The 134438-nt window shown below is 43.0% G+C and overlaps 1 protein-coding gene across 1 annotated transcript; it reads right to left on the bottom strand.

Moving 5' to 3' along the window:
• Positions 1 to 16429: 16429 nt before the first annotated feature.
• Positions 16430 to 108056, bottom strand: TGFBR2 (transforming growth factor beta receptor 2). Its single transcript, XM_039222942.1, has 7 exons — positions 107610 to 108056; positions 69456 to 69624; positions 64340 to 64530; positions 35001 to 35800; positions 33196 to 33337; positions 21968 to 22095; positions 16430 to 19128 (listed from the first exon to the last, which is right to left on the bottom strand). The coding sequence occupies exons 1-7, from the start codon at positions 107701 to 107703 to the stop codon at positions 18949 to 18951; spliced, it is 1704 nt and encodes a 567-aa protein (XP_039078873.1). The 5' UTR covers positions 107704 to 108056; the 3' UTR covers positions 16430 to 18948.
• Positions 108057 to 134438: the final 26382 nt, after the last annotated feature.

Here is a 134438-nt window from a genome sequence, read left to right as displayed (position 1 = left end):
AAAAAAAAAAAAAAGAAGTAAGTTACTTAATCCAAGCCACTCTCAAATGGAAGAGAATTAAACTCTGATTTCTGGAGAAAGGAGTGTCAAAGAATTTGTAGACACATGTTATAACCACCCACCATAATTACTAAATATTTGTGGGTGGGGGGACAGATATGTTAAGGCTATGTCTACACCTTAAATACCTTTCTAAAGTTTTTATCATTCATTAGTGCATATTGCCTTACAGGAATTATTATTTTGGTGTTCTAATAGTGATTTTCTGTTTCCCTCATGCTTTCTGTATTGATTAAGTGGAATTATTTTGTCATAAAGTGATGTCTCTTTTCCTCCTTATTTATTTATTTAGTCATTTACTTGTGTAGGCATGGACTCACAGATGCTCGTTTTCTGTTAGTCAGGATCTGGCACCACTGTAACTTATTTTGGTGGTCAGGTTGTTCCAGCTTAGACCCTTGGGAGTTTTTACAGGTTCTAGGTTCATCTTTTATTGCTGAGCTCTAGAGACAGCCATTTCTCCATGAAGTCCCGGTCCTTTCTATGGAGAATGGTAGAGGCCAATATGGAGACACTAAGGGTGCCGGTTATAATTGGGCTGTCATTGCATCTAGGCCATCCCAGAAGACAGAGCTAGGAAATATATGCACATACCTACCCTAGCCCAAGTACACACGTGCGCATGCACACATGCACGTGCGCACATGCACACACACACAACTTATATATATTACCTATACATGCATGCCTCATGCATATGCATATACATGTATCTGTGTGTGTGTGTATAAATATAAGTTAACATTGGTATTACCAATTCTAATCCAACCATATAGGGTTCTTTTTAGATTCCCTGCCATGCTTATTTATATCTTGTTCCTCTAACAGTAAGATCATCTGGTTATCTATATTTATATTTATATTTGTAATATATTTACTGATTTGTTCAATTGTATCCTACATATAAATTAATCTCAAAATTGCTAATCTGCATTATTGTACCCCTGAGAGAAACAAACGTACCAACTAGAGTTTGGTATTTGTGAACACTTTCTTTTTTCTTTAGCTTTACAGTATCCAGCCAAAAAATTATTTTTCAGTCATTTAAGTTAGCTCTTTTTCTTCTCCATCCCCTTCAGTGAAGTTATGTTGCCTATTTGCAATACTATTTGATTTATTTCTCATAGTCTACATTCTCTTCTTGTTGCTGGCAAAGAAAATCTCTCTTTGCCCAAACTTTAGATAGGTACTTCTGAGCCCTCTTCTCAAATAGGCTTTGACTTTGGACTTCTACATTCATTCTTACTGAGTCTAGTGTCATTAAGAGTACCCCTAACTAGGTTTACAGAGAATTCCCCAACTTGATATCTGACCACGTTCTTCGTCCTCCGCCTTTGATGTCTAAGTCTTGAACTGCTGTTAGCAAGAATTTTGTTAGGTCAGGAGGCAAGAATCATGCTACCCTTGATGTCTGCTCTTAGTAATTTTCTATCCACTGACCCCCTGACTCTACTCATTGGCTTTAAATCCATAGCTATTTTCCAATTCAAAGTTGAACCTAATATGTCCCCTTTTAAGATATTCCTATTGCCATAGTCTTGAATAAAGTCGTCTTTACCATTTTCACAAGGATCAGAATAATTTTTTTTAATGTTACCCTGACATCCTACTTAAGCTTAACATTTGCATATTGTAAATGTTTCGCTTTGTAGTATACTTTTCTGTGGGTTTTGAAAAAATACGTACAGTCAGGTATCTGAGACTATAATAGATTTCATCACCCTAAAAATTTCCTTGTGTAGTCTCCTTCTTATCAGTTCCTCTATCTTCAAACTGCAGCAACCAATAATCCCATATTATTCCCTCTTGCATAATGTTGTATAACTAGAATTATATGAATGTTGCATTTAGAGTCAATTTTACCTGGGAAAATGCACTTAGGATTCACTCAGGTTGTTATGTTAACCAATAGTTCGTGCATTTTTACTGTTGAGTAGTAGTCCTTGGTATGCATACACCATGGTTTGTTAATCCATTTATCTGTTGAAAGATACCTGGGTTATTTCCAGTTTGGGGAAATTGTAAATAAAGCTTAGATAAACATTTGTGTACATGTTTTTGTGTGAACATAAATTTTCAATTCACTTGAGTAAGTGCTGGGGGATTGCTGGGTAATATGGTAAATATCTGTTTAGCTTTACAAGAAACTCCTAAATCTTTTTCCAAAGTGACTGTACCATTTTTATTCTACTAGCAATGTGTGCAGCTTTCTGTTCCCAACAGTCTCACCTGTACATAGTGATATCAGTTTTTTATTTGTAATAGGAAGGGGAAAATATTTCCCCTGCCCTCTTACGTTCAGTACTGGAAACTGTGAATTAAATTAAAAAAGGAGAAAGGTTTATTTTGCATGCATCTGGAGGCTTCATAGAAGAGAAGTAAAAACCCAAAGAAGCAGTTTGACCCAGAGGCTTATATACCATTTTAGCAAAGGTTAGATAAAGTTTAGAGAAGAGATTGACAAAGGAAAAGAGAGTTTGGACTTCCTGGGGAGGAAAGGGTAAGTGGCTAGAAGGTGAGTACAAAATGTACAGTGAAGAAGGGTTGTTCAATGATTTTTGTTACACAAACTCAAATCATTTCAGGTGATATACTTCTTTGACAAAAGGGGACATTATGTCCTTCTCTGGCAGGAAGTAGAAGGTCAGAGAATTCCTCCTGTGTTTGCTATTTCTTAATTGCCTTCAGCTCAAAATTACCCTTATGCCAAAGTGGCATATTTTGGGGTGGCATATTTTGATCCTTTCGATTAGCTATTCCAATGCTTGTATAGTGATGTCTCTTTGAGGATTTAATTTGCATTTCCCTAATGACTGAGAATGTTGAGCTTATTTATATGTTTATATGTCATCTGTCTATTCTACTTGGTGAATTTCTGATTCAGGTTTTTGCCCACTTTTTAGAGTGTTCCTTTTGTTTGTTTTCTTATTGTTGAGTGTTAAGTATTCTTTATATGTTCTGAATATAAATCATGTCTCATAAATATGATTTAAAAATATTTTCTCCAAACCCTCAGTTTATCTTTTTATTCTCTTACCAATATCTTTCATTAAACAATAGCTTAAATTCTGACCAACTGCAGTTTTGTCAATTTTTATCTTATGGGTCATGCCTTTGGTGTCCTTTCTAAAGAAACTCAATGTCAAACTTCAAGTCACACAGATTTATTTTCTCCTAGAACTTTTATAATTTTACTTATATATTTATGATCCATTTTTAGTTAATTTTTATATAACCCATGAGATATATATTGAAGTTCATTTATGTTGCAGAACGACATCCAGTTTTTCTAATACCATTTGTTGAAAGGACTATCTTTTCTCTATTGAATTGCCTTTGTACATTTGTTAGGGCAAATACAAATATAAATAATAAATTCTCCCTCATACCAAAAGGGGAAGAGGGCCTGTTGCTCTCCCTTCTCTTTAGCCTTTCCTTTAGAAAATATGAAATTGTAAATGTTCTCTCTGTTTTATTTGAGATGCACTTTAGTCCTTTTAAAAGCAAAATGAGCCTCTCGCCAGTTTTATGTTCCAGAGATTTCTTTCTTGAGAAGGATGGGCTATCGCTTTGAAATGCAAAGATCAAGAAGGATGACCTTGTCTCCCTGCCTCTGTGGGAGTTTTTAGCTTCAGTGCTTGACTTGTAAATTTCTGTTTGTCATAGAGATATGAGAAGTTTTATTTTTCCTTTTTGATAAAGACCATTAACATGTATGTAATGGATTGTATCTACTTTGCTATACAAAAGGATATGATTTCTTTCTGTCTTTATAATCTCTTTAGATGTATCTTATACTCTGATTTAATGCTTATTCAATAATAAAACTGTTTTTTTTCTCTTCTACTTTTGTAGAGAGGTTTTTATGGGCTGGCAAGAGATTTTATTTATATTATTAGATTTCCCCATCAATTATCAAGAATCAATTGGCTATATTTATGTAGTCTATTTCTGGTCTGTTTATTCTGATGACTATAGCTTTATAGTATCTCTTCAAAATAGATAGTCTACCCTTCAACCTAGTTTGTTTTCACAATTGTTTGAGTTATCCTAGTTCCTTTGCATTTCTATATAAATTTTAGAATCTTCTTGCTGATATTTACTGAAAAGGGGGAAGGGGGGTGCTAGGATTTTGATTGGATTGTGTTGAATCTACAGATCAACCTGGGGAGTACTGATATCTTAATGACATTCAGTCTTCCCTTTCATGATCCCAGTATAGTGCTCCAATAATTTTTGTCCTGCGGGGAGCAAATTTTGGCATTTCAAGATATACCTTTTTGGCATATTGATTATTTTAAGCTGGTTATTTTTAAGCAACTGTAGACACAAGCAAAGCTCTAGAAACCAAATGGAAGTTACATTCTTTGTAAGAGACATTTACATGTATAAGGGAAATCTTCATTTGTAAGGGTGTCTCCCTCTGTACCAAGAAGAGGGGGATGACTCTAGAAACCTCTATCTATAGAAAAGGCAAGGACTTAATTTGTGTTTAACACAGTTAAGTGTGTGTTTACTGTGCTTTTCTTGGTGACCTCTCATTATGGACTTCTCACCCCCAACGTTGTCAACTTTTTCTTTAGCTGGAGATGGCATTTAAGGTGATTGTCTCAGTCATTTTGAGGAGTTATTCAGTTTTCCTGGGTCTTTCCTGTGAATACAGGAGATATAAATGTTATTAAACTTTTGTTTGATTTTCACCTGTTAGTCTCTTGTGTCCATTGATTCTTAGACTAGCTAGAAGAATGTTGAAGGACAGAGTAAAATGTTTTCCTCCTCAACAGTCTTTTATATTCTTTTTATCAACGTATTATGGTTTTTAGCATACAGATCCTGCACATATTTTGTTAACACTTAAACTGGTAGACCTTTTCTCACTCTGGGGGAGGGGGTCATAATTACTCTAATTTCTCCTTATCCTGTTTCTTCACTAGTTATGCTCAGTCTGTATATTTTCTGATGAATTTTATAAGTTAAATTATTTCACTTCTTTTTATTAGTTTTGATATCATTTCTTTTCTAATAGATCAATACTGTCTACTCAGCACTTTGTAATTGCAAAAAAAAAAATTGGAAAAAACCCAGGGTATTTGAGCAAGGTAAATGAAAAGATTATGGTATATTTATGTGTATTAAATGATAAACTGAAACATATTAAAATTTTTTTAAAAATTAATGTTTATTTATGTTTTGAAAGACAGAGAGAGACCTAGCATGAGTGTGGGAGGGGCAGCGAGAGAGGGAGACACAGAAGTCGAAACAGGCTCCAGGCTCTTAGCTGTCAGCACAGAACACAACTCAGGGCTCGAACTCATGAACCATGAGATCATGACCTGAGCCGAAGTCAGATGCTTAACTGACTGAGCCACCCAGGCACCCCACATATTAAAATTTTGAAGTTTATTTGAACAAATATCATTTTGAACTGGGCAGCACCAAAAAAAAAAAAAAGTGGTTACTCTACCAATAGGGGCTTTATTTTTATAGAGACGACACAGAGCAGAGCAAGGAAGTTATTTGATTGGTGCCTAGGCCAGCAAGGCATTTGAGCCACCTCAATCTAATGACATCATTGTTTGATTCCTTTAACACGTGGTAAACAATACACAGTAGTTAAAATGAATAACATTGGTATGTATCAACATAGATGGATTTGAAACACATAATTGTAAGTAAAGGAAAAAAGGAAGTAGAACAATACATATACAGTTCCACTTCTAGAAATTCAGAAAAAGTCATACACAGAAGATAACACTCAATCGTAGGTACATTCATAGATGGGGAAAGCCCACATTTAAGCCATAATAGAGGTGGGGTCTGGGAAGATCAGTAGGAACAGGGATTAGGAACTAACGACAGACAGTTACCGAGATTTTGGGGGTGTTTATTGTGCTTTGTTTCTTTTTAAATGAAAGGCTAAGTTCTGAATCAAATTCAGAACAAGAGCATTTATGAAGTCTGGATATACGGTATAGGCCTGGGTATATGCTGAATTTTTCATCTTTTCCTAATAAAAAAAAATGAATGAGAACAAAAACAGCATGAAAAAAACATCACCAACAACAAATAACCAGTCACAATGTTAAAGAAAATTCTGGGAATTGAGAAATATAAACATTAATTAGAAGTAACATTATCTTGCAGCCTTGCACTGAAACTTGGATAATGGGGCAAAATAGTACAGAAGTAATTTCTATTACAAGGACAAATATACTGTGACCTGAAGGAAATAATATAAATCAATCATAAATGATTTTCTTGCCCTCATCTCTACATTAAATGATGTTGGGGTATCTGTTGAGCAATTAGAAAAAACATAAATAATTTTTCCAGGCACCTGGGTGTCCATTGGTTAAGCATCTGACTTTTGATTTCTGCTCAGGCCATGATCTCATAATTTGTGAGTTTGAGCCCCACGTCAGGCTCTTTGCTGACAGCGTGGAGCCCTCTTGGGATTCTGTCTCCCTCTCTTTCTGACCCTCCCCCCACTGTGCGCTTGTGCTCTCTCTCTCTAAAATAAATAATCATTAAAACAATTTTTAAAGGGAAAATATAAATAATCTCCCCTCAAGCCCACACCATACACCTAAATACATTCTAGAAAAAATAAACAATTATTAAAAGACCATGTCACAAAAAATCTTTAAGAAAATAGCCTTGGTTCTTTATTGGATTTTTGGAAAGACAGTTACTTTCTAAATACGAAGGCAGGAGAATTCATAAGGAAATAGAGTGAATGATTTAACGCTATACAAATTTTAAAATTTGTATATATTAAATACACATTAACAGAATGAAGAGGGAAATAAAATCTGGGAAAACATGGCAAATACTATAATTTATAAAATCATTTAGGTATAATAGATAAATATGGAAGGAGATAACAGATAATTTTCAATGATAAAACTATAATCTCTAAACAGATATATGAAAAAATTCAACCTTATCTGAATAAAAGAAATGCAAATATCAATGATGATGTATAATCATAGATTATTAAATTAACCAATAAATGGTAATATGTAAAGCTGGTGAATGTGCTGGCGAAAAACGTTCCTGTGTACTGTTGGTGGGAATAAAAATAGATACAATTACTCTGGGAAGTATTTTGGACAGAGATCACAAGATCCATGAAAATATTCATAACGTATTGTAATCTATGTTAAAGAAATGAAATATCAACAAATGCTAACTTACATGAAGATATTCATTGCAGCAATATTCATAATGCTGAAAAATGGCAATGCAAGAATGAAAAATTCATGAGCATAGATACATGTGAAAGACACACAAAAAAATTTAAAACAGGATGCAAGTTGTCTATTTTCCATGATTCTTTTAAACTTCACATTAGGTCATGCATAGCCGTTTACGTAACTTGTCTATATGATTCTCCTCTGACTGCAATTTACTCAATCACTTCTGTAATATTGACTATTCCATTTTTGAATGTCCAATGTTTGAACTGAAACTGAGTATTAGCCTTTTAAGAGATCACATTTAGTATCAATTACTGAAGATTTATCACTTGTGAATGATTTAATGTCTTTGCACAGGGCTAGAGTATGAATGATTTAATTTTCTAACACAGTATCTTTATTGTTAACACAATACTTGTCTCATAAAACAAAACCACAAGGCAGTGCCTGCATTAACAGCTTTTTCCTGTCCTGTTTGTGCCAACAGCAAAGATCTTCCTTCCAGTAATCATGACTCAGCATAATCCACAGGGAAGCTATAGTGAGGAGACATTCTAACCAAACCAGTTCTGTTCCAGAAGTATCTATCTAAGGTCTAGCTAATATCCCAAGCAGGAAAAGCTAAAGAAAATATATTGCTTCCTGGGTTTGGAAGATTTTCAACGATTTCCATTTAGTCCCAAACAAGTTCAAGTGTGGAGGCTAAGAAGCTGGGAGGATTTCAGCTGAATTACCATCACCATTATCTTTCCAGGTACCCCGTGCCTCACACTCCAACTTAAAGGGCTCCTGAGTGCCATGGGAATTGTAGTCTCCACTTGACTTTCAATACTTTAGTATGTACATTTGAGATACATATATTATATAAAATAACTTTAATATACATTCCTAGGATGGATGACTGCTCCAATCTCAGTAAACATTCCAAGGATGATTAATTCATGTATAATTAAATGTCACACTTCACAGACCGACTGCAAACATTTCCTCTACCTTTATTTAACAAGAGCAGAGGTTTTGTTAGTGATCATAATGGATGTATAAATGAGTGTTCATTGGCGAAATGGTGGTGTTTAAGGTATGTGAATAGACTAAAATTATTGTGAAGCTTCTCCCTGTCTCCATATGAACAGAACCCAGCTGGCTCAGAAGCCTAGCTCCTTCAGACTGGTATTTGAAGAATGCTTCTAAAACAGTGTTGAGGTGATGATTTTGAAGATCCTAGTTGTTGGGTATCAACTATAAAGGTGCTACCCACCCCCCACCTCTGGAATGTTGCCAAGGATGCCAATAGCACTTAAGAAGAGGGTCTGGGACTTTTGCTGAGGCCATGGAGCAGGTTGTGACTGCTTTTGTGCCATCTGAGACTTGCTTTTATTAAAACCTGCTGGTAAGACTGTGACTCAGTCGGTTAAGCGTCCGACTTTGGCTCAGGTCATTATCTCACGGTTCGTGGGTTCGAGCCCCGGGTCGGGCTCTGTGCTTACAGCTAGCTCAGAGCATGGAGCCTGCTTCGGACTCTGTGTCTCTGTCTTTCTCTGCCCTTCCTCTGCTCACTCTCTCTCTCTCTCTCTCTCTCAGAAATTTTTAAAAAGAAAAAAAAAAGACTTGGGGAAACCTGTAGCCTCAATCAGCTGTTAACCATCAGAAGCTACCAATGGCCAACAGAGTCTGATAATTATGGCTGGCAAAATTACTTAGGTTAATTCACAACAAATGAGGCCTAGGAGAAGGCTCCTGGGGGCACAGGGGCCACTCCTTGTTGACACTCAGTGGCCAATAGGATGGTTCCGAGCTTCTCACCAGATTCTTAATGTGAAAGACTATCAATATAACTCCTTGGCACAGAAGACATTCAGTACTCACCGAGTATATCCTGGAGGTTCTAGAGTTTCTGCCTTTGTACCCATGCTTTTCCATAGGCTGACAAGTGTCACACTAATGGGGGCTGGGCATTCTTTAAATCATTCGGTCACTTGACTTTAGTCTGTGTGGTTCTTCCAGGTCTATAGCACCCTGGTCCCAGGCCCATGGATGTCTTCCGTCATCACTGTTCTTTTGTCTCCCCTAGACTGGGGAAGTTTGACTTTGCTTGGTGGTATAATCACAAGAAGTTTTGTTCTGCTAAGACCGGTCTTCCTCTTTGCTTTGAGTCACCATAAGCTTTTGAAATTTGAAATTGCCTTTTCTTCTCTTCAGATTTAATAATCATACCCTGAAATCACGCCTCACTAGATCACGCCCCATGATCTAGCATGAATAGGGTGGGTGTAAGAAACTCACTGGAATGTGTATGTATGTGTGTATATATGTATAAAGTTTGGGAGATATCTCCCAATATATGTAAATATAGATAGATCTCCCCAGACTTATCTATCATATACTATTATATGATATAATTATATATATATATATATATATAATCTCCCAAACCCAAAACTTATCCAAAACCTCTAGAGTCAGATTGATTAAGAAATCTAGACTTTTGGGCAATTTTTAGAAAGATAATAAGATGAATGTTATGTGACACCCTAAAGCATAGTATAGGTGACACCCCCCAAAATCAAACATCAATATTTCTGCCACAGAACATAAATGTTTACCCTAAATGGGATAAATAAGGACTATAAGTCAGATTTAGAAACCAAATGAGTTAGGAAATTTATACTTTTCAGAGATTTTGGATTTGAAATAGCAAACAAGGAATTATGGACCTGCATTATCTCATCCCTACAGTAAACACCACATCCATCATTTTGCTTTCTTTTCAGTAGTTCTTCTATGCTATCAGCCGTGAAAGAGGCTGTGCTCCCTCAGACCCAGGAGATTTAGGAAATGGTTGAGCACAGACTCAAGAAAACTATCAGATGGAAGTGTGAGTCCCTTTATTACACTGGAAGATATACAATGCATATAAATAAGGCTGATACATTCTTCTGTGTCAGGATGTGAACATTCACTCTTATTATAGAAAAATAATCAATTGGTTTGTCACTTTGCGTTCCTTTCTTTCTTCTTTGCTTTCTCCCAAGCACTAGAAAGATGGAATGCAAATATTTCCTTCTCCGAGGAAGGGTTGAAGACTAAGCGAATTAGTTATTCGGTTGCTAATGATTCAGGCTCCAAGTTGATAGGCCATCCAAATCTAGAAACAAATGGGCAGGGGCAGAACTGGACAAAGGAAGGATGGAGGATAGAGAAGCCCTAGTACCTGAAGGAATGAAGGTCGTGTTAGTCACTGGAGCTGAGGGCAGGAACCTGAGGATATGGTGGGTTTGAAGGGAACGGCCCAGGCGTACCAGGAAGTAAATCTGGACCCGTGGCACTCAAGTTCTCCCAAGAAAAATACCAAGTCCCCAGCAAGGCAAGGGACCAGAGGAAAGGCAGACCTGAACAAACCCAGCAAATGGGAAAATGGGCATCGTAGAAGAAAATCAGGCTTCATTGATAACTGGGAACCAGAACTATCTAACCCTTTGCTCTTTGTTCTCATTGCAGGAAACCCAAACAATGGTAAAACTTCAGGAGTTAGTGGGGAAAGCAGCCCCCCAAAGAAGGACTGAATTTCTTGCCAGTCCAGCAGAATAGGGCTTCAGAATCGAAGTTAGGTAGATTTATAGAAAAATAAGATACGTGGCATGTCTGGCACCCCCGAGTTTGTAATCTTGAGGTTTATAACCACTACAGTTGAATCAGGATATTAACTTTAACTGCTACATAGCATGTTTAGTTATAATGGGAACTGATGCGTCTTAAAAATAAGATTCCAGAATGTCCTTCTGGCTTGTTTAATTCTGGGGAAAAGATTCCCAAATGAACTGGTGAGTTTATTACACTCACACACATAGACACATAACCACCACACAGATTAAAATAACTCTAAAAATATGGAAGAGGCTAGGAAGTCTATTAAAATAGAACCTTTTCTCTCTTTTTTTCCCCACATTTTATGTAATATGGTTATTTTGTAATATAAAAGAAAGGAAATCTTTTGAATATGTAAGTTAAGTTTGATGCGATGACATCATCCCGGTTTACCTAAGTGGGCTCTATCTCAAATGACGAATATGCTTACAAGACACACACAGAGAAGCAAATAAAAACATAACATGAAGACTGAGGCTGACTCAGTGTTGTGGCCACCAGCCAAGAACTGTCAAGAAATGCCTGGAGCCAATGGGATCTGGACACGCCAAGCAATAGTCCTAACTATTCCCTAGAGACTTCGGAGGGAACGAGGTCTTGCCGACACCTTGATTTTGGACTTCTAGACACCTGAACTATGAGAGAAGAAATTTCTCTTTGTTCCAATCATGCTATTTGGTACCAGCAGCCCGAGGGAACTAACACAGGCTCCCTGAGAGCGAGTTCTAAGGGAACTGACGGAGCAAGGCCATCTCGTCAGGGGTAGCCATGGTGGCCGGGGCATTGTGTCCGCATGGGCCACTATGGGACAGCACTCATGCTCTCACTAAACACTTTTCTGCAAAATCGGCATTTTTGGCCTCAGGCTATTTCACTCCCAAGAGGCATTACCAGTTAGGACCTCCTCAGCGCATTTGTGAGTCTGTCTCCTCAGTCGGATTGTGAACTTCTAAAGGCCAAGAGCCTTCTTTTCTTCCTTCAGTGAAAATTATTGAACAACTGTTACGTGCTCCGCTCTGTGCTAGAGGCTGGCATAAACGCTGAGTAACAACACATAGTTCTTGCTCTCAAGCTGCGGTCAGACCTTGGGTGGTAGGCCACCCTGCATTCTATTAATGTGCACTGAATGAAGGAAATAAAGATGGACAAGACAGCCTGGAGGAGTGGATGCTTTGTACTCGAGAGGGACAGGGTGTAAACCATAAACTTGCCTAAGATACTTGTTTCCATTTCCTTAGCTGCAAAATGGAGGAAATAATTCCTACCTTCCAGATTTGCTGGGATAGTGAGCGGATACATATATAATGTTATTAACAAAAGAGAATCTAATGTTCCAGCAAGGTCTCAATGTGTCTATCCACGTCCAAAAAAGGTAATAAATTCCATTGTGCAACATTACTACCCAGTACTTTTCCCATGTATTTTTACTTATTATGTCATTTGATTTTCTCCAGATTTCTAATGTGGGTGGGACAGGGAAGAGTCTCAGGTGAGTCGCAAGAGCGAAAGACCAAAGTCACGGACAAAGCCAGACTAGACCCCGGGATTTCCTGTCTCCCACAGCCCTGTATTTACCATCACAGCCATGCCAGGCTGAGTGAGTGAAAGTCTTGTCAATGATATGGGGTGGTCTGCTCACAGTTATGGATAAATAGGGCTCATCTTCCTCAAGAGCCTATTTTGCCCCCCAGGTTTGGGGTACAACATATCTGTGAAATACTACCACAGAGCTTCATTTTAGAATAGAATGCAAAAAAAAAAAAAAAATCCTTATCATCCTAAGATGATGTGTATTGGTCTCTGTTCTTTTAAAATAGGAGCTCTACTCTTAACAGCGACCTTTCCTGCTCTCCCAGGGAGTTCCTGTCACTGATTCAATTTTACCAAGAAAGAAAGAAGCCAAAGGAATACAATGGTTAAGAGGCATGCACAAAGTTGTATAGGTCCTTGGTGGCAGAGTTGGGGGTCAAGGGAGTGCAGCTCTTGAGTTCCCAATTTTAATGATTTTCTTATGAATACTTAGACAAAACATGAAGATTAAGGGCATTTTATCTTTTATGATGACCCGATGGCATCAGGGCTATAGTTATTCTGTCATTTACTGTTGTGGGCATGGGTGGAGCGAGGACTCTGAGGACATTTTCAGAAGCTCTGTGCTGCAAGGCTGCAGACAGAAGTGATTTTTGAGGACCACTTGCATGTGTGTGTGTGCTCACGCGTGTGCATAAATAGAGTGAAAGAGAGCAATCATTTCAGTGTGGGCAATTTTAGCTTAATTAGACCAGGAAGACTATTAACAAGTTATTTTTAAATGCAGCAAAGATCAGGAGGTGCACTAGAATGAAATCACGCTGTGTGGGGCTGATTGGCAGGCCGTGTATTATGGGAAAGTTCACAATCTTGTCTTTATCAGCACAGTTTGCAAAATAGGCCTGAAAGCCATGGCCCCAAACCCATCCTCTGGAGCTGTAATTATTCAAGTTAAAAAAAAAAAAAAGGAATCAGAAATGTGATAAGCAACAATTAGAAGGCCTATTTCGGGAAGAAAATGAACAGAATGAGAGATGCCAATGACGGTGAGTTTTGTGAAAGAGGAGGGACTCACTGATTTAAATGAAAAGTTTCTTGTCACCCAGGGAAGGGGTTCCCCTCAGGACTGGGCCATCAGTGTGTATCGATTGCAAGAGAGCTAACAACAAAAGCTGCCACCCCAAATCAGAAATTCAGGGGCTCAAAGAGCACCCACATTCAAAAGCCAAAGGGGGGCTAGTGCAAGAGACCAGGGCTCTGCTGCGGGTGCTTGGAGACTTACTGGCAACCAGGAAAGCTCTTGACCTTGTAGTAGTGAGAATTCAAACCACCTCTGCAAAACGGAGCCCGCAAAGGGAGTCAGAAGACCTTGGCTCCTGTTTTGGCTGAAGCTCTTGGGCTGGAGCTGAGTCCATGTGCCTTTGAGGAGTGACTTTCTCTCTCTGGGATCCCTGATGGCCTGCCCCTTGCCCTCTAAACTGAACCTTCCTCTTCTGTAGTTTAGGTTGATGCGTCAGACCGCAGAGCATGTCACAGGACCCCCCCACCCCCACTTTTGCTCTCTTACACCAGCTTTGTCTTGTGTTCAAGATGGGAGTATGGGCGTTGGAGTCTCACTGCTTCAGTTCAAATCCTGGCCTAAAGATTGCTAACCATGGGATTCTCAGGAATACCTTGTTCTCTGCCTCAGTTTCCTCATCGCTAACATGGAGGTAAGGCTGCCTTGCAGGTTTGCAGTGAAGATTAAAGCAGATAAAGGAGGTAAGGGAGAACGGCTTTTGATGTTTCAGAATATTCAGTACATGTTAGTGATTAATGTGGATTGATATTTGTGAAACTTGAGGCTTAAGGAGTTAAGTTTTTCTACCACGTGTTAAAATAAGAACAGTATAAGGGCACCTGGGTGGCTCGGTTGGTTAAGCATTCCGACTCATGATTTTGGCTCAGGTCATGATCTCATGGTTTGTCATCTGACTTCGCGCTGATAGTGCAGAGCCTGCTTGGGTTTCTTTCTCTCCCACCCTCCAACCCCACCCTCACTCCTTCCCAGCTCACTCTCTCTCTCAAAATAAATATAAAAAACTTCTTTTTAAATGAAATAAGAGACCCACTAAAACTGTGTTTTTAAGGATTGTTACAATCTGGAATAATCTGAAGTTCCCATGTACACATTAGGCAATGCTGTCCACGCATATTCATTCATCTTCCAGTTGTTCTCATTAAGGCTTTAGGTAACATTTATCACATGAGTGGAGTCAGCGGGCGACAGAGATGAAGCAGCACTTTCCTTATCTCCACTGAGCAATCAACTCTGTGGAGGAGTGGGGGCAGTGGGGAGGAGAACAGGGCCATGATGTGTAGATGGAGTAGAACATTTCATCACAGTGTGGCCCTCTCATCCCACCATATGGGCCAGTTCCCTCAGGAGACAGTGCAAAGTGGAGAAGAGAACCGAGCGTTATTCCAAATTATTCCAAATTCTAAGACAACTTGGCCCCTCACCCAGATTCTGCTTCCATGAAACCCTAGGCTTCTTTCTCGAGTTCTCTCAAGATGGTTTCTCATCTGTAAAGGGTACGTAGTATCCACCACGGGGAGCTAGTGGGTGTTCAATGTGATGAGATGGCAGGTGCTCAGCAAATGAGAGCTCTCCTCAGATTACCACCATACAGGCCGTGCAGCATGTGCCCAGATCCCTTCAGTGGTGGGAACGCTCTCTAGCATCTACCTCAAAGTCTCCCTCAATGGGAAAGCAGCTGTTGGCATACTAAACCAATTTAATATTGGCCAGTATGCACCGTGGGCTTTCTAAATTCAAGACACAACTCCAAAAGCTTTTGCATGTATTTCCATCACAGCAGTAGATCGTATAGGATGAGGCCTGTAAAGTCCTATTTTACATGTAATTAAGCTGAGGCATGAAGCATATAATTATGCAGGTCACAGAGCTGATAAATGGAGGGGCAGGTGACCACTAAGATTATTGAGCTACCTGGTAACAGAGGACTCATGCCCCCAGTTCAGTGATTCTGAGGGGGATTTTGTCCCCTAGGGAACATTTGGCAATGTTTAGCAACATTTTGGTTGTCACAGCTCTGGGGTGGGGGCCAAGGATGCTGTCTACAATGCATAGGACAGGCCCACTCCCCAAAGAACTATCCAATCAAAACATCAGTAGTGCTGACGTTTTGAAACCCCAATGTAGCGGCGGGGTGGTGACAATCTGGGTTGCCCCTGAAGTCAGTCAGTTGAGCAACTGACTTTGGCTCAGGTCATGATCTCATGGTTTGTGGGTTTGAGCCCCACATCAGGCTGTGTGCTGCCAGCTCAGAGCCTGGAGCCTGCTTCAGATTCTGTCTCCTTCTCTCGCTGCCCCTCGCCTGCTCATGGTCTCTCTCTCTGAGATAAAATATTTTAAAAAATAGAGAAACCCCAATATTTAGAACCGTAACTATGTAGAACTCAGTTAATAACTTAGAAGAAACCATAGAATTGCTGAGATTCCAAAACCAGAAGCCCAAAGTTGGGGCAGCAAATCGCATACATCATTACCAGGAATCCTTCTGGCAATGGCCTGGAACCAAGTGCCTAAGGCACATCATCTGGTGATGAGGATAAACTGGTTAAAAGCCCCAGTTAGGATGCTGTGGGATGAGTAGAAAGGAAGAGGGAGGAAGCATGACACATGACAATAGTCACAAAGATAGTCAAGGGCCTGCTATGTGAGGGACGAGCCCTGGAAGACGCAGTCGTGTGAATGGAAGTAGCTTCTGGGACAGGCAAGATGACAACCAGGAGACGAGAGGCTTCCTGTCCAGACCACTGGAGGCATTTCATGAATCTCATATTATGGAGCTTTTGTGATTTTTTTTTTTTTAAAGGACTTGAGATTGTCATTTGAAGACAAAAAATTGGAAAATTTGTGACTTTTTCTACAATAACCAAGTGTGACTACATGGCTCAATTATGATAAATAGGATCAGGAGGCAGGAAGCTGACCTGAGTATTTTTGCTTTATTCCATCTAATAAACATTTTATTTATATAAAAGACAACAATGCATAGAATGAAAATAAGTGCTGAGACACTTGATATAAAGAGTATATAGGATTCACATTCCTATTTTAATACATGAGTACTGCTGAAGTGTTCCATAAAAGAATAAAACTTTCCCTTTATGTATAGTAGTTTAAAAAAATCAGTATTTTTAGGAACTACAGAATGTTATTCCTTGGTCTTTTTCTTGACAAAAAAAAAAAGCCACAGTATCATCTGACACTACATTCCAGTTTATGCTGATGACCACCCAGAAGTGATAAAGCTCTTTTGAATCTTGGAAAATCCCATTAATGGACCAGTATTCTAGAAATTCACCACTAGAGGTCAATGAGCAACAGCTATTGAGACAGCATCAATAAGCCCTAAGGTGCAAGGAATTTATGGGCATTTCCAAGGTACTGCAGGCAGACAGTCTTGAACTTTCTCAGCGCTGCCACCCCCTTACCACTGCCCCATTGAGCAGGGTGCCTACAAGGTACATCTAATCCCAAATCTCAGCCTACCTGCTAAAACCTCAATGAGAGACCTTCCAAAATCCAAATGGAACGGATATGCTCACTGCCGGTCCTAATATTCCTATTTGGCTGAAAACAGGTAGCTTCAACAACATTAAAAAAAAAGAGATTATTTGCAGCATTAACATTTGTTTGTGGATTAACAAATTCCTATGGAGTATTAAAGCTCATTCTTTGTTCTTGCCCATTCGCACACAGACTTCCTAAATGCCAAAAGGGACTCGTTCCCACATTCAAGTCCTTGCTAGCAAATCCTGCAAAGGGCCAGAAGGCCGTATGGCGGAGACTGGTAACCTTGGCATAAGATTCTAGGTAAGAGCTCCCCTCCGTAATAGATTTGGCTTAACTGAGACCACTTGAGGGGGTCCCCTTCAGTCCAAAACACACAGACACACACAGACACACACACACACACACACACAGACACACACACACACACACACACACAAACTTAAAATCTTAACACCAGACCAGGAAGAGGGAGGGAATCAAATTTGTATGATAGAGAATGGCTGATGTAATGCACATTTCTTACAAGGGGCCTGGGTTAGGGGCAAGTTTAATTCCTAGACCGGGATGAGGCAGGCAGTGGAAAATACAAACGTTTACACTGAGAAGGAAAGCAGCTTTATAAGTGCGTCCACACCTTTGTTTTCTGAATAATGTGGACCAGGGAGAAATGGAAGCCATCTGCTATCTATCCTCACTTGGGAGAATACAGATTGTTCTTTTTTGCAAATTCTCCAAATATTTAAAAAGGGGCTCAATTTTGTCCATCGCAGTGCTGGCCAAGCAAAACACGTGTTCTGTGTCTGTGGAAACGGTTCGGACCACGGCTGTGCTGTGCTGCTAGAGTCCTGACTGGGCCAGAATGGACTGAAGCGTTCAGGGGCCCAGAGAGAAGGAATCTGCTGATGTCTGCACAGAAAGCTAGAGACTCCAACCGAGCCTGATGAAAATCTGCACACAGTGAACCCTGGCAAGGAGATTCATTCCCTTTAAGGAAAGGGAATATGGGTGGAAGTAGAGAAGAGTAACATAGATAGATATAGCAAGGAGAATAAAAACAACGAAAGCATTATCTCTCATTAGTAGAATATGTGGCCATTTCGTAAGTGGGGAAATCTGTTCTGATTTTTATGCGTGTGAAGCCTGGGCAGCTCAAAACCTTGAAGCTCTTAGAGACAAGAGCTGGTTGAGGAAGGAGGCTCACAAACAGACTGTGGGCTTGAATCTCAAGTGAAAAGTCCAGGAGACACAGTGGCACACAGGAACCCCAGGATTTCATCCCCAAAAAGCGAGACTCTAATTAGCTGCACGGCCGGCAAAGGACCCACGCACGCAGAATTGTTATTTTGCAAAAGCGAGTGCAGCGTGGCTGGAGCAGGCGTGAGACTCGGAGCCCCTCTCCTCACGCAGAGGCCCCCCCCCACCTCGTGTGGCCAGAGAACCAGAGCACGTGTGATTGTCAAGTGCTAATGCTGTCACGGATCCCTTCCTTCTGTGCCTGGTTCGGGAGCTCTCCAAACAAACCGATTTCCTGGGATATTTGATCTTTTTTCCTTGTCTCTTTCCAGAGTATGGCTGTATATATATATAGATATAGACATATATAGATATATATAAAACATAGCTATTCCATATTTATATACAGGCATTAATAAAGTGCAAATGTTATTGGCTATTGTAAAAATCAATCTCATTTCCTGAGGAAGTGCTAACACAGCTTATCCTATGACAATGTCAAAGGCATAGAATGCTTCATGTCACCCACTCCCTGCTGCTGCTGTTTCTGCTTATGCCCACAACTCACAGGGAGGGGAGTGACCCCCTGGGCTTCCAGGAAGCATTGGTTCAGGATCAGGGGCAACTTCCTGCTGCCCCTGTTCTTTGGTGACAGGGGCAGCCTCTTTAGATGAGCCCAGCCTGCTCTGGGAAGAGCTATTTGGTAGTGTTCAACGAGCCATCTTCGGGAATCTTCTCCTCAGAGCAGCTCCTCCCTGAGAGCCGGTCCAGGTGCTCCAGTTCGCTGAAGCGCTCCGCCACACACTGGGCCGTGAGTCGGGCCTCCGGATCATGGTCCCAGCACTCGGTCAGAGTCTCACATACCATCTGGATGCCCTACAGTGGGAGAGAAGTCACAGGCATGCTGAGCTGCTGGTCTGTGGGGATCCTTGCAGGGCGGGGTAGTCTACTGACCTCGCCCCTGCGGTGCAGGCTGGGTACCAAAGAGCCCGTGCATTCACGCATCCTGACTCGGGGCCGGCCACTTGATCACGACAGGTCATGAAGGGAGAGCCAGCACATCTGATCACGACAAGGACTCTCCAGAAAGCCTCTGGGGTATAGTAGCATCCCCAGTGTCAGAGAACTCCCAAGAAGTGGCCCCTCATCCTGTCACACCTTCCTAATTTTTTAGAGCAGTTTTTGGCTTTGTTTAGGGTGGTTTTAGGGTCAGAGCAAAACAAGATGTCCCCTGGACATCTTGTATTATGTGGTACATTTAGTCCAGTCAATGGACCAGCACGGACAGGTCACTACCAACGGAAGTCCATGGTTTATACTGGGGTATACACTGGGGTTCTGACAAATGTACACTGACAGGTATGCATCACTGTGGTGTATATCTAGCCTTCACTGGATAAGGGACCACAGAATAGGTCCCTGCTCTAAAATCCTCTGCCCCCCCACCCCACTTCTACCTCTTTCCTTGAGCCCTTAGGGTCTCTGTGGTTTTGCCTTCTGAGAGTATCTTATAGTTGGAATCATATACGCATTTCTATTTAAACAGGTTTGAATACCCAGACAGAGTCAAGTCCAGGCTTTGGACTGGTTTCATCCTGTAAATTCACGCGTTCTGTGGACAGTTTCTGGCAGCTGCCAAGGATGGCCCCTTGTGCCCCGTCCTCCCTCCCACCCCCACCCGGCAACATCAGGCTATACCTTAGGGAGCAGCTGTCTTTGGGAGTCAGCCGTGCTAGACTCTAGGCTGTCTGAAGGTTTCATCCAACCCCATAAAGACCTCATTCAAAAGGTCCATTCAGAAAGTGCTGCCCAATATGGTGGCAAGGGTCTTCTCTCGTGGCTGTAATTTTTCTTCAGCAATGCAAACGTGTTTATTGTTTCAAGTCCTTTCTGGTGACCAAGCAGGCAGGGGTTACGTAGATGGGCAGACAGAGAGAGTGCTCCTGGTGGTGAGAGGCTCCCCACGGTCACTGGTGATCTTTCATCCAAGTGCCCCAGGTGACCACAAGTAGCCCAGCACTGCCCCAGAGAGCCGGCACTCTGCTCTTCCACATCTACTTCAAGTAACTTTCCCAGCACACCTAGGGGGCCTCTCCCTCCCTTCCCGCCCTGTGAGTGGATTCATGATGTTGAATTAATTGTATAATTCACCTAATTGACGGTATTGATTGATGGCCTGTTAAGAGTGGAGCGGTATTGTTGGTAGACAAGTTACATTTATTTTATTCTGGCACTGTAATTACAGGCAGTAAATTAAATTAAATATTAAGCATTAACTTGAAATCAATAGGGCAACAAATCTCATTAAGAGAAAAAATGTATTATGCAAATTCTTTCCAGAATTTTATCATCATGAATAATGGCTTCATTATAAGAGCCGTACAGCAGAGGAGGCAACAGAGTTTGAAAGAAATAACACCAGTGCCTCCTGACTTCAGAGGGAGCACGAAACAGCCTTGCGTTTTCAGCCAAAGAGGGTTTGCCCGACACCCTGGGGAAGGCTGGTGCTAGCTCTACCCCGACTTGATGAGGGTCTGTCTGCTGAAGTGGGTCCAGGCCAGGACTGGCATTGGACCGGGCTTCCTGTTCTTTCTGTCTACCCGATGTGACTGTGCGAGATTTGTTGTTTCTGTTTCTTATCTCAATTTGCCTTGCCCTTAGGAAAACCTATGACTTAGCCCAGCCTTCACTGGATAAGGGAATTCTTGCAAAGGAGGCAATCAAAGGATTTACTCTGTAGAAAGATGGGCTGTGTCAGTGAGATGAGATGGGAATACACTGTTCCCTCTCCTTCCGTCACGCTCTCTCCCGAGGATGCCATGCTGCTCTTTCGCCCTGCCAACCTATCACTTTCTTCTTCTTCTCTGATCACCACTCTCATCGAAATGTCCCCAAACCAAGAACTTGGACAGTTCTCCTTCACCCTATAATTCCAGCACCACTGGCCTTCCATAGATGGCCTTGCCTACCATCTCTTGGGAAAAAAAAAAAGGCAGCAGCCCTGACGATGTTCCTTAAGGACAGATTTCCTATTTGTTCACTTGTACCTTCTTATTTCTCCTGGCTTTCTTTATTCCAGACCTGGTCTCCCCCTTCCAAACCCTGTGTGTACAGCCTGTGCACAGCCGCGAGCACACGGCAGAAACCTCCCCCTCCCTCCCCGGTCCCACTGGGTGGCAAATTCTGGTTACTTCTCACTCTGCTAAGTATTTCCTTCTAGAGCTGAAGATTCCCAGGAGAAAATATCTGGAACCCAGAAAGGGACAAAACATAACCGCAAAGGCTTGGGGGCGAGAGGCAGAGGCTGCAAACAAAATATTTTAACCCAGGCCCAAGGGGGCTTGTGTAACGGGACTGATGGCTTTCAAATTGGAGAGCACTCTTTGTTTTTTTTTTTTTTTTTTTTTTGAGTACCATTTCTATTAAGTGTATTTTATTTATTTATTTTTTATAAATAGTTTATTGTCAAATTAGTTTCCACATAACACCCAGTGCTCATCCCCACAAGTACCTCTTTGAATGGTACGCCTACCTGCTGGTTGGAACTTACAGTAAGGAGTCCACTTTAGTGACATTTTCTTTATAAACAAAACCTAACAGGTTTTGGAGGGAGGGAACTGCTGCCAGATTGAAGCCCAAGCTCCCAAAATTCTCTCCTGTAACAGAGGCCACTTCAGACAAATCTGATGCTTCCTTCAAAATGGCCACTCCTTACCTGGTGGTTGAGCCAGGAGCTGGGAATTTCCGGTCGTCCTCGGTCTCTCAGCACATTGTCCTTCATGCTCTCAACACATGGATGCTCCCGCACTTTGGAACCGAATGGAGGCTCGTAATCTTTCACCTCTGTTGAAGAGAGGGGGTGAACACAGGGCCATTGAGAAGGGTGTGTGTAGCATGGGGACAAGAAGGAGTGGAGAGGGCTGGGAGTGGAGAGCCTGAGGCACTGCGCTGCAAAATATATCTGTGATTCCTCTGGGAGCAATAGTTTAAGAAGAGTGAATTAAAATAATAAAGAGGGAGCGGTTGTGGAAAGAGCCAGAGAAATGGTTAATAGATAACTGTTGAGCTCTTGCTGCGTGCTAGGTACTGTGCTAATGGCTGGGGACATTGAAGAATGAGACCAACAAGGTCACTCAGCTTCCATTTCAATGCAGCCATTCACGGAGGGGCGATGTTGCCCCAAGAGGCAACACTGGTTCTTGGGAGGTGGAGAAATCTTACATACTACAATGGTTCACAGCCCTATGAAGGTCCCCAGGATGCACACAGGTTTAACAGGTGGTGGCAAACTTCATGGGGATACCCAACCGAAAAATGGATGAAATTCTGACACAGGTTACAATTTGGATGAGCCTCAAGCATATTATGTTAAGTGGAAGAAGGCAGTCACAAAGGAGAACTATCATCTGATTCCATTTACATGAGGTCTCTAAAATGAATTGACTAATTTATAAAGACAGACCGGTAGACTGGGGGTTGCTGGGAACTGGGGGGTGGGAGAGGGAGTAGAGATGGAGGGTTATTGTTTAATGGGTACAGAGTTTCAGTTTGTGAAGATGAGAAAGTTCTGGAAATAGATAATGGTGATGCTTAAACATCACTGTGAATGCATTTAATGCTGGTGAATTCTACACTTAAAGAAGACTGAGACAGTGAATTTTAGCTTATGTACATTTTCCCATGAAGGAAAATAGTTGATGCAGAGTACCAATTAAGAAGAAAAAAAAAAAAAAAAGCATTGGGGCACCTGCCTGGTCCAGTGGTACAGCATGCGACTCTTGATCTCAGGGGTCATGAGTTCAAACCCCACGTCAAGTGTGGGGCCTGCTTAAAATTAAAAAAAGAAAAAAAAGAACACAAAAGAGAAGAAAAGAAAAAAGACGTCTATAAAGACTCCTTAGGATAGCAATGGTGACAAAAGTGTTGAGCAATGGTATTTCGTGGGATCAAGGAGGAGAGAGATTAACAACCTACCAACAAACAAAATTAAAAAGGTAAATTTCCTTTAGTGGCACATATGACAAAGATGAGAAAAGAGGATAATGATGTACTCCTCCCCAGGGCTCCAGGTTTCAACTAAAGTCAATCTCTTTGTAGAAACTTCCTTGAATATCCCCCAAGACATTCCTGGCTAAATGTTCTAGGCAGAGCTCTATGTAAGCATGTATCATATTTTGATACAGCCACGTTTATTTGTCTCATCTAACAAGATTGCGCGCATCTGAGAGCAGGTTCTGACCCCTTTTTGTCGTTCTTGTATTCCTAGGAATAGTAATGGAAACGTGGCTGTCAGTTAAGCATCTGACTTTAGCTCAGTTCATGATCTCATGGCCCGTAAGTTCGAGCCCCCTGTTGGGCTCTGTGCTGACAGCTCAGGGCCTGGAGACTGCTTCCGATTCTCTGTCTCCCTTTCTCTCTCCACCCCTCCCCTACTTGTGTGCGCTCTCTCTCAAAAAAGTGAAAGTCAAAAAATAAATAAATAAAACCTGTCTGTGCTGAAAATGGAGGATGGGCTGGATCCAACATTTTTCTCTACAGAAAGCAGGACCTTTGGCCTTTAGCAAAATAATTTTGTTTAATGAGTAAAACTTTTAATAATTTGCCCTTTCGGGCTAAGAACTGAAGAAGCCTTTGGAGCAAATGACATTTGGAAAATGGATCACCTGTTCTTACTTGTTTGTTTTCTCCCCTTTCCCAGAACCTGCTTGCAGATTCATCTTCTGTGTCACCTCCACCCCCTAGCCCCCAAATAGAGTATCTTTTTTCAGGAAATTTGTGATGAGGGCTTCCCATCACATTGGGATGAACACAAACCATCCTTCTATGGGCCCACTTTTGCCCTCTGGTGCCATGGCTCTTACTCCTTACTGCCTTCGAGGTGAGATCTGAGTTTTGATTTGCATAATCTTACTTCTTTCTTCCATTCCCTTATCTTCTTCTACAGACTGTACATTCCTAAGGCCTGAGGCTGAGGCTGAGGCTGGAATTGTTCTCCAATTCTCTGCTCAGTGTTTAAAACCCTGTCATATACATAGCGGCATTCAACAGATAGGAGTTGGGTTGAAGTCAAACAAAAGCAGAAGACCGGTAATCAGAGCTGGTTCTCAGTACAGTTTACTCTGACCTAAATATTCTCTTCTATAAAAGGAAGGGGCTGAATTGGATGACCTCCATGTCGCCCTCTCCAGATTATTTTGTAATCCAACCTAATCAAATAATACTATGCCTTCTGAGTGCCATGTCTTGAGGTATGTATATTTTAATACAATATAATGGGATACGATTTGTATATGATATAAAGTATTCCTTAGATAACATATCAGTCCACATACTCTCCATTTCCAACTGTTTTGGCTGCCACAGCTGGCATTGTTGGCTCCCTGCCTCTGTCCCTTAACCAAGCCAAGAGCACCAGACCCCAGCTGCCACAGGTGTTGAGTCCCAAGGGCCCACAAGTTCACACTTCTCTGGAGGATTGCTCTCTGCTGATGAGAGCTGCCAAGCCTGGAGATTTCCAGAAAGCCTCATCCCCAGAGGCGGCCTACGGCCAGTGATAAATTAATGTGGGAGTTTTAACAATCTAACCCTCTTGCCTCTGCAAGGACATAACTGTGGTACAATTTATACTCCAGAGATGAAGGCGATGAGGCTGAGGCTGGCCCTCTCCTGAAACTACACGCTTGGTGAGTTTCTCCCCTTCCTGCTTCTCTTACTCGCTTCTTCTGAGACCTCATCCTCAGGAAACCACTGCACAAAACTCCTTGTTTCAGATCAGTTCTAGTAAACTGGTCTAAGAGAGCAGTCAAGGAAGTGTTCTCCCTATAGGTCAATCTCTCGGCTAAACAAGACCACCTGACTGTGGTTGCAAACCCACCCTGAGGAAGCCATGACGAGGCGGCATCTTGAGAAAGTGAACGTACTAACTCATCAACAATTCCCACAGCGAGTACTCAGAGAGGGGTGGGCGGTGACCTCAGTCAGGGAAGGAAAATGGTGGGATCAGAATCAATCCCAGGTATCAGCCTCATGGCTAAGATTTCTACAGAACAAAGAAATATACAACCCAGGGCCAATTTATTTAATTTCCAGTTCAAATCTTCAATGTCCCATAAACCACAGTGTCTAACTTTATAAGGTCTGTGGGGACTAACACAGCTTTCCATGGGGAATGGGGGAAAGTGGAGGATGGGAGAGGGCATTAGGCATGGGCTTGTTTTCTGCTTAAAGAAAACATAATGAATGCCCCTTTGGAAAAGAAGACAAAGGTGACAATCCTTTCCCAGAGTGAAGAGAATGTGAACTGGATTACTTTTCCTAAAACCTTGGGAAGTTGTGAGATTTGTGAGATTCCCTAGTATCCCCAGGGGGTATGAGGCCTGTTTCCAGTCTGTGACTTGTGGGAGATTATGTAGGCTAGCGAGGTCAAGGGCAGTCTGAAGGTGGCTGGCAAAGAATGGACTCTCTGAGCCAAACTGGGAGAGTGTGAATCTATGAATCTCCCTTTTAAGTTTGAGTTAGACAAGTCTGGTGTGCCTGGGTGGCTTCGTCAGTTAAGCGTCCAACTTCAGCTCAGGTCATGATGTCACAGTTCATGAGTTCAAGCCCCGCACTGGGCTCACTGCTGTCAGTGCAGAGCCGGCTTTGGGTCCTCTGTCCCCCTCTCCCTGCCCCTTCCCCATCTGTACACTCTCTCTCAAAAATAAACAAACATTAAAAAAAATTAGACAAGTCTGGGTGAGCATGATGTGACCCAAACTGGCACACCTCCATCCCTTAACATGGATATAGTCTTTCCAGTGAGGAAACAGGATGGAGACTTAAAGTATATGCATGTTTAAAAAAAATAAATAAAAATACAGTGTATGCATATTTTACGCTGACCTTTCGTCAACTCCTGGTGAATGTCATAATGATATAATATATATTTTCCAAAATAGTTAAGTGGGCTTTTTGTCTTATTGAGGATTTTTGCGATTCCTCTTTCTTTGCTTTTTGTCCTCAGTTTAAACGTGTCACTCCCACCCACTGTTTTAATCATGCCCTATAACATGCAGAGATGACCTATGTGTGGCAGCGTGTGTCCATCTGCCTCTCAGTCCCTGGCTTGAATATCTATCTGATTGTGGCCATTCTTTCTTCCTTTTTGTGGCTGTTAAGGCAATGCCTTCTCGGGACTCTATCAGGGAGCAGGGGACAACCACAGACAGGCGTTACCAGAGAGGCTGTTTCTTCCTGGAAGCCAGGTGCTAACCGCTTCTCAGGTCTGCCCAGAGGCCCTCAGGATACTGCACGCATTTCCTTTGCCTGGGTAGAGAAGATGGCCACAGATACCCATGGAGAGGCCTAAGCCCTGGGGCAGGTGGTTGTGGGCAGGAGGCCTCTGTCAGCCAGGTGGGCATCAACGGTCCTTCCTGGGATGAAACCTCCAACCCCTGAAACCCAGCTGGTCTGGGGAATCGAGCAGAGGTGGTGACTGGCCAGTCCAGAGAGTGGTTTTCAGCTCCAACTTCTCCTGTGTTTCCAGGCAGCTTGGGGCTGATGCTTTGTCCACTCTGGCAAAATCGCTGGGTTCAAATTCCATGTCTTTTATCCTAGTCTATTTACCTTTTATCCTTATCTATTTCTTACGTTGGTGCTTAAAAAGTTTTTAGGTTAGAAAATGCATGTGATTAAAACTCCGAAATTACTAAGAAGATGGATATGGGCAAAAAAAATCTCTGTCCCACACCTCATCCTTCATCTCACAAAGGTGACTTAGGTCGAATGCTGGGATTGAAAGCGATTAAGGGCATCTGGGTGGCTCCATCGGGTGAGCATCGGGCTCTTGACCTAGGCTAAGGTCATGATCTCACGGCTGGTGAATTCAAGCCCTGAGTCTGGCTCCATGCTGACAGCCTAGAGCCTGCTTGGGGTTCTCTCTCTCCCTCTCTCTGTGCCCCTCCCCCACTCACACCCATGCTCTTCCCTTTCTTCACCCCCAGTTCACCGGGGACTGAAGCTTGTGTAGAACACTATAGAAACAAATTACAAGAATGAATGCCATCCTGGGGCCTGGGCAAGACCGGATTGCTATCAGAGTCACTACCTACTGGCCCTGGCCTCATCGTGTCGCAAATCTGAAACAACCCAGGGCCGGCGCCCTCTGCAGCCCACACTCACAGCGGGACTGCTGTACGTGGTTTACAAGAAGAGGAGTTGCGTCTTGACAGAGGAAGTGAACACAAGCTATTAAACATACTTTAAACATTTCAAATGAGTCAGACAGAGAATGCTAAGAGGAGTCTTGAAAGATGTGATCCAACACTTCATTTTACAGTTGCGAAAACCAAGGCCAGAGAGCAGCCCTGTATTCCGGGAAGGGCAGTCAGAATCGTGGGCGATGTTACTGCTCCTCGGATGCACCAGCGCTGCCTTTTTAGGAAGCCTGCATGCTCTCTCCTCTCTGTGAAGCATTTCAGAGAGTTCTCTCTCCCCCATCCAGAACAACTTCAGCTGGGACAGCCCCAGGTGGGAGCATGCCTGTCACCAATGGGACGAACGTGGTCCTCCCTGCCATGGCCGGCCCCTCTGTGCCGCACGGCTCTGAGACCGGGAGCCTTATGGAAGCTACTGGATGGTTATAAATTGTAATTTCAAAACAAGTTATGCTAAAGAAATTCAAAAAGCAAACAAAAGAACCCCTACTGATTGTAAAGAGCAGCCTTCTTCACCCTAACTGCTATTATTTACCACCCTGGAACCCAAACACTGGTCCATTTTGGGTTTTGGTGAAGAAGGTGGGCTGGCGGCGAAAGAGGTGGGGGAAAAAGGAGCCTGTCACAACTTGTGTCACAAGGGCCAGATTGGGGCAGGGTTGGATGTGGAGATAATGCATGGTTTTGTAGAGTTCCTGTTTGATCCAACGATGCCTAGGCTCGGGGCTCCCTTCTGTGAAGAACTGCACAGCAAGTCAGTTAAGGGGTGGGTAGGCTCCCTGCACAGTTACTTGGTATATCCAGACGCCCATTGGCCACACAGCTGTCCACGTCTGCTGGCCCAACCCACGTGGTACATGGCGGACAGGTTGGGTTCACCTTCCCAATGTGCCCCAGGAGCAACCTTCAACCACGATGGCTGCGGTTTGGAAGGTAAAGGCCCAGCGTGCTCAGGGGCAGGTGGTGTGAGGCCAAGGCGTGTTGGAGTCCACACCCGGGGTCCCCAGCAGGGCGATGTCCCCAGCTGTCCGCGGCAATGTCCTGCTTGATAACATGCCATTTCTGGGCTTCCTTCCCTTTCCTGACTCACTTCCCCGTCCGCTGAATGGCATTTCCTGAGATCTCTTCCCGAAGAAACCACTTAGACTGGATTCTCATTCCGGGCTCAGAGGCACCTAACCCAAGGCGGGCTTCCACATAGCAGAACGGTTCACTCTAACCCAGTCTCGGGCCCACTCTTGTGCTGCTTCCCACATTAGGTGCTCCGAGGCCCACCACCTCAGGATCTCCCTGACTGCCTCAAACACCTTTTCTAAGAAACTTCTTAATTGGGAACGCCTTGGTCTCCTTCCCAACTGCCCTTCCCCAGGCGTTCCCCCAGAGTCTTTCCACTGCACTCCCAGACCCCTGAAGCTTCCTTTAATTTCTCTCAGAAGGCTCTTCAGAGAAACCATGCTCGCCTCTCTCCCCCCTGGTTCTGTGCACAGAGAGGGCCGGTCTCTGGGATATGCTGCTCTACCTCTGGAAGCCGGCATCTGGAACACAGCTGTTGTTTTGATGTCGTTACAGCTTCACAGAGTGGCGGTGCTGCTGACAGTTGTCCCCGAAGCGGCACCCCTGAGTTTCATATCTGCTTCCAGATTATGCTCCCCTGAAACCCAGGAAAGCTTCAAGCGCCTCTTATCCTGTCTCTCTCCAGCCCTCCTCCCCGACCCCTCTTTGTTGTTTTGTGCTCTCTCTTGCCTTTCTTTTTGGTTCATGTCTACTCTGTTTTGCGAGCCTGTGGTGAGCGGACACTGGGCTTACGAACCATCTCTTCTCTTGTCAAACGCCTGCTTCGCCGGCTACTGTATGTCAGCTTCTACTCAAAGGCCTCAGTGGCCAGGGATTTATTTGGAAGTCGGTTTGCCTGTCGGTCCGTTTTGGCTGGGGTTTTGGCTGGGGGTGATGTGGATATTGTATCTGCCGTGCTTGCCAGAGGGGGGCCCCTGAAAGGGTCCCCACCGTCATCCGCTTCCCACACACCACGAACGCTCGTATGAACACGAAGTAAACCGAACGCCAGACAGAGATTTCTTTGTAAAGCAGAGCCAGGCTCCCGGTCTGTCTTTGCTGAAGGATGATTTCAGGATTTATCCTCCTTTGTAAGACGACAGCAGTGGGCCAATCACCTCCTATCTGGCTCCTTCTTCGAACCACTCTCTAAGACCTGTTTTCTTGATTCCACGTTCTTTCAGATGATCCAAGTATCTGAGATGATGCCCTCTGTCACGATCTGTCGTCCTTAACTCTCTATTCTCCTTTCTAAATTCATATTTGCCTTCTCCCACCCGAGGGTTGTATCATGTTATCTATATGTTCATTACCCGTCTTTCTAGAATATTAGTTCTTCACAGACTCCTTGTCCCTGGAGGGCAGAGGCTGTATTTTTTCTGTTTTTTGTTTGTTTTTCCACTGCTGTGTCCTTAGCATTTTGAATAATGCCTGCCATGCAATTGGTACTCAATAGACGTTTGTTGAGAGAAGGAATGAATGAATAAACAGATCTTCAGAGTAATAAGGATAAGGAAGTCATCTCAGACTTTAAGGCACTGAGCCTGTTACGTGGTCAGAAGTTAAGAAAGAGCTTATGAATCTGTTAACAGAGATGCATCCAGAGAAGACAGGAGAGTCCATCCCTGGAGACTTTCATGACTGGGGCCATCGCTGAATGTTCCTCAAGTGTGCTACTGTCTTGCTGGCTACTCCCAGAAAGACCCTGAATTCAAGGCCAGGACAAGGTACCACCGGCTACCCAATCCATGATGTCCTCTCTTTAAGATGTGCTCCATTGGTCAGGCCAGCAGTGTTGCGCCCACATGGCTTTCCCACTTCCTGAAGCCTCAGTTTTCCCATCTGTAAAATGGGGCATCTAATAACAGTGCTTACTTTAGAGTGCTTGGTAGACTGGATGAGCTGCCCCATGAAGCAAGTGCACAGGGAACGGTGGCTGCTACTCCTTTGTGGCTTCCTTCGTGGTCAAACCTGCTTCTGCCAGGACGCCTTTCCCCTTGGACCACCCTCTTCAATTACTGCAGCCCATCTCTTGAGCTCCTCCGTGAGAAGGGAGCTGTATCAGTGGCTTCAGAAGAGTGCTATTATCAACTGTTGGCATTTCCTCATCTGATAAGAGAGACTTGTCCACCATAGTGGTGGTAGTGCTCTATCTTTCTCTGTTCCCCCTGAACTGCCTTGCAGAGTGGAGAGGCTGATAAAGAAGTAACTCAGAGGACAGTCCTAAGTCTTACGCATCCTTCCAGAGCTGACCTGACCCTCCCTGACTGACCCTGCTGTCTCACTCCCTTCAGCTGACATGGGCTTTCAGTGCCCCATGTCCTTGCCTTACCTTCCTGCAGCACTGGTCACAACTGACCCGCACTTGCATGCTTAGAAGTCTATTTCAGCCTCAGTTAATAGCATGAGACCAAGCCTAGGGTTGAGACGTAAAAGGCATTCATAGAAGATGTGCTGCGTGGAACAACAGTACTATGTGGACAGGAGACTAGAAAGGCGAGCAAGGGCCAGGCTTAGCATTCATGTGAACAGGCTGGGCTCAACCATAAGAACAGAATGGAATCCCTTCAAGGCAGGCCAGCCGGAGTTTCACATTGTGGGGACAAGACTGTCCCCTGATGCCTAGCATCTACTTCATGCAGTTAGACGCCCTGCTACTCAGGGTAAAACAGGATGGTACATTAGTTGACCTGTGTTGCAAAATACAATCTCAATCTACAGTTCATCATACTCAATTAAGCTGCACATTCCGCATTTCCTATTTTGAAACAAGATGGCCAACAAAGGATCGTAATTACATACATTGCATTTCAGGCGAGAGAAAAGAAGGCTTAAGCTTAAGGAAAGCTTTTTCTACATCCTGCCTTCTTTCTCAGGCCTTCAAAATTAAAGCCTAACATCAACTGGAAGGAATTATTATGGAGTTTATTTTTAAGGTAAGAAAGGTGCTGCATTTGTAAATTTTTTAAAAGTAAAGAGGAAAAAATAAAAGAAGCTTCCTGAGGGGGAGACCTGTCCTACCTGTGTTTCTACCACAGCTGGGAGGGAACGCATCTAGCTGCTGGCTTTATGTTCTTTCCACCGGGCTCCTGAGATACAGAAGCAAAGTCTTCTGAGGAGCACCTGGGTGGCTCAGTCAGCTAAGCGTCCAACTTTGGCTCAGGTCATGATCTCATGGTTTGTGAGTTTGAGCCCAGTGTTGGGCTCTGTGCAGACATCACAGATCCTCCTTGGAATTCTCTCCCTCTGTCTCTGCCTCTTCCCTGCTCAGGCTCTTTCACATGCATTCTGTCTCTCTCTCTCTCAAAGTAAATAAACTTTAAAAGTATTATAAAAAGAAGGAAAGTCTCTGAAATTAAGATGGGGCTAAGAATCTGTCTTTAATATTTTAAAGATATTTTACCCCCCCTTCAAAAAAGAAAAGAAAAACCTCTAAACCAAAACCAAAAACAACAACCAACCAAAAAACCAAAAACCAAAAAACAAGCAATGCTTTCCAAAAGAAGGAAAGTGACATGGCTTAATATATGAGTTCATGCAGTAAATCAAGTGAAGTCCTTTCAGTTGGACCCGAGTGAGGACAGATAAATAACGTGAGTTTCTACAGCCTGAATGGAGATGGGAGAAACAGGACTGTGGGCTCAAGATCAAACAAAATGAGAACCGGGATGGCCTCTTTCCGGTTCCCCCCAAGCCGTCCGTTCTTATCCTAAAGGTTATGAAAGGTTTTTTGAGACTAGCTGAGCAAATGAGATCCTGTTCCTTCCTTGGGAAAACTTGTTTATCCTGTATCCGTTTTTAGACCTTGTAAAAGTTGGTGAAGTCAGTTCTCCCCTATTAGCCTGAATTCTTCCACACTCAGCAAATATCAACAGGAAAAGGCTTCAGTCATTGATAACAATGAAAGCAGGGAGCTCACACAGGGCCTTAATAAGCTGCCTGCGCCGACACAGGGAAAGACAGAGACACAATCTCCAGTTTGTGCTTATCGAATAACGGGGTTTGAAAGGATAGAAAAGATACCGAAATCTAGGTAAATTTATTTTGACAGTGACAACAGCACCATCTCTTTACAACTCAAACTGGTCTAAGGGTTCATTTTGGAACTGTCAAAGCTTTCAAGCAGAAGATTATTCTTGGTGGCTGAAACTTGGTGAGACAAATTTCATGGTGTAAGGAAAAGCCATGTTAGTTTTGGAGATGCCATGAGGCAAGGAACCCAGGCGAGCAGCAGCAAATAGTGGGGTTGGCCAGACAGGAAGTGCCGTCCCCACACGGGCCCAGGCAGATAGGTGATGGGTTTAAGTACTTTAAAATATTTTGAAAAACCCAAATCAGATACTTTTCCAAATAACATTATCTGTTTGATAAACAGAAGGGATTCTTATAAATGACACTAGTATTTATCTCTTGCCCGATATTTAAATATCTGTGGTGAGATGTGTCAAGAGAAAAGTAATTAGACTTTAGAAAAGGGGATAGAAAGCTTTCTGCTCCCTACATGCTTCCAACGGAAAAATCTAGGCTTTTTTAGCACAGTTCCCAACCATTCTGGAATGGCTGTGTACTAACAGACCCCGACTAGCTCTCACTGTGGGGTGAGCTCCGTTGTACCCCTGGAATCATGCTTGAAGCAAACATAGCATCGTTTTGAAGACACGTCTACCCTTGAGCTGTGAAGGCAGTCCATACATACCTCCCACCGCATTACAGCGCGATGTCATTTCCCAGAGTACCAGAGCCATCGAGTAGACATCCGTCTGCTTAAAGGATTCAACATTCTCCAAATTCATCCTGGATTCTAGGACTTCTGGAGCCATGTATCTCGCAGTTCCCACCTAGAGTGAAAACAGACATTGAGACCATCGTGTAATCCGGCTGCATTTTTAGTCTAAAAATTTGACTGATGTTTGTGCTCTCATATACACAAACTCTGAAGAGCACAACACTCTTTAAACCATGAGACTGACACCGAAAGGTACACCTTCTGAAATTATTTTTGAAAATAGGATTTCTCTTCCTGAAAACACTTCTAAAAATATAAACAAAGCGTGCCAAAATAAGGAAATGCCAAACCCCAGGGCTGCTTTCTCGAACTTTGTGATATATGTCATCGTATTAAACAACAATCTCACAGATAACTGGGAGACAACATCTGCAATATGTTGGAACTTTATTTTTGTTTTTGCAAATAACTGTCGTCTCATTACTGAAACACCAAGATTTATGGTGAAAGTAAGAATAAGTGCCATTAGTTTCTGACACGTAAGGATGGTTTTGATCTTTTTTGTTTACTCCATGGTGCGTCCTAGTGTGCCACGAATGAAGTATACCTTCATAAAATCTCTACTAAACTAAGCTGTGTGAAAGCATTTCTCCAGGAGAAGGCCAAATCTAGATCATTTGATACTTTGGATGGCTATGCTGTGTGATTTTGTTTGGACAATGGCCAATAATGTGAGAACATTGGTATACACAGGATAAAAGGAGAAAGATATTTCTAGGGAAGCAGTAATGTATGTGTGATTTTGCTGTATGTATAGCTTAACTAAGGAACCATGAAGTCCTACCTTTTCAAGAACCTAAGGTAGGTCAAGTGAGTTGACATTATTATCCCAAGGAACATTTCTTAATGGTATGTATTAGAAGAAAAATTTTCTTTTTAAGAGGACATTGCATGACTCACTACCCTGCCATATTGATGTGTCCATATTTCACTCACTATGTTTACCTCAACAATGCCTGTAGACCAAGCAGTAACTGAGTGCTTAGAAGCACATACCCCCAGCTTCTTAGAGGAAATAGGGGTGCTTTCTGGACTCTACTATAATCCACATCGAGCTTCCAATGTATGAAAACATGGGGCACCATCATTCATAAGGGATGACTTGGTAATTTCTAGTGACTTTCCAAATACCTCCTTACCCCCAAAGATTTCTATTTTAGTCTTTGCGATGCTTCTAAAAAAATGCAGAATTGTATGTTCACTCAGTTGTTGACTCACGCAAAAAGTATCTATGGGTTACTTTCACTGTTCAAGGCATTGTCCCGTAGATGTAAACAAATGGATGTGTATTTGGGCTTCAAGGAGACTGCCTTCTAGAATGGTGAAAAGAAAACAAGGTAGCTACCAATAGCTCAGAGTAGGAAGGGCAGAAGAGAAGAGTAAGGGAGGGGGAAGAAATGGAGACAAAGAACTAATGGTGTTAGAAGCAATGAAAAGTACTTTGCAAATAGGAGAGAAATGAAGACTGACTCAAGGAGAAGATGGCCTGTCTTGATTTGGAAGGAGTCTGCGGAAACAGGCGGAGAAATACTGTTCGTTAGTAAAGACACCCGGGCAGAAGAGAGTGGGGCACGCCCAGGGCCACCTCCTGCCTTTGGCTACCTTCCCTAAACAGGTGTCCGAAGCATAGGGCCGTTTGAGATGGAAGACACAAGATGTGGATGGAGAGGTAGGGTGGGGCCCCCTAGGAGTAAGGTGGTCCAGGACTCACTTACCTGCCCACTGTTGGCCAGGTCATCCACAGACAGGGTTGGGTCCAGACGCAGGGAAAGCCCAAAGTCACACAGGCAGCAGGTCAGATCGTTCTTCACGAGGATATTGGAGCTCTTGAGGTCCCTGTGCACGATGGGCATCTTGGGTCTCCCGCACAGGGTGTGGTCGCTGTGCAGGTGAGCAATGCCCCGCGCGAGGGAGCTGCCAAGAGTGCGCAGGTCCTCCCAGCTGATGACGTGGCGCGTCAGGTACTCCTGTAGGTTGCCCTTGGCGTGGAAGGCCGTGATCAGCCAGTACTGCTTCCCCAGCTCTGTCTTGCGCTCCTCAGCTGTCAGGAACTGCAGTATGTTCTCGTGCTTCAGGTTGATGTCCGAGAAAATGTCCTTCTCCGTCTTCCAGGAGGCGTACTCTTCATAAGGGAAGATCTTGACCGCCACGGTCTCAAACTGTTCAGAAGTGTTCTGCTTCAGCTTGGCCTTGTAGACCTCAGCAAAGCGGCCTTTCCCCACCAGGGTGTCCAGCTCAATGGGCAGCAGCTCAGTGTTGTGGTTGATGTTGTTGGCACATGTGGAGCTGATGTCAGAGCGGTCATCTTCCAGAATGATGGCGAGGTGCTCGCTGAACTCCATGAGCTTCCGTGGCTTGCTGGTCTCCCAGGACGGGCTCAGCTTCTGCTGCCGGTGAACGCGGTAGCAGTAGAAGATGATGATGACGGCTATCGCGATTCCCAGTGGCGGCAGGAGGCTGACACCGGTCACTTGGAATATGACTAGCAACAGGTCAGGGTTGTTGGTGGCATATTCTGATTGGAACACAAAACAAGGGAGAGGAGAAATTGGGCTCAGTGGGTATGCACAGACAGGGAGTGGGTCCATGCCTTAGGCATCTAGAGGCTTTGACATCTGCATTTTGTGGATAATATACTGTCACTTTTTTTATTCCAGGGATGGAATGGGCAGTCTTCCCCACCTCTGGCCATCTAGTCAATGTCTCCTATTGTTCCCTCAAACTTGAGCTTCAATGTCACTCTCTAAAGGAAATCTAGGAAAATGGGGGAAAAGGTTTTATCTTATATATTCTCATGACACTTGACATTTTTCCTATGTGACAACTTAGCACCGTTTGAATTAAATAGCTATGACTTCAGGTATTGGTTACATATCTGCCTTTCCCTACTTCCCTCACCCTCAGCAGGCTGAGAACTCCATGCTGGCAGGGGCCGCATCTTTCTTTGGCACTACTGTATTAAATTTTTTTTAATGTTTATTTATTTTTGAGAGGGAGAAACAGAGCACAAGCGGGGGTGGGACAGAGAGAGAGAGAGAGACAGAGACAGAGACTGAATCAGAAGCTGGCTCCAGGCTCTGAGCTGTCATCACAGAGCCCGAAGTGGGGCTTGAACTCAAGAGCTGCGAGATCATGACCTGAGCCAAAGTCGAACGCTTAACCGACTGAGCCACCCAGGTGCCCCAGTCTTTGGTACTATTGTAAACAGTGCCTAGCACACATCAGGTCCTCAACAAGTGCTGACTAAATGGACACAGCATTTACTAAGTGTTACCTAAGCCCAAGGCTTTGCAGGAGGCTTCAGTAATATAGAAAGAATGACAGCTCCTGCCTCCAAGTGTTTGCATATCTGGTATCTGGTGAAAATGAAGAGACTGCCACAGCTCTACCATAGTCTTTGTTCTTTTCTAAACTCTAGCTTGTCCTGTTCTGACTGGCACCCTGAAACATAGGTGGTGGGGAAAGGAGTCTATGCAAAGGGTCTCTTTGGAAGGCAGGTATATTATATCTACCCAATATCTCTTTTTATAACATGCATGTGATTTGCAATTTCATAGAATAGGAATTGTTGCAATTTCATAGAATAGCAACAGTGGAAATAGTTTTTGCTTTTTAAAAAATGTTTTAAATGCTTATTTATTTTGAGAGAGAAAAAGAGATCAGGAAAGGGTCAGAGAGAAAGAGGGAGAGAGAGAGGATCCCAAGCAGGCTCCGCACTCTCAGTGCAGAGCCTGGCACGGGGCTCAAAGTCACGAACCGCGAGATCACGACCTGAGTCAAAATCAAGAGTTGAATGCTTACCCGACTGAGCCCCCAGGGCCCCCTGCAACAGGGCAGATATTACTACAAAGGTGAGAAGAGTAAAAAGACAGGCAGCCAATTTTCTAACTTGGACAACTGAGTCATGCCCTGTGGGTTGAAGGAGGAGAGCCCTCAGCCCCAGCAATGTCTTGTATGCAAACTCTGGGTCATGTGCTAGTCTTGCCTGGCTCTGGGAAGAAGAGCATCGAAGGAAACAGTCAGTGGCAGAAGACAGAGAAAGGCAGTTTTGGTTCTGTGAGAGCTCTGTGTTGGCTTGTCTCCGCTGGGCAAGAATGCCAGAATTCTACTGCCTTTATATGTCATTCATTTCCCCTCAAAGGTACCTATGCAGAAGCAGTCCTCATGATCAGACGTGAGATTCACTCATCAGACAGAACACTGCTGGATGCCACTGTGGACATGGCGTTGCCCTCCAAGAGGTTATAACCCAGGAGAGGATCAGGGCACATGGACAAATGCATAGTGATAACGCAGCCATCAGGGACGGGGCTGAAGTTGTGCCGTGGTCTATGTGTTGGTGGAATGGAGAAATGCTTGGAGAACCAGGGAACCCCAGTGGTAAGGACCACCTTTGAAATGGTCAACGGAAAATGGGATAAAGTGAGTGACAACGAGACGGAATGTTATGTTAAAAAAGGACGTATGATTTGAGGAAGGGCGGTTTTCCCAAACCAATGGCTCCACACAAGGAAACAGAAAGAAGAAAAGGTGGGGTAGATGACATGGAGCTGGACGCCATGTCAGAGAAAGTATCTGTAATTGTCCAAATGGCAGTTTTCACCTGCTGTAGGTGTTTGAGGAGAAAACAGTGACAAGGATACAGGCCAGGTGCAAGGGAGAGAACTGAGAATCCATTACCTAAATCATGTTTGATATCAGTTAACAATGCCCAGTGAGAAAGGAAGCTTGGACCAAGCCAGTTTGGGTGGTTGAGTTTAACATGAGGTACCACCGAGCCTTGGGGTCAGTTCTGAGTGGAGGCTCCAACCTCCATTGCCTGTATATTCTAGATGAAAACTAGAGCTCTTAAACAGATGCCACAAGAAACTAGAAAAGCAACCCCCACACATCTGGATTTCAGCAACCAAGAGGAAAAAAGAGTCACTATTTTGGAAAAAGATCTGTCAGTGTATTTTTACAAAAAAGAATAGGAAAAGGGAAATAATACGGTAATTGACTCTTGAGAATCCAAGTTCTTGCTCACGCTGGAAGGCATGAGTGGGACAGAGGGAGGGTGAGACACTGTAAGTGATAGTGGTACAAGGCAGTGGCAGAGAAGGCTGGAAGTGCAAATGAAGAAAGGATTCCTGTGGATGAGTATAGACTGTCCCCATCTTTCAGCAAAGTATGAGCCTGGAGAGCAAGGTTAGGGAGGGGGCAGATGAAGGAACAGAGCGGAAAACAAGATTCCCTCGCGGTAACTGCCTCTATGATCTGAAGTATCTCACGAATGCATCTGCTTCAAGCACCCACTTGTCTGTAACTACATGAGACGCCTTATAATCATACTTCAGTTTGGGGCGCCAGGGTGGCTCAGTCAGTTGAGCGTCCGGCTTCGGCTCAGGTCATGATCTCGCAGTTCGTGGGTTCGAGCCCGTGTCGGGCTCTGTGCTGACAGCTAGCTCAGAGCCTGGAGCCTGTTTCAGATTCTTTGTCTCCCTCTCTCTCTGACCCTCCCCTGCTCAAGCGGTTTCTCTCTCTCTCTCTCTCTCAAAAAACAAACAAACAAACCAACCAACCTTAAAAAAATCTTAAAAAAATAATCATACATCGGTTTGATTCCTGCATTGCTGGCTGCCCCCAAGAGAAAGCAAACTCTATATGGATAAATCTGTGATTCAATCACCATCCTTATATCCAGTGCCAGGCCCAGGATGGTGCACTTACAGTACTCGGCAAGTGTTTGTTCCAGGAGCTGGATGGATGGTGATTTACACAGGACAAGGCAGGGTGGGCAAATCACAGCCCAGGGCCTATTTTTGTACAGCCCTGTGGTCTACAAACGTCTGTTGGTTTGTTTGTTTGTTAAAGAGCTGCTTAGAAAAAGAAAGATACTAAGATGTGCATACAACACAGATGATATCTAGCCCGGAAAGCCTAAAATACTTTCTACCTGGCTCTATATAGAAAAAGTTTGCTGACCCCTCTTGTGTGGGTATTTGTTTTAACAACCTGTGAGGCATTAGCAGAATTGGGGGAGACTTCACTTTGGTCCAAGGTGAATATATTCTGTTTCACATATGGGGCAATAACACAACTAGAAAATATTAAATTTTTTAAAAAAATGTTTACTGTATTTGAAAGAGAGAGAGACAGAGAGAGACAGAACATGGGTGGGGCAGGAGCAGAGAAAGAGGGAGACATAGAATCTGAAACGGGCTCCAGGCTCCAAGCTATCAGCACAGAGCCCGATGCGGGGCTTGAACCCACGAACCATGAGATCATGCCCTGAGCCAAAGTTGGACACTTAATGGACTGAGCCACCCAGGCTCCCCTAAAAAATACCTTTTAAAATATATAAAAATAGGGGCACCTGTGTGGCTCAGTCAGTTAAGCATTTGACTTTGGATCAGGTCATGATCTCACAGTTCATGGCTTTGAGCCCTGTGTCAGGTTCTGTGCTGAAAGCTAGCTCAGAGCCTGGAGCCTGTCTTCAAATTCTTTGTCTCCCTCTCTCTCTGACCCTCCCCTGCTCAAGCTGTCTCTATCTCCCTCTCAAAAATAAATAAAACATTTTAAAAAATAAAATAAATAAAATGTATAAAAATATAAAATACTGCATAATTACTTGGCTGGGTCATCAATTGTTCAAGGTGTGCAAAACATTCACATGAACTGTTCATTTATTTTATTTTTTGAACTGGTCATTTACTGCTGATGATTTTATTTTCTAATTCCTGACCATAGATGAAAGGGTCTTCCTTGCTAATTTCTATTCTTTTCCAGGCTAGGGGAAACTCGAAAACAGAAATCCCCTGACACTGATGTGTGAAGAAGATTCTAGAAACCCCCCATTCAGTGTCTGAAACCGAAAGTTTTACTTTCCCCTCAAATTTCCTGTGATTTCTTCTTGAAAACCTACATGTAAAAATTTGATAGGGCGGGAATTACTGAATAACATCTGTCAATCTTGAAACTTCAAAGAGGTGGTGGAAAACCCTAACAATAGCAAACAGGGTTAAAAGGGAGCTTTGGGATGTGGTTTTATCTAAATAGGAGCCACCCACACCCTCTCGGTATTAACCCTTGGGCTGCTACTACAGAAACAGCTGTGGGTATAGGCACAAGCTGGCATATATATATATATATATACACACACATACATACATACATATATATACATACATACGCACAAACACACACACACACACTTTAAAAAAATTTTTTATTATATACATATTTTTTTAATGTTCATTTTTTGGGAAACAGAGCGTGGATAGGGGAAGGGCAGAGAGAGAGAGGGAGAGAGACACAATCCGAAGCAGGCTCTAGTCTCTGAGCTGTCAGCACAGACCCCAACGTGGGGCTCGAACTCACTAGCCGTGAGGTCAAGACCTGACTTAAAGTGGGATACTTCACCGACTGAGCCACCCAGGAGCCCCAATTTTATATAATATTTTTATTTGATTGGCAGAAAAACCCTATGAGGTAGATGCTATTATTATTGTAAGCCCCATTTCACAGATAGGGAAGCTAAGGGTTATATGGATTAGATGATGTCCCAAGATCATAAATTTAGGCAGTAGCAAGGCTAGTATATGAAACAAACTGTCTGGTTGGAGCCCTGTCATGTTGTCTCTACACTTCACATTGGTGAAAGCTAATTAACAAAGACTTTATAAAACCCCTCAGCTTGATAAACTGTTGCCTTCAATGGGCAGGAGGTGATTTTATAAACATCCATTAAGTGATACTGGCAATTCTTAGATAATGCATCCCAAAGGGTGTGTTCTAGGTGTACAGGTGATTCCCTTTGGTTCTTAACTAAGAACAACAGTGGAATAGCATCCCCATGAATATGTCTTTCCCTGCCTGGGAAGAAAAATCTTACATGAGGGAGAACCTAAATTCTCTTTTGTCAGAGTCTGCCCTGGTCTACAACATAGGACACTCAAGATATAAATGCTGAACCGCTGGAATTTCTACATAATAAATTGTTTCCTAGATGTCAGGAAACTAGTGCTCAAGGCTTGACATTCACATTACGCTCCCTTGTTATTCTTCACTTCTTTTTTTTTTTTTTTTTACAAATAGTTTATTGTCAAATTAGTTTCCTTTTTTTTTTTTTTTTTTTACAAATAGTTTATTGTCAAATTAGTTTCCACATAACACTCAGTGCCCATCCCCCCCTCCCCCCCACATCCATCAGTCCTCAGTTTTTGTCAGCATTCAAGAGTCTCTCATGGTTTGCCTCTCTCCCTTTCCCCCACCATTTCCACCCTTCTTCTCCCCCTTGTTCCTCCGTCAAGTTCCTCCTAATCCTCCTATACGTGCAAACATATGATATTTGTCCTTCTCTGCCTGACTTATTTCGCTCAGCATAACACCCTCAAGGTCCATCCATGTTGCTACACATGGCCAGATTTCATTGTTTCTCATTGCCATGTAGTATTCCATGGTATAGATAAACCACATCTTCTTGATCCATTCGTCCGTTGATGGACACTTAGGCTCTTTCCATGTTTTAGCTATTGTGGAGAGTGCTGCTATGAACATTGGGGTACATGTGCTCCTATGCCTCAGCATTTCTGTATCCCTTGGGTAAATTCCTAGCAGTGCTATTGCTGGGTCATAGGGGAGTTCTATTGTTAGTTTCCTGAGGAACCTCCACACTGTTTTCCAGAGGGGCTGTACCAGTTTACATTCCCACCAACAGTGTAGGAGGGTGCCCGTTTCTCCACATCCTCGCCAGCATCTAGAGTTCTCTGATTTGCTCATTTTAGCCACTCTGACTGGTGTGAGGTGGTATCTCAGTGTGGTTTTGATTTGTATTTCCCTGATGAGGAGGGATGCTGAGCATCGTTTCATGTGTCTGTTGGCCATCTGGATGTCCTCTTTGGAGAAGTGTCTGTTCATGTCTTCTGCCCATTTCTTCACTGGGTTGTTTGTTTTTCGGGCGTGTAGTTTGGTGAGTTCCTTATAGATTCTGGATATTAACCCTTTATCTGATATGTCATTTGCAACTATCTTTTCCCATTCCGTTGGTTGCCTATTAATTTTCTGGGTTGTTTCCTTGGCTGTGCAGAAGCTTATTCTTCACTTCTTAAAAGTTCCTGTTAAGCCACTGGCTTTTTACATACAACCTAACACTAGTACCTGTTTGTGCAAACTGAAAGGCATCCAAAGAGTATTTTGACCTCTATGAAGGAAAGCAAAAAGAGAAAACAGCATTCACTGTTTGGCAGCAAGCTGTTGTAAAGGCGGCATCCCCCTCCCCCAGCAGTGAGTGGCCCCGCCAAGCCCCTTCCCTGGGAACCACACTCAGCAGCTCAGCATCAGGCTGTCATAGCTTTGAACTCGGTGAACATCTGTGCTTTATCTCAATTTATTTTGTGCATCTGCTGGCAAGATGGGTCCCACAGTATCAGGAAAGACTGAAAAGTGATTATTGGCGGGGGGGTGGGGGGGGGAATCTGGGAATGCTCAAAAAAGTTTCCAAATAAATAAATGGTAATTGCTTCTTTGCTTTATGTCATTTTGGTTTACGAAAAATTTCACTGGAACAGTCCACTTTTGGGTGGGGGAGGAAACCATATAGCTCTGGGAGGGGAGGAATACAAATAAGAGAGTTTCTTTAAGATTCATAAAAATAAAGCTCTACACCACAATAGAAACGTTATCAGCATGGGCTCCATGGATAGAATTCCATAGATCTGTGAATTTAAATGGACAAAAATCACAGCTTTTTATTTTCTCCAGCTATTAGCAAAAATTTAACATTTCCTATGAGTAACTGTAGCTAGTTCTTTGCTACCAATTGAAACCAATTTTCATGCCCTGTTACATTTGTCACAAGATGTCTTGGTGTATCATTTATACTCATCACGTAAGATACTTCAGTGTCTCAGATCTGATGCTGGATCTTGTTCTTTAAAGCATTATTTACAGAGGCACATGTTACTGTTTCACAAATTTAGTTTTAAAAATATTTCATCATTATATTTCAATACCATTGACTTTCCTTGGCATCCTGCATTTTATACTTTACGCACTTAAAAACATCCCTTTGAGAAGGGGGTCCACATTCACCAGACTTCCAAGAAGTGCCACAGACTTTTGTCTGTGACACATGCACAAAAAAAGTGAAGAGCGCTTGGTGGAGGGAAGCCACTGGGGCTCTGTCTCAGCCAGGATTTCCTAGAGCAGTGATTCTGAGATTCAGCTGTTTCTCCAGGAAGTTACTAACAGTGGAAGCTGCTGCCAGTGACAGATTCTCCGGGCATCATGGGCAACTCTGAATTCAATCAGCTTCTGTCTCCTCTGCCCCGCATGACAGGAGGTCTGCAGTGGATAATGGTGGGAAGCCCTCCTTTGAAATCCCAACAATAATAAAGAAAACGATCATAAAATGTGCTTTATTGAACTAGGCACTGTGCAATTCACTTTATAAGCACCATTTCACTTTATTTCTCCAACAACCAAGTCAGATTGTGTTAATAGCCCTGTTTTACAGAGGAGGTTATTGAACCTCGGTTGGTTCTACAACGTTCTTTTCGTTTACTTAGAAAACTAAGTAAAAGTTGTCCCCAGTATCAAGTTTCCTGCCAGTTTTCTCTGGTATGGCCAAGGTAGAATTATAGTTAGTGAAGAGATAGGTTTTTGCTACCATCACAATGCTCACAGCTAGGCACAAAGGTAAGGAGACAGGTCAAGTTTGCTGAGTGAATGAATGAACAGATAATGATGCATCAATCTGATGAGGAATATTGCCGCAAAGCTGACCCCTCTCCTCCAAAGGCCAAAGGCCATGAGCGAGCCAGGCCTGACTCTGCTTGCGTAAGTACGTGCCTTCATACGGAATCCAGTCACCCTGTAACTTGCACATGGCATGTGGGGACTGTTAGCCTGAGTACTCGGAATGTGGTGTAAAAGAAGGAGCACTAGACTGGAGATCAGGAGACTGAGACTCTATTCCTGTACCTATCACTAATCACCCATGAAATCTGAGGCAAGTCATTTGACTGCACTAGGACTCAGTTTCCTATAAAACCTACTTATGGTTCTCGGTTCCCACTTGAAGGGAAAAAAATACCTCAGCAACAGAAGACTTCCAACCAGGGTTTGTTGGCAAAATGGCCAATTCTAGGTCTGGGACTGGAAATAAAGAGTTTGGAATATTTTGTTATACCACATTACAAGGAGGTGACCAAAGACTACTAAGGTCATGACCGAAGGAGCCAGGAGCCATCTTGAAGAGACTCTCTGACTGAGACAGGACACTGAGAAGTTTAATAAAGATTTTTAAAAAGCAACACACTGGGACTCAGTTAAGTATGTTTAAACTTATTATATAAAAATGATGAACAAATAAGTTTATCAACTTCTGAGGGGAACAGGAGGGTCAACTCATTATATTGAAATCCAGAAAATGAAGAGAAACATCAAGCATGAACCTTGCCTTTGCCATCAGACCACAGCGCTGGATAACCAGAGAGCTGAAGAAAGCATCTCCTTGTTAAATTGTTCTAGCGAATAAATGGAAATGAGTTGCCAGAAACAGATTATCTTTTTTTTTTTTTTTTTTTTTTTTAGCCCTTTATGAATTAAATGGATCCAGACAACAAGTATCCACACCAACCAATATAGCAAAATAAGACATGGTCAGACATCATTACCCCCATGGAGAAGCGTAACTGCGCCTCGGACTTGCCACAGAGATCTAAACGGGGTCTGACGAAGCCTCGAGATTCAGCCGCCAATTTGCAAACAAGACAGGGAATAGAGAAATGCAGTGGACTGTACTGTGAGTGCAACCAGCAAAATCCAGACTGTAAAAACAGTACAGGTTAACGGGGTTCTTCAATAGATATGATGTGGGGGGAAAAGGAACTGGGGAGAGCAGTAGATTAAAAAAACCTATAAGTATATCAAATTACAAGGAGGAGGAGGAGGAGGCAGTGGGAGGAGCGAAGAAGGAAGAGGGAAGAAGAAGGAGAAGAAGGACTAAGATCATGTCTGCAGTTACAAACTTGGATGATAAAGCCATTTAAGAAAACACAAGGAAGTGAAAATTATAGAAGAAAACTAGTGGTTACTTTGGAGGGAAGGAGGGTCCTGTGACTGAGCTGAAGAACATGTAGAACTTGCAGGATATCAGGCAAAGTTATTTATTTTTGGCCTGGGCAGGGGTTACACGAATCTCAGCCTCATTCGCTAAGCAGGACATTTGTTTTATGTGTTTTTCTGTATTTGTATTTTATTTTATTTTCAAAGATTCTTTCTCTTTCCAAAGGAGAGAAATCAGAAGAATAATTATGGAGGCCAAGGCTTGCTCCTGGTCTAAGTATATTATTTTGGATCCTATTAGGGGAAAAGAAAAGGAGGGATAAAACTATAAACTCTTTTTTTTTTTTTTTCGGAACACCTACTTTGTGCCAAAAATTTCAAATAGGTAATCTCATTTGATATTCAGATCACCCCTTCAAAGTATTCATCCCATCTTAGGGGTTAAGAAATAAGTTCCTTGTCTGAATATACCATAATGTATTTATCCATCCTACCACTATCGGTCCTTTTGAGCTATGACTGATGTTGCCAGAAGCATTCTTGTAATGTGGAAGGAAAGAGGGACGGGAGAAAGAGAGGGAGGGAGGAAGGAAGGGAAATTGAGTTAAGATGAATCACTCAAGGGCAAATAGGGGAGCCTGTTTCTCCCAAATCTGAGTGACCCAAAGCCTTTGTTCTTTCCGTGCCACCAAGCCGTCTCCCTAGCAATGAACCCGGAGGTCTCTTTAATAATTCTGAAAATTTCCAACCAAATGTGCCCCACATACAGAGGCCAGACTTAATTGCAAATAAGGAACATTTGCAAATGTCAGAGCCTTGATAAGTAAGTATTTTTTAAAGACAAACGTCAAAGATAAATGTTAGTATGCCATAAAAAAAATACACACTGGCAGAAAACATCAAGGGGAAATTTCATGGTATACATTCCTTTGGAGTGATTTAAAAGTAAACAAGTTGCCTAGTAACACACACACACATACACACTCACACTGACACACACAGATGAAAACAGGTTGCTCCTGGCCACTTTCAAGTCCCTTGTTATGCCCAAATCCAACACTGGTTGCTAAACAGAACTCAAAAGTGAGCCTCTCTAATCCAGTTTCAAAGGAAAAATCAAACTGTAAAAGAGACAATAAGACCAATATAGTAAAAAAAAAAAAAAAAAAAAGGTGGGTCAGCTAATGTGTCCAGATAGAAGCCACATCACCATAGAGGAACTTGAGAAATGGGCTTCTGTTTTAATATGTGAAGTAGTTTTGGCAATTCCTCCACTTACTGAAGGAGTTTCAGGCACAGCTTTCCCAAGAAACTAATTTATCCAAGTAATACAAACGGAGAAGGGTGACTGTTTGCCGCAATCCTTGCCGTGTGCGCATACTGGTGAACAGCACAGGACAACCCTGAGATTCTTGAAGCTGGCGGGGACAGTCTAACCGCGAAGCTTTCACACGCCAATACCATCTAAAGCAACAGGATATACATGCAACTGGCCCAGATCCAAAGAAGGAAACTGCTCAAGAGAGAGAGGCCTGTGGGGGGAGGGAGAACTTCCTGTTTGAAGTCATTATGTACATTATAATGGCAAAAATCCACAGGACTCATTTACTAAGCTTCTACTTAATGCCAAACACGGCGTTCTACATCACAAATTATTTTCAATCTTGTAGCCACAGTCCTAGTTGTGTAGTATTTATTCCCATTGCACAGAAGTGGGAAGTGGGAAAACGTACAGGAAGTGGGCTGAGGTCAAAGCAGAGGAGCTCTGGCGGCAGGTAGTGGTGCACGTGGAGGGTGGCCTTCCCGAAGAGGTAGCTATGGGGGTCTTCAGCCAACACAGGGTTCAACATACACAAGAGGACAAGAGCCCTAGAGAGAGCCTAGAAAGAAGATGAGATTCGAGAGCCAGAGAAAAGAGAAGGAAAGAGATAGTGAAGATAAAGGTTGAAATTGTGAAACAGGAAGCAAAGACACAAGGGGTGGGATCGGCAACCTAAATGGGTTGTGGATACTGACTAATACAATATAGGAGCCTCTGTGCTGCTGCTCAGGCAGTAAAGCAAAGCCGCTGAGGGGGTGTGATTGCAGGCATAGCAAAGATTCAAAGGATCATAAGAACTTTTCGCTAATAAATTTAGAAACCTCGACAACAACAGTCGTAAGTCCTGAAAATAACAGAGGTGTAATTACCAAAACTGACCCAAGGAAAAGCTATGGAACTTGAAAAATCTCATAAATGCGAAAGAAACTGAATGAGTAATTAAACAATTTCCTAGTTTCTTAATTTTTTAATCTCTCTTTCTTTTCCTTGGCCTTTTGCTGTCAAATTAGTTTCTTTGGTGTTAATATGTTTGAAGACCCATCTCAGAATTTGATTTTTCCAGAACTGTCAACCCCCAATCCCATATTTTCCTACAATAAAAACACCAGTAGAATCCTTACAGAAATGTTTAGTCTGCATCTAATCAATATGAAGGAAATGAAACACTATCTCTAAGAGACAGATGCACCCCTGTGTTTACTGCAATGTTATTTACATTGTTCCAAGACATGGAAACAACCAAAACGTCCCTCAGTGGATGAATGGATAAAGAAAACGCTATATATCTATATGAATATAGAAACACACACTCAACAGGATACTAAACAGAAGGAAATCTTGCCATTTACAGACAACATGGATGGACCCTGAGTGCACTGTGCTAGGTGAAATAAGTCTGCAGAGAACGACGAGTATTTTACCATCTCAGTCACATTGTGGAATCTAAAGGAACAAAATAAAACTAAGCTCACAGATACAGAGAACACCCTGGTGGCTGCCAGAAGTGGGAGGTATGAGGTAGGACAAATGGGTGAAGGTGGTCGAGAGGTAAAAAACTTGCAGTTATAAACTATGTCTGGAGGATGTACAGCCTAGTGACTTTAGTTAAAAATACGGTACTGCCTATTTGAAAGCTGCTAAGAGAATAAATCTTTAAGTTCTCATCACAAGAAAAAAAATGTTTGTAACCATGTGCAGTGACAAATGTTAACTAGACTTACCATCATGATCACTTTGCCGTCTATACACACAATGGACCATTATGTTGTACACCTGAAACTAATATAATGTCAAATGTCAATTATATCTCAATCATCAAAAAGAATCTCATTAAGCAGGAACCATCAGACAAATCCAGAATAAAATAATTGGCTTAGCCTGTTCCAGGTCAATGTCATAAAAAACAAGAAACACGTGGATGAGGCAAAACAACTACATGCAATGTGTAGTCCTTGACTGGACCCTGAATTTAAACAATAACAGCAACACCACAGCTTTGGGGAAATTTGAATATGACCGTGATCTACCCGTATGCGTGTGTGCACGCACACACGTGTAGGCACATAGAGAGAAATGAGGTAGTAGTGAAATGTTAACACGGGGTAAATACTGTGAAAGGCACAGAGTATACAAGTATACAGTGTGCCATCCTTTCGACATTTCTACAAGTTTAAATTCTTTTAATTAAGAAGTAGGGGAGGGGCGCCTGGGTGACTCAGTCAGTTAAGCATCCGACTTCGGTTGGGTCATGGTCTCAAGGTTTGTGAGTTCAAGCCCTACATCGGGCTGTCTGGTGCCAGCACAGAACCTGGTTCAGATCCTCTGTCTCTCTCTCTCTGCCTCTCTCTCTGTCAAAAATAAATAAAACATTTGAAGATAAAGAAAAATAAGAAGTAGGGAGAAAAAGTAACCCAAAATAGTTGAGCAAAAGTGTCCCCATCCCCCAAAGCCCTAAACACATACTAGTCCCAGCTGAAGTTGAGGGCTACCAAACTTGTGAGGAACAGATCAACTCAATTTCATACAAACTCTTTCAGAGAGCAGAAAAGATCACACCATGGTTCAATTCAATCCATGAAAATAGTACAACCAAAAGCAGACAAGGAGAGTGTGAGTAAAGAGAATTACAGAATAATCTTACTGATGTACAGTGATTTAAACAAATAATTCTAACTAAATAGCAAGCTAAATCCATTAGAGGATATAAAAAGATAAGATGGGTGGCTCGGTCTGCTAAGCATCTGATTCTGGGTGCTGGTTCAGGACAGGGTCCCAAGGTCATGGGATTGAGTCCCATGTTGGACTTTGCGCTGAGCATGGAATCTGCTTAAGAGTCTCTCTCGGGGCGCCTGGGTAGCTCTGTCAGTTAAGTGTCTGATGGGCTCAGGTCATGATCTCATGTTTCATGGGTTCGAGCCATGCATCGGGCTCTGTGCTGAGAGCTCAGAACCTGGAGGCTGCTTCGGATTCTCTGTCTCCCATTCTCTCTCTGCCCCTCCCCACGTGTGCTCTGTCTTTCTCTCAAAGATAAATAAACATTAAAAAAATTTAAAAAAAGATTCTCTCTCTCTCCCCCTGCCCCTCTCTCCTGCTTATGCTTGCTCTCTCTCTCTTTCAATTGAAATAAAAGAAAATAAAATCAATAAAAAGACAAGACAGCAGGACCAGGTTACCAGGAAAGCATGTTTTAGCACTAAAACACAAAACCACCCCCTGTCATTGACCATAGTAATAAATTACAGGAGAAAAACTACATGATTGATTCAGTGGACACAGAGGAAGTATATGGGGACACTGAACACCTTGATGAAGGAATATATGCCAATAACCTTCAGCAAACTTTAATGGGGAAACGCAAGATGCATTTCTTTCAAAAACAGGGACAGGATGTCAACCACAGTTCTCTCCACTGAACACGAACTGGAGGTCCTGACCAGCCCAGTGAAACACAAGGGAGGAATCTGTGTTGCCAGATAAAGAACTTTTACAAATCTACAGCCTCATCTAGCTTGGTCCTTAACACCTGGTCTCGGTGACTCTCCTTTCTAGCTATCCCCATGCTAGCTCAATCTGCTCAACAACCAGATTCACTGACATGTGGCTTCTTTCCCATGAAATGATATACACGTAAACAGTGACCTAGGTATCGGGAAGGACAAGAGGTTCGTATTATTAAAAGGACTCTTCCTTTCCATCAAGAAACTATTATTTCTAAAAAAAGAAAAAAAAAAGAACTATTATTTCTAAACACAAAGTACATTTTGTTGAAAGAGCTTATTTGAGGATTTTTATCCCAAGTCTCCCAATATAACTCAGAATCACCTTTCTCTGCCATGCTCTTTGCTGTCTTGGATTTACAGTCCCTTTACTTCCCTTCAACTATTTAGCAGTACATTCAGCCACCACAGGTAAAATCCTGAAGTCCCTGCTGCTTTTGGAAGGGGAACTCTCTTGAGTGTTTCAGGATGAAGGGATGGGCTAGTACCTTTCACGCTACTTTACCTCCAAACCACGATATTCCTAGATACCATGCTGACCTGGGATCCAGTTTTGTGACTTTTTCAGTGCACACTGAAAAGCTGCCTTTGGGGGTGTCTGGGTGGCTCCGTCAGTTAAGTGCCTGACTTCGGCACAGGTCATGATCTCACAGTTCATGGGTTTGAGCCCTATGTCAGACTCTGTGCTCACAGCTCAGAGCCTGGAGCCTGTTACAGATTCTGTATTTCCCTCTCTTTCTAACCCTCCCTTGCTCACACTGTCTCTCTCTCTCTCTCAGAAATAACTAAAACATTAAAAAATTTTTTTAATAAAAAAAAAAGCTGACTTTGTTGGCAATTTGCAGGGGGCATAAAAACAAAACAAAACAAACTAGCTTTAGATTCAGACTAGTAGATCTCATCAGGCAAGAGAAAGCTCCCAAAACAAAGTAGATCCTGAGACTGAAAAATTTACATGAAAAGCTGCATAACTGGGTTTTTAGCAGTTCCGGAACCTGATTTTAGACCCAGCCTCCTCACCTGCACAGGAAGACCACCCAGGACCAACCCCACTGGGTTCTTACAAGACTCACAGGAGACAGCTGTCAACCTGGTACCTATTTGTCAAGCTCTTTAAAGTAAAAACAAAACAAAACAAAAAACCATTTGACAAACATGTTTGTATTATTTTGTGATAAACTCTAACAAAAAAAAAACAGTTCTCATTCATATTTCACAGATTTCCAATCAGAAAAAAAAAAAAAAAAGATCCCAATCTGGTAAAGAAGCATTAACGTTTCACTAGGTGTGTGGTTTGGCTGCAGTTTGGCTTGACTTCTTTTTGTATCCTGTCCTACAATAATGCTGCTTTTAGAGAACCCATTTTCCCCATGACCGTCTGAGCTGTAAGATTCTCTTTCTTGAAAAAGGGAAGCAATATACCCTTGTCAAAAATAAGCTGAAGATAGCAGTTACTGAAGAGTTTGAAGTGAAAGAGCAAAAAGAAGGTAGAAGGCTTATTCAGGTAAGTCAGGGGGTGCCTGGTGTGCGGAGAAAATGGACGCACGTGCATTTTGGTTTGGATGCTGTCATTCCAGGGACACAACTCAGCTGACCCAGATGGCTAATGAAGTTGGATCCCGTTACAATAAAGAATATGATCAAAGTGAACCGAAGATACGGATGTCTTCTCTACATTCACCGAATACATTTCATGTATGTTCATTCAATACGCAAAGGAAGCAGGGCTGAGCCACAGCACTCTCCAGGCACAGACACACCAGGCGCCCCAGAGAGCAAGATGAAGACTTGCAGAAGAAGCAAAACAAATTGCATCTCTTTATTCTGTTACATTACCCATCCTTATAGCTTTCTTCTGTTCTTGCCCAATCACACACACCAACCACCAAACTACACACACACACACACACACACACTTCCTAATTCAGGAGTTCTAATACCTTGCCAACATTTTCTATACTTATCAGAACCTGCAGTTTACAAAGTTCCCTCCTGCTTTTTACACAAGTGGAGTTTGAGAAGCGGGGATTCAGCAAACAGGGACTAAGCTCCTTGGTACTCTGCCACAGAGATGTTTCCCTCTCTCATAGAAAATCCATAAGGGACCTGTTTGCAAAGCCCTCGTACAATTGTATTCAGAGCCATCCAGGGAGAAAAGGGTCTCTGAGAATTTACCAGAGAAATCAGCTGCTTCAGGGGTGTGGAATGAGACAGGATTCCCTAACCATTGTCTCAGTGAAAAGCAAACAACTAAATTCAGGCAAAGATAAGAACTCATTCTAATTAAACAACAGATGGACAGTGAGCTCACTGGGCACAAAGGACTGAATTTAACTTCTAGAATACTGACAGGACCATTTGACATTCTAGACAGACTCTGAGGATAACTTTTCCTAAAATAATGGAAGATGTCTTCCCTCCAGGCCACATGACTGTGTAATTCCTTCCAATTACACGTATTTTACAACTAAGCCATTCCCTAGCCCTTGCACCCACTTCGTAGTCTCCCTCACATTATTTCCTTCCCACCTCTCTCTTCAACCAAAGGAGCTTATTGGTAGTCTAGTCTTGTATGACAACCTCTTCGGGAATATTCCTGAGAGATAAGAGATAAAACCTCTGGTCAAAATGTTAGAGCAGAGAGACCCTATTCCTCTGTAAATCATCCCATAATAATCCAACAGATCTAGCTGTAGATCTATTAGCATGAAGTCTAAACACTGGGATAGTTATTTACTTTTTATATTAAATCAAATGTGGCCTTCCTGCTCATCTGTTTACTGGTTTTCATCCCGTTCTCTAGAGCAGAGAATGGTTTCTTCTTCTATGGGACAGATGACAGCTCGTAAACTTGGCAAACATTTCACCCATTTCCCTAAATCATTTTTTTCAGGTTGAACATCTCCGTTTCCTTCAATTGCTCTTCAAAAGATCCATGTATCAGACTCTAAGGCCTGCCTGCTTAACATCTAGCAGGTACCCAATAAATGCCAGGTCCTTTTTCTAAGTGTAAAATGATCTATTCTCTGAAATCATTCTTGCTATTTGTGATTCTCCATGTTTCTCTAGACCCAGCCAGAACACTCGGACTGTAATCTGTGCAGCAAACATTACACTGGGACTCTCACACCCCTTCCAGTGAGTGCAGTTAGACTACTGTTTGTTGGTTAGTAGGTTCTATTGTTTTGTTTTGATGCTCTTGGTCAGATCAGCCTGAATTCAATGTGACCTTATTCACCTGTAAACCTCAGGGTCTTTATCACATGAACAGATGCCAAGCCAGCTTTTGATAAGCGACTCTTCTGCAGTCGATCGCCTGGACCTATGTGCCTGACTTTCCATGGCTCTGTTAAGTTTCATTATTACTGGTCATCCTAGGCAACTAAAACCCTGATTCTGTTTCTGCTATGGTAGGTGGCATTCCTTCTACCATGCTTATCGTCTTTCACGTTCCTCCCTGGGGTATAGATTCCTGCTACTTTTGTTGCTGGGGCTTTAGGAGGGCAACAAACATTAACAGAGAGCCTGAGTCATGCTGGGGTTCACCCAAGAAATGATCACATGTCTTATGAATACCTGCTCCTCCCTCGGCAGAGCCTTAGCCTGATGGATGTTCTCCGGGGCCGCATTTTTCTTCGTGTTGGTCTTCCGACCACTTTGGAAAAGCACATTAATTATTCACACCATAGATTCCCCCTTCAGTCACTTGAAACACAACTTCACTTCTCTTCTGGCTGCTCCATGTGAACCACAGCTTGTTGGGGCTCCTCCCACCTGAGGAACTCCACCTCCTCCCACTGTGCATACCCCTCCCTCACCCACCCTGTCTTTGCTGGGGCAGTGGCACCCCAGTTTTCCATCCAACCTTCCAGTCACACTTTGAGGTTTCAGAAATGCCTGCTCTTCACGTACAAGTTCATCAGTCCTAACACCTCGGATGCCTCCACCCAGTAACGTGCTTGGCCTTGTCGGGAAGTAGCCCCTTGTAGGTTACGGATAGCACAGTGTTATCCTAGGTTAAATAACACGTCTATTCCTCAGGGATGTGTGGTATAGGTATTTTGTTTGGTTGTTTTTCTCCTCTAACCTAGAAGGCCGAATTTCAGCTACTTCCTGTGGGGGCTGCTGTTCTCTAATTGTTACCATTCTTCTCCAGGTTATATGAGGAACATGATGAAAAATATAAAAATATTTGGCAGAACAAACTGTCTTGAGTTCAGTGGTTCCCAACATCGGTTGCATATTAGAATATTTTGGGGAACTGTGTGCTGTTGTTGTTTTTTTTAAATCCCAATACCAGGCCTTAGACCAATTAAGTCTGAAACCGCAGGGCTAAGACCCAGTTAGTGAGTAGTTTTTAGAGCTTCTCAGGTATTTCCAAAGTGCAGCCAAGGCAGAGAACAATGACTTCAGCTGGATGGGAGAAATAGGTATTCTGAATAGGAGAGGACCCAGAGAAAGGAGGAAATGGAATGAATTTCAATGCCTACATTAGGATCAATTGTTTCTTTTTTTTTTTTTTTTTAATTTGAGAGAGAGAGCAAGCAGGGGCAGGGCAGAGAGAGAGGGAAGAGAAAGAATCCCAACCAGGCTCAGTGCTGTCAGCGCAGAGCCTGATGTGGGGCTTAAACTCACGAACCATGAGATCATGAGCTGAGCCAAAGCCAAGAGTTGAATCCTTAACCGACTGAGCCCAGGGGCTCCAGATCAATCATTCTTGTCACTGGAACCAGCTATACCCCAATGAGGCAATGCGAGGTACATTTCTTTTAAGTAAAAACATGGGTTATATCCTTAAAATGATGAAATGTTCCAACGGAGGGACCTCACTCCTCTGTAAATCATCCCCTAATCTAATCTCAACAGTTCCAGTTGTAGATCTACTAGGATAAGGTCTGAACACTGGGATATTTTAAAATTTATTCTTTACATGAAATCAAAGTAGACTTCCTGAACATCCACTTATTGGTTTTCATGCTGTTCTCTAAAGCAGACGACAAACAAAAGGGTTCCTTCTTAATGACCATAGAATGATTGCTGGTAAATCTGATATTTTACATAATTAGCACCATGCAGGAGTGACTGCAGGATCAGCAAAGGTTTTACAAAAGCTTGTCAGCCAGATGTCCAACTGGTGGTAAAATACAGCCTCTGGAGTTTACTATGAGCGGAAATGAAAGTCAATTTCATGGTGGTTAGCTAGCTCGCTGGTGTTTTTCCACTGGCAGGGACACTGAGACACTTGTGAAATAGCCAATGGGTCTCTGTGGACCCTTTTCACAGTCACCCATCCATGTGTTGCTTGTAGAACGCAGGGAGGTGGCCATGGCGGGGAAGGGATGAGAGACTACAGATGTACCACCCTACTGGACCAGATGTTTAACTGGTCACTCACATCCAAGTGGATGGGATTCGCAACAGATCGTGTCCTTACTGGATTCCACTCTACCATGATTCACAGTGGAATGAGGTTCCAGCATAGAAATATTCACAACCAGCAACCACATCTACTCAGAGCATCTTTGTTTACTTTGCTGCTTAGGGGAAAAAAAAAATCTACAAAAGCGAGTTGCTTTGCCTGGAGACGCTACAAATACATTCTGAGCTTCACTTGACTGAGTCACAATGCCCTCTGGCATGTATGATCTTTATTATTTCCTTGACCAGACACAGGCCATACTCAACAGCTTCAGAGGATGCTTTCTAACCTAGCTCATTCACAACCAAAGGCTCCTTCGGCACTGAGTCATCCCCTCAAATAACTGATTTCTCTCCCAGGAATGAATCCAGTGACTTTAATCCATACTTTTCTTCCTCTTCTAACAACTCTTCACAACCGTATTTCCACACTTAACTTTTTTTCTTCTGCACAGAGACCAGAAAGTAAATCTGGTTTGCGTCTCCTAAAACAAAAACGCAGAGCCGGCGAGCCAGCTATTTTGAGTAGCGACTGCACAGTTCAAAGGCAGCACACCCAGACCTGTCGGGGCTGCCAGAGCCCCTTTATTCTTCTCATTTCTCCTGCGCGAGAGCTAAGAGTTTCCCCAAGAAGCCAGGGACAGAACAGACATGAAGCGGGATTTCAGAGGAAGGGTGCAGGGCACCCAGGTCCTCTCCAACTCAGAAACCAATACAAGTCAATAAAGTGCATGAGGCATTCGATCGATACGATCGAAGTGCATGTGCTGGATGGCACGAGGCCATAGTATTAAGGTCACAATAGGTCCAGGGGGAACCGGCTGGCTGAGATGTTCTGCTAGCAAGTTAAACACAGACAGGAAACCGCGTGTCTGATACTGTAAAAAAATCATTTGTCTTCCTGCCAGAGTCAGGCTTGCAAACCAAAGAGGCTGTTTTCATTTAAAAGAAAATTCTACAATGAGAGAGGAAGGAATGAAACTCTGTAGCTACCGGGAGCCCTGGTCTCTCCTCTCTCAGCCTCTCAGGTTCAAGGGCATGCTAACTGCAAAGGTCTGCACGTAGTTGGCACGTCAGCAATGAAACACGCATTGGGTGGCAGCCTGCATCGGGTGGTCTGCTTCTCTGTTTAACCACATCGGTTGAACTTTGAGTCAGAAGTGGTTTCTAGTCGTGTCTAAGTTGACGACATATAAGTGATGTGTTTACTGATAGTCCCATCCTGTTTAACAAAAAAAAAGTCTCATGTCACCTACAGATCAGTAGGGAGGGAAGACAACAAAAGTAAAGGGGAGGGTGGTGGAAAGAACACAAAGAGAAGATAAAAGTGGAATACAGGCAAGCAGGATGGTATCAATAGCCATGTACTTGCTAGATGCTCAACTTAGTTGGTACTGAAGGGGATACCCGAAAAACATGCTCTCCATCAGGGACTCAAGTCTGTTTCTGTAAATGAAGTGCCACTGGAACGCAGCTGCATTTAGTTGTTTACAGGCTGTCTCTAGCTGCTTCCACAGCAGGGCTGAGCAGCTGCAACTCTGGGGCCCAGAAAGCCAAAAAATAGTTCCCAACTGGCCCGTTAGCAAGGAAGTTTGCTGACCTCTGCTTTATATGCTTCAGAGTGTCCTTAAGATCAGGCACAAATGTGACTCCATGCGGGGAACAATCTTTCTAAGGCAGAGGGTGGAGAGAAATTTCTCCCGGCTTCCTCATGAAGATAACACCGCAATGCAGGGAACGGTGTCTCCAACAGCATCCCTTACAGGGAACAGATCACCCTGATTTGACTGCACAAAGCTCCTTGACCATCTGGCTAAATCCAATGATAAGCAATAGTAAATATTTACAGACGTTTACTGAAGACTTGCTCTGAGCCAGCTACTATTCTAAGTCCCCTACGTGAATGAAGTCATTTATTTTCATACTAATCCTGTTCTAAGGAAAACACTGTGCCTATCCCTATTTTTCAGAGGGGAACACCGAGGTGAAGTAGTCCACTCAGGGGCAGTTTGTAAGTCGCTTAGTTGGGATGTGAACTTGGATCGTCTTACTGGGCGGAACCATGAGCTTCTCAAGAGATGGGCATCCTGCTGGCCATTCTTTACGTGATAGACGTTTCTCACAAACCCATGAACAGTGGAAGCCTGAGGTTGTACTTCTTGCCAAGGACTTGCTGAACGGGGACTTTGTATTGTGGTTTGGTGACCAGTCGTTTACCCACAGAAGAGGCAGCCCCTTACATAAGGGGTGCAAACGTCCACGGGTGTAAGCCTAACAAAGAGCATACGCCACCCCCTACCCCAGCCTGACCTGACTGTGGAAGGGGGAGGGCATTCCCTGAAGAAGAGACAAGATTCTCGGATTCCCTGTGGGTCAAAGGTGAAGAACCAACTGGGGGATCTTGGGAAATGCATGCCGCTCTCTGGAGACCCATTTTGTTGGGAGTAAAAGGAAAAGCATAGATACGCTCATTTCATGGGACTCATTTCAGCCAAAAAAAATTAGGACTCCAAACAAATAGGAGAGGACAAACACTGGCAAGGAAGGAGAGAAAAGGAAAATGTTGCGACTGCTGGTGGGAAGAGTCCAGCCACTATGGAAACCAGTAAGGTGGTTCCTCTAAAAGTTAAAAATAGAAATGCCATGCTATCCAGCAATCCTACTTCAGGGTAGATAACCCTTCCTTGGGATCTCAAAGAGATATCTGTACTCCCATATTCACTGCAGGACAGATCCCCAATGGCTGAGAGATAGAAATAACCTGTATTAATTAGTCTATTAATTAATGGAGTCCATTAATGGGTGACTCAGTAAAGAAGATGGGGAATATATCCAGATATAGCCATAAGAAAGAAGAGAATTCTGCCATTCACAACAACAATGGATGGACCTTGAGGGCATTAGCCTGAGTAAAAAAATCCAGGCAGAGAAAGACAAACACTGAATGGTATCATTTGTATGTGGACTCTTAAAAAACAAAACAAAACAAAAACAAAGTCAAACTCCTAAAAAGTAGAAAAGTGGTTGCCATGGCCTGGAGGGTGGCAGAAATGGAGAGAGGCTGATAAAAGGGTACATGCTTTCAGCTAGACGATGACTAAGGTCGGAGGATCTCATGGAAAACACGGTGACTTGAGTTGAAAACGCAGTCTTGTGCAATCGAAACTTGCGAGTAGCATTTAAATATTCTCGCACACACACAAATAAATATGTGAGGCGGTGGATGTGTTTTACTAGATGAGAGAGAGGAGTCCTTTCATACTGTGTGTGTATACTTTACATGTCTTACAACTGCAGTCGTCTAAGATACCTCAATAAAGCTGAAAAAATATGATGGCAGAAAAAAAATATGACTCTAAGAAACAAGACAACATCCCTGCAAGTGGTTGGCCCACGTGACCAAGCGATAGCAGCCTCTCAACCCGAGGTGATCATGGCTGCTATTCTTCTAATTGTTCTATGAATTCCCACAGCCTGGGCTGCAGATGAGGCGCCAGCTTGCTAGCTCTTTAGTTTAGGAAGGGGCTGGGTCTCTGGCTTTAAAACCAAACTTTTCAAAGCTCAGGACCTGAGTTTAATGCTAATGCCCTTTCCTGCAGAGCCATGGCACCTCTCCATTTCTAGAATGAGCAGTTCAGCTCCAAATTAGGAGGAGAGGTGGGATAGCCAGGGCTCCGGTCACCTGGGAGCAGGAAGTTCCTGTAAGTCACTTTCTTGTTTTCCATGTACCCAGCAGACGGTCATAACAGACAGCTGAGAAACAAACTGTTTCAGGCAAACTCTTTTTAATGTTGCTCTATTACTTGTCCAAGGCTCCCCAGGGCTATTAAACATCTCCTCTGTAGACCCAATTCAGAAAAACATCTGAAAGGTGTTCCTAAACGTCTTCTGGCTTTGGGAAATGTTAGGTGACAATCCTACAGACAGATTAGTATAAACGTTATCATGGAAACCAAGGAAACGTTACCTAAAACAGGCCTGATATCTACATGCAGACGCTAGCACAAAGTCTGTGGGGTGTATAAAGAAATGAACTTTACTCTCACGGTTGAAAAACACCCACGTTTCACCGGGGAGTTCCGTTACGCGATTCATGAATGGGCCAAGTACAGTGTATTTAGCTCGTTTCCAAATGACCAGGTTTAAGATCAAATGTACTCCTCTTGGGTTGATTAGCTTGGCACGTTAGCAGCATGAACTTATTAACAAGGCCCATGTCTGGTTCTGTGCCTGGCTGGGTGAGTCCACATCAGTGCCTTTCACACTTCGGCGCGCAAACAAATCACCAAGGCCACTGTTATGGGGCAGGTGCTGATGCAACAGGGCCGGCAGGCTGTGTACATCTTGCCACCGCTGCTATGCCAAGACTTTGTGTATGAACGGTTGCCACCACGCAGGAGAGCTGTGCTCCTCGCCACAGTGGTCTCCTTCCCCAGGGAGGTAGGAGTAAAACAGATGGCACCTACTGTACACTGGCTACTGAGCTGGACTCTCCCAGCATCACGTTTGACTCCCGCAGCCACCCCAGCCCATGGGCACCCCCACCATCAGCACTAGGCGGTCAACAGTGGCAAGGCCAGTCAGTGACAAGGGCAGGTGGCCCAAAGCAAGCTTTCTGCTGGAAAAAAAGATGGGGTGAACCCATATAGCAAGGACAGAGTGTGATTACCCTCATCACTAATATGAAAGGCTCTTGTGATCTCCCCAGTTTTATTTAGCTGCCTCCTGCTGTGATTCTGAGTCAAAACAGGAACAGCGGGCCTGATTTGTAATATTATCCTGCGATGTCAGGGATGTGGTTAGCTGTGATTAGAAACCCTACACCCAATGTGCTCCCCTTGCTGCTGGGCAGGCACGCAGAGGTTAAGGCTTGGAGTCTGGCAAAGCACGCCCCTCGGTGTTCGCTAGAGGGGTCCCTATGCTGTGGTGGCAGGCCAGGGGCTAAACCCCACTGCACGACCTCAGGGCTGGAGCAGACCTAGACACTGCACGGTCTGGGCTCCATGGCTTAACCCAAAGTCCCAAATCCTATACAAAAAGCCCAAAGAACACTAGCAGCTAGCAGTGGGTCCTCACACTGTTCCAGGCACTGATGTAAGAGCTCTGCACAGACACATCTGTTCAATTCTGACATCACAACCCCGCCCTCAACCCTGCCCTTTAATTTCCATTTCACACCCAAGAGGACTGAAGTGTGGAGACATCAAGTAACTGGCCCAGGGTGGCAAAGCTAATAAGTAGTAGAACAGGCCTTCAATGCAGGGAACAACACTTTCTCTTTCCTAAAACAGCAACAAAAATTGTCTCCGTGCTCTGGTCTCTGCAAATTAAATGTCTTCACTGCACTTGGAAACCATTTATATTAATGGAATGAATAAAGCTGAATGGTTGCGTTTGATTCTTAAAGGTTCCCAGGGAGATCAATCGCTGCATAACGTTTCTGCCAAGTGGATGTGTCATCAGCAAGTAAACAGGACAGCTGTTTGCTCAGGGCTCCCTCCCCTCCCATTCTATGCTGGGTCCTGGAGCCGCACAGGTCTCCTCTGGCTATCAGCTGTCACGAGGCCATCAATAAGGACTAACACAAACACCCGCTCTTCTAGTTAGAATCTTAGGTCTGGGTGAGTCCAGGGGCAGACTGGGACTTCTCAGAATTCTCCACAAAAGAATTCTCCTTTTGGCAAGAGAGAATCTTTCAGAGACCGGATTCGTTCCCTCTGAACGTCAGCGATGGCGGCTAACAGCCCTGATAATAAAGATCTGCATTTAATAGGAAAATCCTGTGGCTCACCTTTCCCCCTTAATTACGTAAGAAAAATGGAAGATGGAAGTAATTATCATTCACTGCATTTGCAGGTCAGAAATCCGGCAACAAGAACAGAGCACTGTACTAATAAAAAATACAGCACAAAACCCTTCGTAGTGTGCGTTTGACATGCTATTTGACGTGGAATGGAGAAATAACAATTGCTTCAAGACATTCCATTCCTCAGTATAAGAAAGAAATGGTGGCAGTAAGAAAGGCTGTGGGTCTCCGAATGTTGCTAATTATGCGGCGTTTTAGGTGGAGGAATTGTCCCACTGAAAAGAAAGGCGATGCCTGAAAGGCAAACATTGCCCGGAGCATTTTAAGAGACTTTGAAGTCATCCAGACAACCCAGTCATCAGCTGTGCTGGATTTCCTGAGTTGCATGATGAGAAACTGCCTTTATGCTGACGATCTGACTTCATAAGGAAAGAAACAGTCTGATAATGAATAAGAGGGAAAGTACAGACATGGGCCTGTGATTATCACCTGAATTGAAATATACCGAAAACTGAATTCATTAATATCTTTTTTTTTTTAAAGAAGAGCCTTTTGCACACACACACCCCCTTTTTTTAATGTTTCTTTTTTTTTTTTTTGAGAGGGAGAAAGAGAAGCACAGGCTGGGAATGGGCAGAGAGAGAGAGGGAGACAGAAGATCCGAAGCAGACTCTGCACCGTCAGTGCAGAGCCGGATGTGGGGCTCGAACCCATGAACTGTTGAGATCATGACCTGAGCCAAAGTTGGACGCTTAACCAACTGAGCCACCCAGGTGCCTCTGAAGTCATTACTATCTTAAAAGCTTATAGTAATATAAATATATACTCAACTTGCAGGCCATTTATTAACTTTGGTCCCTTTTGCAGAAGATAAATTCTTCCACTGTGGATAAGCCAGTATGCACACGTAGAGAAGAATTTCATAGATGGCAATGACTTGTATGGATGTTCTGCTATTAGAGATTAACTCCTTCGCCTTAGACTGAGAGTTCTTAGAAAAGATGAACTGCTTGGGGAAGGTTAGCATGTTACGTCAGGATATCATGTGTCCCTGTGCTTTAATGTGATTTAATATAGTTACATCTTCCCTCCCGAACTCAAGTTACATAAGAAAAATGAAACAAATGGAGCAATTCAAGGATGAGAAAATAGGAGGGAGGGTGATTGTCCAAAGTGCTGTGCTGACAAGATGAACAGGTCTGACTCTGTACACTGGGAAGCTGGCATAGGTAAGGGGGTAGACAATAAGAGAGGGGAAATGGGAGGAGATGAAGGACACAGGAGGAAGAGGTGGGTTGGCAGAGCTGGTGAGCACCTCGCACAAAGTGTCAGCCATCATTTTCCATTGCTGCGACAGACCCAGGAGCAGGGAAAATGTGTAAACCCAGAATTTGTGCTCTGAAAGGATTTTTTAATTGAACCAGACCTATTTGGGGCTAAAATAACCTTTCCCTGCTCTGAATTTACACTCCTAACACCAAGAGAATATTATTTGCACTATCAGTCTGGCAAAATTAAAAGGCTTATCTCCAGTGTTAAAGAACAGACATGGAAATCTGTACACTCAGCTATCTTTTGGGGGAAGAGAACAATTTCACAGCGGTTATCCCAATTTAAAACGTGTATAACTGCCGACCCAACATTTCATTTCCAGAAATCTATCTTACAGAAATATGAGCACAAATGTACAAGACATTTTTACAAAGATATTCAGTGGAGAATCAGGTGTGAAAATGGAGACAATGAGGGAATTGTTAAATCAGTCTTAGAAGATAACCATTATTACGAGTTTCTAGACAATAATTAAACGGCCTGCAGTTTATCCATATGTGTTGTCTTATTTAAAAGGAGGAGTGAAAGGGGTCGGGTGAAAAAATATTATCAAATAATATTTATAGTAGGATCAACTATTTGCACTGGAAGGTGGATGAGTGTATGAGATGGGTGGGTGGATGGATGGATGGATGGATGGATGGATAGATGGACAGATGAATGGATGGATGGACGGACAAATGCATGGATTGAGGAAAGAAGGGAAGGGAAGGGAGAGAGGAAAGAAATAGGGAAACAGGAGATAAGGAAGGATAATATGAATGATGACAGAGACAAGTATGCATCCAACAAACTATTCATATTGATCATCTATTGGGTTGGGAGTGAGAAGATGAGATGTATGTACTTCCACTTACAATTTTTACATGTTGTTGGATTGTCTGAAATTTTGATAGGGAACATATACTATTTTGTAGTTAAAAATCATCGAATAGTGTTTTAAACTGAAGGAATAGTGTGTGTCCTCCTTTTAAGCTGAGTGGATGCTGAACTTGAAAGATGAAGGCAAGTATCCAATCTCATCTTTCCCTGCCGCCATAGGTAAACCTGGGTCCTTATTGTCCCTCCACATTTCAGCTCTTCTCATGGATGGGACATTAATAAGTATCCTCCAGACAAATCCTGAGACTAGGTACTCAAAACTATTTGACTTAATTCAAAGTAAGTCTCGCTCCAGTATCAAACAGCCTCCTCCGATCTCTAGACCAGTAGTTCTCATATGTAGCCACATCAGAATCACCTGGAGGGCTTGTTCAAACCGACTGCGGGAACTGCACCCAGAATTTCTGCTTCCACAGGCTGGGGTGGGGCCCCAGAATCCACATCGCTGACAAGTTATCAGGTGACGCTGCTGGGGCTCCAAGGACCACAAGGATGGCCACTGCCATCAGGGAAGAAACTACTGGTTGAGGGCCAGTAAGAACGGGGGCCTATCAGCCAGACTGGCTATGGGCCAGGACCAGCCCTGTTACTCCTTAAGCACTTCGTCCTGCCAGGTGACTGGTTCCTAATTCACAGAGTGTAAGTCCCTCCCTAGTCCCAGAAGGATGGAGCCTGAGGCTGCGGACCAGGGACACAAGAGATGGACACAGGAGAAGCGGGGCTCCAGACTCTTGAGGGAGGAAAGCTTACCTTCTGAGAAGATGATGTAGTCATTGCACTCATCGGTGCTACAAGAACACATAAAAAAGGTCTCGCCCAACACCTTTTTCTCCTTCATGATACACTTTGGAGAAGCAGAATCTTCAAGCGCAATGCCATGGTAGGTGTCCTTGGGGTCATGGCAAAGCGTCTCTAGGGTAACGTTCTCATCATTCTTCCTCCTAGGGTGCCAAGGAGAGGAAAAAGAGAATGGGTGAATATGGTCTTCTGGACAGAAAAGCAAGCGGGACTGTCCTTCCTTCACGAAGTTGTCCTAACAATGGCAGCTGGTCCATGTTCTCCAACAGCCAACAGGCTGTCCCCCCGTTCCCTGGGCTTTCTCTACCCATTTCGGTCCTTCCATTGTGTCGTCTCAAAACCCATCTATGATTCTGAACATGAAGGCCTCCCTTGGGGGCTGCCCCACTAGACAATTTTAAACATCATGTCTTAATTAAATCAGTAGAAAGGAAGGCACGGTAAACGGAAAGCTGCTCAGTCATCAGGATAGAGCCTTCCGTCCCGAACACATGGCAGGGTTCACACTGCATCCCTGGAGTATCTGACAGGATGAAGGTCAAGTCTAGCTATGCTGCTCTCAAGCAGCAATCCTGGGAAAGTAGTTGCAGTTCCACAGTTTTGCTAGCTGGGCCCCAGAGCGCTGTGAATGAGGGCATATTCTGTGTTAGCAGCTTACCAGGTTGCGAAAACAGAACAAGCTTCCTAGATGAAGGACTGGCAGTGTGTCGACTCACAGAAAGGGATGGAACGGGGGGAAAAAAAGAAAACACATGGGAAAGAACTCCAAGGTGTTCTTCATTTACAGCTCAGTGAAATATTTTATGCTGTCGTAAACAGATCACCTCTACATTTAGTACCCCCTCACATCACATATTTGAAGCCTAACTTAGCTAGTGGCTCAGAGAATCTCCCATGTGGCATTTTACAAATGCTCAGTGGGCTGTATGTGTACATTATATTTAAAAGTGACATGATCGATGTCCACTACTATAATTGCAAAAGTCAAAATAAAACTTGGGCATCCCAGGAAAAGGGCGTCATTCTCTGCCTGTTTCAATCTGCTCCTCTCATAAAGCTGCCACCTTGGATGACTGTCCAAAGACCAAGGTTGGTCTGACCTCTTTCCTCCCATCTCTGACCTTTTCAGCTGCAAAATGCATGTTGTCTTGAAAGGTAGTCTCTATAACTGGAGGCGGAATCTACGGAAGGGGTAATAGGCCTCAGTGACCATCAGTTTTACAACTCTAGTCTTCCCTGGGAAGGACTCTGAAGGTACACAACTGAATGCACAGGGGTGCCCATATGCCCGCACATACTCACCAGCTGCTCCCCTCCCCCCAACAAGCAAATGGGAGGCAGGGTGGAAGCAAGAAGCAGCTAAGGTACAGCCTTCACCTGGAAAACAGACAAGGCCATGTCCACAGGGGAAGAGCAACTGTGACATACGACCGCTAGGGTATTTAATTCCAGGACACTAATGGACAGCATGTCAACAAGGGGATAAGATGAGAAGTGAGAGTAGGGCTAGAACAGTATAGCCAGGAACAGAGACGGCGTGTCTGACATCCATGTAACCCAGGGTTGGCTCCAGCAGAGGTCGACTGGCCCTTGGGGAAACATCTTGAGGATTCTGGAACTAACACTCCAGCAGGTGAAGGAGGAGCACGCCCTTGCTGAACAGGGAACGCCACAATCAGAATCCTTACTCTAGGGTGGCTCACAGGGAACTAAGTGAAAGTCAACTTGGCAGGACTGTGCAATAAACTATGCATATTTAAAAATCCACTTATTCTTAACCGCAAAGCTACTGGGAAGTCTTGGCAAAAATGGCAGCCATGAAGCAAGAGCACCTCCCTCCCTGCTTCCATATTGGTGGAGGAGTGGGGGAGGGTCCTGTGTGCATGCCCAAATGGGGTGGCTTTTTGGTTTGGGTAACAAAATGAAGGCTGAGTCTTCTGTGCCCCCAGGTAAAAGTATGGTGTCTCTTCCTTGTGAAGCTTCTAGAGCCCAAGGAATGGAATGAGGAAGGAACTGTGGAATGGAATGGAATGAGGAAGGAAAGTCTGTATAATCACTGGGCAGCTCTTTCAGAGCCTCTTGCCTTCCACCTCGGAGCCCTCTGTGCTGCTTAGAGAACTAAAATTGCACAGAGGAAATGCAATTAGAATACTCGAGTCTGGGGAAAGTCCTTAACTGCTTTCTCTGCTCACTTCTCTCACAGTGCTCCCTGGCAGGCAAAAGCCAACTCTGAAAAATATCTTTAGGTACGGTTGAGCATGGGAAGGGAAAATACAACAAAATAACTACAGACCTCTTTGTCCTGGAACATTTGCTTTGAGCCATTAAAGAGGTTTGTCAACATCCACTCCAAAGAAGAAACGCAAGAATAAGATTAATTTTGCTTCCAAATTATTTTTATCCTTGGCAAGAACTTACGCATTTGACACGGTACGGGGGCACAGCTGTCATTGGTTAGATGAACAAATGAGTTAAGGAATGAATGAAAAGGAGACTACGACGCAAAAGGCACTGGAAAACACGAGCAGGGTAGAGCCCTTCTGATTCCACCTCTGGCTGCGAGGTGGGCTTCCCTGGAAACAGACCTTAAGGCAGGGAGATTTCTGTGGAGAGTTTCTGGAGAGGCACCCGCAAGGGATGAAGAAAGCAGCACTTGCCACAGCGGGAGCTGAGCCACAATGCAGGCTGCAGCAAATGACTCTCCAATCCCTCAGAAGATATAAAGCTAAGATGGCCAGTCAGAGCAGTCCCAAAAGAGGCGATGTGGCCAGGCCTTTTGTTTTGTTTTTTAAGTGTTTTTATTTATTTCTGAGAAAGAGAGAGAGCGAGCGAGCGCGTGAGCAGGGGAGGGTCAGAGAGAGAGGGAGACACAGGATCTGAAGCAGGCTCCAGGCTCTGAGCTAGCTGTCAGCACAGAACCCAACACAGGGCTTGAACCCATGAACCATGAGATCATGACCTGAGCCTAAGTCAGGCGCTTAACCGACTGAGCCACCCAGGTACCCCTTGGCCAGGCCTTTTGGATCCTGGCGTCCAGTGGTCATGGGACACTAGCTACCTATGGAGAGGGGCAAACTTGAGTAGAGGCCAAATGGGTGAAGAAGCTCTAGTCAGTGAAGGGAGGGAAATTAACTGGGGGGACTCGGGTGATCCCTCAGCGCCTACTGCTCCCAGAAGCTGAGGGGGTGAGGGCCTCAGTGCTGGGGATCGGCAGGAGGGATCATAGCACCCCTCACTTCCCGTTCTCCTTACCGACACTCCACTCCACAGGGGGATTCATCTTTGCTGAGACAGGTAGAGAAATAACACTCACTGTATGAACTCTTTATGGTGGGAACTGGAGGAAAAGGAAGGTCTGCTCTCCCCTCCATGCTCACATTCTCTGAGACAGCGTGCAACGCCTTGTTCCGGAGCTTGGAATTTCAGAGCGACCTGACCCATATGCCATCAGAGGGGCTTGTACCATGGGTCAAGACAAAACATATAGTAGATGAGCCTGTCTGGGGTAGTGGAAGTAAGCTCTCACGTCACAGGGGATATTTAAGTCAAGGTGATCAGCAGAGTACAGAAGCAAAGAAGGAAGCTTTGAGGCCATACAAGCTGCTGTCTCCATCTTTCCTGCGTTAGACATGTCCCCCAGCCTCCCCTGAACTTTGACTCCTCAGAGGAGGAAGCCTGTTTTGCTGCTAAGAAACCACGATCATGAAAATGTTTACACGTCTACTGCAGTCTGTCCTCTTGTTAGTATGCCCTTCAGAATCATGCAGAGGAGGGTTCTTCTCATTTCCACTTGAGGGCCCATCCAGTGGCTCTCAATGGAACCCATTCCTTCTCTTTACTGGGCTCGCCGTGTCTGACTGCATCAGCTGTTCCTCACACCACTAGCTTCCTCAGCCTGCGGGAGTACCGGCCCCTCTTCCTCTGAACCCATCTTTGTCAAAACCCCTTTGGCAAAGACATTGGTCAGAACCAGACCTGAATGAGGGTGACAGGTACTGCAGGCTGTCACGACAGCTATTTGCTGTTAATATTCTTTTGGTTCTTAAGAAACTAGTTCATGCCCTGGTAGGCACGGAAATGTGCAAGCGTTTCAGATCTATCACCAAGGCGAACTGTAAGTAGTCTGGAGAAAGTCTCAAAAGGCTTGTTCCCCAAAAGGTGGGTGGGGGGTGTATGTGCAGGAAGACATTTGGGTTTATATTCTCATTTGCCAACCGGGCAGGAGACACATAGGTGACTTACTTATTGGTTGATAAGTTTAAAACCTCAGAATAAGTCTGCAAATGTTGTATTTCATTAGTGAATTTGTTTTATAAAATGAGGACTCTTTTCATCTCTATTTTCCTTTTATCTCTTGCTGTTACTTCCAATCCAACAGTATCAATAAATCAAAGGATTTATGAGCACCGTGTGCATGCACGTGTGTTGAAGGGGAAATGGGAGACACACAGAGAGAGAGAGAGAGAGAGAGAGAGAGAGAGAGAGAGGGAGAGAGAACATGGAGGGAATGAGATCTAAGAGAAATCAGCAGCTCTGATCCAAGAGCAAGATGGAGGACGTGGCCCAGTGGTGCTGTGAGTAACGTGGCCACAGCTTCTGACTAATGAACGGGCTGTTTTTCTGGTTCTTCTAAGAGCTTCCTTTTTTTTTTTTTTAACAAGGCCTTTCCTCTTCACACAACCATCTTTCTTCCCCTCTCCTTCCATGAAACACGACTGAGACTGCCTCAGATAAACAAAGCTCCTGGTGTCACTCTGGGGGACCAAGGGGTTGTCGATTAAAATGACAAGGCGCAAAGTCTCTCCTTCTTACAAGGAAGGCGTCCCAGATTTATGGTAAATATTTAAGGCTACCGTATATGCTATCACACTCACATATAAATAGATCTGTGTGTGTATATATCTGCAAATGTACAAAGTATCTCTGGAAATTACATTTAATAACTGAAAGAGAGGTCACTTGAGGGAAAGGGACATGTTATGGGGCAAGGGGGCACCCTGACGCTACGTACAGCAGTGTGCATCCCTGACAGAAGGGAGAAAAGGAAGATTTTTGGAGGCCACCTTACCAGACAGCCAGACAGACTTCGTGCGGGTTCTCGCAGATGGACGTGATGCTGCAGTTGCTCAGGCAGGATTTCTGGTTGTCACAGGTGGACGATCGCACATCGCAAAATTTACACAACTGTGGAAACTTGATGACACCGTTGTTCTCCGTAACTATCATGCCATTATTAACTGGGGGGGGAAAGCGAGACACATTAAGTGAGTATCTAACCGCTAGGCAGCCTGCCAGGGAATCCCTGATGAGGTGTTGCAATTTCAAATGAAATAAAATAATCTGAATTATTCATGTCAGATTAGAATTTCCTTCATGTATGCGATTTGTAAGGAAATCCATTGCGGAGTGGTGGTGGCTGGGGTGGGGGAGAGTCTTAGTGACTTCTTGCTTTTGTCAGTGTTGCCTATGGCACCCTATCTATACACATAATCACTCCATCCAGAAACAGCCAACTGATCAGTCCACTATATAGTACTGGGTGCTGGAAACACAGAGAACACTACCTTAAGGAAACCATCATTTAGCTGAGTAGCTAGGCAAGGAAACAAATGAAGGTAGGGTATAACCCAAAAGAGAATCACAGAAGATATGGGATCCTGATGAGGGCTGCCACGTAGATGGGTAGAGAGAGGTCACAATGGAGCAGAGCTGTGCAGCACAAAACGGTGGTGGCCAACTCAGAGGAGACACTGTAGGTGAGGCAGGGCCCTGCCGTCATTCTCCTCCCCTGCAGGGGAAGAGCTATACAGGTCTTCTCTGCAAGAGGCTGATTCTAACTTCTCCCCCATTGCCTTGAAGGAAAGCAGTTGATTAACCAACACTGACTGTCTCTGAGATAGAATTTCCCAAAATTGGCGAGGCTCCAGGCACTGGAGTCCTGCAGGTGAGTAAAGGGTGAGTTCTGCCTCAAGAATCTACCACCTGCTACCTCTCTGACTTCATCCGCCACCACCACCCACCAGCCCATTCAATCCTTACTCCTCACCTTTTAAGCCTTCTTCCTTCCTCCCCAGAGCCCTTCACTTTCCATTGTCTGGCTTTCTGTCACCTTTTTGGTCTCCAGTTAATGTGACCTCTCCATCGAAAAGCAACTCACAAGTAACTACCACAGAATTCTCTTTTATCTCCTTCACAACTATATCAGCCGCTTACTTGCTTGGAATCTATCCACCAAAACGCCAGCTCCGTGAGCTTTCACCTGCCCTGTTTGCACACCGTATGCCTTGTGCCAAGAAGATGACCTGCTACATAGGAGGCGTCCACAGGTATTCGTCAGATGAGTAAGTGAATAATGAAAACACAAATGACTAAATATAAGAAGTCCACGTTTGGCTCTTTATACCAAGTGGGAAAGGGTATAGAACTTCTTCCTTTAGATTGGGGGTGGGGTGGGTGTGATTATACATGCCAGATTCATTCAGTCATCAATAACATATTGAAGACAGACTGTTCTTTGCAAGACACATGCTGCATGTCAACAGACCATTAAAGAGGGGATAACACTTCCATCCCCTTATGTTCCCTGCATGAGATCCATTTCTACTGGCAAAAGTGGAAGTTCAAGGGAGGTGTTTGAAGAGTCAAGTGAAGTAAGAAAAGGCTACTAGGGGGAGTGCTTAGGTGGCTCAGTCCATTAAGCATCTGACTTTGGCTCAGGTCAGGATCCTGCGGTTCATGAGTTTGAGCCCCGCGTTGGGCTCTGTGCTGACAGCTCGGAGCCAGGAGCCTGCTTTGGATTCCGGGTCTCCCTCTCTCCGCCCCTCCCCCGTTTGTTCTCCATTTCCCTCTCTCTCAAAAATAAATAAATAACATTTAAAAAAAATTTAAACAATACGGACAAGGCTACTAGGCATTTGGTTAACAAACATGAACTCAGAGCCACTTATCAGCTGGACTAAGAGTAGAAACCTCCACTACTTGTAGCACTGGAAGAGTCGCTGGCCATTAGGAAGCTGGGAGGTACGCTTCTCCCAGGGATCACCCTTGAAAAGGCCCGAGGAGAGCCTCCCCATCTCCTCCCTGTAGCAAGTATGCTCCTGCCTACAGCCAGAAGAACCACCTCCTTGCCATCTTGCTATCTCTCCCTGTCCCGTGAATTTCAGATTTTTCATCTACACTTTGCCACGAAACCTTCTTCATCACTTGGGCACAGCACCTGCTTCCTGGGTGTCTAAAAATACAAACACATATAAATTTAAGATTTGCTTTCTTGTGGTAACATTAAATACAGAAAGAAGAAGAAGAAGAAAAAACCAAACCCATTCATCCCTCTCAGGCCTCAAGTTCATTTCAGGAAGTGTATTTTTAGGCAACAAACTATTTTGAAATTTGTCTCCCAGACCCAGAGCTCTACGCTAAGCTAAAAATACAAGCTACAATGCTTTCTGAACCTTGTGTTCTATTTGGGACCAACAGGACAATGAATATATATGTTTTCCGCAACAGTTAGATTTGGATCTATTTGTGAAACAACTAATGTAACCCTTTAGGTTTCCCTATAAGTCATTTGTAAAACAAAAAAGCTGGGTCATGTTTTATGTGATTTTTTTTTTTTTTTTATAGAGTATGTTTCAGACAGACAAATATGCATTTGCTGGCTAGGAAGCTTTGTTCTTTTTAAATATAAAAATCAAGCTTCTGTGAAATGGAATTAAGCCTTCAGCATTTTAGCCTGTATTCGTGGTTATCAACTTTGAGAGCATGTTAGAATCAATCACCTGCAAAGGTTTTAAAAGATAATGAGGCCCAAGTCCCACCTCCAGATATACCAATTTAATTATTCTGGAAGGTGGCCGGAGTGTCGGGATTTTTAGAAGCTGCCCGGATGATTCTGATGTGCACTCGAGGCAGAGAATTCTGACCTAGAATGAGCTGAAACATGACTGGCACAAAACCAACCAAACAAACAAAAAAACCCACCATGCACGCGCGTGTGCGCGCGCGCGCGCGCGCGCACACACACACACACACACACACACACACACACACACACCTTCTGTGACAAGGAGGGAGCACTCCTTCCACAGAACCAGGAGTCCAGGCCCCTAAAGCTAGGTGAACTCTTTTACACTTCAGATGGAAAGGAGTCCTTTGCTGGGCTGGCCAGTGCTTTTCTTTCTCCAAATTTTTTAATGTTTATTCATTTTTGAGAGACAGTGAGAGATAGAGCTCGAGCAGGGGAGGGGCAGAGAGAGAAGGAGACATAGACTCCAAAGTAGGCTCCAGGCTCTGAGCTGCCAGCACAGAGCCCAACCTGGGGTTCGAACCAATGAACCATGAAATCATGACCAGAGCCGAAGTCAGACGCTCAACCAACTGAGCCACCCAGGCGCCCCTAGCTAGTGCTTTTCTAACACAAGCTAAGAAAAGTCAGGCGAGAAGCACAGTGAGTCCGCTGTGAGAAGCCACAGTGGTGGCCACAGACCTGTTGACAAGTAGAAGTGCTTTAGGTCTGACGCTTACAAAACACAACCGACGGTGAAGACACAAAAGAGGGCCATCAAAGAAGAGAAAGAAGACTAGACATGGGTGGCCAAGCCACACAGCTCTGGGGGTGGCTTTCCGACCGCAGTCTGTGCAAACAGGGCCCCGGGAGACGTGCAGGTCTACAAGGGTGGCTGTCTACAGCAACACCCAGAAAGGGAAGACCTTTGCAATGAACTCTGGGAAAAAGGCAAACAGCTAACTTCATCCCTACTTGGAGGCACAGGTACACACCTGTGCGCATGCAGGGAGGGGACAGTTTACAGTGGGGAATCGTACACATCACACACCTACTGCGTGCCAAAGGATGTAAGTTATCACATATCACACCGTAAGTGCCCAGTGAGGAGGCCTCAGCTTTCTCTTTATTACTGTAAAAGCGACCACTGCTAAGGTGAACAGACTTTAAGCTTGATCAGCAGGTTGGGGTTTCTTTTGTTTTGTTTCTTTTCTTTTCTTTTCTTTTTAAATCTGAAAGCTTTTACCTGGGGCATATTTACTATAATTTCCTCCCCTCCCTCCTCCAGCCAGCCACTCCCTATTAACTGACCTCAGGAGGGCTCCCTACCTTGACAACTCCAGCCAATAAATGTCAGCCTCTGCTTTCAGCCAGCGTTCTCCCTTGTGAATACGTGTGTTGGTGGGATAGAGCGAAATGTAAAGGGCAAAGCTTCCTTCTAGCTTTGTTGGAGGTCATCTAATTTTGCTAAAGATTTTATGAAGTCACTCTGGGGAGATGGGGCAGGGAGACAGACATAGGACGTTTTTGCTCATCATTTCAGAGGGTTGACCTACAGATGCCCTGAAGATCCAGAAACCCCCCATTGAAGATTCCAAGGACTAGCCCAGGGTCCTCAGGGGCACTGATGACATGCTAGGTAGTGCACCGCTAATCAGAGTTGGGTGAGGGACCCCCAGGGGACAGGGAAGGCCCCCAGTGGCTATTTACCCTGTGCATGATTCCATCTGTACATTCCAATCAACAGGAGAAGAAGTGACCACTGCAACCTCAGATACCAAACATCTTATGTTTGTGAATATATGTTTGTGAAGCCAAAGTAATGGAAAGTGACCGTGAGTACATGAATGCCCAGGGTCAAAGATATTACCCTAAACACCACAACAAAAAGCCACCCAATTAACCCCATGGTAGGCCCTAACCAACTTCCAAGTTACTTCCAATCTGGGTTAAATGACTCTCCTGCATCTTTAGTTAATATGGTCTCACACTGAGGCAATGTCTATTTAGTGTTTACAGGCCCTCTGTGTGCAGCTGACCAATTTCAGAGAATCTTCTACCCACCAGGGAAATCAGCTACTCATAATGTCCCCCAGAGAGAGGTTCCAATAACGTCTGTCGTCTAGAAAGTCATTCGCTACAGGAAGTGACCATGGGTCGCTTCCTTTAGCATATGATAGGGTCACATGGCGCATCACATTTCACTTCTCTTCAAACAAACCCATGAGTAATATCAAGACCTTCAGTCTAGGTCATACTGCCTTCCTCATTTTAGGGCACATTTTCCCCAAACTCATTGCCTGGAGACACAAGTTCCAGGTCTTGAGAATATGAATTAAGTAAATGCTTAGCTGTGTCTATTTCTGGAACAATCCTGTTGTCTGTGAAGCTTAGCGATGGGCAGCCTACTAAGGCTAAGACTTATTCCAGATAAATATTAGATCTGAATATTGGATATGAATTCTTAGTCCTTTGTCTTCGGGATGGTGTCAACTATTAACCAAAGGATTAGGTAAAATCTCAAGATTCCACAAATAATCTTCAACACTTTGCCAGAAATGCATTCCTGTATGTCTGAATTCATGCGTCTGTCTACTGTTGCTGTGTGTTTTGGGGGGCACCTAAGAATTAATTTATTCTACGAACACCTGTGAAGGTATTGCTTAGTACTGTATATTTCAGAGCAGGACCACTAAAATTGATATAATTACATGCGGCATCTCAAAGAATAATCCATGGCAACTGGTGAACAGAACTCGGTATGCTTCTGAGCAGTGCTTCTCAGGTGTTAAGAGGGACACAAAGCTTTTGGGAATATGTTTTACCCCCTCAGTGTGGGCTAATGCACTGGCTCATGCAATTGTGGGCTAGCAAGTCTGAAATTTAGACGGTAGGCCAGCAGGCTGGAAACCCAGGCAGGAATGAATGTTGCAATGTTGAGACAGAATTTTTTCTCTAGGGAGACGTCTTCTGCTCCCAAGGCCTCCCAACTGATTGGATGAGGCCCAGTCATGTTACCGAGGGTAATGTGACTTTACTTAAAGTCAACTGACTGCAGTTGTTAATCACATCTGCAAAGTACCTTCACAGAGACAGCCGGGTTAATGTTGGATAGAAGAATTGGGCCCTGTGACCTAGCCAAGTATTCATTAAACTGAGCATTGCAGGTAGGAATGGAGACCATTCCCAGATTCTGCCAAGGCTGCTGGCTCACATGTTGAGAAGGCAGGCTGGGGTGAACCTAGTTTGTGACTGGCCATTATTCCCCCTTCTCCACTCCAACAGGATCCAGCAAAATTAAATACCATTCCTCACCTTTTTTTACAGGCACGTCTCATCTTACAGTTCTTTCCATCTGCTTTTCTCTTGAGTCTGGCCTCTTAAACGATCATAGGCCCAGAGGCTCTGATCACCATATGGGCCCAGAATTGAAAGACTTGTTCTCTAAAAGAAGGTTTTTAATTGCAGTTGGCATTTCAGAGTCAGACACTGAGGCAACCATCTGGCAGACAGCCGCCATGGTCTGTGATGCTGGCAGTGAACACCGCACGGCCCCCGAGACCAGGTGGGACAAGTGTACTGGCCCGTCACACACGTCCTCCCTCCAGAACAAAGCAGCGAGTCTAGCAGCCTCAGAGCAGTCCCTTCGTAATTCTTCATGAAAGAAAGACATTTCCAAGGGAATAAAATACTTTGGCCAATTACTATAAACAAACCAAAAAACACCTCATGATCGAGTCCAAGATGTTTCAGGAATATTTTTCTTCTCTGTGGCGTTAACTGGAAATTCTACCATAACACGATACCTTCTATTCTAGTTTTTAAAGTATGTTAACCCCCGTTTCCTAAGTAATTGTAAATGTCTGGAGAGCAGGGGAGGTGGGCTCTTCTTCAATGATAGTCCTTACACAGTCTTTGAAGGACCAGGTTGAATACTAGACAAGCCATCACCGAGTCAACTTGGAGACCAGAGTGTAGGTAGGAAAGAAACAGACAGGTGGCCCAAGATATCAATTCTTCTTTTCCTGCAAATGTTAGGTAATAATAATACTTCTGAAAAACCTTCCATGGATGACCTAACCAATGCTTGAAAATCTCTTTGAAATGGCAGAAATATCATTCTAGTCAAAACCCGAATAAGAAAATATATACCTTTTCACACTGAAATGGCCTATCACAGTGTCAACAGTGAAGGATTTGTCAAGCATCTGTGACATTCTCCAGGTCGTAAGAGAGTTAAAGCAAACACCTGTCCTTCCGTGGCTTACCTTCTAGTTGGAGAAGCAAAATTATCAGGTGTAACTGACTTGCTTTTAAATGCAGGCAGGAGGTCAGGAAAGGAGGGAGACTGCCCGAGGGATACCCAGTTTCATAGGGGAGAAAGGTCTGTCCTTGAAGACTGGGTGTCTTAGGCAGGGGAAGGACAAAACGGTACTCCGGGATGAGAAAATAGCTCAGACCCTGAGAGGCTGAGCAGAGATGAGGTCTCTGAAGAGAGAGAATCGTTCATCACATAGGCATCCTGCGTGTTACACATGGGAAGAGTGAGTGGACGTGGCTGTTCTGGTGTGTACACTGCTCATGGGATTGGCTTGATCCAAGTGAGATTTCCAAAAGGCAGGGAGAGTGGCGAAGGCAGAGCGAAAGGCCCAGCAGAAGCACAGGTGGCAAGAACAGAATCTTGGACTTAGTCGGCCTCCTCTCATAACGGAGATATTTTACTCTAGAAATGAACTGAAGAAATGCCAGACTTGGTTTAAAAACTTACAAGTCAAGGGGCTGGCAAATAAACTAATCAATCAGGACAGTTGTCAACCATCCTAATAAAACTCCAGCCTAAATTCACTAAAATGTGCGTAAGTGTGGATAAATCAGAAAGGAGGGGTGTGTGTGTGTGTGTGTGTGTGTGTGTGTGTGAGTGTTCCCTCCCCTTTTGACTTGTTCAACTGAGAAATTTAGCTTTGAAGGTTTGGGTTTCCTTACTGTTCATTTTTCTTTAGCCTTTTTGGTTAAAATAAGTTGAATAGTTCACTATGGATTTTTTCAAAGAAATTGCATAAACCAATGTAGAGATTTGTATTCACCAAACAAATAAATGAAGGGATGAAGCCATGTGTCAATGGGATTAATCCAATAGGGCCCTTTACATTGAAAACTTGACTGTACGTTTAAAAAAGAAGATTTTTTTAATGTTTAATTTATTTCAGAGAGAGAGAAGGACAGCGTGAGCAGGGGAGGGTCAGAGAGAGAGGGAGGTACAGAATCCGAAACAGGCTCCAGGCTCTGAGCTAGCTGTCAGCACAGAGGCCGACGCAGGGCTCGAACTCACGAACTGTGAGATCATGACCTGAGCTGAAGTTGGACGCTTAACTGACTGAGCCACCCAGGGGTCCCTAAAACTTGACTGTACCTTTAAAGGAGGGTTTTAAAAATGTGATGGACAGAGAGATTTTTATTTTTATTTTTTTAAAGTTTTTTTTTTTTTTATGTTTTTATTTATTTCTAGGAGAGAGAGAGAGACAGCGTGAGCAGGGGAGGGTCAGAGAGAGAGGGAGGTACAGAATCCGAAACAGGCTCCAGGCTCTGAGCTGGCAGTCAGCACAGAGCCCGACGCGGGGCTCGAACCCACGAACCGCGAGATCATGACCTAAGCGAAAGTCGGACGCTTAACCGACTAAGCCACCCAGGTGCCCCAAGACAGAGAGATTTTTAAAAGCCATAGACTAAAACAAGCTGCAGCTGAATGGAAAAGTAATTGGCATTTTCTGGTAACAAACATAAAATAACTGAGCTGGAGTTTGATTGCAAACTTCTCAATTGAATACTCCCCAAGCCCTATAGCTCCAAATAGCTCCCAATATGCACACTCTGTTTTCTTGCTTAGCCGTGAATTTCTTGGATCGCCGAGGATGAAGTGCAGCTTGGGTTCTCTGAACGTTTGCTGCATTTGCCTTTTTTCTTTTTTTTTTTTTTTTGTCTATCTGTCCCAGAATCAGGTCACATATCAGGTGACAAAACCCAAACATTTGAAATGACTCTTGCAGATGGAAATATCTATTATTGCCAAAGGCAGTACTTCTGAATACTAGCATTTTTGCCATATTCAAAGAGCTGAAAACCCCTTAGCTCTCTCAATTATCTTTCTTAATCTTACTAGGGATCGGGTAGAAGAACAGCCCTCAGAAATCTGGGCAGCAGTGAGCAGTGGGCAACAAATACCACCGTCCATACGTGGGAATTTTAGTTTGTCATTGAAAAAGCTGATTTTCACAGGGTGTTTATTTGCAAAATCTTAACTCTAGAGACTGACATGAGCCAATGCCAGGAGAATGCAAGGGCTGGGGCTGAGGAAAGGACAGAACCAGCTGAATAAATTAAGCCACAACAATGCAAATGGGACACTAGACCAAGTGAAGGGGTACAATTTGACACTATTTCACGTGTTGCCAAAATAATAACTATTCTTCTGCTGGGAAGTGCTTTAAAGTTAGCTGGCTCTTTATGTAAAGTAATAGTAACTGAGAAAACAATTCTCCCTCAGTTGATAGGACTAGGGTGGTATTCTGTGGCAACAAACAAAAGCACCCAGAGATTATTGCAAATAAATATGATTAACTGACTCTTTTTGTGACAGTCAAAGCAGCATTGGTAAACAGCCTGCCACAGGCAGCATAAGGAGCACACGACTGATGGAGTGCTACCTCAGCTCAAATAATTACCAGAAAAAATAGCCGACATAAGCAAACATGCATTACCTATCTGCTCTGTGAGCACCCTCATATTAAACCCTTACGGGGGCACCTGGGTGGCTCTGTCGGTTAAGCGTCTAGCTTTGGCTCAGGTCATGGTTTTGTGGACTGTGGGTTCAAGCCTTGTGTCGGGCTCTGTGCTGACAGCTCAGAGCCTGCAGCCTGCTTCAAATTCTGTGTCTCCCTCTCTCTCTCCCTATGCTCTTCCCCTGCTCATGCTCTGTCTCTCTCTCCTTCAAAAATAAACATTAAAAAATTAAAAAAAAAAACCCTTCTGGAAAGGGTGGCATTATGAGACATAATCCTTTCCGTTCAAGATGCTTTCAGTCTTGTAGGGAACCAAAAAAGTACTTTCTATGATTTTTATCAAAAGAACTTTGGAAATGGAAAGTCTCTTCATGAAGATGTCTTTTTCTTTATTTTTTTTAAATGTTCATTTATTTTTTCAGAGAGAGAGAGAGAGAGAGAGAGAGAAACACAGAACCTGAAGCAGGCTCTAGGCTCTGAACTATCAGTACAGAGCCGGAAGTGGGCTTGAACACATGACCCAGAAGATCATGCCCTGAGCCTGACTGAGCCACCCAGGTGCCGCTTGAAGAGGTACTTTCTGATGAAGTTATTTATTTAAGATTTAAACAATACTCTACCTCACAGTGCTGAGGCAACCTCAAAAATGAATATAAAATCCAGCAAGAAGGAAGTTCTTAAAAGGTACAAACGATTAAAGAAGCAGAAGAAAGAAAAATGTACCTGAGATGAGCCATTTGCTTCAATCTTAAGCAAAGAATTTGGGCTGCATATCAATTTACTGTGAGATCTGGCTTTTCATTAGAGATTTCTCTGTGGAGACTCTCTCTCCTCTTCAAACTGTGCTGTAACTCCCAGGGTATGCCTGAAGCCTGAGAGGTTTTTCAACTTACAGTTTTATTAAGTATGTGAAAATACCAGTCAGTGCAGAGGATTCCCATATTCGTGCTCTGGAAAAGCGATAAGACTCAGGTGAAGTACTTCTTGAAGGGGTGAGGCCCGAGATGCTTGGTTTCTGACAAGCAAATAACTGGGAGTAGACCAGGCTGAGAAACATTAGATCAGGGAGCGCATGAGCCACATACAGTCCACATATGTGCTCTGCTGGGCCTCAACTCTTTTCTTTTAAAAATGTGAACCAAGTGGGGCACCTGGGTCGCTCGGCCAGTTATGTGTCTGACTCTTGATTTCGGCTCAGGTTATGCTCTCACGGTTCATGGGTTCAAGCCCCATGCTGTGCTGCCAGTGTGGAGCCTGACTGGGATTCTCTTTCTCTGTCCCTTTCCCACACTCTCTCTCTCAAAATAAATAAATAAAATAAAATGTGAACTAAGGTTTAAAATTAGGATAGTTCACATGAAAAGCTGGATTTCCAACTCCAATTAAAATGAAAAGATGCGAGGCACCTGGGTAGCTCAGTTGGCTGAACATCCTCCTCTCGATTTCAGCTCAGGGCATGATCCCAGGGTGGTGGGATCGAGCTCCGACATCAGGCCCAACGCTGAGCATGCAACCTGCTTAAGATTTTCTCTCTCTCTCTCTCTCTCTCTCTCTCTCTCTCTCTCTCTCTCTCTCCCCTCTGCTCCTCTCCTTCACTTGTGCTCTCTCTCTCTCAAATAAATAAAATTTTTTAAAAATAAAAAAAAAGAAAATTAAAGATGTGACAACAGTGGGCCTACAGAGTTGCTATGACAATAGTGAGCAATTAGCTATGAAGGGTGGTGAGCCCTTGCGGTGGCTGAGTACCCGTTGGCCTGCCACCCCCGGCTACTCCCCCTGCCCGGCCCCTGGGGCCACCTGAAGTTTTACCATTAATGATTTTCTTAACATATCTGTTCAATTCTTTCTTCCAATAATAGCGGCTTAACTGGAATGCAAAAATTCACGCATAACTTGCTCATATGGTTATGTGCCAATATGTATTTGATTCACTAATATGGACATTCACCTTTCAGTTCAAGAGAAAGGAAAATTTTCTATGTGAGAAATCAGAACTGTAGGGGAGAATAATAATAGTTATTTCTACACCGTTTATTGACTGCAGGCCAAATGCCTAGTCTGATACCAAGTGCGAGGGTTATTTTCGTTTGCTCGTCACAACCACCATGGGAGTGTCATCATCATTTCACAGATGGGGAAATGAAGGGTCAAAGAGGTGAAATGACTATTCGAGGTCAAAGAGACATGGCTAATGAGAAACAAAGCCACAAGTCACAGGAAAACGCTCAGCCTCCCTGATACCAGCAGGGTGACAGATATCCCCATTGTAAAGATTCCTGAGAAGCATGTAACAGTCCCTCCAGCAGAAGGCAATGATGCTGAGTGTGGCCAGGAGTAGAGGCGGTCATGTAGGGCCAGAGGAGCAGTACATTTCTTAGGAAAGAGCTTTGGTTCTTTGCAATTACCTCCCTTATTTTCAGAGACATATATAACTCAGACAGCTTGGTGAAGTCCAAGAATTTTAAAGTCAAGGCTTCAGAGTTCAGGTTCGGCCACTGTTAAAGCTGTAGGACCCAAGGCAAGCCACTTCTTGAAACCCCCTTCTCTTGATCTAGGAAATAGTACTTTCTAGGGTCAGGATGAAGTCGAAACATGCTTGGAGTACACGTGAAAATCATCCTGACGATAAAAAGTGCTATGTAAGCGCGTTGGTTAGAAAACTAACACCGCATGCAAACCCTCTCTCACAAAAGAAAATGACAGGAAAGGCATGACAAGATAATTAAGAGTTTTGGTGAATCTAGGCCTCCTCGTCACCGGAATGCAGCAAAAGATTTCAGGAAATTTGAGCGAGGAGACAAATTGAAATACAGTAACGTTTTGGTACCACTGAACCGAGCTCCAAAGTTTTCAAAGAAATATAATGGAATCAATCAGTTATAACAAAGTTCCCAAGAGTGCTTTGCATCCTTAAACACCCTTCTAGAACCGAACCATCTGGTTTAAAAATATTGTTCATAACCAGCTTAGGTCTGGCAAATAAGTGGTAACTGGAGATCAAGTTCGATTTTCAAATCCTCTGCTGACCCTTGCACCACATTCAACACGGAGAGCTGATCTGCCTTGGCTTTGAGGCCCTTTGTGTGTGATTTGGCAGCATGCTAACAAAATTAGTGAATCTGATATGCAGCAACGCAGAAGCAATGAGCCGCTTTAAGATTATGGATTCTAAAACGTTGAAATAAACTTCTGTTTGGCCTTCTTTCTCCAGGAAATAACCAGTACAATGTGATTCACAGCTGATGAGAAAATTGGAGAGGAATATGAGCAAGAATTTTACTAGATTTGTAAGTATCTAGTTAAGAAGTGCTATGTGCCGTTAGATATATGGAAAACAATATCCCTTAATTTCTTCTCCTTGAAGCCATTTACTCATGTAAAAATTAATTATGTGACATCACTCTACAGTTTCTACCACAGGAGAATTCATGCCAGGAGGAGAAGCAGATGTGCAGCAGAGAAGACTGAGCCCACCATGTGCTGGCTTTGCTCTGTGCCCATCCTTTGACCAATCCAATAGGTGGGCTGAACAACCATCTTTAAGTGTCTTTCACTGTGGAAAAATCTCACAATTCCACCCCCCAAGAGTCAAGACAGCTGAATAATTCAGACGTGCCCCAGCACTGACCTGGCAGCCTGGGTTAAACAGAATGGGCTGCTGTGTGTCAGCTTATAAGAAAAAAATGGCTTCAGGACTATCAGGCAGTGCGATTTAAGTTTTGTTTTCTCTGCTCATTGAGAAACCCACTCTCTGCGACCTGGGGAGGTCCGCATCCCCTGTTAATACTCAGGCTTAAACCTGATCACTGCAGCTGATCCATTTTGCAAGAACAAACATTTGTGCATCCCGAGGTTAGGAGGAAGGAAAATTATGTCAGATGACAAAAGATCACTTTCCATTCGGCCCTTGTAGGCATTTCCTCCAATTTTATGGGGGATGTGGAGGAAATTCTGGTTTAGGGCACAGACATTCACTCTAACCATTAAAAAAAAGATCTTCAGCCTTAGAAATATCTATGTTTACTCTGAATCCATTTCTGGGCTCAGCTTGAATGATAAGTAATAATAACATGCATAATTGTACAAAAACATCCTATTACTTGACCTATGCCTTGATTGTGTCTGGTAGGTGCCTGTGAAAGATTAGATTATTGCTCCCATTTTACAGAAGAGGAAACTGTTTTAAGTAACTTGCTGAGGTTGGCAGGCAGCAGGCTATAAGCACCATGAGGTCAGGGATGATCATCTGACTTGTTCCAAGTCGGACAGCCTCAGCCCAGGGTCTGTCCCAGAACGGGGGCTCAATACATGCTGAATTAAAAGCCAAAATTCAAAACCAAGCTCCTTCTACTATGCCATCTATTTAAGGCAGATTTTCCCTCAAATGAAAATTAAGGCAAAGACATTTTAAGGAAATGAAAGTAAAACCCAGGCCTGGTATAGATTCAGCATTATATTAAAACCGTGATCCACTTGTAAAAGGTTTTGGGGAGGCTTTTAACTGACTGGTAGCAGCTGAGCTACCTTGGACTAGCTGGCACAAGACAACTAAAGGGCACGTTCAGATTCACTTTGGTTTCTAAGATAACAGCAAACACACTGAAACCTCCCCTTCATATTTTTCAAGGAGAGGAAGTAAAATAAAAAAAAAAGAAGAGGAAAAAAGAAACAAGTTTTAAGCACTGTGAAGCCTTCAAGAAGGGACAACACAGGGTAGGAAGTTTGAAATGAATTCTGAGAATCTGCTCTTGAACTGAGCAACTTTGTTGCTTTCTCACAATACAGTTGGATGAGAACGTGTGGGGCGGGTTAATGTCTTTCCTGGGCATTACTCATCCCTGCCGTCAATGTTATTTGCAGCAAACAGCATAAAGGGCTCTCATAAGGCAAGTAGCAGTGATTTGTATGATGCTGTCCTTCGGTAGGTAAAAAGTCAACTGCCCTCCCTGCTGTAAAAATCCCACTGCACTTGGTGAGGAGAGAGAACAGCCATTTACCTTTAGCGGAGGATCCTGCTTTTACTGTTGTCACAGGCTGTGGCAGTCAAGATAGATTCAAGTAGTCATTTCAGTGGTTCAGAAAATGAGAACCACACCCACAGCCCTCTTCCCACTGAATAATGGAATACAGTGGGCTCCTTCCATCTATGGGGACGGCCATATTTGCATTCTGTGATAATATTTACTACTAGGGTGAAGTGTGGAGTAAGGAATTAAAATTTTGACATGTTTTGAATGGTCTTTGGGAGGTCAAATTACAACACCCTCTAGTTCTTTAGAAGACTTTTTGTGCAAATTCTCATACGCAGCTAACTTCTGCACCTTGGATTTGCCCCCCACTCAAGTAATAGTCATTAAGCCTACCTAGTGCTGGAAACTACCTAATGCCGGAGTGAGTGCCGAGATGTGTAAAATGTTTGCACGGCCCCAATGGTGACCGAGAAAGCACATTTTGACTACATTTCACAGACTCGCAACCGTTTCAGTCTAATCTTTTTACCAACACCAATGGGGTTGTGGACTGGCTTCATTTCTTGAGAAGTCCAGGCTAAAAATGTGTGTCTATAAATGTAAAAAAAGAGAGGGAAAGAGAGAGATGGAGAAGCAAAGATGAGAGACCACGGGGAAGCGGAGGGGGTGTGAAGAGATAAACAGCAAGGGCATTGGACCTGCTAGAACATTCTTACCCCAGACAGATGACTGCTTCAGATAGGAAAATGGTAGCCCTTTTCTAAAATTACAGTCGCCATCAGCCTCTGCCCCTCACTCTGCACTTCTTATCCACATCGTATCAGTAATATCCTGTTTGCTGTTTGGGCATAATGGATTTTGTTTAGCCCACTGCTGGACTCTAGAATCTTCAACGTTTCCTGGCAAGTGGTGGCTGGTACGCAATAAACACTTGTTTACAGTTTTCCATTTCCCTCCATCCTGCAACACCAAGTTTCATATCCCTTCTTTAGGCTCCCCAAGAAAACTTCTACCTTACTGACATATTCCTCTTATTTGTTAAAAAAAAAAAAATGCATATTTGTAGTTGTTGGACAAGGAGTAACGGTAGACTCCCAGAAGATACAGGACAATAGAAAAAAAAAATGGCATGTTGAACCCAGAACTCTAAAATGAGCAGCATAGAGAAGTCAGTTCATAAGTCAAGAGTTTCTTTCCTGGGAAGAGCTCATTCATGAAGGTAGTGGGCCACGGGGCACCCAGGAGAAGATGTTCTTGTCAAGGCACGTTGTTCCGAAGTCAAGGGCTCAGTCTGGAGCTGCGCTGTGTAATATGCTAGCCAGGCTTTCTCAACTTCAATTTAAACAACTACATTAATAAACATAGACAGCTAAGTAAAATCACATATTCACTTTCAAGTGGCACTAGCCATTTTCAACTGCTCCGTAGCCACACTTCGCCAGGAAAGATACAGAACATTTTCATCACAGCAGAAAGTTCAATTGGACAACACTGATTGGAAGAAATCTTAAGAGACCTGGGCTCCTCAGCTTCCAGGGAGCTCTGAAATCAGAAGCCACAGGGGACGTGGAAGGAGAAGTACCCAGAGCCAGAAAAGAAGTCCCATGCAGAAGAGGCTGGCCTGGACGTCGCTGGTAATGAACGTTCCATCCTGACTTCTTTTTTCTTTTAATTTTTTTAAGTTTATTTTATTTATTTTGAGAGAGGGAGGGCACACGGGAGAGGCAGAGAGAGGGAGAGAGAGAGAATCCCAAGCAGGCTCTGCATTATCAGCGCAGAGCCCAATGTGGGGCTTGAACTCACACACCTGAGATCATGACCTGAGCTGCAATCAAGAGTCAGACGCTTAACCCACTGAGCCGCCCAGGTAGGTGTCCCAATGTTGCATCCAGACTTCTTAAGGGATGTGTTATATGTGAAATGATTGGCTGGCTGTACTGTTGCTGCTGAGGTGGGGACAGGAGGCACTTAGGGACAAGGACTAGAGCTCCCCGGTAAACCCATAAGCCGTGAGTGGCAGCAACAGGAGGTCCCAGAAGTGAGAAAAAAGGACCAAACTAGGTTTGCAACAAGCTGAAACCTGTAGGGGCTCAAGTCAGCTGGCATGACCTCTCAACATGCAAATCCCTGTGCCGAAGATAAAAGACTGCTTAAAAAAAAAAAAAAGTGAGGCTCATCTGACTCCTAAGGTATCAAGTAATTCTTATTAAGCCCCATTTCAATGACTGAAGCATAACGCAGAGGCGAGGCATACGGATTGAGTTTCCAGTCAAAGCCTACATAAGCCTAAAGCAAGGAAATTAACATTTTAGAAAAAATACCGGCTTCTTTTCCAAGGTTTTTTGGAGGGTTTAAGTCAAGGCATGCCAAGTAAGGCTGAGTTTCTAGAACATAGCAGAGAGGTGACCGATGGGGGAGAGAACTGATTCACAGGGGAAAATCCCAATGCCCTCAGGGAAAGCACTTTGCTAGACTCTTCTGATGGAAGCTAAATCTAATTAAAAGCATTCCTCCAGGGCAAGTTTTCTCCTAGGAGACTTCTACCTGTCTCTTTAACTTCTCTTTATCCAGTGTTTCCAGGAGTCTGAATGTTTGATAACATTGCTAACAATGCCTCTTGCTCCACAGGCATTGACGGTCAGCATATTTTTTCTCTGGCAAGATAATACTATTTTTATAGCCCTTTTAAGATTAAAACTCAAAACAGATGATGAAAGAGGCCCGGCTGGATCCTCTTAGAACAAAGTAGTATAATTAAAGTGTACTACTGAAGAGTATTTTCATCAACATTAGAATATCATATTTCCCAGAGGGAAACAGCCTACAATTCCAAAGTACAGGCCTGGAAAGGTATAAATAATGTAATCTGTCCCACTATGATTATAGGTGCTAAGAAATTACCTGATTGTGCTTCATCTGAAGACTTGAAGGGAATAAGGATTTTAAGGATATTCTATAATTGTTCTGTCCATGCTGGAAGCCAATACACATGCGGCCATGTACATTTAAGTGTAACTGAGATAAAATAGTATTTAAAACTCAGTTCCTTAGTTGCACCCGCCACCCTTCGAGCCACAGGTGACTAATGGTTAGCGCAGTGAGGAGCACAGACATTAGACACTGGCACCATTGCAGCAAGTTCCAGCAAACAGTGCTTGCTCTCGAAGAGGGTTATACGATTTGTCCCGATGTTGTCATGGTGATTATGAAGTACAAAGCTCCCTAAATACCACATTTCTGAGCTACTGGCATGGTCCTCCACTTTAGTAAAAGTCCTTGCAGTGGTTTACATATGTCGTCCAATCAACCCAACCTCTCTAGTCACAAGCCCCTTAAAATGGCATTAGATATAATAAAAGCATTCCACTGAGGCTCTACCCAATTGAACCTCTAAATCCTTCAGATTTCTAAAAGTATGAGGCCTATGTTTACTGGGGGGTGTGAACATGTCAGGAAAACATCAGTAAGCAAGTTCCAGCAAAATAAAGTGCCCCCTTGGAATTAATGATGTTGTACCCTTGTTTAGTCTGTCCTAAACTGTCCTAAACAGATTGTGTCCTTGTTCCAAAGAGTCAGTAGACTCCTTTCTATGGAGTGAGATCAACACTAAAGATGAGAGAGTGAGAGCCTAAAGATAAGGTGGAGGTCTAGAAGCTCTGTGATGCTTAAGAGCTTCCGCCTATATCTTTTGAGGTACGACAAAGGAATGGTTGTTTTAAAAATTATTAAGTGCCCATGATGGCACCCGGACCCTAATGCGGGATCAGAAGCAAGAAGGGCGCCAGTGCCACCCGGGTGCACGGGCAGACTGTGAAGGGCTCCCTGCCCTCTGCCAGCTGCAGAGGCGACAGAGGGAAAAAGAAGAAAGGCATTCACAGCTTCACATCACAGACACCTGGCCTGGTGATCGTTCTTTTACGTCCCTACTCACAATTTGCTGGTGACTCAGAGAATTAAGCCCAAATGACACGGCCTGGCCTTGAAGGCCCCGGTGATCTGATTATCTTCCTGCCCAACAACACCTTATCAGGAACCCTACGATACGTTAACTCTTGCTGCCTTCTTCACCCCCAGCGTGTCCACCTCCGCACAAGAGCTACTATCCCCAAGGTGGTCCAGCCAGGCCTCAGAAAGTGTTCACTGCCTCTGCCAGCAGCCGGAGAGGGACTCAGGGAATGGCTTTTCCAAGGACACCTGGTGTCGGACACCTTCCCCAGCGAAAGGCCCAAGTCAATGGGGGTGCTGACTGTGCACTCTGGAGAGTGGCTTGGCTCGGGGTACCTGGAGGACTCCTGTGTGTGGTGGGGAGGGTGCACCTCACAAATAGGCATCCCCCCAGCTTCCCCTAGGTTTCCTTGAAGCAGGTGCAGAAATACAACCGTGGACAAGTGGACAATGGTACTGCCAAGGAGCGCCCAGCCTTCCAGAGCCCCGTCGGCTGTCTTCTCCTTTGGAAAGTCATTCACCTGCTACCTGCAGCCCACCTCACGGTGCTCCGGTTCCACTGGCCTTGATTTCTAACCACTTGTTACCGTGAGACAGGTTTTTAGATGGGTGTGTACTTAACCCCACTCTGCTGGTGAGTTTCCAGAAGTAAAGGGATTTTGACTCTCCCCTAATTCTACAACTAAGCCTTGCTCTTATCTGTTATACTGGACTTCGAGTCAGAAGATGGGAAGTTCTGAACCTCATAAACGGTACTGCTTTCTTGCAGGACACTAAGTGAACACCTTGACTCCTCTGTGCAAATTCTCCATTTGTAGCATCAGCGCATCTCAGCCTGGGTTTCACAACACAATCATCGGGGCATCTTTTAAAACCGCGTAGGTGCCAGGGCCCTACACCAGGGGGAATGCGTCAGAGTGTCAGGCGTTGGGCTCAGGCACTGGGATTCTTTTAAAAGCTCCTCATGTGATTCTAATGTGTAGTGGAAGTGAAAAAAGTGAATACGGCTCAGGAAAGGATTTATTCTGTATGGAATGAAGACTGGACAGGAACAAGCTCAGGGGTTAGAGACAGGGAGCAAGGAAGTCTGGGAGAGAGGAGGGCCGGCCGGTAAACCATGTTTCTCAAGTTGGCTTGGCTGCTAAGAAAGTTGCAAACTGCATTATAACAGAACGTTTTTCAATCAATGCACACAGGTCGGGTCAAGCCCAACCCCAGTGATTTTCTTATGTGACTCAAACTGTCGTCATGTTTTGGGATAAGGCAGGGATCATAAACATAATGGGTCCCAAGGCATTTGGTTGCTGTTGTACAAATTCTCCCTTGGAAGGTCATTTTTATTTATTTTTTGTTTTTCTCTTTTAATGTTTATTTATTTACTTCAAGAGAGAGAGCATGAGCAGGGGAGAGGTAGAGAGAGAGAGAGAATCTTAAGCAGGCTCCACACTGTCAGCACAGAGCCCCACATGGGGCTTGAACTCACAAACAATGAGATCATGATCTGAGCCAAAATCAAGAGTCGGATGCTCAACCAATTGAGCCAACCGGGAGCCCCGGAAGGCCATTTTAGATTCATTTCTTTAGTAGGGATTTTACATATTTCTATGTTTTTAAAGGGTGGAAATCCTTTGTCCATCACCAAGGGCACAAGGAGTTTAAATGGAGATCTGTTTGAAGACCTAAAGAGCAGGTATCATAAGAAAGCTCAATTTCTTTAAAGGGCTTTGGCCCCACAAGGCAAAATGAAGAAGGACTTCAAAAAGGCCAACATAAGAATGTGTATCTCCTTTCAATAAACGACCAACGGAGTTACTAAGATAAATAGTTCCTCGATCAGAGTTCACAGTTGTGGCTAACTGTTTCCTTCAGAAAATCACAAAGCCAAATAGATAGAACACAAAAAAATAAGTTTTAAGTCAATATAGCCTTACAGTTTAACATCTCTTCCTTGTCTCTGTGATGTATTTTCTTTCTTATTCCATTTAACAGATATATATTGAAAACCACCTTACCAGATCTGAAGGACCATATCTGAAATGTTCAAAATTTCAATATTTTTCTAAGTAAATATTTGCCTTAACAGGGATCCATGTGTACAAATCACCATTTTTAAAAGGGTCATGTAAAAGGTAGTATTCTAGAAGATTTACTATGAAATCCCTTTTAAACAAGAAGTACATAACACTGAAATCCATTCTAATTTGAGGAAGATCTCTCTGATCTAATATCATCTTCTCTAGGAAATTTTCACAGAGGTGGAAGGATCAGAATAATCCTTTGTCCCAAGTCCTCTAGAAAAATCATTCTGATGAATAATGGTGGAAACAAAGAGAAAGAAGTCCATACTATAGTATGGGAGCTGATTTAATGTTCTTCTTGAACCAAAATTAAGTAAAATGACATAATGACTCAACTTCTCTTTTTATGTGTGGGGGAAATGACATTTCTAGAACAAATTGCAGGGGCGCCTGGGTGGCTCAGTCGGTTGAACAGCCGGCTTCGGCTCTGGTCATGATCTCATGGTTCGTGGTTTCGAGCCCCGCGTCGGGTTCTGTGCTGACAGCTAGCTCAGAGCCTAGAGCCTGTCATTGGATCCTGTCGTTGGATTCTGTGTCTCCCTCTCTCTCTGACCCTCCCCTGCTCATGCTGTCTCTCTCTCTCTCAAAAATAACTAAAACATTAAAGAAAAATAAAATAAAATAGAAAAAATGCAGGCAAGCAGGAATATCCATTAGCTTTGTGTGGCTAGCGAGCAGAATGCAGTTTCTGCTCATCAAGGTCATTCTTTATTATATCCTTTGAAAATGTCAGTCAAATAAGTCGGCACTGCTACTCCTCAAGATACAAGCTATTTTATACAAAAGTAATTTATTTCTTTTTTCTTTCTGTCTGTCTTTATTTTAATGTAATTTATTGTCAAGTCAGCTAACATACAGTGTACATAGTGTGCTCTTGGTATTGGCGTACAAAAGTAAGTTAAATAAATATTGGACTTCTGCGTTTCTTGTGACCTACCAGTCAAAACAACCACGTTCTTCTCCATATCTTTATTCAGAGATTCATCTCTAAGATGAATGGGAAAGGAAGCCAAAGACAATTCCTGACCTCTATGCCTATATGGTGAAGACAGACCTTTCCTACGTGTGATTTGGTGAAGCACCTTGAAGTTCTGAAGAACAAAACGTAAGACCATGGCAATGCCATAGTCTTTTATAAATGGTAACACGTGCCTATTGGCAATAGCGACATAACCTCAAGAAGGCAGATCGCATGGTGTTTAAGAGAAAAACTGCCTGCAAGAGAAGGAGAACCAGAAAAATGACTCATTATATAGCTTCAGCTCTAGGAAGACTAGTGACAGAACCCTCAAAGAAGTAGGTCTTGAAGGAGGGTATTTGCCAGTCCTAAATATGGTTTCCAATTTTTAAGGCAAAGAACAAGGCTGCTGCTGTTGACCCCACCATCCCCTCTTCCTCGATTTCGCTACAGAAATATAAAAACGTGACGGGACCATAGCGTGTGTCTCACGTTTTCTTAGAAATTAAGTGGCAAGGGGGCACAATGACTAAAAAATGGTAAGATGACAAAAACACACATCTGTGGTGCTTTACAATGCCTTGGATGGTTTCCGTTTTCTGGGCTTCCATTTCCACATTATCTGTAAAACAGGAGAATTACACCCACACAGAGGGTTGTTTCCAAAATGAAATGTGACATCCAGGTGAAACTGTTTTACAGATAACAAAGCACTCCATTAACATAAGGGATTATTAAACAATTATTATAACCAGACACGGTCAATATGTTTTCTTCAAAGTTCTCAGACCAGACTTTTTTCCCCCACGGGTCCTCTTTCCCCAGTTAAGTCTCAAAACTAATAAAGTTACTCAAATCACTGCTCTCTTCTGTTTTCCTGACACTAGTTTTTATCTGCCTAGACAAGTTTGGCAAATGACTATTTTTACGATGTTTGCTGGGCCTTTCATATTCATTTGACAGCTATTTGAACCACAAAAGACGTTTTATGTGTTCCCAAGAGATATGTGGCAGGGAGGACTGTGGGCAGGAATGTTCCCTAAAATCAGGACGTTTTACTGCAGTCCTGGTCACTGCAGATAAAGGGCACGCAAGAGGCTGCTTTCAATCAATCATCAATCATCGATCATCAGCTCCACACTCTGATGCCTTCATTTTCCCCTAACTTCAAGATACTTCGATTCAGAGAGCACAGGCGCCAGGGTGGGCTCCATGGTCACTCTGTGTAACATGGGAAGATGATTTAAGATAAGGGGCACGGGCAGTCAGACCTTCAGGGGCTCCCTCTAAACACTCTTTTATTATTATTATTATTATTATTTATTGAGGTATACTCAACATACAATATTGTATTAGTTTCAGGTGTACAACACAGTGATTTGACAATGATATACATTGTAAAATGCTCACTGTGACTCCCTTTCACATATGTTTTATTAAAGTACTGATTCTAATCAAACAGCACTTTGTATCAGAGCTCAAGGTTAAGATTCCCTTCCCAGACCTTAAAGATGAATTACAGAACTCTCTATAATAATACAGAGAGGAGAACAAAACTGATTTGATTGGCAGAACATGTGGAACAGAGACATCTAACATTTGGTCAGTTGCTTTTAAAAGGAGTTATACCTTGAAGAGTAACAAAGCCCATGAGCTCCGAACTGTAGTTCAACAGTTATTTAAGAAGTAAACATGAAGCTGTTAGGAAACCAGACTCCTTCCTTTGCCCTGAAGATACTATAAGTATTTCATTAATAAACTGGTAACAGGAGACACTCTGAGTTTGACAAAATGCTTTGCAAAGTGCTGCATAACCGATTATATAATTGCCACAAACATCCTCGCCAACTTTATCTTTAAAATCTTGAAAGATAAATGCTTTCAGCAGTTTTGAAGGCTAACTGACAGACATCAAATGAAAAGTATTCTATCTCACCCATTTCCCTTAAGTGCCACAGAATATTAAGACACAAAATTCTTATTTCATCTCCCTTTCTCCCTAGATAGAGCAGGGAGGGGTAAGAGAGGCAGAGGCCACATCTACAGCCTTTCCAGAAGGTACAACCAGGAGTCACCTTTGCAATATAGGATGTCTTCTCCTGGGAAGGCAGAAGGGTGTTTTTAGGCATTCTCCATTGCACTAAGACTCCTTCATTCAACTGTCCCTTCCCCAACCGTCCCGATGGGAGGAGATAACCTAAAATCCATACAAATGAAAGGCAGGAGTGGCACAAAAAAAAAAAAAAAAAAAAAAGGAAAAAAGGTATTATGATTTACTTTATGACTTTTTCTGGCTTCTATAGTCGCAACACGTTGCATCCTCTACAAAAGATTCACACGCAAGACGATGAATGAACCAAAGGCAGTCTGTGATGGATGGAAAAACAAAAGGCCAAAACACCCACAGACTACAGCTCCCCCAAATTCACAGAAACTAAAGCCTGAAGAGAGAGGAAGCCTCTCCTGCAAAGAGCAACTTACACACATCAGACGGTGAGAAATTTCCCACAAGCCCAAGGTTCCCTTAAGGTGGCTAAAGATGACAACACCCCTGATGACACACTTGGCAGTGAAAGGGTAAATAGTCTAGAAAAAAATATTTAAATTTAAATAAATATCCATATAATATATATAGATAGATACAGACATAGACATAGATGATATGGATGTATAGATCTGTCCATCCCATCTTGGATTTATAAGCAGTTTCCCTGGCCTTTAAAAGCAATAAATTCTAAATAGCAACTACCTTTCAGTGAGAATACAACGCTGAGTGCCAGGAAGAAGCAGACAGAAGGTTCTCTCTCAATGAATTTTCATTCCAATAAGGGGCACATACATACAGCCGAGGATAGCTTGGTCACCAAAGCCACCTGACTGTGGAAGCCAGGCCTGTGAGAGAGGCTGCAAAGAGGAGACAGAAAGGAGATCTGACTGGGATAATAAACTGAAAACCCACCAGAGGGACTGGCATTTGGTCAGGCATTAATACAGCATGGTGGCGGTGTTATAGGGCAGCGCTGGAGAATGGGGAAATGTGGGGGGAGCAGAACAGCCACAACTCAGAAAATCTAAAAGCAAAAGGACGTGTGAGGAGGCCTAGGTTGTATGGACCAGGGTCTGCTCAAGAGCAGAAAGGGAAATGGGGGGGAGGGCCAGCCTCATTCATGCACGCAGTCATCAAACCCATCCTGTGACCCATCAGTGAGTCTTAGGAACCAAGGACACTGACTCAGCGACTGACTTCACAGAGAAAGCGAGCGCCATGTAATCAATCACTGAGGATCTATGGAGAAGATCCATGCAAGGCTTTCTAGCAGGGGTCCCCTATTCAAAATGATGTCTGGGAGAAGCTTTAACAGATGGCCATGTATATTTATTAAAGAGAAAAGGGACATGGGGCGCCTGGGTGGCTTAGTCGGTTAAGCGTCCGACTTTCACTTAGGTCATGATCTCGCGGTTCGTGGGTTCGAGCCCCGCGTCGGGCTCTGTGCTGACTGCCAGCTCAGAGCCTGGAGCCTGTTTCNTGACCCTCCCCTGTTCACGCTGTCTCTCTCTCTCTCCTAGAAAAAAAAAAAAAAAATTAAAAAAAAAAAAAAGAGAAAAGGGACAGAGGGTGTCCATGGGCAATAACCACTGAGCTTCTTACAGATGGCAGAAAACAAGAGTTCAGATCTGCATTTTGGTAGCACAATTTATAAGCAAATAGGGAACCAAATGGTGATGCATTTCATGTCATTAGGTTCCTGTTGTAAATCAATGTCTGATTAAGAGATTCTAGGTATTAAGATTTACAGTTATTCTGATGAAAAGGTTGAGATTTGATATAAAAGGCAGCAACATGAGATACAAGTTTAAATGGAAAGGGTTTTTTCTGTTTTTTGTTTGTTTTGCTTTTTGCCAAACACCATTAAATTGTCAAAAGGGAAAAAAAACAAGTCAGAGAATAGAGTTATTTGAAAAAAATCAGATCAGAAAGAGGTAGGAGAATTAAAAGGCTAGAGACCAATAATTCTTAAAAGTAACTAAGATGCAAAAAATTTGCCTTATGGTGAATGAAAGACAGACACCAATCATGGAAAAAGCCCATGGTGGTGCTCAGAATGTCTAAAATAAACTTTGATGGATTCAAGAAAAATTTTGAGTTCTCAGTCAACATCAGCAAAATTGAGTTTCTCAAGGCAAAAGACTTTTTTTTTTTTTTTTTTTAATGTTGAAGAGCAAAACCATGTCCTGAAATACAGGACATTAGTTCATTACTTTATTGGGTACATACTTTATATACAGCACAGTGCCACATACTTTCAGAAATGTCAAGGCATGATAGCTCTTAATGAGGCCTACAAATGTCAAGACAGTTTACCCAAATCACTACACATCCTTGGACTTCTCTGTGGAAAATGCTTTAATACTTTTGGAGCAGGACTTCTCAAGAGTGTACCTGAATCAGCTGGGGATCTTGTTAAAAATGCAGATTTGGAGCAGCAGGTCTGGGGAGGGACTCAACGTTCTGCATTTCCAGTAAATTCTCCCGGATGCTGCTGTTGCTGGTTGCTGGACCACCCTTTGAGGAGCGAGGTATTAGAACATCCTCAGTTGCTGTTATCAGGGGATGATATAAAATCATCATTTGGGGGTCAGAATGTGGAGGTCAAGATTTGCCCTTCAATGTGTATTACAATACATGAAAGGTAGGTGTTAAATGAAGTCTGTGGAGGGGTCCCCCTGTGAAGGGGACAAGCAGGGCTTGCTGGAGGTGATGGAAAACAGAAAATAGAAAAAAAGTTTGAAAAGACTGGTTGGCCTGTGGCTCCTTGTAGTAAATAAATAGGTGACGAGAGAGGCAATAAAAATTATAGGATTTATTATAATAGAAATGATAAGAATAAGAGAATGCCCAGGATGGGCTGAGATTGTTAGAAACTATTTTACAACAAGGTGATTTAAGGGACTCCAGAATAGTGAATGCAAAATGTGACTGTGGGTTTCTTTTTGCCTTTTCACATATTTGAGGTCAAATAGTTTTTCCCCAGTCCTATGGGTTTTAGAGAACAAAATATAAGAGCGATATGCAGTAATAAGATAGTCATTCAAAGCAGTAGTTAGATTCCTCTTCTGTGCTAACTGGTCTATGCAGTCCCTACAGAAATACAGTTAACAGAGCTCATAGCTACTCCCCTGCCTAAAAAAGCAGTCTGCAATCTGCCAATCTGTAGCAAATTCTGTCTGTTCTGGGAATATGTTAAGAAAAGTGGTAGAGAAATCTTTGAAAGGCAGGAGAAGACTAAATATATTCAGACGAGTTTCCTTTCTTTTCCAGAAAAACCCATAGAAGCTCCTTTAGGACTTTCTTTTCCTAGACATAGCAAAGCATTTCATAATTCTCTTCCTCAGGAAAAGCCTTCCCAGACATTTTAACCAATTCAGGGGAAGGGGGGAATGAGAACACCATAATTTGCCAAAGAGAAATGGTATTACCACCAAAACCAAGTAAGCCTTTTCTTCAGCAAGGAAGAAGTGCTAGTTCAAGTAAACATGCTATTTAGTCAGGGTGTATGCTCAGGCACCTGTGCCAGGAAATTTTCAAAATAACTATGGTTTCTTTTTCTTTTCCTTTTTTAAAAAAATTTTTTTTAACGTTTTATTTATTTCTGAGTGAGAGGGAGACAGCATGAGCAGGGGAGGGTCAGAGAAAGGGAGACACAGAATGAAGCAGCTCCACGCTCTGAGCTAGCTGTCAGCACAGAGCCCGACCCGGGGCTCGAACCCACAAACCATGAGATCATGACCTGAGCCGAAGCCGGACACTTAACCGACTGAGCCACCCAGGTGCCCCGTCTTTTCCTTTTTTCAAGAGTGGTCATCTCCAACAAACTCCAAGTGGTTGTTTGTGGTATCTGTCAGTTCTGTCCTGTAATGACTTTTGAGTTTTCTACTTAGATTAGTTAGGGATTATGTTTTCTAAGTCAATTTCAATGATTTCCTCCACTAAGCTATAAAATGAAACATTTCAGAACAGAAAAAAACTGGAAATATCATCTAGTCCAATTCTTGTCACTGTACATAGAAAAAAATGAGACCTAGTGGGGCCGAGGGACTTAGGCAAGACACCTTGGTTGTCAGTGTAACACACTTTAGTCTTCCTCAGCTGTCTCCTACGCAGAATCTTCACTCAAACTAAGGGTCAGATCTGGGTTTCATTCAAGATCAAGGTTCTGTGATAATTACATATTTACAACTTCTTTTCTACTTAGCATGGGGCCTCCAAACTAGGGAAACGATGAAGAGTGTAGCTAAATCTGGAAAAAAAGAAGCCTGTGTTTGGTGATGTAACAACGTAGACTTCAGTCTGTTTGTATGGGGGTGGGGAGTGGGGGAGGAGGCATTTCTATTTATTTTTTAGGCCATCAAGCAAATCCTACCATTAAGCATAGAGTTGGGTCTTGTGAAAGCTGAAGTTTTTACATTTCAAGGCATTCTTTAAGAAAAAGAATATTAACATTAAGAATAGAAATTAGGGTATGAAAGCAAATATTTAGAATTTAAAATGGCATCTTACCATCTTAAAATTACAAATTTTAAAAAGCTACAAATACCACAAACAAAAAATTTTTAAAAAACAATTTTTATTAATTAACTATCTGACATACCTCTAAAATATTTTTGCTACCTTTTTGAATGCATACTCCTTGATCACTTCTTCCAATGATATTTTGCAATATTCTCTATAGAGACAATAAAAAGTAATTCAGGGGCACCTGGGTGGCTCAGTCAGTTAAGCATCCAACTTCAGCTCAGGTCATGATCTCGTGGACTGTGAGTTTGAGTCCTGCTTGGGGCTCTGTGCTGACAGCTTGGAGCCTGCTTAGGATTCTGTGTCTCCTGTTCTCTTTGTCCCTTCCCTGATCATGTTTTGTCTCTTTTTCCCCTCTCACAAATAAACAAACATTAAAAAAAGAAGGAAAAATAATTCAGTCTTTCCTCTAGAACTGTTGATCAGAATTTGTAATTCTTAAAACATTTTAAGCTTATTTATTTATTTTGAGACAGAGAAAGCAAGAGTAGGGGAGGGACTGGGAGGGAGAGAAAGAGAGAGAATTCCACAAGGCTCAAACTCACAAACTGCAAGATCATGACTTGAGCCGAAACCAAGAGTTGAACACTTAACCAACTGAGCCACCCAGGCGCCCTTGTAATTTATTTTTTAATCGCTTGGAAAAAGTTACTTTCAGCTTTGTAAGTCATTTTAAGTGATATACTAGAAATATTTTGGATTGTCTCTGGGACAATTTGGGAAAACCTGCATCAAGTTTCTTTTATACGTGAGCTGTAATATTTGGGGCACTGCAAGATTTCTTCAATGTTCTTTAACTTGATGACACTTCTAACCAATTTGCCAGTCCCCCTTCCAGGGCCAGGAGATGGGCCTATACCAGGGATAAGCCTTGAAAGTTACACCTACCTTGGCATACCATATATATCCCCTACATACTTCTGCATCCTTGAATTCCCCCAGTCCTTCCAAATAAAGGGCCAGTTTTGCACAGAATACCTAAAAACTCCTTGATGTCATAAATATTCCACAATTCATCAACTGATATATAGATACATATATATTTCATTTTCCTATTAAGATCACAAGACAGGCATGATGTTTGATTACCTGGTGTATGAATCCAACAATATTTTATTCAGCTAAAGAGATTAAATGGGATAATAAATGAAAACCACTAAAGCATTAGAAAAATGGTGGATATTATCATTACTTAACCCCTTACTTATTTCTTAACCCCTATGTACTCCCACCACCACCACCACCACCCATGCTATAATAGAGAAACGATTTATGTCAATTTAGGCAGCCTAGCCATGGAATAGCATATAGTGTAACAATTAGAGGCTGGATCTCAAAACCCGCCCGCCATCTTGGTTCCAACCCCAGCATAATCATTTGCTAACCAGGTGGACTTTGCTAAGTTTCCTAAACACTGGCGGACTTATAATGAGCACTATAAAATCTATCTCATAGAGTTATTCTGAAGGTTAACTCATAGAGGGGCTCTTGGGTGGCTCAGCTGGTTAAGCGTCTGACTTCAGCTCAGGTCAGGATCTCATAGCTTGTGAGGTAGAGCCCCACATCGGGCTCTGTGCTGACAGCTCAGTGCCTGGAGCCTGCTTCAGATTTTATGTCTCACTCTCTCTCTGCTCCTCCCCAACTCATTCTCCCTCCCCACTCGTGCTCTCTCGCTCTTGCTCTTCCTCTCTCTCTCATAAATAAATAAACGTTAAGACATTTTTGAAGGTAAACTAATAGAGATGTGGTACTCAGCATGATCCAGGAAGTAGCAAGATCTCAAGAAGTGGGCTACATACATCATTGGGAAACCTGTCCATGAAGACTCTTGAAACAGCTTCCTCGAGAGAGACAGATGCCACTCACGGGGAGCCTGAGGCCAATTCGATTTCCCTGTGTAGAAAAGTGAAGTTCATAGAGTTTTTGGATGACCAGTGGTCATCCACAAAGCAGCAGACTGAGTCACCTCCCAGGTCAGTGAATCTCTTGTAATGATTTACAGCTTTCTCAGATAAGACCTGCTGCGGCCCATGTTCTAAGCATGCACCTGACTCCATATTTTCCTTCGAAAACATTCCTGTTCGTGCTGACAAGTCCCTGAGTCCCCAACATGCATAGTTTGGGCAATCTTATACCTTTGATAGGGTCAGAGGGCTTTTGACTTCTTAGCACTGTCCTAATGTTCTTGTTGTCCTTACATAGGCTTGAGAAGGCCACGGATACTCATGTAAAAATATTTACAGGAGGAGAAGAAAACATCCAGATAAGTCCTACCCTGCCCTAGGGTTCCCAATACATGGATGAAATGCAACTACAGCATTGGGAGTCTTTAAAATCTATATATATATTGAAATAGCACCCAGAACAAGTCAAATGAATAGAACGACAGTTTCCTTCAAGAAAATACAAACTATGAGAAACTGACCTGCACAAAAATAAATATATTATGATTACAAACAGAGTCTTAGCTTTTTCATCAACGAGCAGTCTCTCCAGGGAAAATAGAATACAATCAACAAAAACTAAGTTTGTACCTCACAGCTCTGCAGAGGAATGTTCTTGATGCGAGACACATCACTGGCGCTGGAAGACCCAGGGCAGGGACGGATAGAGGCCCACGTGCCACAGGTCAAAATACTGCAAGTTCCAAATCAAGCTGAGAAACTATTCAGTGAAGCAGGTTCTGTCCTACCTTCACGGACAAATGTATCTTCAAAACACTCTGCAAGACCCGGCATCATTTTAAAAACTCTTGAACTACTCAAGTCCCTCCCTGGAACTGGGTGTTTTGGGTAAACATTGTCCCAGGCCTGGCCAATGACGGCCTCTTTCCACTGCCTCTTCCATCCTACACCTTGTAAGGTATGTAGGGGCACACGAGTTGTAACACTCCCCTGCACACACCCCATGCACACACAGCTGTGCCTTAGCCACCCCCCCCCTTAGGCGCACAGACTAGTGGCTATATGGGCCCTCACCAAAACGGACCCAAAGGTCCAGGTAGTCTGTTAAAGCTAATCCAGGGCCACCTGGACCGCAAATTGTGGTTCCCAGGTACCTGAAACGTGACCTAAGAGAGGGAGGAGGTTGGATTCAGAGGCCCAGAGTCTCCTTGCCCTATGGACAAGGGGTCTGACTTGAGAAGAACAAAGGCAGTGTGCCCTTTAAAACCAAGAGCAGAGGACCCTTTGCCCATATACTAGGCCTATATTTTAACTGAGCTGAAAAAAATTGGGAGGGGGAATCTTATCGCAAAAGAAGAAAGAAAGAAAAAGAAAGAAAGAAAGAATGGAAGAGGCATGGAGGGAAGGAAATGGGGGGGAAGCAGGGGGAGGAGGGAAGGGGGATTGAAGAAAGAAGGGAAGGAGGGAAGAAGGAGGAGGAAAGGAGGGAGGGGCAAGCGAGCTGCATATTTTCATAGCAGACAGCCTTTCCCACTTACATCCTCACCAGTCATAGGCACTTATTCTGCAGCTAAACCCAATCTAATGGGCTCTGCTTCAACCCTGTAAACATAAGCAAAACACAGATGCTAGGGAACCTAAGCAGGCCATCCTGAGGTGACTGCATGTAAGGACTCCATGTAATTCTGCCAAACCTATAAAGCTGATCATAGCAAGTAAAAGGCCAGAGCTTATCACGAGGAGGAGAATCTCAACCACCTGCGAGTGTTCAAATCCAGTGGACCTCAAGAGTCAAACTTTCCCCCTTTGGTACACCGGATAGATTCTGTTCTTTCCACTCTCACCAGCAGTCATTTGCAGTGTGCACACAGATGTGGATCCTACGGACCTGGGATTTGGGCAGAGGACTCTTTTGCATCATACACTAGGCCTGTAACGTGCTTGTCTAATCGCCATCAAAAGTCAAGCCACCGGTCACGTGAAGGACCCTGTGATCAGACCAGAAGAGTAGAGTTTCCTTGCAAAGAGTCTGCCCTATGTTGATTTTCTGTAGTATAAAGAGAGTCAGGAAGGAGGCAGATCACGCAAGCAGAGCAAATCACGAAATCAGAAGCACTGAACTGATCCTATCAGACGGTCAGTTTCCCCTTGCTCAAACACAGTGACTCTTCCCCCCGCAACTCCCATGTCAACTCTTGTGCTCACAGATACACCATGTAAAGGAGCCTAGCAGAGTGCAAGCAAGGCAAACTTTGCATGCGCACATGCGCGCACACACACGTGCAAACCTCGAGTGACCTTGAGCAGACCCCATCTTTCCCATTTATCAATAAAGATAACAAAACATCTCTTGCAGGCTTCTTCCAAAGATTAAATTAGATAAGCCATGCCAAGCAGCTGGCTCGGAGCAGATTTTCTTTTTTTCTTTTTTTTAAATGTTTGTTTATTTTTGAGACAGAGACAGAGCACGAGCTGAGGAGGGGCAGAGAAAGAGGGAGACACAATATGAAACAGGCTCCAGGCTCTGAGCTGTCAGCACAGAGCCCAATGCAGGGCTGGAACCCACGGACCACAAGATCATGACCTGAGCCGAAGTCGGAAGCCTAACCGACTAAGCCACACAGGTGCCCCTCTGAGCAGATTTTCAAATGCTCATTTCCTTTCTCCCTTCTCCCTGAGGTGAGCTAGTGTGCCTGCTCTGAGTTTTAAACCCTCCTGACATGGAGGGCAAGGAAGGAGAAGCATCTCAGTGCCTCGATCAGAAGGAGCAGTACCCAGGGAGCACAAGATTACACACAAAACAGCAAAAAATAGGCAGTGAGCGTTCTTACTGCTAATGCTTCTCTGCTAAGTCACTTCCCCTGAGAATCATGCGTTAAATCAGCCAAAGTTTAAGTGAGGACCTAGAGAGCAGAAGGTAACAAGGTAACAGAGTTACGCTTTTATGTGGAAATTGGCTAAAAGATGCCACGCTCTAGCCAGGAAGTAGGTTTCCTCTGCGCCCTATTTTAAACTGTTTCGGTGGTTTGCATCAGACCTAAATAACGTCCACACCGCTCTGCAGCCCAGATAGGCTTGCTAAAGGGCCACACTGCCCTTAGACCAGCTCTGCGTCACCACTTATAAACCAAAACATAAAATCCGGATGAAAAAAAGAAACGTAAAAGGCATATTTAGATCTCAACACTTCATTTTTAATGAAAGTCTCCTTTCGACAACCTTCTAGAACCAAAAAAAGAGAGAGAATTCAGGATTTACTGGAGGATTTCTTTAGTGAAACCCTGAAGTGTGGAAGGGCTTAGAATGCCTTGTGCGAATTCAAAATGCATAGCTAAAGGGACTGGATGAGGACTTTCCATCACGATGGTCAGAAGCTGAAGGCTCTCGTTCCATATCTCATCAGAATAAGAAAACAATGACATAGTATAAAATCGGCCGCACGGCCCACTTAGATCAGAGTCAAAACTATTCTTTTTCTTTTTAAATGTTGATTATTTTGGAGAGAGAGTGAGCAAGCAGGGGAGGGGCAGAGAGAGAGAGGTACAGAGTATCTAAAGTGGGCTCTGTGCAGATAGCCTGATGTGGGGCTTCAACTCATGAACTGTGATATCATGACCTGAGTCGACGTCAGAAGCTTAATTGACTGAGCCAACCAGGCACCCCGAGCCAAAACTATTCTAACAGTCAGATTTTACCATTCAGAGCAAATTCCCGGTGCCTAGTGACTGCTGGTTGGTACCAGCAGCTCAACTCAACATTTCCTGGGTGTCAGGCACTTCCAGAGACCCTGGGATGGAGACACTAATAAGATCCACCCCATCCTTTTGAGAGGCTTGACTGGCCAGGGAGTCTCATAAAGATATAATTTTGGCTACTGTTATGAGCTAAGAGGAGGGGATGTCTTAGCTCAACCTGGGGTTGAGGTTGCCTTAAGCAGGTGACATAGAGTGAAGTTTGTTGTTGTTTTTTTTAGGTTTATTTATTTTGAAAGAGAGAGAGAGTATGAGCAAGGGGCAGAAAGAGAAGGGGAGAGAATCCCAAGCAGGCTCTGTTCTGTCAGAACAGAGCCCAACGTGGGACTTGACCCCACGACCCTGGGATCAGGACTTGAGCCAAAATCAAGAGTCAGACAGATGCCTGATGGCCTGAGCCACCCAGGCACCTCTACACTTGAGTGAAGCCTGAAAGACAAGGGAACAGTATTCGGGGGGCAGGAGTTGTGGGCAGAGAGCAGCTTGAACAAAGGCACTCAGAGGCCTAAACTACTCAGGGGGTACGTATACAGGATGACAGGGCTACACTGGGCAAGCGTGACACTTGGTGGGATGCAAAGTCTCAGAATCAAATGGCAACCAGATCCTGGAGGAGGATCTTGCGAGGCCTGATTGAGGAGCTAATAATAATAAGGACAGCTGCTATTTACTGAGCATATACTATGTTGTAGGCACTGTGTTAAGCGCTTCAAAGCATTATTTCACTTAATCCTTACCATGACTCGATAATCCCCATTTTACAAATGAGGGAGGGCATGGAGGATTAAAGAGGAAGGTTACTACATCAGGCAACACAGCCAGTAAACAGGAGGCCTGGGTCTGAAACCCAGGAGGCCTCGATTCCAAAGCTCTTATCTCCTCCAAAGAATGACTGGATGGGCACCTGGGGTCTATCACAATGGCTACAGGGTGGAGAACTCGGGTGGCCCAAGTGGGGACCTACCACATGGCAGGTATAGAAAAAGACAGATCAATGAAAAGAAAGACGTTCCAAGAGACTGAGAAAAAAAAACATTCAACAGGCACTCCTCCAAGAGCATTCAACAAGCAAGTGGGGTTTTGCCAAGGGGTCTAGGAAATAAACACAGTCTGCATTAATGCCTCCAAGTTCACAGGGTGAAACTATGCATCTTTGTCTTTGCCTTTCACACCCTCCCCTATGTTAAACTCAACAGGAGCAAAGACCAAGTCTATCTTATTCACTCAGGAGAGTGCCTCCAGGTCTGAGTCTGGCACAATAAGATACTCTATATATATTGCTTGGAAGGAAGAAAGTCCTGGCCACCTTTTCCAATGGCACCAATGACGTATCGTTCTTAATTGGAAAAACAGGGTTAAAAAAAATAAAGAAAAAATTGTAAAGTTGCGTTGATAACTAAGGATCGGTAAATTAAAATGGAAACTACATGGGGTGCCTGGGTGGCTCTGTCAGTTAAGCGTCTGACTTCAGCTTAACAAAAACTGACTTCATGGTTTGTGGGTTCGAGTCCCATGTCGGCAGGCTCTGTGCTGACCGCTGGGATCCTAGAGCCTGCTTCGGATTCTGGCCTCCCTCTCTCTCTGCCCCTTCCCCGCTCATACTCTGTCTCAACCTCAAGAATAAACAAACATTAAAAATAAATAAATAATAAATAAAATGGAAACCATGTAGCAATTATGCCAGCTACACAGACTGTAATGGGGATTCTTCAGCGATGGGGTGCTACCTTGATAAAAGGTCTGATGAGTATTTTGTATGAACCATACCCGGTGAAAAATAAGCTGTTATTAAAGGAAGTGGCCTAGGGGTAAAAATGTGTTTTCTGAAAAGCAATAGACCAAAGATCTGATTCTGGGCCTAGTGATCTCTAGTCTCTGACCTTGACAAAGTAAGTACATAACATTATTTTAGGAAAGAAGTTTATCTGTATGACACTTTTACCAACACTGAGTCCTCCACAGAAATCTCTTGTTAGGTATTTGAAAAGTGAAAGTCCCACTTTTCATACCTGAAGAGTTTTTTGACATTAAAGATTTTCCCCTGAAGAGTAATTACTTAATTTGGGGCATTTAGGAAGGGTGGAGCTACAAAACAAAAATTTTTTTAAAAAATAAAAAGGATTTAAGAACATTCCTTCCTGAAGTTTGTGCTTATACTGAAATCCTTTGCCCACTTATCAGTCTACTAAACAGAAGATGGGCTTATTTAGGTGACTAATGGGACACCGTGAACAATCTCATTTCCTCATATCTTATCACACATTAAGATATTTTGAAAAAGTCTTGACAGTGTACCAATTATTTTAGAAAAATCCTGAAACCGTTAACTTACATTAAAATTAAAATGCAAGTGGAAATAGGTTTCTTGTTTTCATTAGAGCTACCTTCAACCTTAAACCATCTTTGCACATTTAATTTCAAATGAATACAAATTCAAAGTGATTCTTTAGTTCAAATTTGGAAACTTTAATTCCATCAAAACATGAAACCTATGGGTTTTGCTAAACTGTCCAAAAGCCCAAATAAAAAAGCCACTAGGCTTTTGAGCGAATTGTTTAAAAATGTGTACACAGATGAAATGAAACGGACTGATGAACTACTGAACCTGGAATCTGAAAATTCATAAATCTTATCCTTGTAAACAAAACCTAACGAAACCAGGGCCTGCTGATTTCCTTCTTTCGTAATCTGAAACAAAAAGTTTTAATGACTTTTAACATACTCAGAAAATTAAGGGTGCCATTTAAAATCTTTACCAGCAAAGTACAGTTCAGTTTTTCAGTGCCTGGAGTATAATCAGAGACAGTTGAACGCTCTGGTGCTGCAACAGAGGAAAACATCCAAGAACGAAACGCTAGGATTTTGTTAAACTCAAATCTGTGTTAGGATGTTTTGTTTACAACAGTACTTCTGCCTCATTCCATTCAAAACTCCCATCTCCATGCCACCTTCCATATGAACCATAATTTTATTTTATTTAAAATTTTTTTTAACGTTTATTTTTGAGACAGTGAGAGACAGAGCACGAGCTGGGGGAGGGGCAGAGAGAGAGGGAGACACAGAATCTGAAACAGGCTCCAGGCTCTGAGCTGTCAGCACAGAGCCTGATGCGGGGCTGAAACCCACAGACCTCGAGATCATGCCCTGAGCCGAAGCGGGACGCCTAACCGACTGAGTCACCCAGGCGCCCCCATCATTTTAAAAAGTTCTCAATCCACTTCGAATCCTCTGAAATGTACCATTTAGAAGCTGGTGCTTATTTCTTCCGGACAAACATAAAGGTTGAGTCTGACTATGGCCCTTGGTTAAAAAAGAAAAGAAAAAAGAAAGTACCTCGGGGTGATGTGGACTGTCAGCCCTCCATACTTCATCCCAAATCTACCTACACATCGCATCTCCAAGTCACCAAAGGAGGACGAGAACGAGAGCGACAAGATGTCACAGATGAAGGGGATGTAAAATTATCCACATTTAACCATTTTACAGATGAGGAAACTGAGGCCTTGAAAGGTCCAACTACTCTGCTAACACTGACCCCAGCTGCCGACGCTCCGTTATGGGAATCACAGCTGCAAAAAATGTAACTTTGAAGGTCTCGGGGTTGGGTACTTTCCACAACAAGTAATTAAGGACTCCATTCCTGCATTTTTCACCTTCAAAAAACCTTCAGGATCTCACAGACAGTTAGGAACTTAACCTTTCCGTTTCCACCAAAGGACACTTTAGCAGAGAACCATCAGTCAGCTCGGGGAAGGCAGGGCTGTCCTGCTCCAGGCAACATCTCCAGCACCTGGAGCACCCAGTAGGCGCTGAGTTAATAACTCTCTGCCTTCCACCTGACAACCCCCGCTCCCTTCCCCATCCACGCCCAGCCACCGGCGGGGCCAGAGAACTTTCCTTTGGAAATCGTTTCTTTCCTTGAAACTTGCATACAGTGACTCCGGGCCAAGAAGCCGGCCTGGGGGGGGGGGGGGGGGGGGGGGGGGGCGTGCGGGCTCCTCCCCGGAGCCACGGCCGGAATCGCTGGCCACGCAAGGGGGTGGCTCCGCCGGACCCGGGTGGGCGCGCAGCATCGCCCCGGGGCCGCGGCGACCCCAGGTGCGCCCGCTGGTTCGGCCGCCCGGCGGCCTGGGCTCCGGGCCGCGGCTCCCCTGCCTCCTTCAGATGCCCGAGCAACTTCTCAAACTTCCCTTTCCGGGGGGTGGGGGCTCGCCTCGGACGCGGCCGGCGCAACGCCTTTCCTGCCCGCACAAAGGGGGCCCGACGCGCCCCGGGCCCCCTTCCCCTTGAACTTTCCTTCTTTTCGGAAAGAGAAACTCCCGGGCCGGCGCCTGAGGGAGCCGAGCTGCGTGGGTGCCACCGAGGGAACTCGCCCGTTTCCGCCCGAGCGCCGGGGGCGCCCGGGGCCGACTGTCAAGAGCGGCGGGGAGCCCCCCTCGGCGCCCCGCCGCGCCCGCCTGGGTGGGGGTGGGGGGCACTCACCGGACTTCAGAACGTGCGGCGGGATCGTGCTGGCGATGCGCGTCCACAGGACGATGTGCAGCGGCCACAGGCCCCGGAGCAGCCCCCGACCCATGGCAGCCCCCGCCGCTCGTCATAGACCGGAGCCCCGGCTGCGCCTCCGCGCCGCGCCCTCTCGGGACCCTGCGCCCGCCGGCCGGGCAGATGCGCGGGCCAGATGTGGCGCCGCTCGCCAGCCGGGAGGGGGACCTGGAGGCCGGCGGCGCGCGGGGAGGCCCCCGGCGGCCGAGGGGAGCTGCGCAGGAGGCCGGCTCCTGCCCCCGGCGAGCGCGCGCGCGGGGGAGTCGTCGGGCGGTGCGCGCGAGTGACTCACTCAACTTCACCCGGGCGCCGCGGGGGAAACAGGAAACTCCTCGCCAACAGCTGGGCAGGACCTCTCGCCGCCCGAGAGCCTTCTCCCTCCGCTCGGCTTTCAGCCCTCGCTCTCTCTCCCGCCTGCCAATCAGGGCCCTGAGACCGGCCCCTCCGAGGGCCCTGGCAAACTTTCAGCTGCCCCCACCGCCCTCAGGAGTTCCTGGCTCCGAGTATTTTGCCCCCCGCGTGAACAAGGGCACGCGTTTCACAAAGTAGCTGAACACACAAAGTATGCACGCTTTGCGCAGCACCCTCACCAAGCATCTCACACACACCCCCACCACCACTCTGCACAACCTCCTTTGCATTGTTCCTGGGTGCTCAAGGATTGTGTTTTCAGCCCCCCCAAGCGCAGACCAGCGAGTGGATGCCGAAAACTGAGTTGTGAGCGCAGTTTTGTTGCAAATAAAAGCAAGAAAGTTTTGTTTCATTGTCAAATGTTTTTCTCTACTGTAGGTCTAAGTCCAGAAGTTCTTTTCTCTCTCTCTCTCTCTCTCTCTCTCTGTAATGTGCAGGTTAATCAAATGAGTATCTTGCTAAAATGTGTAATTCTGATCCAGGACACCCAAGGTGCCTCATTTCCGACGAGCCTTAGGGTGCTGCCTCCCAACTGAACTGCCTCTTCCCCGAGGTGCTTCAGGGACCAACTGTAAATGAGCAGCCACCACAGAGCGATGATGGTGGGACATTTCATGTGTAGAATGGATGGCGGATGGCAGTAAATGTTAACTATAAAAGTGGTCCGGGAGTCCAAAAAGTGCCAGGGTTTGCATTCCAATGCTGTCTGTGAAGAGAGAGAAGTCCTTAGGGTCTCCTCTGCAAAAGGAAAAAACGGGGGCAGGTAGACAAACTTTTAAGCCTCCCCTCTTGCTAGGGTGACTAGATTTTCACTAAAGGATCCTGGTGTACACCTGTTTCGAAGTTGGATCATTCGATCACCGCCTTTTTCTTTCCCAAGTGTCTTGGTTGGATAAGGAATTATATGCTCATCCCTCTTCCAACTCCATATAGTTCTCTGGACAGATCGTCAGCAGGTTACACAATGAGCTTCCTTTCTTGATCAGAGAGAAACATTATTTACAGAGGCAGGTGGCCAGGCTCACTGGGAATAAAAGCAAATAGCTCTCCCGGGAACCCCAACTCCAGAAAACCTCCCTGATCATTCTGAGAGTTCATTTGCTTGATCCTGAAGCCTTTGGTCTTGTCACCATTTTTGCACCCAACGCTGGGGCTGCCTCTGAATGTGTCTTAGGGAAAGACCACTTCCCAGCTCTCCCGTGTTCAGGATGCGGGGAGGTGCAGGGACACCAGCAGGGCTGGGCATCTCACTCGCCAACAGCCTTGCCGCAGCTGGAGCCACTCCAGACACCAAGGAAAGTTGAGTTCAGAATCTGTGTCTTGCCATTTCCTCCACTGCCAGCCCTTGGGTGGGAGTCTCCCAACCTTGCATCCCCAGTCATGGCCACTGTGAGCCACATCACCCAATTTCTCAAATCAGAGCTAACCTAATGTTCATTTTTCAAAATGCAAACCTAATTATACCAATCCTCTGATGAAATGCATTCAATGGCTTCCCACTGCTCTTGAGAGAGGACGGAGATTCGATCCTTCAATTCCCTTCCTCTCTGGTAAACTTTCACTGGGTTTCCCTTCCTCTCCTGCTCAGAGCCTTCTCCAAATTTCCTAGAGTATGTCCCCTATTCCTTTTGTACCAAGACTCCCCTAGGACACTCTTCCCTCTCTCTGTTCTTCCTTTCCTCTTCACCTGGCCAATTCCTGGTCTTCTTGGTAAATCCTAACTTCCTTGATGGACAAGATTTCCCTGACCTCCCTGAATAGATCTTTTATTATAGGTTCCCTTGGCACCTTATGCTTCTCATTTTTAACACTTACTACAGGTGTAGTTTTATAATTATTTGTGTCATCGTTTCATTTCGATTCCTCTCTCCAGCTCAAGTCCAATTTTTTGAGGATGGGGATTAAATGTTTCCCTCTGCTCACTGTTGTATGATTAGTTCCTGACACATAATAGGTGTTTAATAAATAGCTGTTGGATAAATGAAAGGATAAGCTAATAAAGATTCAGAAGAAAATTGGACTTCAGCACCCTACTTATTCCACAACTCTGGAGAAGACATTCTATTACCTAATAAACTGAGATGTAAACAGGCTAGTTTTTAGCTACAGGTGATGTCACTATTACTTCCTTTTTCTTTAAAAAGGAGAAGTGTGTGGGTATTTTCTTTCTTCTTTTTTCTAAATTTGCCCAAGTTCCTCTGGACAGCATGCATATACTTTCTTACTCCTCCAGACATACTGGGAGGCAAGTAAATCCCCAGGTGATTCCAAAGGCTTTTTTTTCTATATTTAATGCAAAGACAGATGTTTTATGTTGTTAGAGGCCAGGTTTACGATATTCAGTTCCTTGGCAGAGAATTTAACTGGTGGTCCTTTGTCGTCATGTATTAGTAATGTTGACTTTAATGTTGTTTGCCTTTAACATTTCTGATTTAATCCCCAATCTCCTGTGAAATTGAGAGTCTGAATTCTGCATTGCCAAACGCAAACTCATCCTTCAGGAGCCATCACCCCGCTGAAATCAGAGGCATTCAAACTGACACATACTGCAATATGGCGATCTTAAAAATTTGTCACTGTGACCTTCCTTTTGGGATTCTCGCTGTAAAGAAGTCTGACGCTCTCAGCTAAAACATTGTTTTCACACAAAATTTTATGTTTGACTCAATACAATTTTCAGTTAATATACATATGCAAAACTTGGGCCATTTACAGATTAAATTAAACCCCCCAACATGGGACTTAAAAAATGAAGAGAGTAATTTGTAGGCCTTTACCGCGTTGAAAAACAATAAAAAACAAGCTGAACCAAAGTTAAATAGCTTGAGTGTCTTCACGTTTTCAGTTTTACAAACTCTGAGCAGGCACGTGCGTGCGTGCACACACATACACACACACACACACACACAACAATTGGACTGACTAAAAATGTGGTTAATTTAAGCCCTTCATTTTCCAGTTGCAACGAAGCCAGAACTTTCTACTCCCCTCAACTCTTTGACGCGCAGCTGCTGAGGTTACTGGCAACCAAAGCAGTTGACAGAAGGCTGCCCTTCATATAAATCAGTCATTCTGCTTTCTCAGCTCTTATCTCTTGACCAGTTCTCCTTCTATTTTGAAACAGGCCAATGAGCACTGAGACAATGCTGAACGTGCGAGGAACACCCGCCCCTTTCAGAATCCGATGCAATGTTAGCTCCTCCAGGAAATATTTTGTGATTTTTCCAGCTTAAAATGATCTGTCCTCTCCCAGGGGTAACCCAAGGAGCTTTTCGTTTATTTTACCTATTTTGTAATGTGTATCTCATTCTGACACGGAGTGTGTTATAATTATTCATTATTTTTTTGGAATTCAACCCCATCCCCCCTTGTAAAATCCTTGGAAATATAGATTATCCGTTTTCCAACTTTGCGGCCTACAGTATTCCATGTATGTTTCCTGTCTTTGATAAAGGGAAAAAATGAGAATATCTATTTTTCTGATCCATCCCCTTATTTGCAGTTCTCCACAGACATTAACAAAACCTACTATTATACCACATATTTAGAGAAAGCAGGAATTGTTTCTTTTGGAGAAAACATAGTTTTCTTTTAAATTGCAAAAAATAATGTATATTCACTTTAGGTGGAAAAAAACCCTAAAATACAGATAAGCCAAAGGCAGAAAACAAACAAAAAAAGATCCTTCACTCTATCACCTAAATATAATCACTTGTTAACATTTGGGATCACGTCCTTGCAGTGCTGTTCTGATCTTCACTTCACGAGTGAAGAAACTGAGGATTAGAGAGATTAAATAGTTGGGCAAGGTCACGTAGCTAGTTAAGGGAGAGGCCCCAGGTGTAAGCTGATGCCTGTTTAGCTTCAGAGTCTACTGCTCGAATAAGTTGATCAAGTGGTTGATCCTAACCACCTGACCAGCCTGATCATCACAGTATATTGGGCTGATTAGAGCCCACCTTTTGCTATTACTCCTTCCTCTCTTTTTTATTTTTTTTAAAAAAAATTTTTTTAATGTTTTATTTATTTTTAGGAGAGAGAGAGAGAGAGACAGCGTGAGCAGGGGAGGGTCAGAGAGAGAGGGAGTCACAGGCTGAAACAGTCTCCAGGCTCTGAGCTGGCAGTCAGCACAGAGCCCGATGCGGGGCTCGAACCCACGAACTGCGAGATCATGACCTAAGCGAAAGTCGGACGCTTAACAGACTAAGCCACCCAGGCGCCCCTACTCCTTCCTCTCTTACTCATTGGTCAACCCATGGAAGTCTCCTCTCCATTGGAAAGTACTTTTGCTCAGCTCCCATCTTGTCTTCCACTTGTACAGTGGGTGAGCACATTCCAACCAGCGGCTTGCCTGCCATCTTCCTCTACTGCCTTGGATGTTAACAGCCTGCTCACCTCTCTCCCTTGGCATTCTCTCTCCTTTGACTTCAATGTTCCTATGTTATGGTCTAAATAGTATCCTCCCAAATTCATATGTTGAAACCCTAACCTTCAATATGACTATATTTGATGATAGGAACTTTAAAGAGGTAATTAACATTGAAAGAGCTCAGAAGGTTAGGGCCCTGACCCGATATGACTGATAGAGTCATAAACAGAGAAACAGATAGCTGGTAGGCAGATGTGTACACATGGAGAAAACGCCATGTGAACACACCATGGAAGGCAGTCAGTCACGCTCAAGCCAAGGACAGAGGGCTCAGGAGAAACCAAACCACCAACACCTTGATCTTGGACTTCCAGCCTCTAGAAGTGTGAGAAATAAATTTCTGTTGGTTAAGCCACCCAGTCTATGGTATTTTGTTAGGGGAGCTCTGGCAGGCGAGTGTCCCCCCATTTCCTGCTCTTCTGTCTCAATATCTTGACAGGTTTGTCTTCCTCCACTCATTGGTTCAATGGTAGTGCTTACTAATTCTGTTTACCGCCCCGCTCTCTCTCATCCCGGGAATGCGTCTATTTGTATGGCGTCACCAAAATATGATGATTTCTAAATCTGATCAGCAAGCTCTAATTTCACCTAAACTAACATTATTCCGCTTGCCTACTCAAACTTTCATGGATGTTCCACTGGCATCGCATACACTATTCTAAAATTGGGACTCCAAAGTGTATATCCCCTTGGTACATTCCCCATATGGAGAAAAGGCTCTATCTTAATATATATATATATATATATATATACATATATATTTATATTAGAAAGGGTACCTTGGTGGCTCAGTTGGTTGAGCATCCAACTCTTGATTTCAGCTCAGATTACGATCCTAGGTTCATGGGATTGAGCCTCCATGCTTGGGTTCAGAGTCTGCTTGGGATTCCCCCTCTCTTTCTCTCTCTCTGACCCTCCCCCACTTCTCTCTCTCTAAAATGAAAATTAAGAGAAAACTTTATTAAGACTCCATCTCCAATGGATAGACCAAGCCAGAAACATTAAAAATCACCTAAGAGTTTGCTTCTATTTTACCCTCTCGAACTAAGTAGACATTAGGGTCTCTCCATTAATTTTCTTCATATCTCTTGAGTCTGTTCTGTTCTCATCCCACCATTGACATGTTTTTTAAACATTTTTTTATGTTTTATTTATTTTTGAGAGAGAGATAGAGACAGCATGAGCAGGGGAGGGTCAGAGAGAGAGGGAGACACAGAATCCGAAGACAGGCTTCAGGCTCTGAGCTAGCTGTCAGCACAGAGCCCGACACGGGGCTCGAACCCACGAACTGTGAGATCATGACCTGAGCTGAAGTCAGATACTTAACTGACTGAGCCACCCAGGTGCCCCTGACATGTTTTAATTCTGTCTCTTGCTATGAGGATTACTTCAGTTTCTTCACCTGCTTTCCTCTCTAGTTTCATCACATCCCACTATGTCCTCCACTGTGACCAAATACTCCTCTCCAAAAACACCAGAATAGCAATCACATTTAACATTACCCAATGGCTTCCCGTTGCCTTCAGGATAGAATTTCAACCTGCCGTCCATCCATTTATGCAGCTCACCAGCATTTGATTGTCTACTATGACCCAAATAACTGTGTTAAGCACTGAAAACATGGGGACTCAGAAAATGTAATCCTAGCCTTAATTGAAGGGCAGCAGGCTGTCCTTATGATCTAATGTGAAACATAGATAAGTAGAAAAATATTGCAAATAACCCTGATAATATAATCGACACAATGGTGACAAGCTCAAGCTAGCACAGGAGCAGGCACTAGGGTTCAAGGACCAGCTTGAGTGTGAGAGAAGACTGCCGAGGAGGAACATCCTTCCATGCTGAAGCAAGGTCAGGTGAAGGCATGAGGCAGCATGTTTCAGAAGATGCACAGATCGGCAGTGAGAAGGCTGGGGAAATGTGAGCGCAGAGTGGGTAGGGAAATACAGACTTTAGAATGCCTAGAACACAGATTTGAAGAGATTTTAGGTTGTACGTTTTTGGCCTCAGTTCTGCACCCCTCCCCGAATTCCTGTTCTTTGCCTTTTGAGTGTGGAGTTCCCCCCACTAGAGGCAAAGGGTTCTCACAGGCAACAGCTACCATGGGGTCTGCCATGGGGCTGGAGATGAGGAGGGCTATGCCGCACCAATTTAGATCTTTGGTATTACTGACAAATTCGATTATATAGGCAGTTATAGAATATGGCCAACAGCATTGCCTTCTTGCGCATAATTTATTCTTCCCCTCGCTACTTTGCTATCAGAATCTAATTTTGTGTAGGATATGGATTTAACTGTATCTTAGGGAGAGAGCCTGTCCTGGTTTGTCTGGGCAAAGAAATGTAAGAAGGAATACAACTGGGGCTTGTGACAAAGGTTACTTTCCAAAGAAAGCCACTCTTCCTACTCCTGTTTCCTACCTCTAAACATAATTAGGGGAGGATGAAGCAGCGAGAGGAGATACAGTCACCTTCTGACAATGACAGAAGGCCAAAAGTGTCCCGGAACAGAACCACTGCACCAGTACAGGTAACCACCTCAACTTAGACATTATCCGAGGGTGAGAGGTGGTCTTCACAGATGGCTGTGGTCCTGCCCTTTCCTCACTGACTTACAGTTGCTCCTCAAGAGGTGGAATGGATCCTCTTTTCTCTCTCCTTGAATCCGGGCTAGCTTTATAACTCCCTTCACCAATAGAACATGGTAGAAACGATACAGTGCCTATTCCAGGGCTAGTCTCAATGAGAGACTTCTCTCAGAAACCAGTTAGCAGGTAAGAAGTCTGAATACCCTGCAACCATTATGCTGTGAGGAAGCCCAGGTTAGTCCCTTGAGACCAAGTGGAGAAATATACCCAGCCAGTCACCAGCCATTCCAGTCCTCCTAGTTGAGGCGTCAAACACGTGAGTGAAGAAGCCATCTTGGACTTTTCCAGCCCTAGCAAATGCCTAGGGAATAGAAATCAGCAAGGCAATCCCAGTCCAGAGTGCAGAATCACAAGCCATCACAACTGATATCATGTTCATTGTTAGTTCTAGTCAAAATTCTAACTAATAAGGAGAAGTTCTCTAAAGAAATGGAAAGGAGGAGATGTTCCAGTCACCACATGGCTGACAATCTGTGTACCAAGTACATAATCACGTCAATTATGCATTAAAAACCGGATGGTTTCTCCAATTATCTTGCAAATCACACAATTACATTTTTATGTATTTGAATTCATAAACAAATACATTTTTACATGTATTTGTATTTTATATGTTTGATTATACGTAACAAACATGTAAGTGCACCAAAATTTTGTGATTTCATTTTAGTAGTTACCTAGTTTTAGACATTAATCAGGAATCTCAAAACCCAAGAGTGGGCCAAGGTAGCTTGAGCTTGGAGAAGCCCTTTTTTCATGTCAAGCGAAAGAGTTTATATTTCATACATCATGTGATGAAAGACATTGAAGGAGATTTTGACCAAGGGAGGGAGATAATCAGAGCTAATCAGATAAGATTTTCAAAACAGTGATTAGTGGGGCAACTGGGCGGCTCAGTCTGTTGAGCATTCGACTTTGGCTCAGGTCATGATCTCACGGCTCACAAGTTCAGGCCCCGCATCGGGTTCTGTGCTGACAGATTAGAGCCTGGAGCCTGCTTCAGATTCTGTCTCTCCCTGTCTCTCTCTGCCCCTCTCGCACTTGCTCTGTCTCTCTCTCTCAAAAATAAATAAAACCATTAAAATTTAAAAAACAGAAATTAGAAAGTCTGAAGGATGCATCTGAGGACATAAGACTATGTCAGGATAGCAAGTGAAATAACAAGTTTGAGCCAGCAGGGCATGGGGATGGGGGGAAATCAACGAAGAAGAAAGACAACAAAGATTCCAGTTTGGCAGAAACTGATGTCTGAATTGACATGCAATGAAGCAGAGGGATATTCTTGCAGAAGATGGTTTCCAAAGCATCATGCTTAGTAACTGGTTGTCCAGCACATTCATTATTATGTGTTACATAGTTTCTGAGTTTTTAATATAAATAAATGCCCGTATCCCTCACTGTGACCCTATGAGGTATGTAGCATTACCATACCCACTTTACAGGCTGGGATGCTAAACCACAGAGAGGTTAAGTAACCACAGAGCCAGAATTCCAGCCCAGTAGAGACCAACTGCAGATACCAGGCTCTAAGCCACTTTGTCATCTACTGATACTACACTGGCTGCCCCTTAGTTTCCCCCACAGACTGTGATTCTTGAGGTGGGGACTGTGTTTTTCACATCTTTAGCTTTCTGCGCATGATTTATGTTTGTTGCTCAGTAAATACCCATGAATGATAAGGTGATCCAATGAATAGACTCCATAATCTGTACTATTAAAAAATTGAGACTCTATAGATTTTGAATGTGGGAAATAAAATCCATGACATCCTCAATGCTTGACTACCAAATGAGGCTAGAAATGCTTGCCATGGAATTTAAACACCAGCATAAACTTTCTCTTAGAATGTAGAGAAATGCTTCCCATCAGTGAAAATGGTACAAATAAATGAAAATAGATTTTTACCTCCCAAGAGAACATTTATATTTTTGATAGTTACATTGATCAATTTCACCCTGGTAAATGTTCATCTCCAGTTTTTAAGTTTAGAAAAAAAAAGAAAACTGCAACCAAAGAGATTTCGTTTTTTATTTTTATTTTTAAAATTTTATGATGATTATCATTCAGTTGAATAAGTAGTTATTAACCAAATGATATTAAAAGACTTGAAAGTTAGACACTTAATCAAACATAAGTTATTGCTTTAATTACAACAAACTGTTTGAGCTGTTGGTTTCACAGAAGTACAAAATCACTTCACAGTACTGGTTCATTGACTTAAAAAATTATACTTTAACGTGAATTTATTTAGTTGGTTTCAGAAAAATAATGATCTAACCATATTAGGAGCTACATTTAATTTATACTTTGATTTCATAGTATTACACCTCTTAGAGCATGTAATATGCATGTGTGCTAATTAGATTCAATGAATATTTTAGATTTTCCAGTAAAACTTTTGTACCCTAGTCAAAAAGAAAAATTTTGTGAGTAATGGTAGTATCTATAAAGCTCTTATCAAGACTGCACCCCAAGCAGATTTTGCCATATTTATCTTAGATCACCTCCAGAAGTTTTGTCAAATGTCCTGTGGAAATCAGAAATGAATGTTTGTTGGTGAAATGATTGTTGCTCAAGATACATAAATTGGCTTAAAGGAGGGAGCCCTAGGCTGAGCCCAGTATCCTGTGTTTGGCTTCTTTCTGACCCTTGATCTCAGAGTAACTGAATCCTACTTCTACAAAATGGTCACCGTTTCCTGGAGTGACTATTTCTTGCAAAATATTTTCAGAATGTGTGAAAGGATAGAGAGCAGAGACTTCACTTTTCCACAGAGGAGGTCGACACTGGTTAGCTTAATGTCCTTTGTGTAGCAGAATCCAGTCTGAGACTTACTTCCCATCTTAAATGTTACCTTGAAGCAAAGATATAGAGAGACCTGGAGTTCTCAGCCCATTTCTAATTTCTCCCGTCAACCAAACATAAGCAAATATTTGGCAATGACACAATGACTTGAGTCAGTTCACAGCAGTTTTATAAATGCAGAAGCTTTAGTTTAACAGCTAAGAACAATTGCAAAGAGTACTTGGTAGCAAAACACTTACGCTTTAGTGTATCAGAGGTGAAGAATTCACAGTGTGATATGCGCTCTTGCATAATCGTTTGCAAAAGCCTCAAGAGGTGATTAATTATTAACCCATTGGATCATTGGGAAAGCATATGCCACTTGTGCCTTCAGGCATTTCAAAGGGGTGCCTCTTTCCTGAAGTCGACAATAGACCCACTGGCTCCTGTTTAGAATTGCCATGGCGAATGCTTATCTCCAAGTCATAACATCAAACCATCTGCTCTGTGCAGTCATTCCTCACCTACAGGCTCTCTGCATGCTACTAGTTCTTTAGAATTCCAGAGGAAGTAGTTCAGAGAGGCTGCCTTTGAAATTTATCATTGCCGTTTTGCCTCCACACACAAAATCAACTCCTGAAAGACAGTTAAAACATTGGGCTAATTTCCCAACACTTCACGTTTTATTTGACTGCTTTTGCAGACACCTTTTATTATACTCTACTTTTCCTTCATCTCGGCCATCTGCTCCCATGAAACGTCTTTCCTTCTTTTATGGAGAACACCCATATTCCCCAGGACATTTTTCTCTAAGTGAAGAAATCTAGATCATGGTTTTACCTTAGACCTTTTTTTACAGGTTTTCAACTTAAGTCTTTTACATAAATATATTTTACAGAAAAATAGCAATTCTGTGCATAAAATTCTACTTCTGGGTGAAGTGTACAGTCTCTAGTCAGACCTAAAAATAATGTTGGTGTAGTATTTTCCAAGGCACAGAGTCTCCACACAAAAGATCTTATTTGTGCCTCATGAAAATCACATGATGTTGACAGGGCAAGAATTATTAACTCTGCTTTGCAGATGATGAAAGCGGGATTTCAAGACATTAGTGACTTGCCTGAGGCTACCCAGCTAAGAAAAAGCCAGAGCACCAATTGGTTACCTGACTATTCTTCTGTTCCTCAGGGACTTCTTAAACTCCCTTTTTTTGCTGACTTAATTGTCCCTACGCTGGGCTTTCACTTCTGCTCCTGGCTCAGGGTATATTGATATGCTTAAGTCTACCCCAAAAGTTCAAGTACTGCTACTTGCTCCCTATCCAGAAGGGACCAGAAGTGCTCTGGAGCCAGAATGCCCTGGGAGCATTGCTACGGCCCGTGCATCATGGTGATTGACCATGACCACAATGTCTTCACACACAGAGGAGCCCCATGGAACTTCCTGTCCAGGAGAGTAATCTCTGGAGGTTCCTGGGATGGGAGCTGTAGTGGGGATGGACAGTAGAGCTGGTAAGGTAAGGGGAAGCCATCCAGTTTATCCCCTGCTCTTGACACTCCCCTGATCCCCCATGGTTACCCTTTCCTCACTGCATGGCCTCCCGGCCTTCTGATCCTGAGGTCAGTTCTTGAACCAGCAAATGACAATTTAGAATGGGATTCTTTGCTGTTTCTTCATAAATGTGGCCTCTCTCTCCCCTACATGCAAGCCTATAGCAGACTTTTCTCCAAAACTGGAGATCCTAATCTGGAATTCATGGAATTTACCATGAGGTGCAGCATTTTGTATGAATTCACATATTAGTGCTCTTCAAAAGAGGGGATGATAGCTTTCATTAGATTTTCAAAGGGGTTTTTGGTTTAAAAAAGTTTACTAATAATATTAGAGTGAGGGGTAGATCTGGGAACCAGACCCAGTCCATCTACATCAGAGTTCTTTTTCTTTACCCTTCTTTTCTATCTTTCACCTTCTAACTGGGAGACCCTGAGCAATTTATCCAACATTTCTGAGCCTGATTGATTTTAAGTTTAAAGTCAAGTTGATAATCACATTAGACTTCCACTTCAAAGAAGATGGCACAGGGCTACTTTTCCCTATACCTCCTGATTAGTACAAGTAAAAACCTTGGACTCTATATGTAAGAAACATAAGAAGACTATGGAAGGTAGAGAGAAGTAAGACCAATTAGGGACCTCGAACCTGAGAAACTACACGGTGGTGAGTTTCCCACTTTCCCCCTTTACCTCTCCCCAAAAGCTCCTACTTGGAAGCTAAAGAAGCCAAAAAACCTGAAAACACCAATAGGTAAGACTAAGAAGCAAAAACAGAGACAAAACTCCAAAACTCTAAGAAGCAAAAACTAAGACAAAACTCCAGTCTTTAGCCAAAAGACTAGAATGGAGGCAATATAGCAAAAAAAAATTTTTTTTTAGACAGTAACTGCTATACTTCATCAAAATACCACATAAAATATTGTGGTTCCATTCATACTAACAAAGAACAAATGGGGAGCATAGACTTCCATGCTTGTGTAGTTGTCAAGAGGGACCCCAAACCCCTTTCCAAGGTGGGGTTAGAGAAGGCCAAATAGAGAGACAGAACTTTCAATCCACTGGCCAGTAGAGAGCCCCATTCTTCCCCTTCCTGTTTCTGGGCTGTCAGTGGAGACCATGTGGAGAGCCTGGATTTCTTACTCCCCCCCATCCTGCAGTACTAAGGTGTCTCTACCTCTCCCTATTGGGGTGATATCAGAGAAGAGCTCATGGAAAGTCAGGGCTTTTACTCTTGCCCAGGAATAATAAAGTCACCTCTACTACATTGTCAGTCGATACCACATGGGAGTTGGAACTCCTAACTGCAGCTAACAATGAGGGGCTTCCCACCCCATAACCAGGTGTCAGTGGAGGTCAAATGGGCAGCCTGGACTTTGACTTCTACCTGTCAGTAACAATGTGGTGCCCCTGATCTTATTAGAGCAGTATTGAAAAATAAGCACACACACACACACTCTAAACAAAAGCCTTAAACAGAAGGTTTAAACAAGATCCAGAGTTTCATAACATAATTTAAAAAGTCCAGGTTTCTATAGAATGTCACTCATATCAAACACCAGGAAGATCTCAAACAGAATGGGAAAAGATAATAAATCCAACACCAAGATAATGGTGCTATTAAGATTATCTACTAAAGATCTCAAAGCATTCATGAAAAATGCTTCAAAAAGCAATTCGAAATGAACTTAAAAATAAATGAAAAAAAAAAGATGGAAAAACTCATCAAAGAAAGATAAACATAATGAATTAAATGGAAATTTAGAACTTAAAATAATAATAACTAAAATAAAAAGCTCATTTGACGGGTTCAACGGCAGATTAGAAATGATGGAGGAATGGGGCGCCTGGGTGGCTCAGTCGGTTAAGCGTCTGACTTTGGCTCAAGTCATGATCTTGTGGTTCATGGGTTTGAGCCCCACATCAGGCTCTGTGCTGACAGCTAGCTCAGAGCCTGGAGCCTGTTTCAGATTCTCTATCCCCTCTCTCTCTGACCCTCCCCTGCTACTGTTGTCTCTCTCTCTCTCTCAGAAATAAATAAAATGTTAAAAAAAAAAGAGAGAAATGATGGAGGAATGAATCAGTGAATTAGAAAGAACAATAGAAATTAACATCCCTACTTTCGGATGACATGATTGTCTACATAGAAGATCCCAACAAATTCACAAAAAATTTCCTGGAAATAAGTGAGTTCAGCAAGGTCACAAGATATAAAATAAATATACAAATATCAATAGTATTTCTATACGGTAGCAATGGACATGTAGACACTGAAATGAAAACTATAATGCCGGTTACATAGGTCAAAAAAACACATAGATGTAAATTTAACAAAAGATATATAGACCTTGTATGCTGAAAACCATATGACATTGATGAAAGAAATTAGGAGAGGCCCAAATACATGGAGAGATATACCAGATCCACTGACTCTAATAATTGAAGTACTAAACATGTCAATTTTCTTTAATTTGATATATGCATTTAAATCAATTCCTATCAAAATACTAGCATGATCTTTTGTTGATATAGAAAAATGTTCTCAAAGAAAAAATTCTTCTAAAATGTACATGGAAAAACAAAGAAACCTAAATAAGCTAAACCAGTTTTGAAGAAGAATAATAAAATGAGAGGCCTCAGTCTATCTGATTTCAGGCTACAGCAATCAAGACTGTGTGGTAATGGCAGAGAGAGGAAGGCACATAGATCAATGAAACAGAACCCAGAAATAGACCCGTATAAATATGCCCAAGGGATGTGTTGCAAAGACACAACAGCAATTAGACAGAGAGAAGGTGGTCTTTTCAACAAATGGCACTAGAGCCTGTGAATTTCCATATGTAAAAAGCAAAACCAAAAGAAAACAAGCAAAACTTGGACCTAACTCCCCTACCTTATAGGAAAACTAAGTCAAAATGGATCACAGACTTCAATGAAGAAAGTAAAACTATATGAAGTTTGGAAACGTAAGCATAGGAGGAGAAATCTTTGGGATCTAGCTCTTGCTAAACACAAACACAAACACAAACTCATCCATAAGAGAAAAGAATTGATAACTTAGACTTCATCAAAATGTAAATATCTGCTCTATGAAAGACCCTTTAGGAAAATGAATAGATAAGCTACATGTGAGTAAAAATATTTGTAATTCACACACCTGATAAAGAGGAACTATCTAGAATATATAAAGATTTCTCAAAATTATTTGAGAATGTATAACACTACAAAGCAATTAGGACATGCGCAAAGAAAATCAGAAGAGATTTGGCCAGAGACAAACTACAGATGGCAAATAAGCACATAAAAAGATGTCCAACAGTAATAACCATTAGGGAATTGCAGATCAAAGCCACAATGAGATATCACTACATACCTGTGAGTATAGCTAAAATAAAAAGAAAAAATAGAGACAACACCAAATGCTAGCGAGGATATGAAGAAATTGGATCACTCATACATTATTGGTGGGAATGTAAAATGGTATGACCACTTTGAAAAACAATGCAGCCATTTCTTAAATAACTAAATATGCAATTCCTGAAAAATAGCAATTCCACTTCTGGGCATCTATCCCATACAAATGAAGATATTTGTTCACAAAGAAAAATGGACAAGAATGTCTATAGTAGATTTACTCATAATAGCCTCAAAATGGAAATAACACAGATATCTTTCAACAGGTGAGTGATTGAATAAATTGTGATACATTGATACTGTGGACTAGTACTCCGCACTAGCAAGGAATGAACTCTCAAAAGATCCAATAACCAGGATGAATATCCAGAGAGTTACTCCTGTGAATAAAGCTGACTGCAAAGAGTTACACACTGTATGTTTCCATTTAGGTAACATTCCTAAAATAATAAAAAAGATAAAAATGGAGACCAGACTCACTGTTGTTCTAGAGAGTGTAAGGCAGTGGGGGGTGGGTGTGGCTAGTACAGAAGCAACATGAGGGAAACTTGTGGTCGCAAATGTTCTGTATATTGCCTGCATCAATGTCAGTATCATGGTTGACATATTGTAATAGTTTTGTAAGGTTACCATGGATAGGAAACTGAGTACATGGAATCTCTCTGTATTGTTTCTTATAGCTGTGTGAATCTACAATTATCCTAAAATATAAATTTAATTAAAAGGTTATGTCTTGGGGTGTCTACGTGGCTCAATTGGTTAAGCGTTTTGACTTTGGTTCAGGTCATGATCTCGTGTCTTGTGAGTTCGAGCCCCACATTAGGCTCTCTGCTGTCAGGACAGAGCCTGCTTCAGATTCTCTTTTTCCCTCTCTCTCAGCTCTCTCTCTCTCTCTAAAATAAATAAATATTATATAAAGGGGGGGAGGTTATGTCTCACTCTCTTTTCTTGTGAATCAAGCATGATAATGTCTATGAAAACTCTTTATAACTTATAAAGCTCTAACAAATGTTAATTTTATATATATAACAAATCTATATGGAATTATAAATATATTATTTATATAATTTATTATATAATATATGTATTATTTATATAATTTATATGTTATATATAATTTATTATCAAAATAGCACCAGCATTAAGCTTTTCTTTGCATGTATTTGAATGTGATATTTTATCAGTTGATTTCACTCAATGCGTTTTCAAGCATTTAATTTCCAGATTCTTTAGTGTATATAGATGAGACAAAGTTAATGAGTGTGCAGGTCTGATTCTAAAGACAACAGGAGAAAACCTCACTCTTGAGTTAACATACACACTGTGCCTTTTGCATTTGAGGATGTTGCTGCCACCAATGTAACTAACTATCGGAGACACTCCAGTGAATGGATTCCAAAATTGGCTTCAAAAATAATGGTTGGAGATCACTGGGCAACTATCTTGAGGCAGGGTTTGGAAGATTACATAACATGGGCACCTGGGTGGCTCAGTTGGTTAAGCGTCTGACTCTTGGTTTTGGCTCAGGTCATGATCTCATGATTTGAGTTCAAGCCCCACATCAGGCTCTGTGCTGACAGCTCAGAGCCTGCTTGGGATTCTTTTTCTCTCTCTCTGCCCCTTCCCTGCTTGCTCTCTCATAAATAAATAAAATAATAATAACATTACATAACAGAATGCTTATGATGAATTGTGCACAGTCCCAAGTACGCAGTAGGTACACAGTAAATATTTGAATGAATGAAGGACATACTGCTAAATAAACAGAAGCGAACTGTACTACAATTAAATCTGTACTGGAATGTTGTGAGGACACCTTAAACTCATAATTCCCATCCCTGAACTTGGCATCTCTACCCCTGCAATCTAACCAGACACTTCCCTTTTAATCTTGTCCTAGCAAATGACACATCTATCCACAGATATTGGTTATGTCATAACAGAAATTCAGTCTTTCTACACTCCCTGATCTAATTGGAAACTAAGTCCTTAGCATCTACTTCTCTACTCTCTCCAGTCTCACAACCACTGGCCTCCTTCCTTCCCTTGTCATTTGTCATCTAAGAAAGTTCACATTGCCTGTTTTCACACTTGGACTGGTTCATCTTACAGTGTGATTTTTCCAGATGATACCAGTCTTCTGTAGATAGCAGCACTAATAACTATTTATTGAGCTCTTGCACATACCTCCCTCTAACTGTGTGATAAGCTCCTTTCATACACTAACTGTGAGTTTGGGTTAGTGGGCATTTTGGTAGATTTTTCCAAATCTATCTGGCCCATGTTTGTCTCTACCTCCAACACCACATAACTTCCTTCCTGAATTTCCTTCCAGATTCTGGTCAAATGTTTTCTTTGTTTATCCACATGTTCTGGGATAAAGCCCTTTCTCTGCGTATTTCAAGAGGATGAATCTTGATGAGTCTGGGCCAAGCATACCATTCTACCAGCTTTACCAGACAGAAGTTAAGATGTGGGCATATGAAACAATTCTGGCCCAACAAGATGTTTGCTGGTGGCAAGGTGGCAGATGGCTTCTGCCCAAGAGTTCTGTTGCTCTCCAAAGAAATGTGTGACTTCCCTTTTTGGTCCTATGGACATGGCTACATGAGGAGATGGCTTGAGTCCTTGTGATCATCTAGCATACATAAGAGGGTAGTACTGAAGGAAAATACCAACATACACAAGGTCATCATTTGATGACCAAATCAATCAATTCTGGTCTTCTGTACTGTGAGGTAGTTGTTGTTCTTATTGTGAAAGAATTTGAATTTGGTTTTGTGTTACCTGCAGCTGAACTTACCATGAATAATGAGATGTTATTACCCCCATTTTGTTGCTGAGGAGTCTAAGGCCTCCACAACTGAGGTGTAGCAAAGCCTGGATCTGAGTCCCAAATAATTCCAAGACTGTGGATTCTGTTCTGTTGCTCACAGTACTTAACACAGAAGAGTACATTTATTGGTCACTTCACTATCTCCTCCCCACAGTGCAATTTCTTATTTGAGTAAGATTTATACCATCAAATCTGTGAGTTTTTCTAGCGCAGGGACCTTATATTGTCATGGTTTTATGACTGGACATGACATTAAGGCAAGTAAATAGTGCACTTTAGAAATTTATTTTTTTTTATCTTCTTTGCCAATGAATATTCTGGTGGCCTCTCAAAAATTTGTTTCATTCCCTTTCCCCTGAATAGCAGACATAAGGTTTATGTGAGATTAACCAGGACCCTCGTTGTAGAGGTCAAAATTGGCCCAGGTCAATCAAGATAACCCTAACTTCCCATGACATTTATAGTTTTAGAAATGATAAAATGCTGAAGGAGGATATAATGTGAAGCTTAACACTTTTAACTCATCATTTGGGCAAAAGTATATCCCCCCTTGGAAGTAAAGCCTTAATTAAGTATGGAGCTCTAGAAAATGTTGGAAGCCATCTTCCTACTATGAGGCAAGGCAGCCTAAGGATGAAAAAAAAAAAAGCACAAAGGAAGGAGAAGCTGAAAGAATTGAAGGAAAATGAGGCTTGATGATATTGGAGTCTTTGGGTCAAACCAGAGCAAAAGCCTGCCTTAATTCTGAACTTTCCAATTTTGTGAGTCAATACATCCTTTCATTGCATTTGAGTTGGGCTTTCTATCGCATACAATATAAAGAGTCCTTCCTGATATAATCTTAATTACATTTTAAATTAAAACCTATTCCAAATAAAAGATCACATTGCAAATAGTGTAAATATAGACCCTAGTCTGCGTTATCCAGCTACAAGAATAGCATTTATTACTTGTGCTCCTTTTCATTTACATTCCTGAAGTATTATAATTTTATATCTAATTTTGTATTTCTTGGTTATAAACCATTTAAGAATTTTAGGAAGTGAAGTGGAATATTAACCTTAAAAAAGAAAAATGAAATTTTATCTATATACAATTAATTCTCCTTTGTGTATCTGTCAAGTCAGGATTTGGGCATAAATACAAATCCTTCATAATAAAGAGAAACAAGATCAGTGTTTCATTGCAGCTAAGGCTGGGATTCTGAACACATGACCCTCTTATTCATTGTGGAAACTTAAATCCAGTAACCCTTGGAGCTCTGTGCCTTTTCTTAAAAATGAAGTATTTGTAAGGGAATCTATTTTTTTTTTTTACTTCTAAGCATTTATATACATATACACACAACCATATACACATGTATACATGTAAAATTATAAGGTTTATTTATTTTTTCCTGAAGAAGGCAGAGGTTTGCCTCTTGAAGATCTTGATATTACCTTTGTTGAAGGGAAGGTTAATGAAACCTGGCAATGATTTCTGGTTAAGATTTTATAAAGGGTTTAAACAGCCTTAAATTCAGTTGGTTTAGGGGATCTGCCTTTGGAAAAATTGAGGGGTTTGTTTGGAGGTGAAATAAAGATGCTACTTGACTATTCTGGTTCAAAAACTGAAATCCACATATAAAACTCACAGGCAAGGAATTGGTATTTAAAAGGGGGAAAAATCCATTCATTGACTGTTATGTTGAAAGTGAGTTCAATATCAAAGAGACTGCTATTGAAGTCGGCAACACAAGGCTGTGAGACAAATGGACTCTTCTATTTGTCTTTATGAAAACTTGGCTCTACTCTTAAGAGAGTTTTATAAACTTTCACAATCAAAATCTAACCATGAGGCAGTAATATGACTACTTGGTCTTGCTCACAAGTGGTACCTAAATGGCTTTAATGCTGCCTGTCTACTTTTATCTGCTTTTATCTCTCTGATTCTTCCACTTGACTTTGCTCTTGATAAAGAATTAATGTTTGAGCCCGTCTTCAAAGGGAATGGCAGAGCAAAAGAAAGAGTGATTGGCAGGTAATGAATGAGACCAGAGAGGTAGCCAGGCCTGATCATGAAGGAGTTTTATTTTATCTTTATCAAGACACCTCTGGGGTGCCCCCAAGGAACTTGTAAAAGAAAGAGCCCCTCGGTACGGTCAGGTTTGATTATTCCCTTAAGGGAGGTTGGTGCGGTTCTAAACAAGAGCCCTCCTTCTCCCCAAACCCTCTCCTATCCTCCGGTGGTCTGTTTTACTTTCCCTTTGCTATTCATTCCCCAATACCAATCCTGGACACTCTATCTTCTTCCACAAGCAATGGATTTCCAAAAAATTTTAATTATCTTTATCAGTTAAAAAAGAAAAATTGAAAACAAAGTAATTTTCTCTCATGCAGTAAAAGCCCCAAGACTGACCTCCCCGGGCTAGCATGGTGGCTCCCAGGGCCATAAGCTTCTTCTATCTTTCTTGCTCCCATGTCCTTTCTGTTTCTCAGAGCAACAAAATGGCTACTGGGCTCTAGCCATCACATCTGGGCCCAAGAAGGAAAAAAAAAAAGAAGGAAGAGCAAGATCAGAAGGGCTGTATTTCTAGCTTTCTATTCTCTCTTTTAAGGAAACTTCCCAGAAGCTCCATCCAATGATTCCATCTAACTGTCTGGAATGTGATCACTTGTCTATTCAGAGTTGCAAAGGAGGCTGGGGAATGTAGTACTTTAGTACTGGACACACTGCCCACCCAACAAATATCACAGAAGATAAGAATGGTTTTATGCCAGTTTCCTTTGGAATTTAATTTTTCCAGTCAAAACAGTCACAGATCCTCTCTAAAATATTTTAAGCAACACTTCATCTCTTGTAATACTTTCCCAAGATGTATTTCTTCATGGGTTTCTGTATCACAAAGGAATTTAGTAAATAGTGTAAACAGAGACAAGTATTTTTATTCAACTGCACAGCACCTGCCCGCATCGTGTCGTTCATTGAACAGTTGGCTCTTTCATATCTCCATCAGCGTGTTCTGTGCGTTTTCCTCCAAGTTTGTTGGCAAAATCCTTTTGGTCTGTTGCCACATTGCACCTTAATGTCATTTCAGTCATTTTTACTCTGGAAATAAAAGATAAGAAGTTATAATGGTTGAGTGGCATTTTGGAAAACACTAGACTGAGCATATGGTGACTTTGACTTCACTGGATATCCTGGATGTTTAATTTTTAGTTGTCTTGTTAGTCATGTTTTCATACTAATATTAGGTCTAAATTCAAGCTGCTGCACCTTAAGGAATTTTGGCATGTCCTTCCAAGCCTGGCTTCTATGTTATTAGCATGACACAGCCCTGTGCCTTAAACTCCTCAGATAAGTACTAACAGCGATTTAATATAGGCCATGTTTGTATTTTAATATTTCTGGGAGCCACATTAGTAACTACAAAAATAAACAGGTCAGATTAATTGTAATAACCTAATAGATCTAAAATGTTATAATCTCAATGCATAATTTAATAAAAATTATTAATGAGATACTTATATATTTTTGTGCTAATGTGGTAAGTATTTAATTTTCATTGTATATTTTACATTTACCATACATACCAATTTAAACTGCATTAAATTTTATTTAATGTTTATTTATTTTTGAGACAGAGTGTGAGCAGGGGAGAGGCAGAGAGAGAGGGAGACACAGAATCTGAAACAGGATCCAGGCTCTGAGCTGTCAGTACAAAGTGGGACTCAAATTCACGGATTGTGAGATCATGACCTGAGCCAAAGTCAGATGCTTAACTGTCTGAGACACCCAGGTGCCCCTTAAACTACATTTTAAATGCCCAATAGCCACACGTGACAAATGGACAGCATATTGGTCAGCACAGGCCTGTAACGTGGGGGAATATACACGTAGTTATGTCCCGGGGACAGGGTAATGGGTTTTATAATCTCCTAATCTCAAAATCATTTCCAAGAATACATGTCTCAGATAACTTCCTTTGGGATTCAGTTGTTTCTGTATTGTAATGTAAGACGGTGGCGAAGATACCTGGCCACTTGACCCAACTCCTCCCTTTAACCCCTCATGTGTCTCAATGGTCATACAATTTTGTTAGTAGATATGAATCTCACTCACGTGGCTTAACTTCCTAGCATATGCAAATAAGAGCTCTTATATTCAATAAACCCTTGGAAACTATTGTCCCAGAAATATCCTTATTCTTTCCTGAGTCCAAGATCACTTTGCTCTAGGTCTTATAGTAGCCATCAAAACCCACAGCTCTTGCTGTGTGTCTTTTCTGACCCAGATTTCCCAATAAAATCCACTAGCCTCCATGTCTTAACTCAGGAAGTTTCAGCTACAAGTAGCAGAAAAACATTACCCATACCGTCTTCAAACACAAGGAGTGATAGTGCTTCACGTGACTGGAGGAACAGAGAGAAATCAGGTGTCAGGTATGCTTTAATCATGCTTTCAGGTACTGTCTTTGGTTGGGTTCCCACGAAAGACAATGTGAAACAAAGGTCTGAGTCCAAACGGTTTACGGAGAAAGAACCCTCAGGAGAAAGGGAGTGAATAAATAAAGAAGGAGAAAGAAGAGCTAAGCAGAGACAGGATATACACTAGATCGGCTTCTGCTTGGATGCTCAGGGAGCTCCCTCTGCAGCATGAATTGTCACAAAGCCAGTCTTAACTGTGAGTCAGGAAGGTAGCCTCTTGTATTCCTGGGCTAGTCAGTCATTTGCTGTTGTTTATTTTAGGGCTGAAAGGGTGCATAACTTTTGGGAGAGGGCAGCTGGGCATCCCATCCACAGAGAGCAGTTCTCAGGAGAAAAGAGCAGCTGTCGGCTCTCCAGCCCACACTCCTAGCAGCGGGAGTGTCAGTGGGTGTTCAGGGCAGGGTATCCACAGCATCTACTATGGCTGCATTTCCTATGCGTTTCTTGTTATACTCTCTGTGTATGGATTTTGCCTTTAGCATTTCTTGTCTCCTGGTTTCACGTGGCTGCCAGCAACTCCTGGGGAAACCAACTTTTCAATTCATATTCTTGGGGGGGACCAGAATATTAGAATCCCTATGAGTCGCTCAAATGAGTTAGGAAAACTCCCAGAAGCCCCCAACAATTTTCTCCTATGATTTATTGGCCAAAATCTAGTCACATGATCGTTCCTGAACATTTCATTAGCAAGGAGAGTGAGATGACCTTGAAATCAGTCAGGTTCACACCTGGTCCGAGGTCACTGCCCACTGAAGGAGAAGGAGAATAGACAATGGGGCACCAGCCCGCAGGCACACAACTCACTCCGAGAGAGCCTGAGAAATCAATTTCTGTCAAAATGTAAGTAACTGTCAATGGCTTCTAGGAAGGGGGTCTTTTGGGGGACTTTTCTCTCATACGACACAAAAAGGGGAGGAGGATTCAACATAAGAATATATTCATGGAATTAGCATCATATAGTACAAATATGACTTGGTGACATAGTACAAATTGCAACTTTGTTTCCTTTTGTTAAAAAAATGTTTAACATTTATTTATTTTTTGAGAGACAAAGACAGAGCGTGAGTGGGGGAGGGGCAGAGAAAAAGGGAGTCACAGAATCTGAAGCAGGCTCCAGGCTCTGAGCTGTCAGCACAGAGCCCAATGTGGGGCTCGAACCCACAGACTGCAAGATCATGCCCTGAGCTGAAGTCAGATGCTCAACTGACTGAGCCACCCAGGCACCTCACGACTTTATGTTTTTAACAAGTTAGTAAAAGAAACAGATAAAAAGGAAAACATATATTATATATAATAATTATTATTACATTAATATACTATTATTATCATATATATGTGTGCATGTATGTGTATACACACACACACATGCACACATATATATGCAAGTTTTATAGTTGATGAACTGAAACTGTCAATGATTACCAGAGCTCTATAACGTAAAAAATTGTTTTTCCCCTTCTTCTCCCCCACGGTCCTCCATTAAGTTCCTCCTAATCCTCCAATACGAGCATGCAAACATATGGTATCTGTCCTTCTCTGCCTGACTTATTTTGCTCAGCATAACACTCTCAAGTTCCATCCATGTTGCTACACATGGCCAGATTTCAACCTTTCTCATTGCCATGTAGTATTCCATTGTATAGATAAACCACATCTTCTTGATCCATTTGTCGGTTGATGGCCACGTAGGCTCTTTCCATGTTTTGGCTATTGAGAGTGCTGCTATGAACATTGGGGTAGGCGTGCCCCTATGCATCAGCACCCCTGTATCCTTTGGGTAAATTCCTAGTAGTGCTATTGCTGAGTCATAGGGGAGTTCTATTGTTAATTTTTTGAGGAACCTCCACACTGTTTTCCAGAGGGGCTGCACCAGTTTACATTCCCACCAACAGCGTAGGAGGGTGCCCGTTCCTCCACATCCTCACCAGCATCTAGAGTCTCCTGCTTTGTTCCTTTTAGCCACTCTGACCGGCGTGAGGTGTTATCGCAGTGTGGTTTTGATTTGTATTTCTCTGATGAGGAGGGATGCTGAGCCCAGATGTTTGTTGGCCATCTGGATGTCCTCTGTGGAGAAGTGCCTGTTCATATCTTCTGCCCATTTCTTCACTAGATTGTTTGTTTTTCCGGTGTGGAGTTTGGTGAGTTCCTTATAGATTTTGGATACTAGCCCTTTATCTGCTATGTCTTTGCAACTATCTTTTCCCATTTCGTCAGCAAACCATGAGAGACTCGAATGCCAAGAACAAACTGAGGGCTGATGGGAGTGGGAGGGGAGGTGAAGGGAGGTGATGGGAATGGAGGAGGGTACTTGTGGGGATGAGCACTGGGTGTTACATGGAAACCAACTTGACAATAAACTATTAAAAAAAGGAATTATCTTTGTCAAAAACAATTTGTATAACTGTACACTTATATATTTGAGTAGATTTATACCCATTCACTCTAAAAGTCAAACAGATTGCATCATGAATGTACATCTTGGGTTTTGTTCCCAACTATACTACTTAGTATAGTTTATATAATTCTGGAGAACTGATTTAACTTGTCTGAATTTCACTTTCTTTATTTCCACAGTAAATACATACATACATACATACATACATACATACATATTTCTCCTACTTTTATTTCAGGTAACATCTTTCATTTGTTTATTTTTCAAATTTTTGTTTTATTTAAAATCTAGTTAACATACTTCTTAACATAATATTGGTTTCAGGAGTAACTTAATGATTTATCACTTACACACAACACCCTGCACTCATCACAAGTACCTTCCTTAATGCTCATCACCCATTTAACTCACCCCCTACCCATCCCACTCCATAGCCCTCAGTTTGTTCTCTATAGTTAAGTGTCCCCTATAGTTTGCTTCCCTCTCTTTTTTCCCCTTTCCCCTATGTCTATCCATTTTGTTTCTTAAATTCCACATATGAGTGAAACCATTGTGTCTTTCTGACTGACTTATTTCACTTAGTATAAGTGTAGCTCTATCCATGTCATTACAAATGGCAAGATTTCATTCTTTTTAAAAAAAATGTTTATTTATTTTGAGAGAGAAAGACAGAGACAGAGCATGTGCACACAAGCAAAGGAGGGTCAGATAGAGAGGGAGAAGGAGAAACCCAAGCAAGCATATTATAAAATCAGGCTCTGTCAGTGCAGAGCCCCATGTGGGGATTGACCCAATGCACCATGAGATCATGTCCTGAACCAAAATCAAAAGTGAGATGTGTAACTGACTGAGCCACCCAGGTGCCCCAGATTTTGTTCTTTTTGAAGGCCAAGTAATATTCTATCGTGTGTGGTGTGTGTGTATACACATATGTGAATCATATGGTAGTCCTATTTTTAACCTTTTGAGGAAACTCCATACTGTTTTCTAGTGCACCTGTTTGCATTTCCCCTTTCTCCACATCCTCACAAACATCTGTTTTTTCCTGTGTTATTAATTTTAGCCACTCTGATAGGTGTGGAGTGGTATCTTATCATGGTTTTGATTTGTATTGCCCTGATCATGAGTGATGTTGAGCATCTTTTTCAAGTGCTTGTTAGCCATCTGGATGTTTTCTTTGGAAAAATGTCTATTCATGTCTTCTTTCCAAGCCTTAACTGGATTATTTGTTTTTGGGTGTTGAATGTGATAAGTTCTTCAGAGATTGTGGATACTAACCCTTTATCAGACATGCCATTTGCAAATATCTTCTATTCTATAGGGTGTCTTTTAGTTTTGTTGCTTGTTTCCTTCATTGTGCATAAGCTTTTTCATGTTTGTTTTCGTTTCCCTTGCCTCCATCAATGTGTCTAATAAGAAGTTACTAGGGCACAGGGCACCTGGGTGGCTTAGTCGGTTGAGTGTCCGACTTTCGCTTAGGTCATGGTCTCGCGGTTCGTGGGTTCGAGCCCCGCATCGGGCTCTGTGCTGACTGCCAGCTCAGAGCCTGGAGCCTGTTTCAGTCTGCGACTCCCTCTCTCTCGGACCCTCCCCTGTTCACGCAGTGTCTCTCTCCTAGAAATAAATTAAAAAATATTAAAAAAAAATAAGTTACTAGGGCTTAAGTCAAAGAGAAAGAAGTTGCTGCCTGTGTTCTCTAGGATTTTGATGGTTTCCTGTCTCATATTTAGGTTTTTCATGCATTTTGAATTTATTTTAGTGTTTGGTGTAAAAAAGTGGCCCAGTTTCATTCTTCTAATGTTATCATCCAATTTTCCCAACACCATTTGTTGAAGAG

The sequence above is a fragment of the Hyaena hyaena genome, unplaced genomic scaffold (assembly GCF_003009895.1).
Source record: "Hyaena hyaena isolate Hyena2069 unplaced genomic scaffold, ASM300989v1 scaffold_1220, whole genome shotgun sequence".
In the NCBI taxonomy this organism is placed as follows: domain Eukaryota; kingdom Metazoa; phylum Chordata; class Mammalia; order Carnivora; family Hyaenidae; genus Hyaena; species Hyaena hyaena.
This window is presented reverse-complemented; position numbering and strand designations above follow the sequence as displayed.

Excerpts from the sequence above, each read along its gene's own strand:
- TGFBR2 (XM_039222942.1), bottom strand. The coding sequence starts at position 107,703 with ATGGGTCGGGGGCTGCTCCGGGGCCTGTGGCCGCTGCACATCGTCCTG. Across the intron at positions 64,531-69,455 it reads GAAGTCTGTCTGGCTGTCTG|GAGGAAGAATGATGAGAACG; the intron begins GTAAGGTGGCCT and ends TTGGCACCCTAG. Across the intron at positions 22,096-33,195 it reads GCGCTGTAATGCGGTGGGAG|AGGTGAAAGATTACGAGCCT; the intron begins GTATGTATGGAC and ends TCTCTTCAACAG.